Below are 144,179 nucleotides of genomic sequence, written 5' to 3' on the forward strand. Positions count from 1 at the left end.
GGAAAGCCACACTCTCTGGCCGCAACAATACCTTGGACTCTTAATCCTGCGTTTATTGGCGGCTCTCACAGTCTGTGCCCTGTAACGGCAAAGTGCAGACCTCACCCTCCTCCAGGTGCGCTCACAACGTTGGACAAACGCTTGAGCGGAGGGAACGCTGGACTCGGCAAGCTGGGATGAGAACAGAGGAGGCTGGTAACCCAGACTACTCTGAAACGGAGATAACCCGGTAGCAGACGAAGGAAGCGAATTGTGAGCGTATTCTGCCCAGGGGAGCTGTTCTGCCCAAGACGCAGGGTTTCTGAAAGAAAGGCTGCGTAGTATGCGACCAATCGTCTGATTGGCCCTCTGCTTGACCGTTAGACTGGGGATGAAACCCGGAAGAGAGACTGACGGACGCACCAATCAAACGACAGAACTCCCTCCAAAACTGTGACGTGAATTGCGGGCCTCTGTCTGAAACGGCGTCTAACGGGAGGCCATGAATTCTGAATACATTCTCGATAATGATTTGTGCCGTCTCCTTAGCGGAAGGAAGTTTAGCGAGGGGAATGAAATGTGCCGCCTTAGAGAACCTATCGACAACCGTAAGAATCACAGTCTTCCCCGCAGACAAAGGCAGACCGGTAATGAAGTCTAGGGCGATGTGAGACCATGGTCGAGAAGGAATGGGGAGCGGTCTGAGACGACCGGCAGGAGGAGAGTTACCCGACTTAGTCTGCGCGCAGTCCGAACAAGCAGCCACGAAACGGCGCGTGTCACGCTCCTGAGTCGGCCACCAAAAGCGCTGGCGAATAGACGCAAGAGTGCCTCGAACACCGGGATGACCAGCTAACTTGGCAGAGTGAGCCCACTGAAGAACAGCCAGACGAGTGGAAACAGGAACGAAAAGGAGGTTACTAGGACAAGCGCGCGGCGACGCAGTGTGCGTGAGTGCTTGCTTAACCTGTCTTTCAATTCCCCAGACTGTTAACCCGACAACACGCCCATAAGGAAGAATCCCCTCGGGATCAGTAGAAGCCACAGAAGAACTAAACAGACGGGATAAGGCATCAGGCTTGGTGTTCTTGCTACCCGGACGGTAAGAAATCACAAACTCGAAACGAGCGAAAAACAACGCCCAACGAGCTTGACGGGCATTAAGTCGTTTGGCAGAACGGATGTACTCAAGGTTCTTATGGTCTGTCCAAACGACAAAAGGAACGGTCGCCCCCTCCAACCACTGTCGCCATTCGCCTAGGGCTAAGCGGATGGCGAGCAGTTCACGGTTACCCACATCATAGTTGCGCTCAGATGGCGACAGGCGATGAGAAAAATAAGCGCAAGGATGAACCTTATCGTCAGACTGGAAGCGCTGGGATAGAATGGCTCCCACGCCTACCTCTGAAGCGTCAACCTCGACAATGAATTGTCTAGTGACGTCAGGAGTAACGAGGATAGGAGCGGACGTAAAACGTTCTTTTAGAAGATCAAAAGCTCCCTGGGCGGAACCGGACCACTTAAAACACGTCTTGACAGAAGTAAGAGCTGTGAGAGGGGCAGCAACTTGACCGAAATTACGAATGAAACGCCGATAGAAATTAGCGAAACCTAAAAAGCGCTGCAACTCGACACGTGACCTTGGAACGGGCCAATCACTGACAGCTTGGACCTTAGCGGAATCCATCTGAATGCCTTCAGCGGAAATAACGGAACCGAGAAAAGTAACGGAGGAGACATGAAAAGAGCACTTCTCAGACTTTACGTAGAGACAATTCTCTAAAAGGCGCTGTAGAACACGTCGAACGTGCTGAACATGAATCTCGAGTGACGGAGAAAAAATCAGGATATCGTCAAGATAGACAAAAACAAAGATGTTCAGCATGTCTCTCAGAACATCATTAACTAATGCCTGAAAAACAGCTGGCGCATTGGCGAGACCAAACGGCAGAACCCGGTACTCAAAATGCCCTAACGGAGTGTTAAACGCCGTTTTCCACTCGTCCCCCTCTCTGATGCGCACGAGATGGTAAGCGTTACGAAGGTCCAACTTAGTAAAGCACCTGGCTCCCTGCAGAATCTCGAAGGCTGATGACATAAGGGGAAGCGGATAACGATTCTTAACCGTTATGTCATTCAGCCCTCGATAATCCACGCAGGGCGCAGAGTACCGTCCTTCTTCTTAACAAAAAGAACCCCGCCCGGCCGGAGAGGAAGAAGGCACTATGGTACCGGCGTCAAGAGACACAGACAAATAATCCTCGAGAGCCTTACGTTCGGGAGCCGACAGAGAGTATAGTCTACCCCGAGGAGGAGTGGTCCCCGGAAGGAGATCAATACTACAATCATACGACCGGTGAGGAGGAAGGGAGTTGGCTCGGGACCGACTGAAGACCGTGCGCAGATCATGATATTCCTCCGGCACTCCTGTCAAATCGCCAGGTTCCTCCTGAGAAGTAGGGACAGAAGAAACGGGAGGGATGGCAGACATTAAACACTTCACATGACAAGAAACGTTCCAGGATAGGATAGAATTACTAGACCAATTAATAGAAGGATTGTGACATACTAGCCAGGGATGACCCAAAACAACAGGTGTAAACGGTGAACGAAAAATCAAAAAAGAAATAGTCTCACTGTGGTTACCAGATACTGTGAGGGTTAAAGGTAGTGTCTCAAATCTGATACTGGGAAGATGACTACCATCTAAGGCGAACATGGGCGTAGGCTTCTCTAACTCTCTGAAAGGAATGTCATGTTTCCGAACCCATGCTTCGTCCATGAAACAACCCTCAGCCCCAGAGTCTATCAAGGCACTACATGTAGCACCCGAACCGGTCCAGCGTAGATGGACCGACAAAGTAGTACAGGATTTTGATGGAGAGACTTGAGTAGTTGCGCTCACCTGTAGCCCTCCGCTTACAGATGAGCTCTGGCTTTACTGGACATGAATTAACAAAATGTCCAGCAACTCCGCAATAGAGGCACAGGCGGTTGGTGATCCTCCGTTCCCTCTCCTTAGTCGAGATGCGAATCCCTCCCAGCTGCATGGGCTCAGACTCTGAGCCAGAGGAGGAGATGGTTGCGATGCGGAGCAGGGAAACACCGTTGATGCGAGCTCTCTTCCACGAGCCCGGTGACGAAGATCTACCCGTCGTTCTATGCGGATGGCGAGAGCAATCAAAGAGTCCACATCTGAAGGAACCTCCCGGGAGAGAATCTCATCCTTAACCACTGCGTGGAGTCCCTCCAGAAAACGAGCGAGCAGCGCCGGCTCGTTCCACTCACTAGAGGCAGCAAGAGTGCGAAACTCAATAGAATAATCCGTTATGGACCGTTCACCTTGGCATAAGGAAGCCAGGGCCCTAGAAGCCTCCCTACCAAAAACTGAACGGTCAAAAACCCGAATCATCTCCTCTTTAAAGTTCTGGAACTTGTTAGAGCAATCAGCCCTTGCCTCCCAGATAGCTGTGCCCCATTCTCGAGCCCGGCCAGTAAGGAGTGAAATGACGTAAGCAACCCGAGCTCTCTCTCTAGAGTATGTGTTGGGTTGGAGAGAGAACACAATCTCACACTGCGTGAGAAAGGAGCGGCACTCAGTGGGCTGCCCGGAGTAGCAAGGTGGGTTATTAACCCTAGGTTCTGGAGGCTCGGCAGGCCAGGAAGTAACAGGTGGCACGAGACGTAGACTCTGGAACTGTCCAGAGAGGTCGGAAACCTGAGCGGCCAGGTTCTCCACGGCATGGCGAGCAGCAGACAATTCCTGCTCGTGTCTGCCGAGCATGGCTCCTTGGATCTCGACGGCAGTGTAACGAGCGTCTGAAGTCGCTGGGTCCATTCCTTGGTCGGTTCCTTCTGTCATGCAGGTGAAAGAGGACCCAAAAGCGACTTGGCGAAAACAGAGTCTTTAATCCAGTAAAGTAAATACAAACAAAAAACACAACTTTCACTCGAAATGACGAGGACAAACTGGAGACTCGATCTTGAACAGCAGGTGAACAGCAGGTTGCCTCGGGAAGGCACTTGAACCAGACAGACTCAGACACCTGCTCACCACGCAGCATCTGAGGAAAACACGACACGACAGGGCGATACACAAACACAGCACGGTGAATTCTAGACAAGGAACCGACAGGACAGGAACGGAACACAAAGGAAGAAATAGGGACTCTAATCAGGGGAAAGGATCGGGAACAGGTGTGGGAAGACTAAATGATTGATTAGGGGAATAGGAACAGCTGGGAGCAGGAACGGAACGATAGAGAGAAGAGAGAGCGAGAGAGTGAGAGAGGGAGGGGGAGAGAGAGGGATAGAAAGAGGGAAAGAACCTAATAAGACCAGCAGAGGGAAACGAATAGAATGGGAAGCACAGGGACAAGACAAGATAATAAATGACAAAACATGACACATACACTTAGATTGGAGTCATTAAAACTCGTTTTCAACCACTCCACAAATTTCTTGTTAACAAACTATAGTTTTGACAAGTTGGTTAGGACATCTACTTCATCTGCATCATCTGCATGACACAAGTCATTTTTCCAATTGTTTACAGACAGATTATTTCACTTACAACTAACTGTATCACAATTCAAGTGGGTCAGAAGTTACAGTAACATACACAAAGTTGACTGTGAAATGTCCTCTGGTCTGATGAAACAAAAATAGAACTGTTTGGCCATAATGACCATCGTTATGTTTGGAGGAAAAAGTTGGAGGCTTGCAAGCCAAAGAACACCATCCCAACCATGAAGCACCGGGGTGGCAGAATCATGTTGTGGGGGTGCTTTGCTGCAGGAGGGACTGGTGCGCTTCACAAAATAGATGGCATCATGAGGCAGGAAAATTATGTGGATATATTGAAGCAACATTTCAAGGACATCAGTCAGGAAGTTGAAGCTTGGTCGCAAATGGGTCTTCCAAATGGACATTGACCCCAAGCATACTTCCAAAGTTGTGGCAAAATGGCTTGACAACAAAGTCAAGGTATTGGAGTGGCCATCACAAAGCCCTGACCTCAATATTATAGAAAATATGTGGGAAGAACTGAAAAAGCATGTGAGCAAGGAGGCCTACAAACCTGACTCAGTTACACCAACTCTGTCAGGAGGAATGGGCAAAAATTCACCCAACTTATTGTGGGAAGCTTGTCGAAGGCGATCCGAAACGTTTTACCCAAGTTAAACAATTTAAAGGCAATGCTACCAAATACTAATTGAGTGTAAGTAAACTTCTGACCCACTGGGAATGTGATGAAAGAAATCAAATTATGAAATAAATAATTCTCTCTACTATTATTCTGACTTTTCACATTTTTTAAATAAAGCGGTGAACCTAACTGACTTAAGACAGGGAATTTTTACTAGGATTAAATGTCAGTAATTGTGAAAAACTGAGTTTAAATGTAGTTGGCTAAGGTGTATGTAAACTTCCGACTTCAACTGTATATTTAACCAGGCAATCAGATAAGAACAAATTCTTATTCTACAATGACGGCCTACCCAATTCAAACCCTCCCCTAACCCAGACGACGCTGGGCCAATTGTGTGCCGCCCTATGGGACTACCGATCACGGCCGGTTGTGATACAGCCCGGGATCGACCCAGGGTCTGTAGTGACACCTCTAGTGCTGAGATGTAGTGCCTTAGACCGCTGAGCCACTTGGAAGCCCCAATGTTTATCTTGTTAATCTATCTGCATGGCATGTCTGTCTATTCTTCCTCTTGGCTAGTGGGGCATAGGCATAGCTCCTCAGAAAGAGAAGGGGATGTGGGGACATAAAGAGAGCACTGTGGAAGCAGACACACAGAATATCCTGTGTGGTAGTCTGGAGGCTAGGGACAGAGCATCGATAGGGCTTTGTGTGTGTGTTGGCCCTGGCTGTGAAGACAGGGAGCTGAAAGGAGGGTGTGAGAGCGAGGAGAGCGCAGTGGATAGGGATCTTATGATATCTGCCCTGCTTTCCACAGGATACCACTTCACTGGGCTTGGTATTTTCATCGCTTTGGAATTTTAGGAGGATTGCAAATGTTTTTCCAAATGTAGACATTACTTAACAACATCAAGAATGTTTATCTTTACACAGCTTCATGTTTCCAAAACAAGAGACATCCTAAACCCTGTCATATGTGATGTGTGTAGAGAGAGAGCTGTGGTCCCACTAGAACCAGACAAGCCCTAACATTTAGGGGGCGCTTTGGGGATTCAGGGATTAGGGATTTATACTGAGGTACTCCAGCACAAACACCTGCAGGATCTTGTTGAGGTTCTCGATGGTGGAGCGGTCCAGGTTCTCCTCGTTGTCATCAAATGTATTCCACACAGAGGGGAAGGGGGTGGGGATGAGATAAAGGTGCACACCTGAGATGAAACCACAATACAATGTTCATTTATTGTCTGAGCTTTCCCTCTGCTGGTCTTATTTGGTTCTTTCCCTCCTTCTATCCCTCTGACTCTCTCGCTCTCTTCTCTCTATCGTTCGTTCCTGCTCCCAGCTGTTCCTATTCCCCTAATCATCATTTAGTCTTCCCAACCACAATACAATGTTCTCCAGTTATTTATACCCAAATTTATAAAAAGAACACATCCAAGTCGGTGTCAGACCCAGTGTGTTCTGTGTTAGTTTACCTCTTAGGAGGAATGGCATTTGGTCATCCTGCACCGGACCCACAGGCATACCAGGCCAGCAGTAGTCATTTGGAAGGTCCTTCAGCTGGCCAATGTGGTGCAAACGATGCTCTGAAAAGAGAGGGAACATTCAACACAGACAGACAGACAGACAGACAGACAGACAGACAGACAGACAGACAGACAGACAGACAGACAGACAGACAGACAGACAGACAGACAGACAGACAGACAGACAGACAGACAGACAGACAGACAGGCAGGCAGGCAGGCAGGCAGGCAGGCAGACAGACAGACAGACAGACAGACAGACAGACAGACAGACAGACAGACAGACAGACAGACAGACAGACAGACAGACAGACAGACAGACAGACAGACAGACAGACAGACAGACAGACAGACAGACAGACAGACAGACAGAGGCTGATAGAATGACAGAGATCATAGTCTGTGAGCTCTCACCAATGTTCTGCATTCTGGTGAGCCACCAGGCAGTGTTGGGGAACTGGTTGCCAAAGCGAGGGCTAGGGCCTCCAATCAGGTCTAAGAGCACAAACAGGTCATGGAGGAGAGGGAGAAAGAAGGGAAGAAGAAGAGGAGAGGAAGAAATAGGATCCCCTTAGGTCAGTGTGTGAGAGGGTCCACCAGCCAGGCCTCATGGGAACGTAACTCTCCACAGCCTGGAGATAATTCCCTAAAAGTCCACTGCCTGGAAGCTTTGAGGTTAAGGATGACATCATGTGTTCTTCCGTGTGTTACATTAGCACCATGCCCAATGCATGGCTCCTTTCTAAAACACACACATACCTCACTGCAGGACTATGAGCCTCTCAGAGATAGTCTCCTTTATCTCTCTTCCCTGACAGAAAAGGTGAAAGGAGGTGACAGGAACGGTGCTCTATTTGTTTAAACAACAGTAGTACTATATCTCCATAGCTTGGATACAGATCGGATACAGAATAACACATCTTACATTTATTTGAGATATTGTTATTGTAGATGACATGACGAAGGTCCAAATATATCCCACTACTCACACCTCCTTAATGGTTGCTTGTCAAGGCTGTAAGATATGTTTATAAATCAAACATATGAGTCTTAAGATAGATTTTAAGATAGCCCATCCCTTCTGCACTGCAACCAGGTGAATCTTAGGTCCTGATAAGTGCTGAATTGGCTGAATTTGTGCTTGGGTGTTTAAATATGTGCCTGTAATGCCTGACATACAATGCATTTGGTTGGTGAGTGTGGCTCCAGGTGGGTGTGCTGTGTTCTCCATCTCCTGAGCTGACTGGAGCCGTGCAGGGAGTCTGTAGCGGTCCACTGGAACAGAGCTTACTCACCATCAAAGAACAATAGCTGGAGAGACAGGTTGGGATTGGATTCCTGAGAGAGAGTGAGAGAGAGAGAGAGAGTGAGAGAGAGAGTGAGACGGAGACAAAAGAAGGGGAGTGAAAAATATGTACTACACACACTACTTTGGGAACTACTGGTGTGAACGTTTAACTTTGCTGCCACCTATCGGTTTAAACAAAACACTGCTATATGAAGAAATCAGTATTCATGGTGGCATTTGGCACTATCTGCACAGTCAGATAAACATGTCCCCTGGCCAGGCCATATGGCAGTCTCTGTCACTCAGGACCCATCCCCTCAGACTGAGGTCAGCTGACCCATGGAGAAGGGCAGCAGAGACAGCAATGTGAGGGGTCTCTGTGACTGTGACTGCCAAGTGAATTCCATCTCTTTACTTTTCTCAACATCCTGCAATTATTTGTTGATCTTGGCTACAGCTGTGTAAAAACTTTGAGTGGGTTTTACAAACTGATTTTCTGATTTAATATTGCTCAGAAAACTATTCTACATTATATAAATTATTCTACAGACTAAAGTGGACATATGAGAAAATTCTCATCCTTTCACCACCTTTAGAATCTTTAGCTCGCGGTCCAGAGCCTGTACAAGCTCCAGCATCATGGCACAGGGCACAGATGAGTCCGTGGCACCCAGGAACTCACACCCATGACACTGGAGAGGGTAGTACTTGGAGTCATAGTGGCACGCCAGCACCAGACGACGCTTGGCGGAGGGGTTGAGGGTAGCGATGATGTTGTTGAAGGTCATGGGTCCGTAAGGGGTGTGTGACTCAAACGTGTCCTCCTTAACATCCCAGCCTGCCCTCAGAGAACCCAGAGTGCTCTTGATGTGCTATTGGGAGACAAACATTGCACAGTTAAATAGACAAAAACATTGGGAAACACTTATCAGACGTCATCCTGGTAACTGACTGAGAAGAACTGACTAAAACCCCTCTCCTACATTGATTGACTCGTCTAATCGTCTCTATGATGTTATAAGTAGACCACACACAGCCGATTGTTCATGCCAACGGGACACAGACCTGATGCACTGCCAGGCTACCTACCATGACACTAGCAGAGGCCTGAGGTCCCTCTGCCACATCTGGTTCAAGTCTGTGTGTGAAAAGACTCCGGTGATGTCACTGGAGCTGAGGGAGCTGGGCTTGTGGCCAATCTAGGCAGAAGAGACGAGAAGGACAAGATAAGACAAGAGAATCAGAATTATGGCTGCTTCTCTGATATCAATGAGGATCAGCCTGTGGGTTTCCTCACCAGCTGTTGATAGAGCATGGCGCTTGCACAGCCAGGGTTATGAGTGTGATTCCCACGGGGGACCAGTATGAAAGAGAAGGTATACACTCACTACTGTAAATGACTTCAATGTAAATATAGGAGATAATAAGGGAGAAAACAAACCGGTCCTGAATCTGTCTATAACAAACTCAGCTATAATATCATTTTGGAAAGACACACATGGACATTAAATAGGGTATTGATCGTATTCCACTGACCCAGGTCGTTTTCGTTTGGTCTCAAAGTTCACCTGCCTCTTGTGCAGTGATCATCTGTTGTCCTGGTAACCGGGACTGAGTGCCAGCACAGTGATAAAAAATATGTTTTATGAGAGAATAACAGCACCCTTCCCCTGTAGCTTACACTGTGCTCTGAAGATCAGCAGCTCTCTGTTGTTTCAGGGTAGAGTTGGCATGTGGTGATCTGGCTGAGGAGATGACTATGATTCTCGTGTGTATTCTCTGGGACTTGACCTGAAAGGTCAACATCAATATGATCAGAGCATGGTCTTTCTTCTCTCTCCATTCAGCAGCCTCCATTACATTTACATTTACATTTAGCAGACACTATTATCCAGAACAACTTACAGGAGCAATTAGGGTTAAGTGCCTTGCTCAAGGGCACATCAACATATTTTTCACCAAGTCAGCTCAGGGATTCGAACAAGCAACTTTTCGGTTACTGCCCCAACCTCTTAACCGCTAGGCTACCTGCTGTCCTTTACAGAAGGTAATAACACAGTGGGCTAATAACACAGTAACACATGGGCTATTAACCAATGCAATAGAGTAGTAAACTGGTTATGATCACAGAGACTTAAAACCAATAGTGTGGGGATCTTGTATTAGAATATCTCTTTCCTAGATGTATGCTGCAGTGAATGGGCTCACACCATGGGTCACACATGAGGTTGGTGACACCTTAATTGGGGAAGACGGGCTCATGGTAATGGCTGCAGGGGAATGGATTCTATGTGTCCAATGCTATTCCATTCGCTCCATTCCAAACATTATTATGAGCCATCCTTCCCTCAGCAGCCTCCTGTGGTAAAAGGGGTTCGACTTAAGATTTATAAATATCAAGATCTGCAATTGGTGGATCAATGATGATGACTGTGCTGCCATAGCAACGAGATGAAGAGAAGAGAGGATGAACAACATGCGACCTGCATGGCCAAGCGCCTTGCATCACAAAGGAATTACACAACATCTACACTCTTAGAAAATAAGGTGCTATCTAGAACCTAAAATGGTTATTCGGCTGTCTCCATAGGAGAACCCTTTGAATGACCTTTTTGGTTCCAGGTAGAACCCTTTTGGGTTCCATGACGAAACCTGCCACAGAGGGTTCTACATGGAACCCAAAAGGCCTCTACCTGGAACCAAAAAGGGTTATCCTATGGGGACAGCCAAAAAAACATGTAGGGACCCTTTTTTGTGTTGCAAGTAAACAGCTAATAAAATACCATTTGAGATCAGAGTTGTAAAAAGTTGTAAAAACAGACTGGCTTTATTGTTACTATGCATGGATTATACTATTTTACGTAGCTAGGCTACAAACCCACTTTGAAATAAATGGTTTTCAATATTATTAATTATAAATATGAAATGTCAATATGTGGAAAATATTCTATACTGCCTGTGTGTTTATCTCATTGCCCATCTATTCATTGCATTTTTCCCTTTGGGAATTTTGCCCAGACAGCCCAGCTATCTTGTTACAATAGAAAAATAACATTTTGTATTAATTTAGGCTATAACAATCACACATGCAATAGAAAACGGTAATCTAGAAAATGAAAACAGGTAACTTAAAAAAAATAAAAGCAACAAGAACATGCTCACATAATCATTGAACAATATAATGTCGTGTTTTTATAGCCTACCTTCTCTTGTGTACATGGGAAGTGTGCCTTCTCTCCATTGATATTATCGACAAATGTTGCACAAATTCCTACTACATAAAACAAATGCATAAACCCTGCGGTTTCTCTCATGAACATTCCGAGGCTCTCAGCTGTGTAATCTACAGTGCGTCACTGTTTTTATTTATTTATTTATCCCAAGGCGCCAGAGAGAGCAGATTGTCTATTTATGAATGATTGGTTTGTAAAATTTTCCCTTTGGTTTAATGTTAGATTTTTTTATGAAGGCTTCAATTCAATTTATGATTTTACTGATTATAAAATTTGAACAAAGCTTGCATCTCTAAATCTGTCTGCATTTTAGGTCAAATAATGTCAGTACAAATTTAAGTATAGCCTTTCAAAGTGATTTCAAAACGTACATTTCCCATTTTTAAATGACTTGGCTCATAGATATACTAGTAAAGTAATCAAACTGTGGGAACGAAACTGCGCAGTGACAGCAGCGCGTGTAGTGCCTCGATCAACCCGCTAGATTCAACCTGGCGCTGGAACGCACCTCCAACTGGCACGTGGTCTCATTACACTTGAGCCTCTTCTGTAGACCAGGAAGTACCGAGTGCTACAAATCACCACAAACATCACTGAAACTGTAACAGTCAGCAACGTTGTGACAGTTTCCTGTCGCACGTGTTTTCTATCGTATTGTAACAATGGCGGAAGAGGTTTCCTGCTTGAAGGCACGGCTTATAGAGAAAGAAAAAGAGATAGTTGCGTTGAAGAATAAACTGGCATTAGAAAAGGTAGGCCTATGACACTCTTTAGCTTTTACATTGAATATCAGGAGGTAGCTGTAGCCTCGTGCTTGCAGTGGCTGTTTAGCAGCAGCGCACGTTATAATGTTGCTATATGAATCAGAGTTTGAGCAACGATGCTTTGGTTTGAGCAGTGAGGAAGACCTTAGTTTGAGTCAACAAGAGGAAATTTGGATGGATAGATTCGTGAGGCTAACTAGCCTACAAACCTGACTTTATGTCCCTTGACGTGTTATATTTGGTTATTGTCTAAAATAATAACAACAACTTTAACGTATTCTGAACCACCACCCTTTCTCCACTGAAATCAGAACAGTTTGATAGATCTACAGCTGCAGGAGAAAGTGACAACACTTCCACCTCTGAAACTCAAGGCAGCCCTGTCCAATGAAGACATCATGCGCTACAGCAGACAGCTTATACTGCCAGAGTTTGGTGTACAAGGTAGTAATGGCAGCTTTCACCCAATCTCTGATTGACGTAAACACACTTGAAAAACACTATTGAAACCATCATTTGATCTCTGCAGGCCAGCTAAACCTCTCCCAGACATCAGTGCTGGTTGTGGGGTGTGGAGGACTAGGGTGTCCCCTGGCACAGTATCTAGCTGCAGCAGGAATCGGTAGGTAAAAATGTGGGGAAAGAGAATTTCAGTAAGTTCTACCCTCAGTAACGGTCAATGATTCATATGCTGTACATCAAAGTAGATGAACAAGTACCTTGAATCTGTACACATCAATAAAGCATTTAAGGATGGCATAACTTCACAAAGTATTAGGTAGGCCTACTACATGTAATATACCTGTGAACCTTTAGGGATATGCAATACTTATGTGTGTGTACACTGTTATAACATGTCCATCCCTCTATAACCCCAGGGCGTGTGGGTCTTCTGGACTATGACGAGGTGGAACTGAGTAACCTGCACAGACAGGTGCTCCATGGAGAAGACAGCCAGGGACAGGCCAAGGCCCAGTCTGCTGCCCATGCTGTCAGAAGGTACAGGAGGCTACTGGGGCCTGCACAGGCTGATACATGGACTGTAATCATGTCAGTCACTAGCATGTAGGCCTACCATAAGTTGGTGCATTCACTGCCATCTCACTACATTGTCACAGGTTGTATTACACTGTTGTTTTGACTGCCCACGAATACTCAACTATCTTTCTCTGTTGATTTATTTTCGAAAGCACTTATTGTGGTCTTTCACTCAATGATGCTGCAGTACTGTGATGAACTTCCACAGCATAGCTATAGCCACTTGGTGGTGCCATTTACTCAAACAGCAATAGCTTGCTTTCAGATAACTGTATAGGTATAGTCACCACTCTTATTTGTTAGTGTACATTAATGGCATTGCAATTGAATGTTGAAGTCCTACTCCCGTCTCCTTTTCACTTCATTTAACACCTGATCTACTTAAAAGGCACATCTCAATAGGTAATCCAGATGTCTCATGACATGGCAGAAGTGGGGGTATTCATACGTGGGAAATCTTTTTTTTCAACAGGAAAAGCAAAACAAATCACTGGAGGGTGTTTTTAAGGTTTTGGCATTCAGAGGAAAAGAGAATTAGCGAGCCTATATTTTGTGGAGTATTTGCTCTCCAAAATGAGTATGAGGGGTTGAATGTGAATGGCCTTGTCTGTCCTTTTTCTGTGTGTACAGGTTGAACTCCACAGTAGAATGCATTCCCTACCACCTCCAGCTGTCTCCAGAAAATGCTTTACAGCTCATCCAACAGTATCCTCCCTCTCAGCCTTGTGCCTTCTATTATCTTCCGGGGGGTAAAGAAGAGGTTTTACTGTTTGTCATACAAGATTTCCATGTCATCAAATCCAGAGTCAAACATTTACCATAACACTGACTTTTTGAGGGAAGAAAATCACTGCACTTTTACTCCTTGACATTATCCACCTCATGTACGACATTGTGGCTGACTGTTCGGACAACGTTCCCACCCGGTATCTGGTGAATGATGCCTGTGTCCTCAGTGGCAAGCCCCTAGTATCTGCCAGTGCCCTGAGAATGGAGGGCCAGGTAAGGATCTAGTTACATTTTAGTCTCTATAATTAAGTCCCCACATGCTAACTGGATTTACATCAATGTCTGACAAATGACTGACTAGTAAATGGAATATGTTTATTGGTTTTCCTTTGTGCATAGTAACCCCTCTTGTCTGTGTCTATAGTTGACAGTGTATAACTACCGTGGAGGCCCCTGCTACAGGTGCCTGTACCCAAAGCCTCCACCCTCAGAGATGGTGACCAACTGCTCTGACGGAGGGATCTTAGGAGTAGGTGAGTCCTCTTCTAATTTGTGTCTTCACTGTTAGGTAGAGAGAGGAATTGATTGTTGTTTCACTCTTTTTTTTCTCAGTGCCAGGGATCATGGGATGCTTCCAAGCATTGGAGGTCCTGAAGATAGCCTCAGGACAGGGCTGTATCCTTCCCAGTGAAAGCTCCCTGAGTCACTCCACTGCCCCACTGCTTAGCTACTGCACAATGAAACAACACTTTCTGCTTAGTCATAGTGCTGACTAGATGAATGAAGGTCTGAATGAGTCAGTGTAGCACGGGAAGGAAGGGGTGTTTTTCTTCATGACCATGCCCATCTGACAACACTTGTCTAAAAGAGAGGAAAGTCTGTGAAATTTCAGGACCTTTGAGGTCTGTTTCTGAATATACAAAGAACATTGTGGTGTTTGTCAAGCCAGACAGGAGCCTTTTCCTTGACCGAGTGTGACAGCTTCCTGTGGCCAACAGCTGTTGATGTTTGACGCCCAAGATGCCAAGTTCCGGTCCATCAGGCTGCGGTCCAAGCAGGCCAGCTGTGCTGTGTGTGGAGAGAACCCCACTGTCACACACCTTGTAGATTATGAGAAGTTCTGTGGGTCTGCTGCCACAGATAAGGTCAGGGGTCACTGAGAAGAGGGCCAAGTGGGCAAACATCTTGCATATTGAGTTGCAATTTAATACAGTTCAAAGGGTTAAGTTACCATTTTAAAGTAAGAGGGGGTGGTATGTCCCAATCTAAAATGACCAGAGTGAGTGTCATCACTACACCTTTGATGGCTTAGAACTACACGTAGCACATGGAATGTTGTGCCAGGAAAATGTGTTAATTATCCATCATTTAGATAAATAGCAGAGATATGCACTGTATGTCAAAAGGAGTTTTCTGTACTTAGCTCAACTAAAAAAATGTTTTCCATCAATTATGGGACAATTTTAGTTTCAATGTTTGCTTTGAATATTTACCTAATATTTTCTGGGTTTTCTTTCAGTGTCGAAGACTAAACCTTCTCTCCAAAGACCAGAGGGTAACAGTGCAGGTAGAGTATAGTTGATTACTTTCTGTTTTATAATTATGATTACACTTGATTGTCTGTGATTCGTGTGCATTCATAAACCCAGATTAAATCTAAAAGCTGACCCAACCCTAAATGGGAAATTACTAAAACTCGAATGTACGTTTCCTACGGAAAATAATCATGTATTTGTAATGAAATGGTGGTGGTTTAGGAGTTGTTTGGGTTTCTGCTAAATTACAGTTTTCAGAAGAATTGAGCCATTAAGATGAAGATCATGATTGATTAGGCCTAAAATAGATGATTTAATGCATGGAGTCAGAAACAGTTTTATTTCCTATAATTGAAATAATGTGACAAAGTTAAACTTACTCCACCCTGCCAGTTGTGCCATGCATATGGTGATAGGCCAAAGCAACTCAACCAGTCTTTGTGCCATCTTTGTGTCATCTCACAAAATAACAGCAACTTTAATACAGATGTGACAGACCTTTTAAACACTATACTGTCTAACAAAGTGAGTGTTGTAGGTGACCACTGACAACCATTGTAATTTCTCCTTTCTATTGCCAGGAGTATAAATCTATAGTGGACAACACAGCTGCTCATCTCCTGCTGGATGTTCGCCCTCTAGTGGAGGTAGATATATGTCACCTACCCACCTCCCTCAGTATCCTTTTGCTGGCTGAATGCCCTCCTGTCATTGTACTCCACTAGCTATATAGTTACCATTTGCAAGATATGGAGTTAGTGAGGAGGATATAAATACTGCTATTAATGACGTCAGTCATCCCTGTGCTTTCATAAGTGTTCTGAGCTGCGTTAAGTAATTGTACTCAATTCAATGGTACAATGTTTAATTTCCTTAAGTCATTGCTAGACATTCCTCTATCCAGTTTAGAGAACAGAAAAAGTGAACATATCCGAGTGCTGAAGGAGAGAATTGGCAGAGTGAAAGAGGAGATGTTGAATGAATCCCAGGTCCCAGGTAATATGACTGACAATAGGTCTTCATCTAGCTACACAGGTCACAACACACACTGGCGGTTCAGTAGCTAGCTTGGTGTATGGAGCAGCTCATATTCACTGAACAAAAGAGGGGTAATTTGAGTGCTAATTAAGTCTGTGTAGCCTTGTCCTGTGAGAGTATTTTGGACAGCCAATGATGGGAGGTGGAGTTGCTAGGTAATTATTTTTCTAAGACAAAAATATACTGTCATCGTGAACAGCTGGCCTCTTTTTATTGAATAGTCATCATGGTCTTTTTTTCTGCAGTGTATTTCCAGCAAGCCTGTGTATATTTAGTTATTAATGAGCTATTTTAATTGGTAATTCTGGGAACGACAGTATAAACAGTAAACGCAGACCTTTAGTTGAACATCTGACACCCTTGAAAGTTTCAAATCGATTCAGGTTTCAAGAGTGAAAGAAGGGACCTGAGTTTACAAGTCATATCATGTCCATAACACATCCAATAGTGAATTAGAATATCATCCCATAACTCTGCTTCTAGCTGAGCATTAAACAAGGAATTTTTCTTGCCCATTTTATATATTCAACTCACCTAGTCAGGAAATTGCCAGGAAATTGAAGCTACTCATCAATTTGATCTGTTTGTGTTTCCATACTGCAGTATATGTGATCTGTAAGCTGGGTAATGACTCCCAGAAGGCAGTTCAGGTCTTGGAGAAGATGTCAGGCTCTGAAGTGGACTTTGTCACTGTTAAAGACATCTGTGGAGGGCTGATGGCCTGGGCACAGAAGATAGACCCCTCTTTCCCACAGTATTGACTCAATGTCACAGGTTCTGCACTGTGGATTCATGACTTTGTTAATAAACATGTTCATAATTGTCATCATAGCGACCATTTTTCTACCTTGTTTTATGTATGCTGGTTGCATTGGACATGGCAAATATGACTGACAGATTAAATTGCAGTTACATCTTAAAGGTGAAAAGTGAAAGAAATAGAAATATATATAACCTTGTTCCAGATTGTAGACTTTTTATAACCCCAATTCATGGTGAAGGGGAAGCAGGGTAATATGTGTGTGTGTGTGTGTTAATTCATTATGAATTTTTAGCTATTCGGGAACATAGATAAAAGTTAACGAATGTGTTATTTTTGAGTTATTACACATCTATACATTCATAATGTGTTGCAGTTTTGATATGACACAATGAGTAGCTGATGCATGTCACCATCCTCTCCAAAACAATATTAGAAGCAACACTGCGACAGTGTAAAGAATAAAGAATGATGACATGTTTCTCCCTTGTCGGCAACTTATTTTCAGAACTGAACCATTCGAGGTAACTCGTTTTTCCCCTGCATCAGCCCGAATAACGGAAAGGATGTAGATGAAAGAGGCATGCGCAATGTAAAGTGAACCTTTTAGAGACGCCATTGCGTTTGTGAGATTGTAGTTTGAATATTTATCTTCACCGATGGAAACCCAATAAAGCAAATAGGTGATCGAACTCCAAGCCCCAGGAACCTTTCTCCTGTTTTTTTTCTGTCAGAATAGGGGGAGAAGTCACAGCTGGGACGATAATAAAATGCACATGAATTTACTATCTAGCATCAACGAATAGAGACTACAAGAGGAAGTTTCAAAAAGCGGATAACTCAGTAATGTGAGTCTTAGCGAGCGTTTAAACATTTGTACAAATGCATGTGGTTACATCGTTTTTTGTCGATAAGGCAACTTGAATCTTCGTTTTCTTCGATTGTTGGGAGTTTTTGGAGAAGTTTTTGCTGTCCACGGATCCAATGTTGCCCTTTTCAGAAGGTGAAGGTAATGTAGGTATGTTGTTTTAGACATGTATATACGATTGGAATAGTTCATTCATAGTGAATAATATTTGAGGAAGCTTTCACTGCAAAACCAGGTGTTGTATAACTTGTTTGGTTGGTATTCGTGGACATGTAGTTTTCTGCCAGCAGTTCAATCGAAAGCGGGAGGATGTTAAGAAGCCTTGATTCCAGATGTTGGTTCTGCATGAGAATAGATAAACAGATAACATGCCCTAATGTATGGTTCTAAAACGTGATGCATTGTTTATACTTGAACACCTACATTGTAAGTGTTGTTAACAATATAATCGAAGTTTAAAATTAGGTATACAATTATTTAATTTGTTTGTTGTATGCAAACCTTAGCCCTTACCATGTTTATTTCCCGTAAATTGCTGCTCGTGTTGTTATTGCATAGCCTTCTCAGCTTTGACGTCATGATTTGTTTTGCTGAATTTGTTCAGTTAGGATGAATAATGTAAAATGACGACTTTTATGGCCTCCTTCCATTTCCACAAACCCAAACATATTATATTCTACCATCATTACATTTACTGCATCTGTTTTGTGACAGGTTTTCTGTGGTCAGGGCGGATTTCTGACTCCAGTACTGTGAGGGGACACCATTCAAGAACATGACGTTTGGAATGGTGACTGCCTCTTGCAGTGAGCGTTGGGGAATCGATCTACCAAGTCCAGAGCATCCACAATGCATACTGCACACATCTCTTGCCTTGAAGAGTGAGTGGAGGCCATTAAGTGCAATCAATAGGCTTTGTCCATGAATTGACTGCCAGGTATCTGTCTGAGAAGTCAATGGGGAGGAAAGTTTGACTATTGCTGTTGACTAACACTGCTCATGATACTTTGAAGACCTTGCATTTCATGTCTCCTAGAATGAGTATTGAGTGTTTCTTCAACCTAGTGTCCGTGCTTAGTGTTTCAGTGGTGCCTCATTTAACAAGGCATCACTGACAGTTCCATTACTTTACATTTTGCATCATCATCTCTGCCATTGGAAGAAACCCAATGTCTGCCTGCAGCAGCTCAACTCCTCCGTCCTTTCCTAAAGCCTACCTCCACTCACAACTCCCAGTCCTGCCTCCGACCCCCTCACCATCGCCAAGCCCCCCAGCACCCCTCTACAGCCACCTTTCCAACGGGAGTCACAGAAGTCACACTCACAGCGCTCCCAGCCCCACCAACTCCCGCAGCTCTTTCCATGGAGTGTCCTTCCTCCTCCAGATTGGCCTGACCAGGGAGATGGTGAACCTGGAGAACCATGACCTGTCGCTGTCTGCTGTCAAAGACCTGGTCTGCTCTATTGTTGACCAAAAGGTAATTACACAACTCTTCCTTGTTTTAACACTTGACCTACTGCAGCTAATGCATAATGACAGAGTGAAAAATGGTTGACTTTTACGGATATTTATAGAATGAAATGCAATCGATAGGCCTGAGCAAGAGAAAGCAAATTCAGGGTAAATCCTAAAAGCTTCGTTGTCTTTTTGTGTGTCAAATTCAAGTTTCAAGAAAGTTTGGAAAGTCTTCCATCAAGCATACTGCTAAGTAAATCAGGGGCATATTTCCTTAACACTGCTCTTTGGAATGTTGTTCTGTATTCTTTGCTGTGGTTTCAAGTTGAAAGAACACAGTTTAAATGAACAGGGAGACAGTTATATTGCAGACAGTGTTGCCCTGAAATGCATAGCATCTGTGGTTTGCCATTTCTGTGCCATACTCCTCTGTTTAGGCTTTGTTTTTGTAAAGCAGACATCTGTGTCTCGTGCACAGAGTGAGTTTTATGCACCACAGCAGCACGCTCGGCAGCAGTGAGGCCTCTCCGGTTGCCGCGCACGATCTAGTAGCATCAGCTATTTACATTGTGGTGTACTCTCACTGGAGACACAAACACTGAACCACTCAGTGGTTTATTCCTCTCAAAGTCATCCATGATGTAATGTTCAAGCCAGGTTATTTTCCATGACAATGGTGGCTCATAGTAATGACTTTGGGTTATGGCCCCTGCATAAGACGAGTCTTTGAACATATAGGCTGTATCAACAAACAGTAGTTGCCCATGTACCACTGACGAGAAAGAGGCAGAAGCAAATTTGGAAAATCAAGAGTAAACCAGTGGAACCAAAGGTAGTTTGCTGATTCCATTTGTTTGGAGTTGCCTTGGCTCAGAATACAGATTTCAGATTCACATTCAGATGTTCCTATCCAACTGATACCATACATTAGACTGCTTATTAGATCATGAACGTTTATATATGTATGTATATACACTGCTCAAAAAAATAAAGGGAACACTAAAATAACACATCCTAGATCTGAATGAATGAAATATTCTTATTAAATACTTTTTTCTTTACATAGTTAAATGTGCTGATAACAAATTCACACAAAAATTATCAATGGAAATCAAATTTATCAACCCATGGAGGTCTGGATTTGGAGTCACACTCAAAATTAAAGTGGAAAACCACACTACAGGCTGATCCAACTTTGATGTAATGTCCTTAAAACAAGTCAAAATGAAGCTCAGTAGTGTGTGTATGACCTCCCTACAACGCCTGGGCATGCTCCTGATGAGGTGGCGGATGGTCTCCTGAGGGATATCCTCCCAGACCTGGACTAAAGCATCTGCCAACTCCTGGACAGTCTGTGGTGCAACGTGGCGTTGGTGGATGGAGCGAGACATGATGTGCTCAATTGGATTCAGGTCTGGGGAACGGGCGGGCCAGTCCATAGCATCAATACCTTCCTCTTGCAAGAACTGCTGACACACTCCAGCCACATGAGGTCTAGCATTGTCTTGCATTAGGAGGAACCCAGGGCCAACCGCACCAGCATATGGTCTCACAAGGGGTCTGAGGATCTCATCTCGGTACCTAATGGCAGTCAGGCTACCTCTGGCGAGCACATGGAGGGCTGTGTGGCCCCCCAAAGAAATGCCACCCCACACCATGACTGCCCCACCGCCAAACCGGTCATGCTGGAGGATGTTGCAGGCAGCAGAACGTTCTCCACGGCATCTCCAGACTCTGTCACGTCTGTCACATGTACTCAGTGTGAACCTGCTTTCATCTGTGAAGAGCACAGGGCACCAGTGGCGAATTTGCCAATCTTGGTGTTCTCTGGCAAATGCCAAACGTCCTGCACAGTGTTGGGCTGTAAGCACAACCCCCACCTGTGGACGTTGGGCCCTCATACCACCCTCATGGAGTCTGTTTCTGACCGTTTGAGCAGACACATGCACATTTGTGGCCTGCTGGAGGTCATTTTGCAGGGCTCTGGCAGTGCTCCTGCTCCTCCTTGCACAAAGGCGGAGGTAGCGGTCCTGCTGCTGGGTTGTTGCCCTCCTACGGCCTCCTCCACGTCTCCTGATGACTGGCCTGTCTCCTGGTAGCGCCTCCATGCTCTGGACACTACGCTGACAGACACAGCAAACTTTCTTGCCACAGCTCGCATTGATGTACCATCCTGGATGAGCTGCACTACCTTATCCACTTGTGTGGGTTGTAGACTCCATCTCATGCTACCACTAGAGTGAAAGCACCACCAGCATTCAAAAGTGACCAAAACATCAGCCAGGAAGCATAGGAACTGAGAAGTGGTCTGTGGTCACCACCTGCAGAACCACTCCTTTATTAGGGGTGTCTTGCTAATTGCCTATAATTTCCACCTGTTGTCTATTCCATTTGCACAACAGCATGTGAAATTTATTGTCAATCAGTGTTGCCTCCTAAGTGGACAGTTTGATTTCACAGAAGTGTGATTGTCTTGGAGTTACATTGTGTTGTTTAAGTGTTCCCTTTTTTTGAGGAGTGTGTGTATATATATATATATATATATATATATATATATATATATATATATATATATATATATATATATATATATATATATATATATATATATTACAGTATCAGTCAAAAGTTTGGACACCTACTCATTCCAGGGTTTTTCTTTGCTTTGACTATTTTCTACATTGTAGAATAATAGTGAAGACATCAAAACTATGAAATAACAAATATGGAATCATGTAGTAACCAAAAAAAGTGTTAAACAAATTAAAATATATTTGAGATTTGAGATTCTTCCTTGATGACAGCTTTGCACTCTCTTGACATTCTTTCAACCAGCTTCATCAGGTAGTCACCTGGAATGCATTTCACTTTAACAGGGGTGCCTTATTAAAAGTTAATTTGTGGAATTTCTTTCCTTCTAAATGTGTTTGAGCCAGTTAGTTGTGTTGTGACAAGGTAGGGGTGTATACAGAAGATAGCCCTATTTGGTAAAAGACCAAATCCATATTATGGCAAGAACAGCTCAAATAAGCAAAGAGAAATGACAGTCCATCATTACTTTAAGACATGAAGGTCAGTCATTACGGAAAATTTCAAGAACTTTTAAAGTTTCTTCAAGTGCAGTTGCAAAACCATTAAGCACTATGATGAAACTGGCGCTCATGAGGACCGCCATAGGAAAGGAAGACTCAGAGTTACCTCTGCTGCAGAGGATAAGTTCATTAGATTTACCAGCCTCAGCCCCCCAAAAATGCTTCACCGAGTTCAAGTAACATACACATCTCAACATGAACTGTTCAGAGGAGACTGCATGAATCAGGCCTTCATGGTTGAATTTCTGCAAAGAAACCACTACTAAAGGACACCAATAAGAAGAAGAGACTTGCTTGGGCCAGGAAACACGAGCATGTGACATTTGACCAGTGGAAATCTGTCCTTTGGTCTGATGAGTCCAAATTTGAAATGTCTGGTTCCAATCACCGTGTCTTTGTGAGACATAGAGTAGGTGAACAGATGATCTCCGCATGTGTGGTTCCCACTGTGAAGCATGGAGAGGAAGGTGTGGGGGTTCTTTGCTGGTGACACTGTCAGTGATTTATTTAAAATTCAAGGCACACTTAACCAGCATGGACACCACAGCATTCTGCCACGATACGCCATCCCATCTGGTTTGCACTTAGTGGGACTATTATTTGTTTTTCAACAGGACAATGACACAGCAGACCTCCAGGCTGTGTAAGGGCTATTTGACCAAGAAGGAGAGTGATGGAGTGCTGCATCAGATGACCTGCCTCTACAATCACCCGAGCTCAACCCAATTGAGATGGTTTGGGATGAGTTGGATGACAGTGAATAAAAAGCAGCCAACAAGTGCCTAGTATATGTTGGAAAAGCATTCCAGGTGAAGCTAGTTGAGAAAATGTCAGGAGTGCGCAAAGCTGTCAAGGCAAAGGGTGGCTACTTTGAAGAATCTCAAATATAAAATATATTTTGATTTGTTTAAAACTTTTTTGGTTACTACATGATTTCATATGTGTTAGTTCATAGTTTTGATGTCTTCACCATTATTCTACAATGTAGAAAATAGTCAAAATAAAGAAAAACCCTTGAATAAGTAGGTGTCTCCAAACTTTTGACTGGTACTATATATATTTTTTTAATTGAATTTTTTTAACCCTTATTTTACCGGGTATATTGAATGAGGACACATTCTCATTTACAGCAACGACCTGGGGAATAGTTAGAGTGGGTAGTTTGTCAACTTATAAAACATACACTTTGTTCCAAGGTCATTTATGGTATAAGTCTTACTCACTCTTTTGATGTTTGTTACTCAATGACATTTTGTGCTTTTCTCTCTCCATTTTGAGTGTTTGGATTCCTATTTGATATATCTGGTGTAGGTCCTACTGTTCTTATATGTGGATGTTCTTATCACAGACACCTGTGTTAATGAAATGGCATTCACACATTCATCTATTGTATTATCGTCTTACACCCATAATGAAGATGACTCTATTTGTGTCTGTAGTTAATCGGCGACTAAGTGAGTGAGAGATTAGATTATAGAACTCATTCCATCAGGTCTAATGGGTAAAGAGAAGGGAGGGTTGGAGTCACAGGGATCAGCTATTTTGGAGAAATGGGGGCATGAGGGTTGTAGTTAGAAAGAGGAGGTAAAACGTGATATTTTTCTCTGTGCTTCCTGGCTGCCCACACAGTCACATTTATAGATACTTTGTTCACTTCACACCTCCCCTTACTCGTCACCTCTAGAATGCAAATACTCTGTAACCTTTTCCTCCCCAGAGATTCATTGTTCTCAGAAAATGGAGCAGCTTTGAGCTACAGATGTAGGATCATCATTTGATCACTCTGTTGCAGGAGAATTTTCCTGCAAAGTGGGAAATGTAAAACTTGTAGTGTATTTGAGGTTTAAAACGGCTTCCCGAAGCTTGTAATTTCCACATTGAAATTTCAGACTTGATTTTCCTTTATGAAAAATGTATCAACTGCTGTAAAAATGTCAGCTTAATTGTAATTCACATAATAATTCACATTTCCTTTTCCCGCTGTAGCAAACTGGCTCAAATTAAGGTCCTACATCTGCATTGAGCTGACACGTCCCATTCAGTACACCTGAACTAGCTGGTCATAGCTATCTTATTCTTATCCATATTTTTAAAAACTGCATTGTTGATTAGGCGCTCGTAAGTAAGCATTTCACTGTAAAGCTGTTGTATTCGGCGCATGTGACTAATACAATTTGATTTGATAAAAGGAACGTACTGAGAACCATTCAAAATTGCTAAAGCCCATATAACCACCAGTGCTAATTGTACAACAAAGTGAAAATGTAATTAATCTTTGAGTGTCTCGCTTATGTTCTGGAATGGAATGTAGTTTACATTCACATTCCCCCAGGCAAGTGTAATGTTGTTGTTCTTTATGGGTTATGATGATACTCACTCACTAGTTCTGGGGATTTCTGATCTGCAGAGCAGAACATCTGATTACTGCTGATATTTGCATAGATCTGGTAAAGTATTGGCAAGTTTGCAAAGGTTTGTTACAAGAGCTAAAGAAAAAGGTCATAAATACAATATGAAGAAAATAAAAAATAAAAACTGTCTGTTTGCATTACCCTTAAAGGTGATATTACTTTTAAATACGCTGCTTACATTAAAATCTGCTAAATAGGCACTGTACTTTGTGTTACCCTTCAACAAGATGGCGCCGACAGACATGGCAGCTCTGTTTCTGGCTCCTAAGAAACTTCACAGTATACAGTATCAGTCAAAAGTTTGGACACACCTAATCATTCCAGGGTTTTTCCTTAGTTTTACTATTTTCTAATCTACATTGTAGAATAATAGTGAAGATATCAAAACTATTAAATTACACATTTGGAAAAAAGTGTTCAACAAATCAAAATGTATTTTATATTTGAGATTCTTCAAATTAGCCACCCTTTGCCTTGATGACAGCTTTGCACACTCTTGGCATTCCCTCAACCAGCTTCATGAGGTATTCACCTGGAATTCATGCCAATTAACAGGTGTGCCTTATTAAAAGTCCATTTGTGGAATTTCTTTCCTTCTTAATGCGTTTAAGCCAATCAGTTGTGTTGTGACAAGGTAGGGTTGGTATACAGAAGATAGCCCCATTTGGTGAAAGACCAAGTCCACATTATGGCAAGAACAGCTCAAATATGCAAAGTGAAATGACAGTCCATTACTTTTAAGACATGAAGATTAGTCAATCTGGAACATTTCAAGAACTTTGAAAGTTTCTTCAAGTGCAGTCACAAAAACCATCAAGCGCTATGATGAAACTGGCTCTCATGAGGACCACCACAGGAAAGGAAGTCCAAGAGTTACCTCTGCTGCAGATGCTAAGTTCATTAGAGTTACCAGCCTCAGAAATTGCAGCCAAAAAAAAATGCTTCACAGAGTTCAAGTAACATACACATCTCAACATGAACTGTTCAGAGGAGACTGCATGAATCAGGCCTTCATGGTTGAATTTCTGCAAAGAAACCACTTCTAAAGGACACCAATAAGAAGAAGAGACTTGCTTGGGCCAAGAAACACGAGCAATGGACATTAGACCGATAGAAATCTGTCCTTTGGTCTGATTAGTCCAAATTTGAGATGTTTGGTTCCAACCGCAGTATCTTTGTGAGATGCAGAGTAAGTGAACGGTTCCCACTGTGAAGCAGGGAGGGGAGGTGTGGGGGTGCTTTGCTGGTGACACTGTCAGTGATTTATTTAAAATTCAAGGCACACTTAACCAGCATGGCAACCACAGCATTCTGCAGTGATACACCATCCCATCTGGTTTGCACTTAGTGGGACTATTACATTTACATTTAAGTCATTTAGCAGACGCTCTTATCCAGAGCGACTTATATCATTTGTTTTTCAACAGGACAATGACCCAAAACACACCTCTAGGCTGTGTAAGGGCTATTTGACCAAGAAGGAGAGTGATGGAGTGCTGCATCCCATGACCTGGCCTCCACAATCACCCAACTTAATTTGAGATGGTATGGGAAGAGTTGGACCACAAAATGAAGGGAAAGCAGCCAACAAGTGCTCAGCATACAGTGGGGAGAACAAGTATTTGATACACGGCCGATTTAGCCGATTTTCCTACTTACAAAGCATGTATAGATGTCTGTCATTTTTATTTTTATTTATTTATTTATTTCACCTTTATTTAACCAGGTAGGCAAGTTGAGAACAAGTTCTCATTTACAATTGCGACCTGGCCAAGATAAAGCAAAGCAGTGTGACACATACAACAACAGTTACACATAGAGTAAAACAAACATAGTCAATAATACAGTAGAAACAAGTCTATATACAATGTGAGCAAATTAGGTGAGAAGGGAGGTAAAGGCAAAAAGGCCATGGTGGCAAAGTAAATACAATATAGCAAGTAAAACATTGGAATGGTAGTTTTGCAATGGAATAATGTGCAAAGTAGAAATAAAAATAATGGGGTGCAAGGGAGCAAAATAAATAAATACATTAAATACAGTTGGGAAAGAGGTAGTTGTTTGGGCTAAATTATAGGTGGGCTATGTACAGGTGCAGTAATCTGTAAGATGCTCTGACAGTTGGTGCTTAAAGCTAGTGAGGGAGATAAGTGTTTCCAGTTTCAGAGATTTTTGTAGTTCGTTCCAGTCATTGGCAGCAGAGAACTGGAAGGAGAGGCGGCCAAAGAAAGAATTGGTTTTGGGGGTGACTAGAGAGATATACCTGCTGGAGCGTGTGCTACAGGTGGGAGATGCTATGGTGACCAGCGAGCTGAGATAAGGGGGGACTTTACCTAGCAGGGTCTTGTAGATGACATGGAGCCAGTGGGTTTGGCGACGAGTATGAAGCGAGGGCCAGCCAACGAGAGCGTACAGGTCGCAATGGTGGGTAGTATATGGGGCTTTGGTGACAACGGATTGCACTGTGATAGACTGCATCCAATTTGTTGAGTAGGGTATTGGAGGCTATTTTGTAAATGACATCGCCAAAGTCGAGGATTGGTAGGATGGTCAGTTTTACAAGGGTATGTTTGGCAGCATGAGTGAAGGATGCTTTGTTGCGAAATAGGAAGCCAATTCTAGATTTAACTTTGGATTGGAGATGTTTGATATGGGTCTGGAAGGAGAGTTTACAGTCTAACCAGACACCTAAGTATTTGTAGTTGTCCACGTATTCTAAGTCAGAGCCGTCCAGAGTAGTGATGTTGGACAGGCGGGTAAGTGCAGGTAGCGATCGGTTGAAGAGCATGCATTTAGTTTTTTGTATTTAAGAGCAATTGGAGGCCACGGAAGGAGAGTTGTATGGCATTGAAGCTTGCCTGGAGGGTTGTTAACACAGTGTCCAAAGAAGGGCCGGAAGTATACAGAATGGTGTCGTCTGCGTAGAGGTGGATCAGGTACTCACCAGCAGCAAGAGCGACCTCATTGATGTATACAGAGAAGAGAGTCGGTCCAAGAATTGAACCCTGTGGCACCCCCATAGAGACTGCCAGAGGTCCGGACAACAGACCGTCCGATTTGACAAACTGAACTCTATCAGAGAAGTAGTTGGTGATCCAAGCGAGGCAATCATTTGAGAAACCAAGGCTGTCGAGTCTGCCGATGAGGATGTGGTGGTTGACAGAGTCGAAAGCCTTGGCCAGATCAATGAATACGGCTGCACAGTAATGTTTCTTATCGATGGCGGTTAAGATATCGTTTAGGACCTTGAGCGTGGCTGAGGTGCACCCATGACCAGCTCTGAAACCAGATTGCATAGCAGAGAAGGTATGGTGAGATTCGAAATGGTCGGTAATCTGTTTGTTGACTTGGCTTTCGAAGACCTTAGAAAGGCATGGTAGGATAGATATAGGTCTGTAGCAGTTTGAGTCAAAAGTGTCCCCCCCTTTGAAGAGGGGGATGACCACAGCTGCTTTCCAATCTTTGGGAATCTCAGACGACACGAAAGAGAGGTTGAACAGGCTAGTAAATAGGGGTGGCAACAATTTCAGCAGATAATTTTAGAAAGAATTGGTCCAGATTGTCTAGCCCGGCTGATTTGTAGGGGTCCAGATTTTTCAGCTCTTTCAGAACATCAGCTGAATGGATTTGGGAGAAGGAGAAATGGGGAAGGCTTGGGCGAGTTGCTGTTGGGGGTGCAGTGCTGTTGACCGGGGTAGGAGTAGCCAGGTGGAAAGCATGGCCAGCCGTAGAAAAATGCTTATTGAAATTCTCAATTATGGTGGATTTATCAGTGGTGACAGTGTTTCCTATCTTCAGTGCAGTGGGCAGCTGGGAGGAGGTGTTCTTATTCTCCATGGACTTTACAGTGTCCCAGAACTTTTTTGAGTTAGTGTTGCAGGAAGCAAATTTCTGCTTGAAAAAGCTAGCCTTGGCTTTTCTAACTGCCTGTGTATAACGGTTTCTAGCTTTCCTGAACAGCTGCATATCACGGGGGCTGTTCGATGCTAATGCAGAACGCCATAAGATGTTTTTGTGTTGGTTAAGGGCAGTCAGGTCTGGGGAGAACCAAGGGCTATATCTGTTCCTGGTTCTAAATTTCTTGAATGGGGCATGTTTATTTAATGGTTAGGAAGCCATTAAAAAAATATCCAGGCATCCTCTACTGACGGGATGAGATCAATATCCTTCCAGGATACCCCGGCCAGGTCGATTAGAAAGGCCTGCTCGCTGAAGTGTTTCAGGGAGTGTTTTACAGTGATGAGTGGAGGTCGTTTGACCGCTGACCCATTACGGATGCAGGCAATGAGGCAGTGATCGCTGAGATCTTGGTTGAAGACAGCAGAGGTGTATTTAGAGGGGAAGTTGGTTAGGATGATATCTATGAGGGTGCCCGTGTTTAAGGCTTTGGGGGGGGTACCTGGTAGGTTCATTGATAATTTGAGTGAGATTGAGGGCATCAAGTTTAGATTGTAGGATGGCTGGGGTGTTAAGCATGTTCCAGTTTAGGTCGCCTAACAGCACGAGCTCTGAAGATAGATGGGGAGCAATCAGTTCACATATGGTGTCCAGAGCACAGCTGGGGGCAGAGGGTGGTCTATAGCAGGCGGCAACGGTGAGAGACTTGTTTTTAGAGAGGTGGATTTTTAAAAGTAGAAGTTGTTTGGGTACAGACCTGGATAGTAGGACAGAACTCTGCAGGCTATCTTTGCAGTAGATTGCAACACCGCCCCCTTTGGCAGTTCTATCTTGTCTGAAAATGTTGTAATTTGGAATTAAAATTTCAGAATTTTTGGTGGTCTTCCTAAGCCAGGATTTATCATAGGTACACTTCAACTGTGAGAGACGGAATCAAAAACAAAAATCCAGAAAATCACATTGTATGATTTTTAAGTAATTAATTAGCATTTTATTGCATGACGTAAGTATTGATCACCTACCAACCAGTAAGAATTCCGGCTCTCACAGACCTGTTAGTTTTTCTTTAAGAATCCCTCCTGTTCTCCACTCATTACCTGTATTAACTGCACCTGTTTGAACTCGTTACCTGTATAAAAGACACCTGTCCACACACTCAATCGAACAGACTCCAACCTCTCCACAATGGCCAAGACCAGAGAGCTGCGTAAGGACATCAGGATAAAATTGTAGACCTGCACAAGGCTGGGATGGGCTACAGGACAATAGGCAACAGCTTGGTGAGAAGGCAACAACTGTTGGCGCAATTATTAGAAAATGGAAGTTCAAGATGACGGTCAATCATCCTCGTTCTGTGGCTCCATGCAAGATCTCACCTCGTGGGGCATCAATGATCATGAGGAAGGTGAGGGATCAGCCCAGAACTACACGACAGGACCTGGTCAATGACCTGAAGAGAGGTGGGACCACAGTCTCAAAAAAAAAAAATTTGTAACACACTACGACGTCATGGATTAAAATCCTGCAGCACACGCAAAGTCCCCCTGCTCAAGCCAGCGCATGTCCAGGCCCGTCTGAAGTTTGCCATTGACCATCTGGATGATCCAGAGGAGGAATGGGAGAAGGTCATGTGGTCTGATGAGACGAAAATAGAGCTTTTGGTCTAAAATCCACTCACCGTGTTTGGAGGAATAAGAAGGATGAGTACAACCCCAAGAACACCATCCCAACCGTGAAGCATGGAGGAGGAAACATTATTCTTTGGGGATGCTTTTCTGCACCGGGGACAGGATGACTGCACCGTATTGAGGGGAGGATGGATGGGGCCATGTATCGGAGATCTTGGCCAACAACCTCCTTCCCTCAGTAAGAGCATTGAAGATGGGTCGTGGCTGGGTCTTCCAGCATGACAACGACCCGAAACACACAGCCAGGGCAACTAAGGAGTGGCTCCGTAAGAAGCATCTCAAGGTCCTGTAGTGGCCTAGCCAGTCTCCAGACCTGAACCCAATAGAACATCTTTGGAGGGAGCTGAACATCCGTATTGCCAAGCGACAGCCCTGAAACGTGAAGGATCTGGAGAAGGTCTGTATGGAGGAGTGAGTCAAAATCCCTGCTGCAGTGTGTGCAAACCTGGTCAAGAACTACAGGAAACGTATGCTCTCTGTAATTGCAAACAAAGGTTTCTGTACCAAATATTAAGTTCTGCTCTTCTGATGTGTCAAATACGTATGTCATGCAATAAAATGCAAATTAATTACTTAAAAATCATACAATGTGATTTTCTGGATTTTTGTTTTAAATTCCTTCTCTCACAGTTGAAGTGTACCTATGAAAATAATTACAGACCTCTACATGCTTTGTAAGTAGGGAAACCTGCAAAATCGGCAGTGTATCAAATGCTTGGTCTCCCCACTGTATGTGGGACTCCTTCAAGACTGATGGAAAAGCATTCCAGGTGATTACCTCATAAAGCTGGTTGAGAGAATGCAAAGCTGTCATCAAGGCAAGGGGTGGCTTCTTTGAAGAATCTATAATATATTTTGATTTGTTGAACACTTTCTTGGTTACTACATGATTCCATATGTGTTATTTCATAGTTCAGAATGCAGCATTCTGCAATTCCGAGACATAAACATGTCTTATATGGGCAGAAAGCTTCAATTCTTGTTAATCTAACTGCATTGTCCAATCTGGCATTCATACCATGTTTGCATTATCTTTTACCAGATCTATACAGTGCCTTGCGAAAGTATTCGGCCCCCTTGAACTTTGCGACCTTTTGCCACATTTCAGGCTTCAAACATAAAGATATAAAACTGTATATTTTTGTGAAGAATCAACAACAAGTGGGACACAATCATGAAGTGGAACGACATTTATTGGATATTTCTAACTTTTTTAACAAATCAAAAACTGAAAAATTGGGCGTGCAAAATTATTCAGCCCCTTTACTTTCAGTGCAGCAAACTCTCTCCAGAAGTTCAGTGAGGATCTCTGAATGATCCAATGTTGACCTAAATGACTAATGATGATAAATACAATCCACCTGTGTGTAATCAAGTCTCCGTATAAATGCACCTGCACTGTGATAGTCTCAGAGGTCCGTTAAAAGCGCAGAGAGCATCATGAAGAACAAGGAACACACCAGGCAGGTCCGAGGTACTGTTGTGAAGAAGTTTAAAGCCGGATTTGGATACAAAAAGATTTCCCAAGCTTTAAACATCCCAAGGAGCACTGTGCAAACGATAACATTGAAATGGAAGGAGTATCAGACCACTGCAAATCTACCAAGAACTGGCCGTCCTTCTAAACTTTCAGCTCATACAAGGAGAAGACTGATCAGAGATGCAGCCAAGAGGCCCATGATCACTCTGGATGAACTGCAGAGATCTACAGCTGAGGTGGGAGACTCTGTCCATAGGACAACAATCAGTCGTATATTGCACAAATCTGGCCTTTATGGAAGAGTGGCAAGAAGAAAGCCATTTCTTAAAGATATCCATAAAAAGTGTTGTTTAAAGTTTGCCACAAGCCACCTGGGAGACACACCAAACATGTGGAAGAAGGTGCTCTGGTCAGATGAAACCAAAATTGAACTTTTTGGCAACAAAAACGTTATGTTTGGCGTAAAAGCAACACAGCTCATCACCCTGAACACACCATCCCCACTGTCAAACATGGTGGTGGCAGCATCATGGTTTGGGCCTGCTTTTCTTCAGCAGGGACAGGGAAGATGGTTAAAATTGATGGGAAGATGGATGGAGCCAAATACAGGACCATTCTGGAAGAAAACCTGATGGAGTCTGCAAAAGACCTGAGACTGGGACGGAGATTTGTCTTCCAACAAGACAATGATCCAAAACATAAAGCAAAATCTACAATGGAATGGTTCAAAAATAAACATATCCAGGTGTTAGAATGGCCAAGTCAAAGTCCAGACCTGAATCCAATCGAGAATCTGTGGAAAGAACTGAAAACTGCTATTCACAAATGCTCTCCATCCAACCTCACTGAGCTCGAGCTGTTTTGCAAGGAGGAATGGGAAAAAATTTCAGTCTCTCGATGTGCAAAACTGATAGAGACATACCCCAAGCGACTTACAGCTGTAATCGCAGAAAAAGGGGGTGCTACAAAGTATTAACTTAAGCGGGCTGAATAATTTTGCACGCCCAATTTTTCAGTTTTTGATTTGTTAAAAAAGTTTGAAATATCCAATAAATGTAGTTCCACTTCATGATTGTGTCCCACTTGTTGTTGATTCTTCACAAAAAAATACATTTTTATATCTTTATGTTTGAAGCCTGAAATGTGTCAAAAGGTCGCAAAGTTCAAGGGGGCCGAATACTTTCGCAAGGCACTGTATATTATATATTATTACCAGAATTGATATTCTCCTACATTAATTTCACATTTCCACAAACTTAAAAGTGTTCCCTTTCAAATGATATCAAGAATATGCATATCATTGCTTCAGGTACTGAGCTACAGGCAGTTAGATTAGTGACAATCTGAAAGGTATGAAGTTGAACCCAGGATTTCAGTGTCACCGGGGAGCGGACAGGGAAAGTGTTTTATGTTCTACTATCTCGGTAGATAGTCTGGACAGAACTGTGCCCCACTGAAGGACAGTTTAATGGGTAGGTGATCCACCAGTACGTCACTGAGCCAGGCAACAAACATGGAGCAACATCAGTCAGGAGTATACGCTGTTTGGAGCAGTTGATTCCCTTCAATTTAAAAAAAACAGATTAGTATTAGTTTTTAATTTGCTTTGTCCTTGTCCTAGTCCGAGATTGACATTGTCGTTGCTCTCCCTTGTTTGCACTGAATACACACATTGACCTGCGTTATCTTTACAGATGCTTCCCTGTGGTATTTCAATGTGTATAATCAGCATTGACCATTTATCTCTTGGCTGAACCCTCATTTTGAATCAGACTAGTTAGAGAATGCAATCAGTTATAATAGCCGTGTATTCTATGGACTCCATGTAGCTCATTCATCATCCAACTGACTGCCAAACCACAGGGCCCCCATGGGATGTGTAATGAAGTTGCCCTTATTCACTGATCCAAGGTCTGTTTTGGCTCTCTATGGTTAAGATAGGTAACCTTCCCGTTAAGGGAACTTTCACAAAACCTCGTAATGATTAAGATTGACCATGGGATAACCTGATCCTAGAGTTTATCGTAGATTATAACTTCTTCCTGAAGCACTCTGCATAGCTATTGCCCTCTCTGCTCCACGTCAGTCAATGAGATGATGGGGGTGCTGACCCTTTTTGAGAGTATCATCAGTTGGCGTGAGAGCACCACCTCACCCACGCAGACCATGCTCCTCTGGGACTGTGAGGAGACACAGCAGAGGGAGTGAGTGACATGACCCACCCTGAGGGGCACCAGGCGGCCCAGGCTTAGTTCTCTTCTGTGACTGCCTGCCACCAGACTCTGGGTCTGTCTCCCTAGCCCTGGCTGTTTGGTTGGGGTGTCTGGGGGGGATGAATGGGGGGATAAACAGCGATAGTGTCTGCTTGTGGAGCCGCTTCCTGTTTGGTGTCGCTCAAGTCCTCTCGTGCAGCCAGAGAGGGAGCAACCACGGAACAAAGGTTCACGACTCCCTGAGAATGACTTTTCTCCAGCAGCCTGCCAGGCCAGCCAACAAGCATTCCTCCGCTTCCCATTCAGGCATACTTGGAGGATGATGTGATGTTGTTGGGATGGGATGCCATGAAATTAAATATTTTCAGCTATAGCACTGGGTTTTTGTATCACTTCTGCCAAATTGTAGAGGAGTGTGTCATGGTTATGGCATGCTCGACATAGGATATTAAGCTATGTTTATGGCGTGCTTGACATGCCTTAATAGCCTATAAATGCAGGATTAAATAACAGGTGGGGGTGTTTGGAGGCGAAGGTTGGGAAACGTTGCCTCGTCAGTTGAAACGTTGAAAGTGTTGGATGTTAAAATGGAGGGTTTACAGTGTACCTTGGCCTTCAAGTTATCGGTCCTCTCTAACTGTCAGAGGGGATGATAAAGCTTGCAAAGAGGAAGGACATTTTAAGTCCTTTTGGCAAAGGCAATGGAAAAAAATACAACTTTTCCTCAAAAGGCAGTTTTATGAACATCTCTACCTTACCCCTAGGATATTCCTGCTCTGTTCTGAACATATTCACTACAGCTGGAAATACTGTGCTGTGAAATGTTGCTGTCTCGCACAGTACACACTTGCTTTCCTACTGGTTTGTTAGTGCAGTAGGGTAACTCCCAGTTTCTTGTTGAGAGTAGCACTGCTGCTTGTGTAATTAGCTGAACAAAGGCTTTTGAGAAGCAAACACTCCATGAGTCAAGTTTTATTTATTAACCTTTATTTAACTAGGCAAGTCAGTTAAGAACAAATTCTTATTTACAATGATGGACTACCCCGGCCAAACCTGGATGACGCTGGGCCAATTGTGCGCTGCCCTATGGGACTCCCAATCACAGCCGGATTTGATTCAGCCTTGGGCTGCCTGATTTGATTCAAACCAGGGACTGCCTCTTGCACTGAGATTCAGTGCCTTACACCGCTGCGCCACTCAGGAGCCCCTAAGTTGAACGACATGAAACAGCATAGTGAAAACAGTAGGATTTGGGTAATATTGAACCTTTGAGTAATAGCAAGCTGCTCTCTATATAGTTTGCTGTAAAAAAAAACAACAACAACCAGACAACAACACAATAACCGATTATAATCAAGGGATTTGCACAGCCTTGATGTATGGAACAGTACACAACCTAGTGTTGTAGTTTGATTTGCCACGAACAACATTTGTTTGGGATGATTTACACTGAACAAAAATATAAACGCTACATGCAACAATTTCAAAGATTTTACTGAGTTACAGTTCATATAAGGGCTCCCGAGTGGCGCAGCGGTCTAAGGCACTGCATCTCAGGGCTAGAGGCGTCACTACAGACTCTGGTTCAATTCCAGGCTGTCTCATAACCGGCCGTGATTGGGAGTCCCATAGGGTGGCGGACAATTGTTCCAGCATCGTCCGGGTTTAGCCGGGGTAGGCCGTCATTGTAAATGAGAATTTGCTCTTAACTGACTTGCCTAGAAAAATAAAGGTTCAATAAAAATAATAATGAATAAGGAAACCAGTCAATTGAAGTAAATTAATTAGGCCCTAATCTATGGATTTAACATGACTGGGAATACAGATATGCATCTGTTGGTCACAGATACCTTTAAAAAAAAGGTAGGGGCGTGGATCAGAAAACCAGTCAGTATCTGGTGTGACCACCATTTGCCTCATGCAGCGTGACACATCTCCTTCGCATAGAGTTGATCAGGCGGTTGATTGTGGCCTGTGGAGTGTTGTCCCACTCCTCTTCAATGGCTGTGCGAAGTTGCTGGATGTTGGCGGGAACTAGAACATGCTTTCGTATAGATCGATCCAGAGCATCCAAACATGTTCAATGGTTGACATGTCTGGTGAGTATGCAGGTCATGGAAGAACTGGGACATTTTCAGCTTCTAGGAATTGTGTACAGATCCTTACGACATGGGACCCTGCATTATCATGCTAAAACATGAGGTGATGGTGGCGGATGAATGGCACGACCATGTGCCTCAGGATCTCGTCACAGTATCTCTGTTCATTCATATTGCCATCGATAAAATGCAATTGTGTTCATTGTCCGTAGCTTATGCCTGCCCATGCCATAACCCCACCGCCACCAAGGGGCACTCTGTTCACAACGTTGATATCAGCAAACCGCTAGTCCACACGACACCATACACACTGTCTGCCATCTGCCCGGTACAATTGAGACTGGGATTAATCCGTGAAGAGCACACTTCTCCAGTGTGCTGGTGGTCATCGAAGGTGAGCATTTGCCCACTGAAGTCAGTTACGACTTCAGGTGAAGATGCCGGATGTGGAGGTCCTGGGCTGGCATGGTTACCAGAGGTCGACTGATTATGATTTTTCAACGCCGATACTGATTATTGAAGGACCAAAAAAAAGCCGATACCGACTAATCGGACAAGATATATTTGTAATAATGACACTTACAACAATACTGAATGAACACTTATTTTAACTTAATATAATACATCAATAAAATCCATTTAGACTCAAATAAATAATGAAACATGTTCAATTTGGTTTAAATAATGCAAAAACAAAGTGTTGGAGAAGAAAGTAAAAGTTCAATATGTGCCATGTAAGAAAGCTAAAGTTTAAACTCCTTGCTCAGAACATGAGAACATATGAAAGCTGGTGGTTCCTTTTAACATGAGTCTTCAAAATTCCCAGGTAAGGAGTTTTAGGTTGTAGTTATTATAGGAATTATAGGACTTTTCTCTCTATACCATTTGTATTTCATATACCTTTGACTATTGGATGTTCTTATAGGCAGTTTAGTATTGCCAGTGTAAAAGTATAGCTTCTGTCCCTCTCCTCGCCCCTACCTGGGCCCGAACCAGGAACACAACGACAACAGCCACCCTCGAAGCAGCGTTACCCATCGCTCCACAAAAGCCACGGGAACAACCACTTCAAGTCTCAGAGCGAGTGACGTTTGAAACACTATTAGCGCACACCCCGCTAACTAGCTAGCCATTTCACATCGGTTACACCAGCCTAATTTCGGGAGTTGATATGCTTGAAGTCATAAACAGCTGCTGGCAAACACACGAAAGTGCTGTTTGAATGAATGCTTACGAGCCTGCTGCTGCCTACCATCGCTCAGTCAGAGTGCTCTATCAAATCATAGACTTAATTATAACATAATAACACACAGAAATACGAGCCTTTGGTCATTAATATGGTGGAATCCGGAAACGATCATCTCGAAAACAAGACGTTTATTCTTTCAGTGAAATACGGAACCGTTCCGTATTTTATCTAACGAGTGGCATCCATAAGTCTAAATATTCCTGTTACATTGCACAACCTTCAATGTTATGTCATAATTACGTAAAATTCTGGCAAATTAGTTAGCAACGTGCCAGGCGTCCCAAACTGTTGCATATACCCTGACTCTGCGTGGAATGAACGCAAGAGAAGTGACACAATTTCACCCGGTTAATATTGCCTGCTAACCTGGATTTGTTTTAGCTAAATATGCAGGTTTAAAAATATATACTTCTGTGTATTGATTTAAGAAAGGCATTGAGGTTTATGGTACACATTGGAGCAACGATATACACCGCATCGATTATATGCAATGCAGGACACGCTAGATAAACTAGTAATATCATCAACCATGTTGATTGATTGATTGTTTAATGCTAGCTAGCAACTTACCCTGGCTTACTGCATTCGCGTAACAGGCAGTCTCCTCGTGGAGTGCAATGAGAGGCAGGTGGATAGAGCGTTGGACTCGTTAACTGTAAGTTTGCAAGATTGGATCCCCCGAGCTGACAAGGTGAAAATCTGTCTCTCTGCCCTTGAACGATGCAGTTAAGCCACCATTCCTAGGCCATCATTGAAAGTAGGAATGTGTTCTTAACTGACTTGCCTAGTTAAATAAAGATTAAATAAAGGTGTAAAAAAATAATAAAATTTTTTGACAAATCACTGATTTGTGATTGTTATGAAAACTTGAAATCAGCCCTAATTAATCAGCCATTCCAATTAATCGGTCGACCAGGTCGACTAGGTTACATGTGGTCTGCGGTTGTGAGGCCAGTTGGACATACTTCCAAATTCTCTCAAATGACGTTGGAGGCCGCTAATGATAGAGAAATTAACATTAAATTATCTGGCAACAGCTCTGGTAGACATGCCAGCAGTCAGCATGCCAATTGCACACTCCCTCAAAACATGAGACATCTGTGGCATTGTCTTGTGTGACAAAACTCCATCTTTTAGAGTGGCCTTTTATTGTCCCCAGCAAAGGAGAAATGCTCAACATTTTTGAGAAATTAGCTTTTTATGCGAATGGAACATTTCTGGGATATTTTATTTCAGCTCGCGAAACATGGAACCAACACTTTACATGTTGCGTTTATATCTTTAGTATCTCATTAGCTTATGACACTTAAGTCGCACATCGCACACTCATATTGTTATGTACTGTACTGTGTACTGTACTGTATGGCTGTTGTGGTTAAAGACAGTGTGGTGCTTAACGTAAGTATGGTGGTCAGAATGAGTGGCACGGCATTAAATGTCAGAGGGATGTACAATGTGAAACCGTGCTGACATGTTCTTCTGTAGCTAAGCTAACACCTAATATTAACCACATATTCCATTAAGGATTAAAGGATTTGTCCGAGCGACAGGAGCAGAACTGCTTTTTGCTTAGTAACACAATTTCTCTGCTTTATCATTCTTCTGTTAGGGTCATATGGAGGAAAGATGTCAACATGGTCAATTGTTGCCAAGGTAATAGAGGCCTGTGTAAATCCCATAGAGAGAGAGGGAGAGGGAGAGGGAGAGACGGAGAGGTGAACTCATAACATGGGTAAAATAAAAGGGGTAAAACAGAAAGAGAGAGAGTGCAGATGGAAACTGGAGAGTGCTCCTCTCCCAATGGCCAAAACTAACTGGAACTCGCAGGAAATAAATCACGTCGACCCCCCCTTCCCATCCCCTCCTCCATAGTCCTGAACTGCTCAGCCCAGCTCTGCTTAGCACACATCTGCATGTTCCTATGGAACAACCATGTTTCATCATGAGGATGGTTGGGCTCAGCTACAGTGCTCTCTGCGCTTTTAACGGACCTCTGAGCCTATCACAGTGTAGGTGCATTTATATGGAGACTTGATTACACACAGGTGGATTGTATTTATCATCATTAGTCATTTAGGTCAACATTGGATCATTCAGAGATCCTTACTGAACTTCTGGAGAGAGTTTGCTGCACTGAAAGTAAAGGGGCTGAATAATTTTGCACGCCCAATTTTTCAGTTTTTGATTTGTTAAAAAAGTTAGAAATATCCAATAAATGTCGTTCCACTTCATGATTGTGTCCCACTTGTTGTTAATTCTTCACAAAAAAATTCAGTTTTATATTTTTGTTTAAAGCCTGAAATGTGGCAAAAGGTCGCAAAGTTCAAGGGGGCCGAATACTTTCGCAAGGCACTGTATGTGTTATATACATGTGGCAAGCCACTCCCTGGTAGTCACATTCTGCAGCTTCTCATAAGAAAAAAAAATCACATTTGAGTCAACCTTCACATTTGAGTCAACCTGTCGGTGTTGTAAGTTAGGGGCTTCTGGATGGAGACTGATTTTTAGGGTTCATTTTATCAGCTTAAATGTTTATATTTCAATTGAAAATCTTTTTAGGCTAGTGCAGACTAAATTATGGTTATATATGAATGCTGCAACTGAGGGATACCTGTATCACCAAAAGACTTCACTTATGTCTGGGGAAAACCATGTTGTGCAAGCAATCTATCAATTTGTCCAGTCCTGAGTCATTTGTGAAAGAAGAGAGGAAGGGAGAAAAAACCCTCTATAGTAAAGTGAACTGAGTCATTTCTCTAGTCTCCATCTCCCCAAATGCAGAGTGGCATGGTAGAGCAGAACACTCACCCACAACAGTCACAGAATGACAGACTGGGGCAGCGTGACTGGTGAAGAGAGGTCCTCCCTTGGGAGAGATGGGAGGACGGCTAGGCGGCAGGCCTGCATGGGTGCCTGGTTTGTGGCCTATTATTTGCCCACTGGTGCCCTGCTGTGTGGTAGGAGCCAGACCCAGCCATGGAATTCACAGATGTCCTTCACCATCCTCTGACTGTACTCTGTCTGTACAATGGTTGCTAGAGATAATCTAGTATTCCTCTAATCCCCATAGTCGGGGTTCAAACGGTGATTATAATACATACGCATGTGTATAGATTTTCAAGCACTTACTGTACAGCACGGTTATTATAGTTTTGTTTTTCTATTATTTTTTAATTCTATTCGTTTTTACATTTTCAATTTAAATCCAGTTTAGTTTCAGTTAGTTCTCCAGACCTAATTTGCTAGTTTTTTTGAGTTGTATCCATTTAAAAAATATTTTTATTTTATTTTATTAAAAACGCCATTTGATTTTTACCCAATGTTTAGAAAAAAGAATAGAACTGAACTTAATTCATAATAGTTTTTTAAATGTAGTTTTGGAGTCAAAGATAGTTTTAGTTTTTCAAACGGTTTTGTTAATTCTTTTATTTCCGTGTACCCCCCAAAAAATCATGTTTAGTTTTAATTTTAATTTCAGTTTTAGATTACTGTAATAAGCTTTCTGTAAAGTACTCATCCTCAAACTACCTTGTATTTATAATTGTGCTGATCTATTCCTTTAGTACAGCCAATGTGAAATGATTGGGGACAGATATAGAAGTAGAAATGAAAGTAATGTCCCCTCATAAATCTTATACCGGTGTTCAGTATATTCCTGTTTATAGAAGGATGTCACATTTCCCTCATTGATTTGTCTGACGGCTGCTCACTTAGTCTTGGAGTTAAAGGATACTTCCCCCTCTGCACGGACAGGCGTTCCACCTTGTCTGCACTCTCTAGCCTGGCCACCTCAGCAGCACACGTAATGGATTAAAGCCATCATCAATGCTGAGGGCACTTGCAGGTTGGCCCATTGCCCAAGTTCACTCCTTTTCATGTCCACAGAGAGAGAGAGGAGTTGGGGGTCGGGCCTGACCTGGCCTGGCCATAGGTTGGTTAATTTGTCGTTGTCTCTTTACAGTTAAACCATCATTTACTGGTCTCGGCAGAAGAATGGAGGTCAGTGTCCACAGATGTCATGGAGACACTGTAACAATGCGGGAACTGTTAGTGCTCAGAAACAATATAATCGATCCCCGAGGGGGTGGGGGGTAGGTTGGAAATGCTGCACTCTGAGGTGTTTTCTCAGCAATGTTTTCCTTTCCTGTTTGTCAGATCAGTGAGTGATCAACCAGGCTGATAACAAGGTGGCAGAGGTAGTGCAACAGGGCCTCGATACCAGGCAGCACTAAACCCTTAACCCATTGAGAACATAAAGGACATGTATGACACTTTAATGGTGACATTGAGCAACAGTAGACATGATCTGATCTCACAGAGGTTTAAAAAGCAAATGAAACCAAAAAGAATAATATCTTTCAACATCTCTGATCCCGTGTGTGTTTAACCTATGTTGTGTTTACTTCTGTCTCGACCACAAGTGATCTAGCCAGTCAGTCAGTTGGCTTGATCTGTCACTGTCTCTACGGCCTGTATGCTCTTAGCTCAAGTCCCTCTCCAGAGCCTCTCCCTGTTTCCACAGCAGGCTCTGTTTTCTCCTGCTCCTCAATCAGCTGCCTGCGGTTAGTGGAAGAGTACAGTGTGTTCAGTGGCTTATTTAGTCGTCTGTGTGGCTCTGGCTCTGTCCAAATGGATTTTCTGTCCACTGCAGTTTCTTTTATTCATGTCTGTCTCTGTGAATGAAAGGGATCATGAACAAAATAGATTTTTACAAAATGTTGACCTCATTTTACTCACGTCTGCATGTATTCTGTGTTTTGTTTAGACTCCTGTTTTTTAAGCATTTAAACTGATAAACAGTGAAGATGGTCAGGAATAACCCTTTGATATGGAGTTATGGTCTCCTCGTCTCCTGTCAAATCCTATGTTTCTTTGTGCTAACAGAGCACAGAGATAAGCTATGGATCACCATCAATATAATTTTGCCTAAAGCAAAATCTCCATACGATTATTTACACTGTGTTCAGAATCAGACCCACCTGGCCGGCACTAGTCCCCTGTCATTCCCAGACAGAGAGGAGAGAGTGTTCATAGTATATCTTTACTGGGCTGCAGAAGCATCACCATGGGCCCATAACTCGGAGCTCAGGGCCTAGCAGAGCTGCTTAGAACACACTGCTCTCTTCCTCTCTTCCTGAGAGGGCTCAGATCCTGTGACTCAGCCTTCCTCCTCTCCTCCTCCCAGACCCTGGACACACTCACTCGCTCATACACTCACGAGACGACCAGGGGAAGGGAGCCAGTCTCTCTCTGTCATCTGTAAAGAATGGACCGTAGCTCTCAGAAAGCTCTCGTTAAAGACTCGTTAAGGAGCTGGCCACCAAGTAGTGACCATATCCTCTGCACTGAGGACTGGAGCACTTGTTGCTCTTGAGGCAACATCAAATTGTATTAGTCACATCCACATGTTTAGCAGATGTTAATGCGAATGTAGCGAAATGCTTGCGCTTCTAGTTTCGAATATATCTAACAAGTAATCTTAACAATTCCTCAACAGCTACCTAATACACACAAATTTAAGTATAGGGATGGAATAAGAATATATACATAGAAATATATGGAGGAGCGATGACCAGGCATCATAGGCAAGATGCAATAGATGGTATAAAAATACAGTATTTACATGTGGGATGAATAATGCAAGATATGTAAACATTAAAGTGGCATTATTAAAGTGACTAGTGATCTATTTATTGGCCAATGATTTCAAGTCTGTATGTAGGCAGCAGCCTCTCTGTGCTAGTGACGGCTGTTTAACAGTCTGATGGCAGTCTGATGAGACATAAGCTATTTTTTAGTCTCTCCTTAGAATATTCCCCAAAATGTGCAACCCTAGGTGTAGGTGATATGATCCTTGACAAGTCTCTCAAAGCACTTCATGATGACAGAAGTGAGTGCCACAGGGCGATAGTCATTTAGGTCAGTTACCTTCGCCTTCTTGGGTACAGGAACAATGGTGGCCATCTTGAAGCATGTGGGGACAGCAGACTGGAATAGGGAGAGATTGAATATGTCCGTAACCCTACCACCCAGCTGGTCTGCGCATGCTTTGAGGACGCGGCTAGGGATGCCGTCTGGGCCGGCAGCCTTGCGAGGGTTAACATGTTTAAATGTCTTACTTACGTCGGCCCACAGAGAAGGAGAAGGAGAGCCCCGCAGTCCTTTGTAGTGGGCCACAATCGGTGGCACTGTATTATCCTAAAGCTGGCAAAGAAGGTGTTTAGTTTGTCTGGAAGCGTGACATCAGTGTCCATGACGTGGCAGGTTTTACTTTTGTAATCCGTGATTGCCTGTAGACCATGCCACGTACGTCTCGTGTCTGAGCCGTTGAGTTGCGACTCCACTTTGTCCCCATACCGACATTTTGCTTGTTTGATTGCCTTGTGGAGGGAATAACTACACTGTTTGTATTTGGCCATATTCCCCGTCATATTTCCATGGTTAAATGCGGTGGTTCGTGCTTTCAGTTTTGCGCGAATGCCGCCATCCATCCACGGTATCTGATTAGGGTAGGTTTTAATAGACACAGTGGGTACAACATCTCCAATGCACTTCCTTAGTGTTGAGTCATTTTGAGTCTAAATCCACACTGCTGAAAGGGCAGTAATAGAGCACAATGTTGGCTAAAGGTCCATGGGTTTTATTTGGAAGAGTCTCAAATTAAGGCAGTAAGACTGCCGTGAACAGGAAGAGAGGAGTATCATTATCCCAAATGTAAATTAAGTAATGGGAGTAGCTCCTACGGTTTGTCATGATAGTGGAAGCAGGTCCATGCTGACAGGTGTATGGCCTCTCTTCACGACAGCACTGCTCTGGGGTTCTTGAGAGAGGCCTAGACCTAAGCTCCCTGGTTTGCACTGCACTTGGTATGTACAGGGCTCTCGAGGTAAGGGCACCACACCAGCACTGAATTAGTTACATATGAAGGTTTGGCATGTTTTCAATCTCTGTTTTTCTCATCTCACAGAGTGGGCTGAACCTATAAGGTTGTGGTGTTCACCCTTTTCTTGAAATATTGTGAACATTTGTAGAAGAAGGAGCTAGTGCAGTATAGCGCTCTGAAAAGTTGCTCAGACAATAAGTTACTCTGTCATTATGGTGACCTTTGCCCACAGACTGAGTGGAATGTGTCAGTTCTGCCTTTTTATTCTAAATCTAACAGATACACGGGAAATGTTAGAAAAGTGTGGCTTTTAGTTTCATGGTCTTCTCACTAATACAAACTACCTTATTGTGCACTGATTCATTCAAAACTATTAATATTCACTTTTTCCATAGGACTACACTGTCATTCATTTTCAGATGTATCTGAATTGTCATACCACGTGGAACTGCCGTTATGGTCATAACCTCGAGCAAGAAGAACGTCTAAAAAAAACAACACTCCCCCGCCACATGAATTTCCTTTCCACCGCATCTCTTTGCACTGGGCTCAGTTTGTTACCAAGATGGATTTTCTTCTTGTTTATTTTTCCTGCTGTGGAAAGTAGCTGCTATGGCCTGCAGAAAAGTAAATATGAGAATGTGTGAGAGTAATGGATAAACAAAGGGAAAGAGAGAGAGAGAAGAGGAGGGAGATGCTGATAGTTACAGGACCAACCAACTCTCTAAAACAGCAGTATGTGTGAAACGTGGACCATATGAAGACTATAGTGCTATTGCAGATGGACTGTGCAGTTGGCTGCTCGCTGTCTCTCTGCCTCTCTGCCCCTTTGTTCCAGCTGTAGTGTGTTTTCTTTGGCTCCAGCCTGCAAAATGGGGAGCGAATAGTTTTATGTCATGCACTGTAGAAAGAAAGCATGACCCCCCCACCCCCCTCGCTCTCTCTCCATCCACTGGCTACTGGGCTTGGTATAAGGGAAGGCACATACTCGTCAGACGATTAGGGGAGCAGTGCATTATATATCGGTCTGACTCGGCATGTACAGTATATAATATGTACTGTATAAACGAAGATGGACAGATGCATTTTCTATAGATTATCAACATACTCAAGCTCCAGGGAAGCAGCATCATTCTACTCTAGGCTACTGTGCTTTACGTGTCCCCAGATTCCCCTTGGCTTTGTGTGGCCTACTCATTAGCTTTACAAATGGACATAAATCTCCTAAAGCATCAAATGATTGTGGACGCTTGACCTTTTGACACTTTTGACTCTGTCCCCAGGGCTTGTAGCATCCAGCTAGCAGTCGAATGTGTTGTATGGATCAGTCATGAATACCACTATACTTTCTGAACAATGGCTGCTGCCCCATTGTGGGTGGGGGGCTCACTGATCAACAACATTGTCAAGAGAGAGGGATGAATTTTGCGCTTGGTTTCATGAAAGCTCAATGAGATGGCGTTTGTGTTGTGTTATTTTTTAACACGATCAAGAGGACTGTTCTAGCGAAATTAGACAAGCAAATTACATGGTAAATGACCAGTCATGGGTAGCACTGAAAAGCACATTATGGTCAACAAAACACTCCAAACACATTGACATTTCAAGTGGTTTGTAATGAACATCAAAGATCTGAACTAAGATGCCTAAAACCAGTAGTCTGCCAACAGAAATGTTATATTTTCACTTGTGTACTAGTCTTGTAATTTTGGTGCTCGTGGATAGACCATGTTTATGCTCCAAAATGAGCAGCTTGTTCGTATTCCTTCCAGCCTCTATGCCTGCTCAAATTCCTCCTGAAATTCTTTGTATAATGTGTCCAGTAGGCTTGGGCAGTATCCAGATTTTCATACCGTCATTTCGTTTTTCTTCCATCCCGGGATTTACGGTATTACCAGCATAGCACACAAGGGGGGCACTAAAAACACAAAAAAAGCCCATAGGGGATCAATTACCAGTATGCTAACAAAATGAGCACAAATAATAGCGAATTCTCATGGATGCCTTTATCTAAATGCTAACGAGCGCAAACAAACTAATTGCAGACAGGCAAATCCAGGGAACCACATGGAAAAAAATGGGAGCTGGATAGAACATATCCAGAGCTCTTTGCCTTCTCAAACACGGCAGAAAGCTAACATCCTGTCTCCTTATTAATTCAGCCATTTAATTATCAGACTAACAAGTCACCAAATGCGCAGCTGGAAAGTATAGCACATCTATTCTTAGACAGTTCTAAGATATCTGATCGTAAACATTTAGTAGTACATTTCATACCCGTGTAACTTCATCATGTGCGCTGCGCCGCACAATAGAGAGATACTCACCGATAGATATAGAACGAAATGGACTAACCGGTTCCCCCTGTCTCCTGTTGTGCTCTTTACAACGTACACGTACGTGACTGGCTGTTGTTCTGGGGAACTACGGTAAGCTTCATAATGAAAACTTATGTGACAGGCGAAATTAAGAAAGCGATCTGCTTTATCTCCTAACGCAGTGGTTCCCAACCTTTTTATAGTCCCGTACCCCTTCAAACATTCAACCTCCAGCTGCGTACCCCCTCTAGCACCAGGGTCAGCTGTATCCCCTCTAGCACCAGGGTCAGCGCCCGCTCAAATGTTTTTTTTTGTTGCCATCATTGTAAGCACTATACGATACATTTATTAAACATAAGAATGAGTGTGAGTTTTAGTCAAAAACCCAGCTCGTGGGAAGTGACAAAGAGCTCTTATAGGACCAGGGCACAAATAATAATCAATAATTTTGCTCTTTATTGGGGCATTTTTACATATAAGACCTTATTTGTTCATAAAAAATGGTGAATAATGAGAAGGATGTGCTTTAAAGAATGCCCATAACTCTGCAATGTTGGGTTGTATTGGAGCGAGTCTTAAATAATTTTATAGACACAGTCTGTGCCTGTATTTAGTTTTCAGGCTAGTGAGGGCCGAGAATCCATTCTCACATAGGTACGTGGTTGCAAAGGGCATCAGTGTCTTAACAGCGCGATTTGCCAAGGCAGGATAGTGCAGCCCAATCCAGAAATCACATTTGACATTTTCTGTAAGCTTGAGTTCGTTTGCACGCAAAAAAATCATACAATGATGGAATACCTGTGTATTGTCCTTGTTAATGCAGACAGAGAAGAGCTCCATCTTCTTAATCATAGCCTCAATTTTTTCCCGCACATTGAATATAGTTGCGGAGAGTCCCTGTCATCCTAGATTCAGATCATTCACACAGATAAGCCAGTCGTGTGAGAATCTCGTCATCATACAAGCGGTCAGACAAGTAAACATTTTGGTCAGTAAAGAAAACTTTAAGCTCGTCTTTCAGTTTAAAAAAAGTGTCAATACATTGCTCCTTGATAACCAGCGCACTTCTGTATGTTGTAAAAGCGTTACGTGGTCGCTGCCCATATCATTGTATAATGCAGAAAATACCCTAGAGTTCAGGTGCCTTGCTTTAATAAAGTTAACCATTTTCACTGTAGTGTCCAAAATGTCTTTCAAACTGTTATGCATTCCTTTGGCAGCAAGAGCCTCTCGGTGGATGCTGCAGTGTACCCAAGTGGAGTCGGGAGCAACTGCTTACACGTGTGTTACCACTCCACTATGTCTCCCTGCCATGGCTTTTGCACCATCAGTACAGATACCAACACATTTTGACCACCAAAGTCCTTTTGATGTCACAAAGCTGTCCAGTACTTTAAAAATATCCTCTCCTGTTGTCCTGGTTTGCAGAAGATAATGTCTTCCTTAATTGACCCCCCCCATAAACGTAACGGACATATACCAGGAGCTGTGCCAGGCCCGCCACATCTGTTGACTCATCCAGCTGTAATGCATAGAATTCACTGGCTTGTATGCGAAGCAGTAATTGTTTCAAAACATCTCCTACCATGTCACTGATGCGTCGTGAAACAGTATTGTTTCATGTAGACATTGTCTGTATAGTTGTTTTGGCCTTGTCCCCCAGCATTGTCCCAGCCATATCCGCGGCAGCAGGAAGAATGAAGTCCTCATAATAGTATGGGTCTTGCCTGTCCAGCCACTCGGTAGCTCACCAAATAAGATGCTTCTAGCCCATTCTTATTAATGGTATCTGTTGCTTTTATACATGTCTAACTACTGAAAATTCATCTTAATTCTCGCTCAAAAATCGCTGTGCCTTATTTTTCATATTAGAATGTTTTGTTTCTAAATGTCTGTGCAAGAGTGAAGGTTTCATTGAGTTGTGAGATAGTACTTATGCACATATAACACACTGTGGCTGAGGAAAGGCACTACTCCCAATATGAGTAATCCCCAAGTTGAATTCCTGTGAGAAAGTAACGGTTAATGTGATTGGATGTTAAATATTTGACTAGGCTACCTGTATTTGACATTGTGTTGTTATTTCGCTAGATTGTTTAATTTTATTTTTGGCAGTGAAACGAGGCTACTCAACCAAATGTAAAGCCCCGTTGGAAAATCTAAATAGACTGTTTGGGGGTACGCGTACCCCACTTTGAGAATACCTGTCCTAACGTATTGCAGAAGTTGACTGCAGGTATTTACTTAAAAATAGCTATAAATATTCAAATGTCTTCAAAAAAGTTGAAGATATACACTGCCGTTCAACATTTTGGGGTCACTTGGAAATGATTGATGAAAGCATACATGAAATGAGTTTCAAAATGAATAGGAAATATAGTCAAGATGTTGACAAGGTTATAAATAATGATTTTTAATTGAAATAATAATTATGTCCTTTAGAGGTCGACCGATTAATCGGAATGTCCGATTAATTAGGGCCGATTTCAAGTTTTCATAACAATCAGAAATCTGTATTTTTGGACACCGATTTGGCCGATTTTATATATTTTTTAAATTACACCTATATTTCATCTTTATTTAACGAGGCAAGTCAGTTAAGAACACATTCTTATTTTCAATGACGGCCTATGAACGGTGGGTTAACTGCCTCGTTCAGGGGCAGAACAACAGATTTTCACCTTGTCAGCTCGGGGGATTCAATCTTGCAACCTTACAGTTAACTAGTCCAACGCTCTAACCACCTGCCTCTCATTGCACTCCACGAGGAGACTGCCTGTTACACAAATGCAGTAACCAAGGTAAGTTGCTAGCTAGCATTAAACTTATCTTATAAAAAAAAATCTATCAATCAATCATAATCACTAGTTAACTACACATGGTTGATGATATTACTAGTTTATCTAGCGTGGCCTGCGTTGCATATAATCGATGCGGTGCGTATCGTTGCTCCAATGTGTACCTAACCATGAACATCAATGCCTTTCTTAAAATCAATACACAGAAGTATATATTTTTGAACCTGCATATTTAGCTAAAAGCAATCCAGGTTAGCAGGCGATATTAACCAGGTGAAATTGTGTCACTTCTCTTGCGTTCATTGCACGCTGAGTCAGTGTATATGCAACAGTTTGGACTGCTAATTTGGCAGAATTTTACCTAATTATGACATATTATTGAAGGTTGTGCAATGCAACAGGAATATTTAGACTGATGGATGCCACCCCTTAGATAAATTCGGAATGGTTCGGCATTTCACTGAAAGAATAAACGTCTTGTTTTCGAGATGATACTTTCCGGAATCCACCATATTAATGACCTAAGGCTCGTATTTCTGTGTGTTATTATGTTATAACTAAGTCTTTGATTTGATGGGGCAGTCTGACTGAGCGGTGGTAGGCAGCAGCAGGCTCGTAAGCATTCATTCAAACAGCACTTTCGTGCGTTTTGCCAGCAGCTCTTCGTTGTGCGTCAAGCATTGCACTGTTTATGACTTCAAGCCTTTCAACTCCCGAGATTAGGCTCGTGTAACTGATGTGAAATGGCTAGCTAGTTAGCGGGGTGCGCGCTAATAGCGTTTCAAACGTCACTCGCTCTGAGACTTGGAGTGGTTGTTCCCCTTGCTCTGCATGGGTAACGCTGCTTCGAGGGTGGCTGTTGTCGTTGTGTTCCTGGTTCGAGCCCAGGGAGGAGCGAGGAGAGGGACGGAAGCTATACTGTTACACTCGCAGTACTAAAGAGCCTATAAGAACATCCAATAGTCAAAGGTTAATGAAATACAAATGGTACAGAGAGAAATAGTCCTATAATTCCTATAATAACTACAACCTAAAACTTATTACCTGGGAATATTGAAGACTCATGTTAAAAGGAACCACCAGCTTTCATATGTTCTCATGTTCTGAGCAATGAACTTAAACGTTAGCTTTTTTACATGGCACATATTGTACTTTTACTTTCTTCTCCAACACTTTGTTTTTGCATGATTTAAACCAAATTGAACATGTTTCATTATTTATTTGAAGCTAAATTGATTTTATTGATGTATTTTATTAAGTTAAAATAAGTGTTCATTCAGTATTGTTGTAATTGTCATTATTACAAATACATTTTTAAAAATCGATCGATTAATCGGTATCGGCCTTTTTTGGTCCTCCAATAATTGGTATCGGCGTTGAAAAATCATAATTGGTCGACCTCTAGTGTCCTTTAAACTTTGCTTTCGTCAAAGAATCCTCCATTTGCAGCAATTACATCCTTGCAGACCTTTGGCATTCTAGTTGTCAATTTGTTGAGGTAATCTGAAGAGATTTCACCCCATGCTTCCTGAAGCACCTCCCACAAGTTGGATTGGCTTGATGGGCACTTATTTACGTACCATACGGTCAAGGTGCTCCCACAACAGCTCAATAGGGTTGAGATCCGGTGACTGTACTGGCCACTCCATTATAGACAGAATACCAGCTGACTGCTTCTTCCCTAAATAGTTATTGTATAGTTTGGAGCTTTGCTTTGGGTCATTGTCCTGTTGTAGGAGGTAATTGGCTCCAATTAAGCGCCTTCCACAGGGTATGGCATGGCGTTGCAAAATGGAGTGGTAGCCTTCCTTCTTCAAGATCCCTTTTACCCTGTACAAATCTTCCACTTTACCACCACCAAAGCACCCCCAGACCATCACATTGCCTCCACCATGCTTGACAGATGGCATCAAGCATTCCTCCAGCATCTTTTCATTTATTCTGTGTCTCACAAATGTTCTTATTTGTGATCCGAATACATCAAACTTAGTACTTTTTTACAATCTTTTTTTTTTACAGTACTTTTTTACAATCTTCCTCTGTCCAGTGTCTATGTTCTTTTGCCCATCTTAATCTTTTATTGTTATTGTCCAGTCTGAGAAATGGCCTTTTCTTTGTAACTCTGCCTAGTAGGCCAGCATCCCGGAGTCCCGTCTTCACTGTTGACGTTGAGACTGGTGTTTTGCGGGTACTATTTAGTGAAGCTGCCAGTTGATGACTTGTGAGGCATCTGTTTCTCAAACTGGACACTCTAATGTACTTGTCCTCTTGCTCAGTTGTGTACCGGGGCCTCCTACTCCTCTTTCTATTCTGGTTAGGGCCAGTTTGCGCTGTTCTGTGAAGGGAGTAGTACACAGCGTTTTACGAGATCTTCAGTTTCTTGGCAATTTCTCTCATGGAATAGCCTTCATTTCTCAGAACAAGAATAGACCGATGAGTATCAGAAAAAAGTAACTTGTTTCTGGCCATTTTGAGCCTGTAATCGAACCCACAAATGCTTTGCTCCAGATACTCAGCTAGTCTAAAGAAGGTCAGTTTTATTGCTTCTTTAATCAGAACAACAGGTTTCAGCTCTGCTAACATAATTGCAAAAGGGTTTTCTAATGATCAAAGTAGCCTTCTAAAATGATGAACTTGTATTAGCTAACACAATGTGCCATTGGAACACAGGAGTGATGGTTGCTGATAATGGGCCTCTGTATGCCTATGTAGATATTCCATAAAAAATCAGCTGTTTACAGCTACAATAGTCGTTTACAACATTAACAATATCTACACTGTATTTCTGATCAATTTGATGTTATTTTAATGGACAAAAAATTAGCTTTTCTTTCAAAAACAAGGACATTTCTAAGTGACCCCAAACTTTTGAACGGGAGTGTAGTTTGACTGTATATGAAAATTATCCCATGGGTATTTCCCAATACCCCGGTGTACGGTACATACGGTATAATGTCCAATAACCAATAATATTAAGTAGAACCAAGTGTCAAATGTTTCATTGCCAGGAGGTGGGTTTCAATATGAATACTGTTGTTTCCACATGTGGTTTATGTTAGTGCTCTCTTGGCTATGTGTGCTATAATATGACCAATTATATGAATCATCTAATATAAGACCAATGCAATCATTTCACAGGAGACAGAGGGACACTTCATTTAATAATTAACACAGTTTGCCATTTCCACTAAATGTGCTTGATGTGAATCTTACACTCCAATTACATTCCCCAATGCCACATAGAGCACAATTAGCTTTTCCTTTGTGCAGATTTTGGACTCTGTGTATTCAGCACATTTTCCACTGATGTGGTCCGTGACATGTGCCACAAAGTTAAACAACAGTTTTGCATTTGACATCAAAACAATTTTCCTCTTTGTCGTAGACTTTCCGTCTCACTTGGATTCATAGTTTTGTTCCTTTGCACTTAAACCACACAGTACATGCAGCTCTGCTCCTCTCCACATGTTGCATTCAAGCCACTGAGACACATTTGGAATTGAACCTTTAACCTGTAGCGGATCCTTCTCTGACCAATCGCTCCATCTATAATGCCTTACCACCACGACACGACAACAGTGACACATCCACAATCAACATTCTAAGGTCTGCTTCCTCTATGGCTTCATGAAGACACCTCAGTTCACCAGGCCACGAAAACAACTGAATAACATCTTGTGCTTCCCGGCAGGTCGGTCGGTTTGGGGTTGAAGGGCCAGGCTGTTCTTTGTGCTGATAAACAATGTCATACACAGCTATGAATGGCTGCATTATGGCAGATAAAACACCTCGTTTCACACTCCAGTCTTGTGATGGGCTTTATCGTGGCCAGGGCTTACTTGAAAAAGAGATGTAAATCTCAATGTGACTTCTCTGGTTAAATAAAGGATACATTTAAAAAAGGGTCTCACCTCTGGCACTCAGTACCTTGGTGAACATACAACACTGCACTCAATGTGATTTGAGTGTTTGCTAAAAGTCATAGAGGACATTTTTGGCCTATTCATGAATTAGCATTACAAATTCTGCAGAGACCTTTCCATTAAATATGTAGGGCTCAATATCACCCGTACCTTGTCCTCTCTGCTGGATGATAACTTTACTTTATTCCCCTGATTAACAAACTTAAACTAGAATTTCAGAGATGGAATATTCTCTATCGTACTTTATTTGGTAAAGGGAATTCCATTAAGATGAATGTATTGCCCAGATTTCTGTATTTGTTTCAATGTCTCCTTTTTCTACCCAAGTCTTTTTTCATTTCAGTAGCTAAACATATGTGTTAGTTTTTATGGGGCGATGGCAGTTCAAGAATACGTAAAGCATTCCACCAGAGAGAGAGAACACAGAGGATTAGCCTTTCCTAACTTTATGTATTGGGCCTCCCGGGTGGTGCAGTGGTTAAGGGCGCTGTACTGCAGCGCCAGCTGTGGCGGGCCGGGCGCACTAACCAAGGTTTCCAGGTGCACGGTGTTTCCTCCGACACATTGGTGCGGCTGGCTTCCGGGTTGGATGCGCGCTGTGTTAAGAAGCAGTGCGGCTTGGTTGGGTTGTGTATCGGAGGACGCATGACTTTCGACCTTTGTCTCTCCCGAGCCGTACGGGAGTTGTAGCGATGAGACAAGATAGTAGCTACTAAAACAATTGGATACCATGAAATTGGGGAGAAAAAGGGAGTAACATTTTTAGAAATTAAAAACTTTATGTATTATTACTGGGCAGCAAATATACAAACTGTTGTTTACTGGCTTTACTCTCCAGAAACGGACTGGTGTCAAACAGAAACCAACTCCTGTTTCTCTTCCTCTTTGTCAGCATTAATCACCTCCATTCTTCCTCTCTTAGCTTCGCGCTACTCATCCTATACAATTCTTATCAGTGCTCTTCAAATGTGGACTCAATTTCTTCAACACATTAAACTCGGATTTCTCTATTCAAGGTCCTATATGTAATAATCACCTATTCCTTCCAGCTAAACTAGATTCTGCTTTTAGGCTTTTGGCCTCCTTTTGCCCTTAGAACAGCCTCAATTCCTCTGGGCATGGACTCTACAAGGTGTTGAAAGCTATCCACAGGGATGCTGGCCCTTGTTGACTCCAATGCTTCCCACAGTTGTGTTAAGTTTGCTGGATGCCCTTTGGGTGGCTTTTAAACAGGCTTTTAAAATTCAACATTGGTGCACAATTTCTAGTTAAAATATCAAATGGACATAAATGTGCTCTTTTCCTGAAGCAACCCAATAATATTCTACTAAAGGTTAACTGTAAGTCTTCTGTGTTTCTGAAATGATTTTGGCACTAACTTATTGGTAGCCTAGTGGTTAGAGCATTGGGCCAGTAACTGAAAGGTTGCTAGATCGAATCCCTGAGCTGACAAGGTAAAAATCTGTCATTCTGCCCCTGTACAAGGCAGTTCACCCACTGTTCCTAGGCTGTCATTGTAAATAAAAATGTGTTCTTAACTGACTTGCCTAGTTAAATAAAGGTAAAAATATATATAGAATAATATTGACCATGTAATGCTTAGTTCTGGTGTAGAGGCTATACCCTCACAAGAATCTCATGATCTCACTTCTCTGTATGTTGCTGCAGAGTTACTAGTGGAAGGAAATTCATTTGCACGACTGAATGCATTCAACCAAAATGTGTCTTCTGCATTTAACTCTGAATCAGAGAGGTGTGGGGGGCTGCCTTAATTGACGTCGATGTCGTCACCACCTGGGGAGCAAGTGTTGTTGGGGGTTTTCCTGCCTTGCGCAAAGGCAGAAAGGTTGATTTTACCACCTTGCTGGCTCAGGGATTTAACCTTTGTGTTACTGACCCAACACTCTTAGCCACTAGGCTACCTGCCACCACTGGAGAGAGAGAGGAGTGCCAATAAAGTAACAGGTTTTCATCTGAAATCAGCCATGAATCAGCCATATTTAGCTAATTTGATTTATTTGGTTTCATGTTCTCCTTGAGTATCATCCTTCATATTACACAGCCAAATAGCAGTACCAGTTGCTTGTTGAAACATGGGTTTGGTTAACCAAACCCTGTGCTGTAGCTGTCCATCACTGTAGACTGGCCCGGGGCCAGCCTCATAAAGGTGTAAGGCAGCCTGGGTCAGACAGCACACCTTCCTCAGTGTAATCATGTGTCTCATCTGTCAGACCCTGCCAGCCCCCCTCTCTCCTCTCTGACAGGGTTTCCCTGTTACCACCCTCCTCTCGCCCTGATCACTGATACCCTTTGGACCCCCACACGCTAACACACACACATATAGACGCACACACATACACACACACACCAACATAGAGCATGCACTACACATCCCATTTCCTTCCCTGAGTTAGAAAATGTTTGAGCTTTTAACACATTGAAGGAATGTTTTACAGTGGTGCCACTGATCACTATACATGTTAAGATACACCAATCATGATGGGTGATTTATGACAACATCAATTCTCAAATTCAGTAGCATCTTAAATTCAGTGTTCTTTTGAAATTTGTTGCAGTTAAGCAATAAGTAAATCTGGTTTCTCAGAGACTAACTACAGCCTGACGGGTTTGTTCATTCAAACCAGAACAGTTGTGTCAGACTCGATTTTCCATGTCTGTTCTGAGGCTATTTGTTTTTGTAACTCATTGAAATGTATCATATTTCTCGTCTGCCCCGTCCATCCCTCCCTTCCCTCTCTTTCTGCCTCTAACGGGATTTAGCATATCAATGGCAGATTAGTTAGTTTAACAAAGGCTTAACGTGGTGAAGCTCTTTTCCACTCTGCTTTCTAGTGTGCCGCACGGACCTCACACATTGATTCGTCATGTTGGTGTCTTTGGTGTGTGTGTGTGTGTGGTCGCCTGCATGTCTTTGTGCAGGGTAGGGCTGAATGGTTGTGTGCTGTGAGCCCCACAGTGTGTGTTGATTACAAAGGCCATGCTTAGTCACTACGGGACCTGACCCAAGATGTGTGTGCCATTTCTCTAACCAGCCTGGATGCCACTCTGTTATGTTAGTCATCTTTATTGCCTAACAACAACACAGCTACAATAGAGCTTGCCAATGCAAGTGCCTCAGTGCAATCAATCAATATGATCAATATACTGTATGTATATATATATATAATCAATATATTTACAGTACTAGTTAAAAGTTTGGACACCAACTCATTCCAGATTGTTTTGCTTTATTTGGACTATTTTCTAGATTGTAGAATCATCATTAAAGTCATTAAAACTATGAAATAACACATGGAATCATGTAGTAACCAAATAAGTGTTAAACAAATCAAAATATATTATATTTGAGATTCTTCAATGTTGCCACCCTTTGCCTTGATGACAGAGTAGGTGAACGGATGATCTCCGCATGTGTGGTTCCCACTGTGAAGCATGGAGGAGGTGTGGGGGTTCTTTGCTGGTGACACTGTCTGTGATTTATTTAGAATTCAAGGCACACTTAACCAGCATGGCGACCACAGCATTCCGCAGCAATATGCCATCTCATCTGGTTTGCACTTAGTGGGACTATTATTTGTTTTTCAACAGGACAATGACACAGCAGACCTCCAGGCTGTGTGAGGGCTATTTGCGCAGCATTTGTGGGAACTCCTTCAAGACGGTTGGAAAATCATTCCAGGTGAAGCTGGTTGAGAGAATGCCAATAGTGTGCAAAGCTGTCATCAAGGCAAAGAGTGGCTACTTTGAAGAATCTAAAATCTATCTTTTGATTTGTTTAATACTTTTATGGTTACTACATGATTCCATATGTGTTATTTCATCATTTTGATGTCTTCACTATTATTCTACAATGTAGAAAATAGTAAAAATAATGAGTAGGTGTGTCCAAACTTTTGACTGGTACTGTATACACAATCAATATATGATATATGCCATTCAGCAGAAGCGTTCATCTAAAGTTCCTTATAGTCATGCATACAGTCATGCATACATTTAACAATCACCAGGCTATACCCCATTTTGGATCTATTAAGTACAGTAATACTACCCAGCCCTCTATAGGGTCAATGGAGATAGTCCGGGTAGCTATTTGGTTGACTATTCAGCAGTCTTATGGCTTGGGGGTAAAAGCTGTACAGGATCCTGTTGGTTCCAGACTTGGTGCATCGGTACTGCTTACCATGTGGTAGCTGAGAGAACAGTTTAAGACTTGATAGGCTGGAGTCTTTGACCATTTGTAGGGCCTTTCTCTGACACTGCCTGGTATAGAGGTCCTGGATGTCCGGAAGCTGGTGTACCGGGCCGTGTACTGGTGTACTGGGCCGTACACACTACCCTCTGTAGCGGCTTGCGGTTAGATGCCAAGCAGTTGCCATACCAGGTGGTGACGCAGCCAGTCAAGATGCTCCCAATGGTGCAGCTGTAGAACATTTTGAGGACCTGAAGGCCCATGACAAATCTTTTCAGCCTCCTGGGGGGAGAGGTGTTGTCATGCCTTTTTCATGACTGTGTTAGTGTTAATTCCTTAGTGATGTGGACACCGACCTGATCCACTACTCTCCAGAGCCCTCTACCCAGCCTCCAACCCAGCTCTCTCCAGAGCCCCCTACCCAGCCCTCTCCAGAGCCCTCTTCAGAGCCCCCTCCAGAGCCCTCTACCCAGCCCTCTCCAGAGCCCTCACCCAGCCCTCTACCCAGCCCTCTCCAGAGCCCTTGCCCTCTCCAGAGCCCGCTACCCAGCCCTCTCCAGAGCCCTTGCCCTCTACCTTGCCCTCTCCACAACCCTCTACCTTGCCCTCTCCACAGCCCTCTACCTTTCCCTCTCCAGAGCCCTCTCTACAGCCCTCAACCCAGCTGTCTCTACAGCCCTCTACCCAGCTCTCTCTACAGCCCTCTAACCAGCTCTCTACCCAGCTCTCTCTACAGCCCTCTACCCAGCTCTCTCTACAGCCCTCTACCCAGCTCTCTCTACAGCCCTCTAGCCCAGCTCCACAGCCCTCTCCACAGCCCTCTACCCAGCTCTCTCTACAGCCCTCTACCCAGCTCTCTCTACAGCCCTTTACCCAGCTCTCTCTAAAGCCCTCTACCCAGCTCTCTCTAAAGCCCTCTACCCAGCTCTCTCTACAGCCCTCTACCCAGCTCTCTCTACAGCCCTCTACCCAGCTCTCTCCACAGCCCTCTACCCAGCTCTCTCCACAGCCCTCTACCCAGCTCTCTCCACAGCCCTCTACCCAGCTCTCTCCACAGCCCTCTACCCAGCTCTCTCCACAGCCCTCTACCCAGCTCTCTCCACAGCCCTCTACCCAGCCCTTTCCCCAATACAGAACTCTACCAATCTGTAGACCTGAGCTGCATTCAGCTGGAATGGGAACTACGTGCAGTAGAAAGTGTTGCAGTAAATGCCAACAGGAGGTGAATCCAGCTGGCCAGGTCTCAGAGCAGGGCAGAAGGGGGAGTGGAGGGGGATGGTCCCGGGGCCCCGGGTCTGGAGATTAGGAATGTAAGACGTATTGAGGAAAACCTCACCCTGACAATGCTAGAGCCATGCAATGAAGCACTTTAAAGTATGACAGGGTTTAGGATGTCTCTTGTTTTGGAAACATGAAGCTGTGTAAAGGTACACGTTCTTGATGTTGTTTAGTAATGTCTACATTTGGATAAACACCAAGCCTAGTGAAGTGGTATCCTGTGGAAAGCAGGACAGCTATCATAAGATCCCTATCCACTGCGCTCTCCTCGCTCTCACACCCACCTTTCAGCTCCCTGTCTTCACAGCCAGGGCCAACACGGCAACACACACACACACACACACACACACACACACACACACACACACACACACACACACACACACACACACACACACACACACACACACACACACACACACACACACACACACACACACACACACACACACACACACACACACACACACACACACACACACACACACACACACACACACACACACACACACACACACACACACGACACACACAGAGGCTTTGCGGTCACTTCTCCCCACCGGGGAATCTTATCTCTTTGTTCCCTGCTCTCCGCAGGACCCCAGCTTATCTCAGCTACATTAAAGCCAGAGGCAGTAGCCCTAACACTGGGGTCATTGTTATGGTGTGTGTGAGCACCCTCCCTCTCCCTTTTCCCAGCCTTCTCAGCCCTCCTTCCCACTAGACGCATCTAGAAGCCTAGTACTGGCCGTGGGTGGATTAGGCTAGACAGACCAAAAGCATAGCGATGCTTCAGTCTATGGACCTTCATCAAACTGAATCAGCCTTACAGGAGGAGATGCAGACTGGTCTACTGTGTATAAAGGCAGACTAGATGCAAGGGCTACCCCCTCAGATTAGAGCCAGAGCCTAGGCCAGCCGGGAGCGCTGGATGATCATGCAATTATGTAAGGCAGCTGCTAACAGACAGAGCCTTTCATGTTCCATATGCATTAGGCATAAAGGAGGCCTTTTAAACACAGGAGTTTATCAGTGTTGACATGACTGGGCCATTTAATGGCCTTCAGCAAGGCTCTGCTCTGCTGCTCTGGGAACTAGGCACATTGAATGTGCTGTTTAGGGGGGGTGTATAATAATGTGTATGTAAGGGTTAATTCAGTACAGTAATTCTGGTTGATGCTCATTTAAAAGCAGTTTGTATAGTTTGTCAGTGTAGCCCCTAACCCTGTTCTCTTTCCCGGTGTCCTCTTTCCCGGTGTCCTCTTTCCCGGTGTCTTCTTTCCCGGTGTCCTCTTTCCCGGTGTCCTCTTTCCCGGTGTCCTCTTTCCCGGTGTCTTCTTTCCCGGTGTCCTCTTTCCCGGTGTCCTCTTTCCCGGTGTCTTCTTTCCCGGTGTCTTCTTTCCCGGTGTCCTCTTTCCCGGTGTCCTCTTTCCCGGTGTCCTCTTTCCCGGTGTCTTCTTTCCCGGTGTCTTCTTTCCCGGTGTCTTCTTTCCCGGTGTCTTCTTTCCCGGTGTCCTCTTTCCCGGTGTTCTCTTTCCCGGTGTCCTCTTTCCCGGTGTCCTCTTTCCTGGTGTCAGCCTGCAGCCATGGCTCCACCACCCTGGAGAGAAGCATTTTAGGAGCTCCAGCTGTTCCCCTCTCTGCTGTATCGTGTGCCAACCCTGGTGCCCGTGGGCCTCATTGGCCGTTGTGTTCCTGCTCACATTGTTCCGTGTGCATTGTGTGTGACCCTGACAGGGAAGCAGCTGTGTTAGGTGAGCCTGCCAGAGCAGCCATGTTGGCAGGGAGAAGCAGCTCTGTAGGGGGCCTCCGCCAGGGGCCCGCTTTGATGAGCGCCACACAGGATGGCCCCCTACATCCATCCATCCCTTCTTTGGCTCTCTTCCGCCCTGACAACCCCTATCGACCCTTACATCTGAATATGACACACTGCTGATGAAGGTAGGCTTCTCTTGACTGGCTGGCTGGCTGACTGGCAGAAGGATTGGGGAAACACACTTTATCATTTTATGAAGGGAGAGATGAGAGGAGTGAAAAAGGGCATTGCTGCCCTTCACAGAAAGTGGGCATTGTTTTCCTGCCAGACAGAGGACATGACCTCCCCTGCGAGGGAAGACGGTGAGTGAGAGATCCATGGTTACAGTGTAGTCAGGCATAGCAAGAGACAGGCTACTTTTCTTATACAGAACTCCATGTCCAGTGGAAATGTTGGACTGAGAAACCTCAGGAAGGTTGTGAAATGTCCACTTTGCTACATGACACCACAATGGATGTGTGTATGAAAAGAAGATATGCTGTAGCCAGGTGAGCGGGTGTGCGGACGCCAGTGATTTAGTGAATGTGTGCATGTATGTGTGTATAACCTGTGTGTGTTTAACCTTTGTGTCTTGACACGAGCAGTGGAAGTTGTGTGGAAACTGTGGGTCTGGGACCAGGAAGTGACTCAGTATTGACTTGGCTTACTTCCTGGCTGTGTTGCAGGACGCTGCTGCTCCTCTGTCACTCCTCTCAGGATGTTAACCCCTCCTCCCCTATCCTCTCCTCTCCTGTTTCCCTCACTGCTTGCTGTCTGATGGCCTGGGCCATTATCTGAGAGTCCAGAGCATTACCTGGCCCAGCCCTGACGGACTGCCAAGCTGGAGGTTACATCACAGCTACTGGAGAGCATTGTTGAAGTGAGCTCACCTCAGACTGTCTGCTGAGAACCAAGGCTAGCAAGACGAGCAAGACAGTTCTGTCTGTTCTAGCAGATGCTTAGTTGTCATTTTGCTCCTAATGCTGCTGGATAGAATTGCTGCAATAGTTAAATGATTACTGACAGTCAGTAACTATTCCACATCGTCGACTAGAAAAGTTATTACAATGTTATTACAATGGCTATGTCAGTGCGGTTTTGATATAAATGTTTCATTATCAATAGCCTCCACCGAATGGCACTCTGCCTACTTGTATTGCTGTATGGAGAAGAGTGACATGCTATATTGATTAGCCATTTGATAGTTTTTTCCTTCTGCTATAATCAGTGCATTCCACTGTTTCAGGGGATAAAGGTGTTTGAATGTGAGCTCTCTTCCTGAGCCAGTGTGTTTTTGAATTCTCCTCCATCCTCCACGTTGACTGCTGACGTGAGCCACAGGAAGTAGTTAATGGGAGCAGGAGTGTGTGTGTGTGTGTGACTCATTGTAGCTTGGGTGGATGAAACAGCTGTGTTTCCCTCTCTCTCTCTCTCTCTCTCTCTCTGTGGTGATATTCAGCCGAGTGTTCATTCCACACACACACCCCCGTTCCATTCCTACACCACAGGCTTGCTGGCTCTGATGACTGTATAAAGGCAGCCATTACTCCGTGAGTCAGAGAAGGAACTCTATACAGTACTGTATACAATATAAACTTATATTTATCAGATGGGGGCCAACCATAAATTAGTAGCACTTGTCCAGTAAATATGGCAAACCGCGTTGAACATAATCATAAATGTCCCCAAACCACATGAGAAGGGAAAAATAAAGAGTAAACAACTGTTGAATGAATATTAAGACAGGGTCTTGATCAGCTGATGCCAATTTCAAAAAGTGTATATGAGTTATTGTGTGTATATTGTTGGTCGAGCCAGTAGATTATACCTGTTCCAGCCATTGCGTTCTAGATAGAGTGGATACTCACAAGCGTTTTTCTGTTTCTTCCTCACCAGTTCCCGGAGTGTGGCTTCTTTGGCATGTATGACAAGATCCTGCTCTTCCGCCACGACCTGACCTCTGAGAACATCCTCCAGAGGCTGATGTCAGCAGAAGATATCCATGAGGGAGATCTGATAGAGGTGGTGCTCTCTGGTGAGTAGTTCTGAACTGGGTTCAACCCTTACGGCTTTTATTAACATTTTGACTTTAGGCTATATGTACTAATTTAGTAAACAACATTTTCTGTAATTCAAACCTGTGTGTTGTACAGTGCTGTTTCACGCCTATCTAAAGCTCACCTCCAGAGAGACAGGTGGCTAGTTTCCCCTCTCTTTTCCGGTCACAGATGATTTCAGTTTCCTGCTGACTATTGAGTCTAACAAACACTGGCTCGTAAAGGAATTCTTTTCGGTTCCATCTGTCTTCATTGGGAAGCACCTCACAGTCCCACCACCTGGACTGTACATCCCCCTCCTCCCTCTCTCTCTCTCCGGGGTAGAACTAGGAGCATTGTCTGCATGGATCCAGACATGAAATAACTCTGCGGCCGGATGGATCTGATCTGCTGGTGTTTAGCAGTGAGCCCCAAATGAGTGTATCCAGGAGACCTCTGTCTCCTTCCCTCTGGGTTCAGACGGTTGACAGGTTTCAGCCTCAGTGTTGCACCTGGATGGCTGTGTGAGGTCAGAGTATTGTCACATCCACAAGCTCTACATCCACCCTGCTTCCTCGTCTTAGCCTTGTAGTTGGTCTGCATATGCTGAGGAGATCTACATGTGTTAAACTGGTGCAATGCAAGGTCCGATATGCTTTGCTGTTCTAGTCTGGCACACTGAAAATAGGAATTCTTTAAATCATACTTTTTATCCTTCCCTTAGTTGCTTCTAATTTACATGAATTAAATACTTTAAAGACACCATTGATTCCTATAAATTCTTTTGAGACCTGTTGTTCAGTTCTGTGACTGTGAGAGACAAACAGCTCAGGGTTCTCTTGGCGCTGGACTCAAAGGGCCCGACTTGTTTTCTCTGCAGTAAGTGATTGTAGTGGACCCACTGATTATAAACATGCTGGGCTGTGCAGGGCGGCACTGGAAATAGTGGACAGGCCATCCCTAACCAGGGGGTTGGACACGGAGAGAGGGCTGTTTGGTCCAAGAATCCCACTCGCTGTTTGTTTCTCACTCAGCATCCCTCTTATTTGACAGGATATGGCATACAAAATGGATGTATATATTTGTTTTATAGCACTTTTAGTCACCAATGAATGTTATAGACTATAACTTCTGAATTATGTCTGATGGACACTTGTGATGCCTGATTAGTCAAAAATGAAAACAGACAGACATCACATTAATGTCAGGCCTGCTGCTTGTGAAAAACTCTTTATTGGCTCAATCTTCTATGGTGTTTGATGCAAAACATCTCAACAACCATTTCATAAAGTTGAGGCCGTTAATAGGCTGTGCGTTTTTTTTCCTCGATGTGTTTGAAAAGCCCATGAATGTCTTCTTTCATGTGTTTTTTTTGCCAGGGAGCTATGACCAGTGTGGTGGCATGTGACTTTCTTGTTCTTTTTACACTTTGAAGTTCGACTCACGGCCGAGTTCATTAGCAACTAAATGAATCTATATAGCTAGTTAATGAAATATATATTATTCATATGGAGGTGCTGTGTGTCCATATGCATAATTTTAACGTGGAAATCAACAGTGCTTTTTTAAGCTTGGACCTTTAGATTTGACAGTCCAAGGACCTGCAGTAGAAGGTCATAAGGTGATCTGTGGAGGCCCCACTATTGCTCATCTGTGTTCCTTCCCTCAGCCATCTGTTTTGCTCTCCCTTTCTTCCTGGTGTCTCTTTCTCTCTCTTATCTTCCAAAGAATGTTCTCTCTTCCAGGTATTTGGGGATTGTCAGTAAAGTTAATTTTATTCCCTAAGTGGATAGATGTCACATTTGTTGTTCAGAGCTGCATCTCGTCACGGCAACAGCTACTGAGAATGTCCCTGGTGCATCCTTCATTGAATACTGGTATGTCAACTTGGTCTTATTGTAAACCTGGATCAGAAAAAACACACACAAATAATTTGTGACATTACACAGGGTTTTCCACCTAAATTCTGGCGTAAAAGATTATGATTCCCTTGTTGGTCAATGGGAAAACCACAACAGCATAAATGATTGCAAAAGAACTGTGAGAAAGAGATCGATCTCTCTGCATCCCCCCAGTGCTGGGGGGATGCAGTCACACAGGTTTGGTAGCGAATAGCGATCTCTTATTCACATTTTGGATGCGTCACTCCTGTGAACTAACTGTCCCTTCCAAGAATGACCTCACTCATATACCTCCAACACAAACCACAGCAGCAGATGGAGAAAAGTTCCCTGAGTAATGGCTGGGCCTACCTTGTGTTTCAGTCCAGATAGGAAACAAACCAAACCATACTATGAACTAGCTTATTAAAGAGCATCATTAACATGGGATGTGGTCTTTTCTGGTCCTGTTCTGTTGAATGAGACAGTCTGTCTCAGTGGTCTTTAGTGTGCTCTGTAATGCCATACCACTCTGAAACAGGTGATGTTGAAAACAACCTTGTAGCCTGTTGTTAGTTTCTGCTGTACCGCCTCCTACTGTAAGTAGCTGTTATAGCACTGAGCTGTTAATGGGATGTTAAAGCACTGAGCTGTTAATGGGATGTTATAGCACTGAGCTGTCAATGGGATGTTATAGCACTGAGATGTTAATGGAATGTTATAGCACTGAGCTGTCAATGGGATGTTATAGCACTGAGATGTTAATGGGATGTTATAGCACCGAGCTGTTAATGGGATGTTAAAGCACTGAGCTGTTAATGGGATGTTATAGCACTGAGCTGTTAATGGGATGTTAAAGCACTGAGCTGTTAATGGGATGTTAAAGCACTGAGCTGTTAATGGGATGTTATAGCACTGAGCTGTTAATGGGATGTTATAGCACTGAGTTGTTAATGGGATGTTATAGCACTGAGATGTTAATGGGATGTTATAGCACTGAGCTGTTAATGGGATGTTATAGCACTGAGCTGTTAATGGGATGTTATAGCACTGAGCTGTTAATGGGATGTTATAGCACTGAGCTGTTAATGGGATGTTGTTATAGCACTGAGATGTTAATGAGATGTTATAGCACTGAGATGTTAATGGGATGTTATAGCACTGAGCTGTTAATGGGATGTTGTTATAGCACTGAGATGTTAATGGGATGTTATTATAGCACTGAGATGTTAATGGGATGTTGTTATAGCACTGAGATGTTAATGGGATGTTATAGCACTGAGCTGTTAATGGGATGTTATTATAGCACTGAGCTGTTAATGGGATGTTATTATAGCACTGAGCTGTTAATGGGATGTTATTATAGCACTGAGCTGTTAATGGGATGTTATAGCACTGAGTTGTTAATGGGATGTTATAGCACTGAGCTGTTAATGGGATGTTATAGCACTGAGCTGTTAATGGGATGTTATAGCACTGAGTTGTTAATGGGATGTTATAGCACTGAGCTGTTAATGGGATGTTATAGCACTGAGCTGTTAATGGGATGTTATAGCACTGAGATGTTAATGGGATGTTATAGCACTGAGCTGTTAATGGGATGTTATAGCACTGAGATGTTAATGGGATGTTACAGCACTGTGCTGTTAATGGGATGTTATAGCACTGAGTTGTTAATGGGATGTTATAGCGCTGAGATGTTAATGGGATGTTATAGCGCTGAGATGTTAATGGGATGCTATAGCACTGAGCTGTTAATGGGATGTTATAGCACTGAGCTGTTAATGGGATGTTATTATAGCACTGAGCTGTTAATGGGATGCTATAGCACTGAGCTGTTAATGGGATGTTATAGCACTGAGCTGTTAATGGGATGTTATAGCACTGAGCTGTTAATGGGATGTTATAGCACTGAGCTGTTAATGGGATGTTGTTATAGCACTGAGATGTTAATGGGATGTTATTATAGCACTGAGATGTTAATGGAATGTTGTTATAGCACTGAGATGTTAATGGGATGTTATAGCACTGAGCTGTTAATGGGATGTTATTATAGCACTGAGCTGTTAATGGGATGTTATAGCACTGAGTTGTTAATGGGATGTTATAGCACTGAGCTGTTAATGGGATGTTATAGCACTGAGCTGTTAATGGGATGTTATAGCACTGAGCTGTTAATGGGATGTTATAGCACTGAGTTGTTAATGGGATGTTATAGCACTGAGCTGTTAATGGGATGTTATAGCACTGAGCTGTTAATGGGATGTTATAGCACTGAGATGTTAATGGGATGTTATAGCACTGAGCTGTTAATGGGATGTTATAGCACTGAGATGTTAATGGGATGTTATAGCACTGAGCTGTTAATGGGATGTTATAGCACTGAGTTGTTAATGGGATGTTATAGCGCTGAGATGTTAATGGGATGTTATAGCACTGAGCTGTTAATGGGATGCTATAGCACTGAGCTGTTAATGGGATGTTATAGCACTGAGCTGTTAATGGGATGTTATTATAGCACTGAGCTGTTAATGGGATGCTATAGCACTGAGCTGTTAATGGGATGTTATAGCACTGAGCTGTTAATGGGATGTTATAGCACTGAGCTGTTAATGGGATGTTATAACACTGAGCTGTTAATGGGATGTTATAGCACTGAGCTGTTAATTGGATGTTATAGCACTGAGCTGTTAATGGGCTGTTAATGGGATGTTATAGCACTGAGCTGTTAATGGGATGTTATAGCACTGAGCTGTTAATGGGATGTTATAGCACTGAGCTGTTAATGGGATGTTATAGCACTGAGCTGTTAATGGGATGTTATTATAGCACTGAGCTGTTCATGGGATGTTATAGCACTGAGTTGTTAATGGGATGTTATAGCACTGAGATGTTAATGGGATGTTATAGCACTGAGCTGTTAATGGGATGTTATAGCACTGAGCTGTTAATGGGATGTTATAGCACTGAGCTGTTAATGGGATGTTATAGCACTGAGCTGTTAATGGGATGTTATAGCACTGAGCTGTTAATGGGATGTTATAGCACTGAGCTGTTAATGGGATGTTATAGCACTGAGCTGTTAATGGGATGTTATAGCACTGAGCTGTTAATGGGATGTTGTTATAGCACTGAGATGTTAATGGGATGTTATTATAGCACTGAGATGTTAATGGGATGTTGTTATAGCACTGAGCTGTTAATGGGATGTTATAGCACTGAGATGTTAATGGGATGTTATAGCACTGAGCTGTTAATGGGATGTTATAGCACTGAGCTGTTAATGGGATGTTATAGCACTGAGCTGTTAATGGGATGTTATAGCACTGAGCTGTTAATGGGATGTTATAGCACTGAGCTGTTAATGGGATGTTATAGCACTGAGCTGTTAATGGGATGTTATAGCACTGAGCTGTTAATGGGATGTTATAGCACTGAGCTGTTAATGGGATGTTGTTATAGCACTGAGATGTTAATGGGATGTTATTATAGCACTGAGATGTTAATGGGATGTTGTTATAGCACTGAGCTGTTAATGGGATGTTATAGCACTGAGCTGTTAATGGGATGTTGTTATAGCACTGAGATGTTAATGGGATGTTATAGCACTGAGCTGTTAATGGGATGTTATAGCACTGAGCTGTTAATGGGATGTTATTATAGCACTGAGCTGTTAATGGGATGTTATAGCACTGAGCTGTTAATGGGATGTTATAGCACTGAGCTGTTAATGGGATGTTATAGCACTGAGCTGTTAATGGGATGTTGTTATAGCACTGAGATGTTAATGGGATGTTATTATAGCACTGAGCTGTTAATGGGATGTTGTTATAGCACTGAGCTGTTAATGGGATGTTATAGCACTGAGCTGTTAATGGGATGTTGTTATAGCACTGAGATGTTAATGGGATGTTATAGCACTGAGCTGTTAATGGGATGTTATTATAGCACTGAGCTGTTAATGGGATGTTATTATAGCACTGAGCTGTTAATGGGATGTTATAGCACTGAGTTGTTAATGGGATGTTATAGCACTGAGCTGTTAATGGGATGTTATAGCACTGAGCTGTTAATGGGATGTTATAGCACTGAGTTGTTAATGGGATGTTATAGCACTGAGTTGTTAATGGGATGTTATAGCACTGAGCTGTTAATGGGATGTTATAGCACTGAGCTGTTAATGGGATGTTATAGCACTGAGATGTTAATGGGATGTTATAGCACTGAGCTGTTAATGGGATGTTATAGCACTGAGATGTTAATGGGATGTTATAGCACTGAGCTGTTAATGGGATGTTATAGCACTGAGTTGTTAATGGGATGTTATAGCGCTGAGATGTTAATGGGATGTTATAGCACTGAGCTGTTAATGGGATGCTATAGCACTGAGCTGTTAATGGGATGTTATAGCACTGAGCTGTTAATGGGATGTTATTATAGCACTGAGCTGTTAATGGGATGCTATAGCACTGAGCTGTTAATGGGATGTTATAGCACTGAGCTGTTAATGGGATGTTATAGCACTGAGCTGTTAATGGGATGTTATAGCACTGAGCTGTTAATGGGATGTTGTTATAGCACTGAGATGTTAATGGGATGTTATTATAGCACTGAGATGTTAATGGGATGTTGTTATAGCACTGAGATGTTAATGGGATGTTATAGCACTGAGCTGTTAATGGGATGTTATTATAGCACTGAGCTGTTAATGGGATGTTATTATAGCACTGAGCTGTTAATGGGATGTTATTATAGCACTGAGATGTTAATGGGATGTTATAGCACTGAGCTGTTAATGGGATGTTATTATAGCACTGAGCTGTTAATGGGATGTTATAGCACTGAGTTGTTAATTGGATGTTATAGCACTGAGCTGTTAATGGGCTGTTAATGGGATGTTATAGCACTGAGCTGTTAATTGGATGTTATAGCACTGAGCTGTTAATGGGCTGTTAATGGGATGTTATAGCACTGAGCTGTTAATGGGATGTTATAGCACTGAGCTGTTAATGGGATGTTATAGCACTGAGCTGTTAATGGGATGTTATAGCACTGAGCTGTTAATGGGATGTTATTATAGCACTGAGCTGTTAATGGGATGTTATAGCACTGAGTTGTTAATGGGATGTTATAGCACTGAGATGTTAATGGGATGTTATAGCACTGAGCTGTTAATGGGATGTTATAGCACTGAGCTGTTAATGGGATGTTATAGCACTGAGCTGTTAATGGGATGTTATAGCACTGAGCTGTTAATGGGATGTTATAGCACTGAGCTGTTAATGGGATGTTATAGCACTGAGCTGTTAATGGGATGCTATAGCACTGAGCTGTTAATGGGATGTTATAGCACTGAGCTGTTAATGGGATGTTATAGCACTGAGCTGTTAATGGGATGCTATAGCACTGAGCTGTTAATGGGATGTTATAGCACTGAGCTGTTCATGGGATGTTATAGCACTGAGCTGTTAATGGGCTGTTAAGGGGATGTTATAGCACTGAGCTGTTCATGGGATGTTATAGCACTGAGCCCTAGTGACAGAAACCACAACCTCGGAACAGAACAGCTTTCCCCTCCAGCATCTCTTACTGTATATAACTGCCTGTTCTAAGTTACTTCCCAGGTCAGACTCTCTGATATGGATGCATTATATGTGAACAGTTTGTTCCCTAGATCTGAGTTATAGTTTGTTTTATGCACACAGACATACCAATAACACAAGTGCTGACGGTGCAGTAAATCATCTGACCATTATCGGCTGACAAAACAGCATAAAATTCCTTTACATTACAGTGAACACTCAGGGCTCTTTTTTAACAAACTAACACAGTGGTACATTTTTGCGATAGCGCTTATAGGTCCAGGGCTGTCAGAAATATTTTTGCTGTTTTGACTTAAGGAATTATGGGCCCAGTAGCTAGCGGTGGCGTGAAAAGGCTGGGTTTTGATGAATAAACAGTGCCTCCTCACTGGCCAATCCGAACGTGCTCCTTGGCTAAATATGTGGTTGCTTCAAGGTTCGTATTTATGGTATTTTATGTACTGCGTTGTCATCAATTCCAGTGTAGTCCATAATAGCCTAGTTTGGTAAATAAAATAACTAAAAGCATACAGAAACAAAATAACAAAATGTAGGCCTATCCCATCTCTGCTAAATATGTTGAACATGTTTTCAGTCAACATTGTTCGAAGTAATTGCTTGGTTTCAATATGGAAATATATTGTTAAACATAGCATTTACACTGATATAGGGGCTCGCCTACTATAAATTGTATTATGGTTGAGCCATGGATATGCCAAACATTGTCAATAAGCAAGATTAAATTCACTATTGATAAAGCCTAAAATGAGAGTGAATAATTCTAATCGAAACGACTAGTTTAAAGTAGGCTGTCTAAATACAGTTACAGGCGCCATCATTTCTCCCTGTAGGCATATAATATTACGGCAACGCAGACAATGGAGGGTTTTACGCACATCCACACTTTTCACAGAATCTGAAAAAGAGAATATTAAGATAATGTCCCAAATACAGTATAATGTTTAAAAAAACGTAATGGAACCATCTTACAGATGGCATTCACACTTCTCCAGAAATAGCAGACGGCTTCTAAATTCCATTGCATGCGAGCTGGTTTTTAATCAAATTAAATGAAAAATAAGCAATCCATTTTTTTAAACAACAATAATATTTGTAAATAGCTTGGTCAGAAGCTATGGAACAAGAGAGGATATGTGTTTTTTGTACCTGTAACCCTCGTAGTTATAAACATAAAAAACAAAAGGTTTTTCTCATTTGGGTCTCATTTAATTAAAAATCAACCAAGTAGAGACCTATAGCCTCCCCTGCCTCAATGAAGGCTGTTTTTTTGTTTGCCAAGTGAAGGTTTTGGCTCGTGAGACTGCTTTGAAATAAATCTTAATCAACAAAGCTTTATTAAAAGATCAAGTTTGGGAGCAGTCACTCCTCTCTTGTTTATTTTTTTTTTACTAGCTCAAGGGCACTGTGCGTCACGGCTGGATAGGTTGTGCTCCCGCTCACAAAATCCATGCTATTACCAACCGTGTTACCGCTAAGACCTGCATTTCATTGTTCTTAAAGGACACACCTCAAATGTTGCCACTCCGCCCACATCAGTGCAAGCGAACTGATATTAGACAGGTACATTTCTGAACCTGGTGAATGGGGTGGAAAACACAAGAGCGGCAGTTTTTACATGCTGAAGATGAAAACAAGTGAGCGTTTAGCACTTGTGCAGTTGTCGCGACAGCCGAAAATGGAGCCCGAAACCTCTTAACTATACGGACAATAAAAGGCCATTCCAAAATGTGCAGTTTTGTTACACAACACATTGCCACAGACATCTCAAGTTTTGAGGGAGCATGCAATTGGTATGCTGAATGCAGGGATGTCCACCAAAGCTGTTGCCAGATCATTTAATGTTAATTTCTCTACCATAAGCCACCTCCAATGTCATTTTAGAGAATTTGGCAGTATGTCCAACCGGCCTCACAGCCGCAGACCAAGTGTGACCATGCCAGCCCAGGACCTCCACATCCAGCTTCTTCACTGCGGCATTGTCTGGGATCCTCTGTAATAAAGCCCTTTGGTGGATAAAACCCATTCTGATTGGCTGGGCCTGGCTCCCCATCCATGGCTGCACCCCTGCCCAGTCATGTTAAATCCATATATTTGGGCCTAATGAATGTATTTCAATTGACTGATTTCCTTATATGAACTGTAACTCAGCAAAATCTTTGAAGTTGTTTCACGTTGCATTTATATTTTTGTTAAGTTTAATTGTTATTTTATTTTTTTGTAATTCTCATTATTTGGTTTCAGGGTTTTTGTGTTTGAAGTTTATTTGTTTTGCTTTAGTTTTGTTTGCCATGTTCTTGTTTTTAAGTTATGTCTGATTTGCAGCTTTAGCCACAGTAGAGGACTTCCAGATCCGGCCCCATGCCCTCTATGTCCACTCATACAAAGCCCCCACCTTCTGTGACTACTGTGGGGAGATGCTATGGGGCCTCGTCCGGCAGGGGCTCAAATGTGAAGGTAAGCACACACGCATACACACACACACAGACACACACATCAAGCTCTCTCTCACATCTGGGGTGCACTGTGAACCGAAAGCCAAGGTGTCAAATGTTTACCCGACTCGTACACTCATACACACACAAATCAAGCATGCCCTTCTCTTGGTCCAATCTGAGAGGTACATTAAGACTGGTCGTAGCACTGTGCAGCAGTAAGCCTCAGTGGGTGTGTGACTTCCTCTCATTGCTAAAGAAGGTCCTTGAAGAGATGGCCGGCCTGGCCTGTTTGAATTGAGCCCAGTGTGCTGATGCCAAGCGTTGGACTCAGCCTTCAAAGGCCCTTTAGAAAGCATGTGCTGCTGCTCTACTCTAACCCTCTCTGATGGATCCAGCGTGTCCCTCAGTACAACACAACCTGCCCCAGGGCCAGCCGGGACAGGAATGCAACAGGCGCTCCAATAGGATGAAAGATTTGGACTGGTATACCTAGTCAAATTGCAATTAAATGTGGGATTGTGGAATGTAGAATTGCATGTGATTTGTGACTATTGGATCAGATCTATTTTATTCCATGCTATGTCTTTGAAAAGCATTTTAAGCTTTCTTTGAGGAAGGATGAGATCAAATGACTGTATGTAGAGCCCTCATGTGGACGTTTAAGAGAATGAAGCTGGTGGGTAGAATCAAAGTAGTGCTTTCCTACCCTATTCATTTACTTAGTTTCCTTCCTAAGACGTGTTAATATATCTCAAGATGTCATCACAAATATGTCTTAATACATGTCTCAAGATGGCTGGGTATGAAATGTTGCTGAGTATCAAGCCGACATCCAAAGTCTGTTTGTTACATACAGTCGTTGCCAAATGTTTTGAGAATGACACAAATATTAATTTCCACAAAGTTTGCTGCTTCAGTGTCTATATATATATTTGTCAGATGTTACTATGGAATACTGAATTATAATTACAAGCATTTCATAAGTGTCAAAGGCTTTTATTGACAATTACATGAAGTTGATGCAGAGTCAATATTTGCAGTGTTGACCCTTCTTTTTCAAGACCACTGCAATCCGCCCTGGTATGCTGTCAATTAACTTCTGGGCCACATCCTGACTGATGGCAGCCCATTATTGCATAATCAATGCTTGGGAGTTTGTCAGAATTTGTGGGTTTTTGTTTGTCCACTCGCCTCTTGAGGATTGACCACAAGTTCTCAATGGGATTAAGGTCTGGGGAGTTTCCTGGCCATGGACCTAAAATACCGATGTTTTGTTCCCCGAGCCAATTAGTTATCACTTTTGCCTTATGGCAAGGTGCTCCATCATGCCGGAAAAGCCATTATTCGTTACCAAACTGATCCTGGATGGTTGGGAGACGTTGCTCTCGGAGGATGTGTTGGTACCATTCTTTATTCATGGCTGTGTTCTTAGGCACAATTGTGAGTGAGCCCACTCGCTTGGCTGAGAAGCAACCCCACACATGAATGGTCTCAGGATGCTTTACTGTTGGCATGATACAGGACTCTGATGGTAGAGCTCACCTGATCTTCTCTGGACAATATTTTTTCCGGATGCCTCAAACAATCGGAAAGGGGATTCATCAGAGAAAATGATTTTACCCCAGTCCTCAGCAGTCCAATCCCAGTACCTTTTGCAGAATATCAGTTTGTCCCTGATGTTTTTCTTGGAGAGAAGTGGCTTCTTTGCTGCCCTTCTTGACACTAGGCCATCCTCCAAAAGTCTTCGCCTCACTGTGCGTGCAGATGACACCTGCCTGCTGCCATTCGTGAGCAAGCTCTGTACTGGTGGTGTCCTGATCCCGCAGCTGAATCAACTTTAGGATACCGTCCTGGCGCTTGCTGGACTTTCTTGGGCGCCCTGAAGCCTTCTTCACAACAATTGAACCGCTCTCCTTGAAGTTCTTCATGATCCGATAAATTATTGATTTCGGTGCAATCTTACTGGCAGCAATATCCTTGCCTGTGAATCCCTTTTTGTGCAAAGCAATGATGACGGCACGTGTTTCCTTGCAGGTAACCATGGTTGACAGAGGAAGAACAATGATTCCAAACACCACCCTCATTTTGAAGCTTCCAGCCTGTTATTTAAACTCGATCAGCATGACAGAGTGATCTCCAGCCTTGTCCTCGTCAATACTCACACCTATGTTAACGAGAGAATCACTGACATGATGTCAGCTGGTCCTTTTGTGGCAGGGCTGAAATGCAGTGGAAATGTTCTTTTGAGATTCAGTTCATTTGCATGGCAAAGAGGGACTTTGCAATTCATCTGATCACTCTTCATAACATTCTGGATTATATGCAAATTGCCATCATACAAACTGAGGCAGCAGACTTTGTGAAAATTAATATTTGTGTCATTCTCAAAACCTTTGGCCACCACTGTATAGCCTGTACTGTACAATATGTGTTTTGTTCTTCATGTGTAATTAGTGACCACTGTGTACTTCCAGGTTGTGGGTTGAACTACCACAAGCGCTGCGCCTTTAAGATACCCAACAACTGCAGTGGGGTGAGGAAGAGACGTCTGTCCAACGTGTCCCTGCCGGGCTCTTCGCTCTCAGTCCCTCGGCCCCTCCCCGGTCCCACTGAACATGCGGTGGTATTCCCGGAGGAGGTAAGACCTGTGCTTCCATTGGTGTAGAGAGATGTTCTGTGGTAAAGATACATTCTGCACAATACAAAGAGCTTTAAGACCCTGTGAAAGTGGCTATGTAAACACAATCCCTTATAAAGTTACACCCAAGCACAGGTCATTGCTTGCAAGGCGGCAACGTTGTCCGTCTACGCCCCTTGTGAAAGTACCATAGGATTTTAACCTTCAGTACAGTTACTAACCAGTTCTATGTGATTGGCTTAAAATGTTGTTCACTTTTGACGTGATCTAACTGTCATTCCGATTGAGACATATTTGTCAGTTGGCAATAAATGAACTACAAGGTCACGCCTTGTTGTTTCTTAACAATTGTCTATGTTTGTCAGCCAAATCTATTGGAGTATCTTACTATCTTGATGTGAAACACCACAAAGACACAGCAAATTGAATTTGATTAACTGGATGGTATGATGGCCTCCCCTAAGCGTATGAAACGTGTTTGTTTGAGGCTAGCTAGATAGAATATTCTCCTTGGTGACCAACGCTTATGAATGGTCCATGAACATTAAATTAGGCCAATTAAATTAAACCCTTGTAAACCCTTCCCATCTCTCCCTGCAACAGCGCTGCCACCAGGAGGCAGGGAAGAGGATCCTGTCGTGGAGTGGCCGGCCCATCTGGATGGAGAAGATGGTGCTGGGGCGAGTCAAGGTGCCTCACACCTTCGCCATCCACACCTACACACGGCCAACCATCTGCCAGTACTGCAAACGCCTGCTCAAGGGCCTCTTCCGCCAGGGCATGCAGTGCAGAGGTGAGGTGCCACCTCCCTTCGTCTCGGTTTGTCTGTATGTCTCTATGTCCATATCGGCCTAGACCTCTTTACCTTTCTCCCTCTAGAGTACCATGTTGTGTTATTAAATCCATGTTTTCTGTACTTTCTTTTCAGATTGTAAATTCAATTGCCATAAGCGGTGTGCATCAAAGGTACCAAGAGACTGCTTGGGTGAGGTTTCCTTCAATGGAGGTAATTTCTGCTGTCCTATTTTCACATTCCATGTCCATTTATCATGGTAAGATGTAACTGAGGGACATACTCATATTTGTGTGATCATGTGTGTCCACAGAGCCTGCCAGCCCAGGGCCTGACTCTGACAGTACCATGGAGGTGGACAGTAGTGATGTGGAGAGCACTAGAGGACTACTGGATGACTCTGACGAACCTTCAACCCCAGACGACAAGATGTTCTATATGGACTCTCCTTTTCTGGACCGCGAGAAGGACGAGGAGCCCATCAAGACCATCAGGTATTATATAGCAAGACACCTTACATTACTGGGACATATTTGAGCTAACTTGGAGTTTAGCTTATGCAATAGTTGTGTAAACATAGACCATGTAGTTATCAAACAGGTCTGCGTCAATGGACCTTCTTCTTTCCCATTGTTGCTTCTGCTTGCTCTTCTCACGCTCAGGCCCAGGTTTCTGCTAAGCACTTTGTGACAAATGTTTTGATAAAAAGTGCTGTGTGTGTGTCCCCAGCCCATCCACCAGCAGCAACATCCCTCTGATGCGGGTGGTCCAGTCCATCAAACAGACCAAGAGGAGGAGCTCCACCATGGTGAGGGAGGGCTGGATGGTCCACTACACCAGCAGAGACAACCTGAGGAAGAGACACTACTGGAGACTGGACACCAAGAGCCTCAGCCTGTTTCAGAACGACACTGGAGCAAAGTTCTACAAGGTGAGAGAGCAACACCACATATCATCTATTACCTGACAGAGGCAGAGGCATGGCAGAATGAAATGGGCACCAGAGTCTGCATTTACATTAATGTCACAGAACAACGTAAACAGATCAGTAATTCTCAATCTTTACACTGTCTAAAACCAAATGGTTTCAACCAAACGCTGACAATAAAACACATTTATTTATATATATATATATGTGTGTTTTATTGTCTTGGGTGTATAGTGAGTTAAAAGGGCCTGCCCAATGTAATGGTGTGACTAAGACTGGGGGCTGCTGTGTCGCAACTGTAAACTACAGTGGGCCATTAATACACAGAGAAAATCCCCCAGCCTGCCTCCTGTGGTTTCACAGGCAGTACACTGACATTTCTCCACAGTTGCAGAGTGAACGTTTTTTTCTAGGGCCACGTTGTCATCAGCAGTATTTGTATCTGAAAATGTTATGGGTTTTTGCTGGGGAAATCTGCCTGAAAGGGACGTCCAACACATACAGTGGGGCAAAAAAGTATTTAGTCAGCCACCAATTGTGCAAGTTCTCCCACTTAAAAAGATGAGAGAGGCCTGTAATTTTCATCATAGGTACACTTCAACTATGACAGACAAAATTAGAAAAAAAATCCAGAAAATCACATTGTAGGATTTTAAATAAATTGATTTGCAAATTATGGTGGAAAATAAGTATTTGGTCACCTACAAACAAGCAAGATTTCTGCCTCTCACAGACCTGTAACTTCTTCTTTAAGAGGCTCCTCTGTCCTCCACTCATTACCTGTATTAATGGCACCTGTTTGAACTTGTTATCAGTATAAAAGACACCTATCCCCAACCTCAAACAGTCACACTACAAACTCCACTATGGCCAAGACCAAAGAGCTGTCAAAGGCTACCAGAAACAAAATTGTAGACCTACACCAGGATGGGAAGACTGAATCTGCAATAGGTAAGCAGCTTGGTTTGAAGAAATCAACTGTGGGAGCAATTATTAGGAAATGGAAGACATACAAGACCACTGATAATCTCCCTCGATCTGGGGCTCCACGCAAGATCTCACCCGTGGGGTCAAAATGATCACAAGAACGGTGAGCAAAAATCACAGAACCACACGGGGGGACCTAGTGAATGACCTGCAGAGAGCTGGGACCAAAGTAACAAAGCCTACCATCAGTAACACACTACGCCGCCAGGGACTCAAATCCTGCACTGCCAGACGTGTCCCCCTGCTTAAGCCAGTACATGTCAAGGCCCGTCTGAAGTTTGCTAGAGAGCATTTGGATGATCCAGAAGAAGATTGGGAGAATGTCATATGGTCAGATGAAATCAAAATATAACTCTTTGGTAAAAACTCAACTCGTCATGTTTGGAGGTCAAAGAATGCTGAGTTGCATCCAAAGAACACCATACCTACTGTGAAGCATGGGGGTGGAAACATCATGCTTTGGGGCTGTTTCTCTGCAAAGGGACCAGGATGACTGATCCGTGTAAAGGAAAGAATGAATGGGGCCATGTATCGTGAGATTTTGAGTGAAAACCTCCTTTCATCAGCAAGGGCATTGAAGATGAAACGTGGCTGGGTCTTTCAGCATGACAATGATCCCAAACACATCGCCCGGGCAACGAAGGAGTGGCTTCGTAAGAAGCATTTCAAGGTGCTGGAGTGGCCTAGCCAGTCTCCAGATCTCAACCCCATAGAAAATCTTTGGAGGGAGTTGAAAGTCTGTGTTGCCCAGCAACAGCCCCAAAACATCACTGCTCTAGAAGAGATCTGCATGGAGGAATGGGCCAAAATACCAGCAACAGTGTATCGAAACCTTGTGAAAACTTACAGAAAACGTTTAACTTCTGTCATTGCCAACAAAGGGTATATAACAAAGTATTGAGATAAACTTTTGTTATTGACCAAATACTTATTTTCCACCATAATTTGCAAATAAATTCATATAAAATCCTACAATGTGATTTTCTGGATTTTTTTTCTTCTCATTTTGTCTGTCATAGTTGAAGTGTACCTATGATGAGAATTACAGGCCTCGTCTTTTTAAGTGGGAGAACTTGCACAATTAGTGGCTGACAAAATACATTTTTGCCCCACTGTATATACAATACATTATAACAAGTTGCATCACTCATAACAGATATGCTCTTTCAAATGTCTTACCAAACCTTCACCATAAACTTTTGTTGTCAAGTTTGAATACATTTGATTAATGCATTTTGACATTGATTTCCAAATGCTATAACTCCAGCTTCAGAGACTGTGTGACAGTTCCATGGTGACACCAGTGGCGTAGCTGTGTAATTAGACACTTGGCAGCAAGGCAGTCCTTGTTCCCTCTGTGTAAAGGCTTCCACATGTTCCGTACAGTCTTGCTTCTGTGAGCCTGTCCCAGCCTCGTTCGGTGTGGGTGTGTTACTCTGAAGCCTCCCCTGATTGTGGTGAGAGATGTGACGCAGTGGGAGGGTGTTTATGGTGCTATGGTTTCTAACGACTTTTGTTTTGTGAGATGTTGCACATTCAGTGTGTGTGTGTGTGTGTGTGTGTGTGTGTGTGTGTGTGTGTGTGTGTGTGTGTGTGTGTGTGTGTGTGTGTGTGTGTGTGTGTGTGTGTGTGTGTGTGTGTGTGTGTGTGTGTGTGTGTGTGTGTGTGTGTGTGTGTGAGAGAGAGAAAGTGTGTGTAAGTGTAGGTAGACACCTAATTGCCAGGCTGTCGTCTAATATTATTCTGTTTTAAAGCTCCACTCTCCGAGTGTTACGGCTGTGACTGACACACCCTCCATCTTCCCAGCAGTGAAACAGTGGAGAGGAAACCCCAGTCTTTTATACAGCTGGGTTTGAGACATTCAGGGTGTGTTTAGAGGCAGCTTTATATGGTCGTTTATTATCAACTTGCCACTTAGCATAGCACTCAGGAGACTAATTGAAGACTAGCTTTTCGCCAATGGGTTCTTTCTCATTCTCTCAAATCTCAGCATATGGGTCGTTCTGTTTTATTTGTTGCTAGTGTGTGCTCCATAGATTGAGCCAGTGGTCACATTAGGTTATATACCGTAGCCTCTGAGTCTCGGGTGTTTTCCCCCACTGTCTCTCTCTCCTTCTCTCTTGTTCTCCTGTCGTGTGGCTGTCCTCTCCTCTCTCTACCTCCATTCATCTGATTAGCGGTGGTGGTTGTGTGTCGATGCATCAGATGACTGCCATTTTCAACATTTGGAAGTCATATAGGCTTCTCTTTTGAAGATGAGACCCCTGTACTTGTGGTTTCCAAAACCCTTTTATGGGGGTAAGGGGGCTTCACTCAGTCTCTAGCTCCCCCGCCCCATCCCTCTCCCCAACCCCCCCGCACCGGGTTTTTGTTGTCTGATAGTCTGTGGAACAGTAGTCACTGTGTCTTGCGTCTCAATGGCTGGCAGCACGGCTCGTGCTCAGATGGGGCTCTCGTGTCCTGCCTTGTAATCATGGGGCCTCTTCTCTTCAATGGGCCCAGGTCTGGTTCACGTGGGCCGGCCCTACTAACCACTTCATCTGATACTCTGTGGTGAGCCGCCCTCAGGGGACCCAGAGGAGACGGGGGGTGGGACAATGGGGGCGAGGCACTGCAGGGGCTCCTATTGGCTAGGGACTTCCTTCTTCTTTGATTTGCATTTGACAGTGAGGCTGGAGGGAAAGAGGACTTTTAAAGTGTGCTCAAACTGCCCCTCGTGCCACTTCTGTAAGGGTCTGTCAGACAGAGGCTGTGCACTAGGCAGGGGCTGTGGATACACTACACTGTTGGAAGGGACTTGGTCTAACTTTGGGTTACTCTTTCTGGTACGCGTGCTAAGCATTAGAACATTTTTCAGCGGTTACCTCTGAACTCTGCAAAGGATTTGGTGTGTGCTTTACATCTGATCTGACTTTCTGTCTTGCTAGTGATTGATTCAGTGACTTGTCTTTCTCAGTTTGACTGTTCACTAGGCTGTGGTATTTTCTATGTCAATAATGGTTGTATTTGTCTTCTGTGTCTCTCTCTCCCCAATCACTAGCGGTGATGGCATGGCTCTCTTTGTTTGTGTCTGTTATGACCCTGGTGTCTCTCTCCCTCCTTCCCTCATGGCCCACAGGAGATCCCTCTCTCAGAGATCCTGCAGGTGGAACAATCAAGTGACTTGAGCAGCCTAGCCCAGAGCAGCAACCCACACTGCTTTGAAATCATCACCTCCACCATGGTCTACTATGTAGGGGAGAACCACGGGGTCCACTACAACAGCCCCGCTTTGGCAGCTTCAGGCGTGGGCATGGAGGTGGCCCAGGGCTGGGAGAAGGCCATCCGGCAGGCCCTGATGCCTGCCACGCCCCAGCCCAGTGTGGCCACCGCAACCGGGCAGAGCAAGGACCACAGTGAGTACAGTACCATTCTCTACTGTTAACATGGAGACATCGCTTTAGGCTACTGATCATGTGTGTATACATTAGTTATTTCTATTGGAAGTAGCATTGGCATATATTTGACATATTGTAGATAATGGCACGAGCACTGGAAATGTGGTATGAAATTTGGTTATGTGAGCGATGGAAATAGTACTATTTATGCACATAAAATGGCTAATCCTATATTGTGGTCGTTTGGTGGTTTGATTTTTATATGTGTGCAGTGGGTCAAAAGAGTCCCCATTAAATGCTTTAATCCTGAGTTAACGGTCAAGTAAGGTGAGGTGACGTTCTGAAGTGAGTAAGCAGTCAGTCTTGTTTTGAGAACTACAATGGCATTTGACATTTTAGTCATTTAGCAGACACTCTTATCCAGAGAGATTTACAGTAGTGATCATTTTTTTTTGTAGCTGGTCCCCTGTGGGATTTGAACCCACAACCCTGGCATTACAAGCGCCATTCTCCACCAACTGAGCCACAAGGGAACATCACCAGAAATGACTACTTACAGACGCAACAGAGCCTTGAATTGAGAAGCCAATCACCTCTTCCCTCCTATAATGATGGATGTTAATGAATTTGATTAGAATAATTATGATTTTACATTTAAGTCATTTAGCAGACGCTCTTATCCAGAGCGACTTACAAATTGGTGCATTCACCTTATGACATCCAGTAGAACAGTCACTTTACAATAGTGCATCTACATATGATGATCTTAGGGGCTATAGAGTCAAGGTGGCACATTCAACCTGTTGCTCACCTGTGGGCACATGGCGCAACACCTGAAACCTGACATAGATTCAGGGGATTATATGTGTGTGTTAAAATGCACCTTCCTCTTCCATCACATCCAATACAGTAATGCACCTTAATCTAATAATGAAGATGGCCCGAATCAGATTAGTGGTATTTTTTTAACCTTTAGGTTATTAAATAAACACACTTGTGGTTCAGTGCCCACAATCACCAGGGCAGGTTTTAACGTTTTAAAGTGGAGATGAGGTCTAAATAACCCCTGGAGGTCATTTAGCTGGCCATGAATTGTGGTGTAAATCAGATAGGAGGATGATAATGCCAAACAGATGAGGCCCACCATTTTATTACCCATCGCTATCCAACCACCCTGAAATAACAAGCTGCAGAGACTCAGCCTCGTGCTCAATAGTGCTATACTATGCTTCTTACTCAATGACAAGTACAGGAGGACACACGTTGTTGATCATAAGATTATTTTTCATTCATTTTATTTAACCTTTATGTAACTAGGCAAGTCCGTTAAGAACAAATTCTTATTTGCAATGACGCTGTGCATCGCCCTATGGTACTCCCAATCACAGCCGGTTGTGATACAGCCTTGATTCAAACCAGGGTGTCTGTAGTGACGCCTCAAGCACTGAGATGCAGTGCCTTAGACCGCTGCTCCACTGTGTGGTAAAACATGACTTTGAAACCCCATGACTGAATATTGGCCTCAGGGAGGCTCCCATAACACTTACTATGAAATGCAACACATAGTTATGCCGTTCAATAACACATATCTTTCCTAATCAACTTGAAAGGGTCATTATTGTATCTGCTGTGTGTATTCCAAGCAGCTGTGATAGGCTTTAAGGACGTGAAAACGTGAGAAATGTATCTCTGTTTTTGATAAGTTAGGGATACATTGAGTACTTTCTGCATTTGTACTGTTTATAGTGAAAACTTTTGTTTCCTCCACCAGAACAGGAGTTGTCTGTCAGCATATCTGTGTCGAACTGCCAGATAAAGGAGAATGTGGTGAGTATGGTAACTTTTACGGACAATCTTGCACAATTTCTCTGTATGTGCGTGTGTGCAGTCATACATTTTCCTCTTTTACTTCTGCATTCTTCATTGATCATTAAACATTGCATGTAAACTGTATGAAAAAAATATATATATTTAAAAAGACATTAAGGAAGTCACAGATACCCTTGTTATGGGAAATGGTGATATTCGTGTGGGCTAATCTTCTGCATTGAGTGAAAGTGACCCATTTGGCATCTGATATAGCAGTGTAAACATATAGCTATGTATTAGCACTACCATTACCCTTTACTAATAGATGTAATAAACTTTAGTAATACTAAAGCGCTTTCCACTCTGTAGGATATCAGCTCTGTGTACCAGATCTTCTCTGACGAGGTTCTAGGATCTGGTCAGTTTGGGATTGTGTATGGAGGTATGTGCCTGGATATCCATGTTTTGATTAATTGTATTCTCTCAACCCAAACATATTTATCTTTATGATACTATATATACACTACATGACCAAAGGTATATGGACACCTGCTCGTCGAACATCTCATTCCAAAATCATGGCCATTAATATGGAGTTAGTCCCCTTTTGCTGCTATAACAGCCTCCACTGTTCTGGGAAGGCTATCCATTAAATGTTGGAACATTGCATTTGGGACATGCATTTCAGCCACAAGAGCATTGAGGTCAGGCACTGATGTTGGGCGATTAGGCCTGGTTGATAGTCTGCGTTCCAATTCATCGCAAAGGTGTTCGATGGGGTTGAGGTCAGGGCTCTGTGCGGGCCAGTCAAGTTCTTCCACACCGATCTCAACCAACTATTTCTGTATGGACCTCGATTTGTTCACGGAGGCATTGTCATGCTGAAACAAGAAAGGAACTTCCAAAAACATTTGCCACAAAGTTGGAAGCATAGAAAAGTCTACAATGTCATTGTATGCTGTAGCGTTAAGATTTCCCTTCACTGGAACTAAGTAGGCTAACCCGAATCATGAAAAACAGCCCTAGACCATTATCTACCATTTCTATCAAACTTTACAGTTTGCACTATGCATTCGGGCAGGTAGCGTTCTCCTGGCATCCGCCAAACCCAGATTCGTCCGTTGGACTGCCAGATGGTGAACTGTGATTCATCACTCCAGAGAGCGTGTTTCCACTGCTCCAGAGTCCAATGGCGGTGAGCTTTACACCACTCCAGCTGACACTTAGCATTGCACATGGTAATCTTAGGCTTGCGCTCAGCCATGGAAACCCATTTCATGAAGCTCCTGACAAACAGTTATTGTGCTGACGTTGCTTCCAGAGGCAGTTTGGAACTCAGTAATGAGTGTTGCAACTGAAGACAGACGATTTTTACGTGCATCACCACTCGGCGGTCCCGTTCTGTGAGCTTGTGTAGCCTACCACTTTGTTGATGAGCCGTTGTTGCTCCTAGATCTTTCCACTTCATAATAACAGCACTTACAGTTGACAGAGGCAGCTCTCGCAGGGCAGAAATTTGACGAACTGACTTGTTGAACAGGTGGCATCCTATGATGGTGCCACGTTTAAAGTCACTGAGCTGTTCAGTAATGCCATTTTATTGCCCGTGTTTGTCTAAGGAGATTTTTACATGGCTGTGTGCTTGATTATTTTTACACCTGTCAACAACGGGTGTCCAAATACTTAAAAAAAAATATATATATATAGTGTATGTACACTGTTACATACTTATTTATTTCTGTTGGCAGGGAAACACAGAAAGACTGGAAGAGATGTTGCCATCAAGGTGATTGACAAAATGAGGTTCCCTACCAAGCAGGAGAGCCAACTGAGGAATGAAGTGGCCATTCTCCAGGTAACACATACAACATGTTGTAACAGTCAGATGTATTATAGCCCGAATGTAGTAGGGATTGATTGAAGCTACCGAGAACCACATACCGGATTTTTAACACAGTCGTTAGCAAAATAAAAATGTCTTGCCCAAGCCTAGCTCAATATCTAGGCGTCTGATTACAGCGTCCATAAAGAGAACATTAGACTTGACACCTTTCGGACTGAATGCGTTTGTATGGCAAAAGTTTTAATTACATTTATAATTTATCGCTCACACACGCCAATATTGAACCAAAGATGTGCTACCTTTCTGTAGTATTTCTGACACTGCTAATATATTTTCAGAATCTCAGATTTCTAAAACCGGGACCAGCAATTCGGTTGCTGCGCAACAGCAGCAGCTAGCTAGCGAACACCAGTCAGATGAGAAGCAAGCTACAAGCAAAGGAAGCTAGCTAGCTAGGTATATTTAAACTAAACCAGACCACAAATAAGTAAGCTAGCAAACGTCCCCGCTGCTATAGCCTGTTAGCTAGCCAGTAGCTACAGGTACACGCCAACGAGACTGTAACATAGCTTTATAGATCGTAGACCATAACGCAATGTTGATAATATATCATAGCTAGCTACATTCTTCCATAAAGCAAAGCTGGCTGGCTGGCTGGGTAAAGTTTGTCAACATCAAACTTTTTGAACTTTGGGAAACGCTGCTAACTGGGAAACTGCCACGCTACTCAGGCATGTTACTGTCAAACGGCTAGCTAGCATTATGTGCAGCCAGATGTCAGTTTCAGCACAAACAACTGCTAGCTAAGCTACATTTCCCCAACCAAGCCTCGCACAACACAAATTGTCTTTCTAGCTGCTGAATCTAAACCCGGCCAATGCACATGCAAGTAGCGCATCGGCTGTGCATTGTAGTAAGTGAACACAATTAGCTAGATCAACACACGAGACCGAGACGTCGCTGTTTGAGCATCCAGAACAAACTCAAGCTCTTACCTTATGATGCATTAATTCAGTACACTGCCTCCTTTGTCATCAATCAAATTTTCTTCATGCCATAATCAAAATTTGCGCTGACTGATCAACAGTGTCAAGTTACTTTTCAGTATGTTACCAAAAATTTTAACAAAGTAAGCAAATTTACGTTTAAAATATGTATTTTCCAGACATTGAAGTTATGGTAATTTTAGGTTCTAAATGAACGGTGAATATATGTATTTTTAGGAACTTTAAAAGATGTACAGTACCATTCAAAAGTTGACACACCTACTCATTCAGGTGTTTTTATTTGTACTATTTTCTACATTGTAGAATAATAGTGAAGACATCAAAACTATGAAATAACACACATGGAATCATTCTTCACAAAATAACACGTGGATTCTTCAAAGTAGCCATCCTTTGCCTTGATGACAGCTTTGCACACTCTTGGCATTCTCTCAACCAGCTTCATGAGGAATGCTCTTCCAACAGTCTTGAAGGAGTTCTCACATATGTTATTGGCAGTCACAGAGAGACAACTTGAATCTATGTTTAGCGGAGATCTTCTGTTTATAAAGTGAAGAGGACCAGCAACAAAGCATGTAAAGACCCGGTTAGCTGTTCTATAAGTGGTCTGAGGCAGTCGGTAAATAACGAGTGTTTTCAAGTGCAACTGTAGTAATGGTGGTTTCGGGAAACAGCTCGGTGATTTAACGATGTGTCTACGAAGGTTCTAACGATGAAGTTAGCCTTAAGATGCTTTTGGGAAACTGAGCCCTATTAAAATGATATATACAGTTGAAGTTGGAAGTTTACATACACCTTAGCCAAATACATTTAAACTCAGTTTTTCACAATTCCTGACATTTAATCCAAGTAAAAATTCCCCGTCCAATGTCAGTTAGGATCACCACTTTTATTTTAAGAATGTGAAATGTCAGAATAATACTAGAGAGAATGATTTCTTTCAGCTTTTATTTCTTTCATCACATTCCCAGTGTGTCAGAAGTTCACATACACTCTATTAGTATTTGGTAGCATTGACTTTAAATTATTTAACCTAGGTCAAAGTTTTCAGGTAGCCTTCCACAACCTTCCCACAATAAGTTGTGGGAAGCTCAGTTCTGCTCACAAATGTTCAATAGGATTGAGGTCAGGGCTTTTTGATGGCTACTCCAATACCTTGACTTTGTTGTCCTTAAGCCATTTTGCCACAACTTTGGAAGTATGGTTGGGTCATTGTCCATTTGGAAGACGCATTTACGACCAAGTTTTAACTTCCTGACTGATGTCTTGAGATGTTGCTTCAATATATCCACATAATTTTGATGCCATCTATTTTGTGAAGTGCACCAGTTCCTCCTGTAGCAAAGCACCCCACAACATGATGCTGCCACCCCAGTGCTTCACAGTTGGGACAGTGTTCTAAGGCTTGCAAGCCTCCCTCTTTTTCCTCCAAACATAACGATGGTCATTATGGCCAAACAGTTCTATTTTTGTTTCATCAGACCAGAGGACATTTCTCTAAAAAGTAAGATCTTTGTCCCCATGTGCTCAAGTTTTGAGGGAGCATACAATTGGCATGCTGACTGCAGGAATGCCCACCAGAGCTGTTACCAGATAATTTCATAATTTCTCTCTCATAAGTTGATTCCAATGTCGTTTTAGAGAGTATGGCAGCACTTCCAACCGGCCTCACAGCTGCAGACCACGTGTAACCACACCAGCCCAGGACCTCCACATCCTGCTTCTTTACCTGTGGGATTGTCTGAGGTGGTGCTGAGGAGTATTTCTGTCTGTAATCAAGCCATTTTGTGGGGAAAACTTCAATCTGATTGGCCCACCCATGGCTGCGTCCTTGCCCAGTCATTTGAAATCCATAGATAAGGTTCTAATTCATTTATTTCAATTGACTGATTTCCTTATATACAGTGCCTTCGGAAAGTATTCAGACCACTTTACTTTTTCCAAATTTTGTTACGTTACAGCCTTATTCTAAAAGGGATTAAATAAAACAGTTTCCTCACAAATCTACACACAATACCCCATAATGACAAATCAAAAACAGGTTTTAATTGTTTTTAGCAAATTTATAAAAAATATAAAAAACACATACCTTATTTACATAAATATACATACATTTTGCTATGAGGCTCGAAATTCAGCTTAGGTGCATCCTGTTTTCATTGATCATCCTTGAGATGTTTATACAACTTTTTTGGAGACCACCTGTGGTAAATTCAATTGAGTAGACATGATTTGGAAAGGCTCACACCTGTCTATAAAGGTCCCACAGTTGACAGTGCATGTCAGTGCAAAAACTAAGCTGTGAGGTCAAAGGAATTGTCCGTAGAGCTCCGATACAGGATTGTGTTGACACAGATCTGGGGAAGGGTACCAACACATTTTTGCAGCATTGGTGGTCCCCAAGAACACAGTAGCTTCCATCATTCTTAAATATAAGAAGTTTGGAACCACAAAGACTTCCTAGAGCTGGTCGCCTGACCAAACTGAGTAATCGGGGAAGAAGGGCCTTGGTCAGGGAGGTGAGCTCTAGAGTTCCTCTGTGGAGATGGGAGAACCTTCCAGAAGGACAACCATATCTGCAGCACTCCACCAATTAGGCCTTTATGGTAGAGTGGCCAGACGGAAGCACACAACAGTCCACTTGGAGTTTTCCAAAAGGCACCTAAAGACTCAGACCATAAGAAACAAGATTCTCTGGTCTGATGAAACAAAGATTGAACTCTTGGGCCAGAAGTAGCCACGCTTTTCCTTGATTTGTAGCTTTGCAAATTCTTGGCATTCTCTCAACCAGCTTCACCTGGAATGCTTTTCCAACAGTCTCGAAGGAGTTCTCACAAATGCTGAGCACTTGTTGGATGCTTTTCCTTCACTCTGCGGTCCAACTCATCCCAAACCGTCTCAATTGGGTTGAGGTCGGGTGATTGTGGAAGCCAGGTCATCTGATGCAGCACTCCATCATTCTCCTTGGTCAAATAGCCCTTACACAATCTGGAGGTGTGTTTTAGGTCATTGTCCTGTTGAAAAAGAAATGATAGTCCCACTGAGCGCAAACCAGATGGGATAGCGTATCGCTGCAGAATGCTGTGGTAGTCATGCTGGTTAAGTGTGCCTAGAGTTCTAAATAAATCACAGACAGTGTCACCAGCATCCCCTCACCTCCATGCTTCACGGTGGGAACCACACATGTGGAGATCATCCGTTCACCTACTCTGCTTCTCACGAAGACACTGCGGTTGGAACCAAAAATCTCAAAAGGACAGATTTCCACCAGTCTAATGTCCATTGCTTGTCTTTCTTTGCCCAAGCAAGTGTCTTCTTCTTATTGGTGTCCTTTAGAAGTGGTTTCTTTGCAGCAATTTGACCACGAAGGCCTGATTCACGCAGTCTCCTTTGAACAGTTGATGTTGAGATGTCAGTTACTTGAACTCCGTGAAGCATTTATTTGGGCTGCAATCTGAGGTGCAGTTAACTCTAACTTATCCTCTGCAGCAGAGGTAACTCTGGGTCTTCCTTTCCTGTGGTGGTCCTCATGAGAGCCAGTTTCATCATGGCGCTTGGCGTTTTTTGCGATTGAACTTGAAGAAACTTGAAATGTTCGATATTGACTGACCTTCATGTCTTAAAGTAATGGACTGTTGTTTCTCTTTGCTTATTTGAGCTGTTCTTGCCATAATGTGGACTTTGGTCTTTGGTCTGTATACCACCCTACCTTGTCACCACACAACTGATTGGCTCAAACGCATTAAGGAAAGAAATTCCACAAATGGACTTTTAACAAGGCAGTTAATTGAAATGCATTCCGGATGACTATCATGAAATTGGTTGAGAGAATGCCAAGAGTGTGCAAAGCTGTCATCAAGTGAAAGGGTGGCTACTTTGAAGAACATCAAATATAAAATATACTTTGATTTGTTTAACACTTTTTTGGTTTCTACATGATTCCATAATTTTGATGTCTACACTATTATTCTACAATGTGGAAAATAGTAAAAATTAAGAAAAACACTGTAATGAGTTGGTGTGTCTAACTTTTGACTGGTACTGTATGTGGACACCCCTTCAAATGAGTGGATTCTGCTATTTCAGCCACACCTGTTGCTGACAGTTGTATAAAATCAAGCACACAGACATGCAATCTCCATAGACAAACATTGGCTTTGGAATGGCCTTACTGTGGAGCTCAGTGATAGCATGCTACCTTTCCAATAAGTCAGTTAATCTAATTTCTTCCCTGCTAAAGCTGCCCCGGTCAACTATAAGTACTGTTATTGTGACATGGAAATGTCTAGGAGCAAGAACGGGACAAGCTCACAGAACGAGACAGTACGGAGTAAATGGTCTGAATACTTATGTAAATGTTTCTGTATTTCATTTTTTTTATAATACATTTGCAGTTTCTGCTTTGTTATTATTGGGTATAGTGTATAGATTGATGAAGGAATATTATTTTATCAACTTTAGAATAAGGCTGTAATGTAACAAAATGTAGAAAAAGTCAAGGGGTCTGAATACTTTCCGAATGCACTGTATCTCATTGGGCTGTATGTATATTTAGAAATTGGCCTATTGTAAATGTGTATTATTGTAGCATCACCATCTTTATTGCAAAAAATAAATACAAATACATACAACTTTAAGGTACATAGTCATTTGACAGAGGTAATAACCTGCTCATTGATCAGCACGGCAATTGATAAAACTGAACCATGTTTGCAGAACAAGTGTTTCTGAGCTTATGTAAATATTACACCGGTAAGCTAATGGTTCCAGAAATCAGGAATGCAGACAGGCTCTATAGACCTCCTATATATAAGTGACTGTGCTCAAACACAACAACTGTTGTGATAAAATAAAGGTTTAAGGAAATACAGGCAGGCATCACATTACTACAAGCATAACAACTTGCCCAAAGTATGCTTTCATACCATTTCAAAACGATTGAAAAGGTAGCGGACTGGGATTAGTATGGTGTGTGAAGAATCCAATACTTTAAATTGTATGTGGTACAAATCACATTATTGTGGGAGCACCTCCTCTAAGAGTATGAATTAGGCTGTTTGAGAAGGTTTGAATCCTAAGCGACCTTCATACACATAGTTTGAAGTACAATAGACCAACGTAACTACTGTAGTAGGTCAAAGCTGTGTGCTGGAAAACCTTGGTAGAGCATGGGTGAAGAAGGTATTGTGGTGCTCATGTGTATTTGCTTGCTTTTTTGGCTTCAGACGAATCCCTACTTCTCACTTAACACTGTTTTTTGTTTTTAATACAGTAGTCACTCTTGTTTCGAACGGTGACACTGAAATATGGCACAGGATAGAATGTTGACTCTGAGGTTTACTCCCTCGTTTAGAACCTTCACCATCCTGGCATCGTCAACCTGGAGTGTATGTTCGAGACACCAGAGAGGGTGTTTGTTGTCATGGAGAAGCTCCATGGAGACATGTTGGAGATGATCCTGTCCAGTGAGAAGAGCAAGCTCCCAGAACGCATCACCAAGTTCCTGGTCACTCAGGTCTGTCTCTTTCTCCCATTCTTGCTTGCTCTACTTTTCTCTTATCTCATCTCTAACTCCCCCTCTATCTCTCTGTCCTTTCTCACTTTCTTTCTCCCTCTTTTCCTCCCTCTCCCTTTCTCTATATAATCTGTAGTAGACTCAACCCGGGCCTATTTATTCTTGCGGTGTGTGGAAATAGGGGGGATTGTTTATGGGGAGCGCTGGTCTGGATGGCATCATCGCCGTGTCCCTCCCGGTGGATTACAGCCTGCGGTGGCATAGTGGTGCGCTGCTCTGCTCTGGTCTGTGGGCTAATTAGAAGAGAGGGGCCCCGGGGCCAAACACGAGCTGGTCCATTAGGCATGGCTCTGATGTGGTTTATCAGGACTTTGTCAAAGTCAGGAGTCGGGCAGCAGTGTGGAGTGTTTAGAGGACCTCAGCTAAACATGCTTGCAGCGTTAGCAACTACAGTTTATACTTACACTACAGCAGAGATGAGATCATGTCTCCATATGGAACCTAAGAAAGTGACCAACCTAGAAATAGCTTAGTTAACTACTAAAATACTAATGCAAATCCCATTATTTACACATTCTATTTTATGAGTGAGTCCATAAGGTTGTATGAATGGGTCATTGTGTGGTATGATGTGGTTTGATATAGCTAACCCCATGGGCTTTGGGCTATGTTCTGTAACAGATCCTGGTGGCTTTGAGACATCTGCATTTCAAGAATATCGTCCACTGTGACCTGAAGCCTGAGAATGTGCTGCTGGCCTCAGCAGAACCCTTCCCTCAGGTAACAACCAGTAATCTTTCTAGTAAAATATTTATTGTATGTGTATAAAATGTGTGGATGAGACAATGTAGCATTTCTCATGTGTGTGTTTGTTTTTGTCCTGGCAGGTTAAACTGTGTGACTTTGGCTTTGCCCGTATCATTGGTGAGAAGTCGTTCAGGCGTTCGGTGGTGGGTACCCCAGCCTACCTGGCCCCAGAGGTGCTGCGTAGTAAGGGCTACAACCGCTCCTTGGACATGTGGTCAGTGGGGGTCATCATTTACGTCAGCCTCAGTGGCACCTTCCCCTTCAACGAGGACGAGGACATTAACGATCAGATCCAGAACGCTGCCTTCATGTACCCACCCCAGCCATGGAAGGAGATCTCTGCAGAAGGTAGGAAGGAAGGCAGGCTGTTTAATCATATTTAAATAATATAATATAATAATATATGCCATTTAGCAGACGCTTTTATCCAAAGCGACTTACAGTCATGTGTGCATACATTCTACGTATGGGTGGTCCCGGGGATTGAACCCACTACCCTGGCGTTACAAGCGCCATGCTCTACCAACTGAGCTACAGAAGGACCTAAGTGACAACACACATCTCTGTAAAGTGTGTAATGTAACTACAGATGTAATTTGATCGCCCTGATGCAGGAGAACTTTCCTGCAATGCATGAAATGTAAAACTAGTAGTGTATTTGAGGTTTAAAAAGGCTTCTAGAGTTTGTATTTTCCACTTTGACATTTCTGACTTGATTTTCCCTTACAATTTTTTTAATCAACCACTATAAAAATGTCCATTAATTATAATCCACATAATAATTCACATTTCCTGCTGTAGGACAAGGGTTTTGCAAACTCTGTTCTGCCCCCCCACCACCAAGTTGAACTATGATTTCTAATATACAGTAGTGTAGGCCTATGTGGGGGATATTTAGATTGGGCTGCAGGGAGATTTGTCAGTGAATCATGTAAACCACACAGGTCAAAGAGCCACAGGGTCTGAAACCCACGCTGGTAGATCCAGACGTGTGGGTAGAGAGACAGCACTGATGTTGCATGTCTACCTCAATTGGAGACTAACATTACATCTCTATTCCTCTCACAGCTACTGATCTCATTAATAACCTCCTACAAGTGAAGATGAGAAAGCGGTACAGCGTGGACAAGTCTCTCAGCCATCCTTGGCTACAGGTAATAAATATTAGCCTAATTATACTGTAAGCAGTGCATAGGCACATCTAACAAAACATTTCCACACGTTTCATAATGTGACTTAGAAAAGGGCAGACATTGTATTGGATCCCTGCTAGAACTCCTGTTCCTCTCTCTCTCTCAGGACTACCAGACATGGCTGGACCTCCGGGAGTTTGAAACACGGCGTGGCGAGCGTTACATCACTCACGAGAGTGATGATGGGCGTTGGGAGGAGCATGCAGACGAGCACAGCCTGGTCCACCCTAAACACTTCATCATGGCACCCAACCTGGACGATATGGAGGAGGACCCCTAGTGGCCTGTAGGACATGTTACAGGATACAGGTGTCGTCAAGAGGAAAACCATAGGAACCTCTACAGGTTATGGACCTTTGGAAGCATTCCCTTTAAAAATGGTTGGGAAAGGATCAGACACCCATGTGCAGGGGCTGTGTGACAGGGAGACATTCTGACCTAAGACTCTATGGTTAGACACTGCCACAGGGAACAGACAGGTGGCACTGTGGAGGCGTCTGACTCTATGACACGGCAGTGTAACCAAAAACGTTGGGTGAAGGACTTTTTAACATGACATTTTTTTATTTTTTATGTTGTAGAAACATTCTATGATGAAGCTTAATTTCATTGCTCCTTTAAGGAAATGCATCATTATTGCAAGGCAAATGACAATTAAGAAATACAATTTCCTCAACATAGGGAGTGAAAGTAAAGGTATGCTATTCTACCTGTGAAGGGCTTACAGAGTGAGCTTAAAGGGCACTTTTTACAAGGGATTTGTATCCACAGAAAGATTGGAATGTTTAGGTATTTGCAAACATAACTTTGTGCTTATACCAATATTGTTTTTAAAGTCCTTTGACGGTATGAAACTGGAACTCTCATGTATGTTATATTTGACTAATGGGGGTACATTTTTTGCACTATACTACCATCCACCCTAACAATTTGAAGTTGAAAGGTTAGCGCTGCTACATCAGGTTCCCTGGAGAAAACTACCAAAGGACAGAAATGGTTGACTGCGTCTCAACTTGACGTTTGTGGTAAGAGCTTGATACAGTAATTCCTACAGTAGGTGAGTAGTATGAAGTTTGTGAAAAGGGCTGCAATACAAAGCTGTTAGTAGAGCACCTATCAAATAAGCAAGTCAATTTAAAATCTGAGGGACAAAAGACTCCAACTCGTTGGTATTATTGATGGTCCATTTTCCTGTTTTTTCACAGCCCATGACCAAATAACTCATCGTTTTTTATAATGACAGTCTTATCATTGTGGCTCACTCTACTTCATTGACGAAATGGATTTACTACGTACATTCCATGCAGGGTTGAAAGCAAGACTGGTGATGGGACTACCACACCTTCAAGGTATTACAGTAGCTGTCTACTGTATGTGAAAGAGACTTGGTTGAACCAAGGCCACTCCAGGTCCTTGTATCAGGCTATGCCAGCTGAATAGGAGGGACTGAGAAATGGGCTTACTACGGGGTTTATCATGAGGGGCCAAGCCTTCATTACAAGGGCTCCATCATGCCAATACCATGCATGGGTGCAAGGTATACAACATTGTTCTATCCGTTCATTTGAATTTGTGAAGCAAACGGAGAGACGAGAAACACATTTTACTCATTGGTGAGTGTTTGGAAAGAATAGCCTATTGTGAGCATCTATTGTGTTTCTCAACATCCTCTACTTTCATAGAGTTGATCTTGAATATCACAGTGAATACAGCCCTAATTGTGGAATGTCAGTGCAGTGCACTGTTGCTTTTTCAATGAACATTCCTGTACTGCTTTTGACTGCTTTATGTCTCCCCCAAGGTTACCAAAGTATGTTTCACCCGTAATTACATTTTGATTTGACGACCATTAACTACATTTCAACGCCTGTGTCCAGGAGGATAGATCCTGGTTCAGGCTCTACTGGTCGTTATTCTGGGAGAATGAAGGTGGATCTATTTGTATTTTCCTGTTCTTGTCTGTGTTGCCGCTGGATTGGCAGGTGTCAGTGTTTTGTATATTTTAGTACATACACATTTAATAAAACTCTACTCCTTTACATACCTATTGATTATCAGTTTGTGTGTGTCATAAAACTAGATTTCTCCAACCTTCAAATCTAATCTAATTTCTCAGTTTAATCAAATGTTTTTTTTTTATATTAAAGGTGTATTTATTTTTTACAAACAGAAGAAGAAAAACAACATTGTGCATGAAATCCAGACAACTTGTTTCTATGAGTAATCCTATCAAGCATTTGTTCATAAGATGCTACAGTTGAAGTCGGAAGTTTACATACACTTATGTTGGAGTCATTAAAACTTGTTTGTCAACCACTACAAATTTCTTGGTAACATATTTATAGTTTTGGCAAGTTGGTTAGGACATCTACTTTGTGCATGACACAAGTAATTCTTCCAACAATTGTTTACAGATTAATTCACTGTATCACAATTCCAGTGGGTCAGAAGTTAACATACAAGTTGACTGCCTTTAAACAGCTTGGAAAATTCCAGAAAATGATGTCATGGCTTTAGAATCATCTGATAGGCTAATTGACATCATTTGAGTCAGTTGGAGGTGTACCTGTGGATGTATTTCAAGGCCTACCTTCAAACTCAGTGCCTCTTTGCTTTGCATCATGGGAAAAGACCTCAGCCAAGACCTCAGGAAAAAAATTGTGGACCTCCACAAGTCTTGTTCATCCTTGGGAGCAATTTACAAACGCCTGAAGGTACCACGTTCATCTGTACAAGCAATAGTACGCAAGTATAAACACCATGGGACCACGCAGCTGTCATACTGCTCAGGAAGGAGACTCGTTGTCTCCTAGAGATGAACGTACCTTGGTGGGAAAAGTGCAAATCAATCCCAGAACAACAGCAAAGGAACTTGTGAAGATGCTGGAGAAAACCGGTACAAAAGTATCTAATATCCACAGTAAAACGAGTTCTATATCGACATAACCTGAAAGGCCGCTCAGCAAGGAAGAAGACACTGCTCCAAAACCTACATAAAAAAGCCAGACTATGGTTTGCAACTGCACATGGGGACAAAGATTGTACTTTTTGGAGAAATGTCATCTGGTCTGATGAAATAGAACTGTTTGGCCATAATGACCATTGTTATGTTTGGAGGAAAAAGCGGGAGGCTTGCAAGCCGAAGAACACCATCCCAACTGTGAAGCATAGGGGTAGCAGCATCATGTTGTGGGGGTACTTTTCTGCAGGAGGGACTGGTGCGCTTCACAAAATAGATGACATCATGAGGGAGGAAAATTACGTGGATATATTGAAGCAGCATCTCAAGGCATCAGTCAGGAAGTTAAAGCTTGGTCAAAAATGCATCTTTTAAATGGACAATGACCCCAAGCATACTTCCAAAGTTGTAGCAAAATGGCTTAAGGACAACAAAGTCAAAGTATTGGAGTGGCCATTACAAAGCCCTGACATCAATCGTATAGAAGAATTGTGGGCAGAACTGAAAAAGCGTGTGTGAGCAAGGAGGCCAACAAACCTGACTCAGTTACCCCAGCTTTGTCAGGAGGAATGGGCCAAAATTCACCCAACTTATTCAGGGAAGCTTGTGGAAGGCTACCCACAACGTTTGACCCAAGTTAAACAATTTAAAGGAAATGCTACCAAATACTAATTGAGTGTATGTAAACTTCTGACCCACTGGGAATGTGATGAAAGAAAGAAAAGCTGAAAGAAAGCATTCTCTCTACTATTATTCTGACATTTCACATTCTTAAAATAAAATGGTGATCCTAACTGACCTAAGACTGGGATTTTTTACTAGGATTAAATGTCAGGAATTGTGAAAAACGGAGTTTAAATGTATTTGGCAAAGGTGTATGTAAACTTCCGACTTCAACTGTACCTCAAACATTGACTATATTCACTGTTTCAGAGTAGGAGTGGAATGACCCTTCTAAATTCTAAGGATTACTCTAGCTGCTGTAACCATACCAACAGTCATCAGTGCAAATTCCTACTTTGTTACATTAGAACAGAGTTACCTATCGCCCAAGAGATATTCTCGGTGAAACTGGAATTGTTAAGCCCAACCATTCCTCCAGACATTTCAAAACATCCTTCCAGAAAGGTAGCAGTAATGTACATTACCATATTGCGTGTACAAATGTCCCAGTGTCATTTCCAACAGAGAGAACTGTGTCAGGACCCGGTTATGAACCCGGGTCTCCGGAGTGAGAAACAGTCACTTAACCAACTGAGCCACGAATAGTCGGCAGAACCCAGAAGATGAGGCAGACACAGCAGTACTTGAGACAGTGTATTAATGAAGTAAAAAAGTGAAGTCCTTCAGGAAAACATATAACTCCACAACCTCATGAGGAATTCCACAAGAACAAAGGTAATCCTCCAAGACAAAAAAGGTAAATCCACAAGGTGGTAGGTATAGCATAAAAAGCCTCAAAATATACTCAAAAATAAATAAACAAGAACAAAAAACAGAATTCCACAAGCGAGTCCACCGGGATCAACAAGAGAACACAGAATACTAGGGCTGGGTGCTAACATACAAACACAGAGCAAAAAACTGAGGAAAACTAAGGGTTTAAATACAATCAGGGGAAACGAGGCACAGGTGCAAATAATAATGGGGATCAAGGGAAAACAAAAGGTCAAAAGGCACAATGGGGGCATCTAGTGACCAAAAACCGGAACAACCCTGGCCAAATCCTGACAGAATCCCCCCCCCCCTAGGAACGGCTCCTGACGTTCCTACCAGCTCTCTCAGGGTGGAGGGCCCTGAACTGACGAATGAGGTCAGGGTCCAGTATGTCTTTGGCAGGAACCCAGGAGCGCTCCTCGGGACCGTAGCCTTCCCAGTCCACCAGATACTGCCAGGACCGCTGCACCCGGCGGGAATCCAGTATCCGATGGACGGTATAAGCCGGCTGGCCTCCAATGACACGAGGCGGAGGGGGAGGTCTGTCTGCCGGGACAAGGGGAGAAAAAACAACAGGTTTTAATAAGGAAATGTGAAACGTGGGATTAATCTTAAGGGATCTGGGTAAGTGTAGGCGATAAGAAACTGGGTTAACTCTCCTGGCAACCTTAAAGGGACCGATGTATTTTTGGGACAGCTTGTGAGACTCCACCCGTAGTGGTAAGTCTCTTGTGGAGAGCCAGACTCTCTGGCCGGGGGCGCAGGGTAGGCCCGGGACGGCGACGTCTGTTGGCTTGTTGTTGGTACCTCTGTGAGGAACGCATAAGATTAAGACGGGTCTTCCTCCACATAAGCCGACAGCGTCTGACGAACTTCAAGGCTGAAGGCACTCTGACTTCTGCCTCCTGGTCCGGGAACAATGGAGGGGCATAGCCAAACTGACACTTGTGCGGGCACATACCAGTGGAGGAGGAGCGCAAGGTGTTGTGCGCGTATTCGGCCCAAACAATGAAGGACGACCATGTGGACGGGTTGTTACGAGTCATACATCAGAGGGTGGTTTCCAGCTGTTGATTCATCCTCTCTGTTTGGCCGTTGGACTCCGGATGGTACCCTGAAGATAGACTGGCAGAAGCCCCCATGAGTTGGCAGAAGGCCTTCCAAAACCTAGAGGCGAACTGGGGACCTCTGTCAGAAACCATATCTTGAGGAATGCCGAAGACTCGGAACACATGATTAATTACCAACTCAGCCGTTTCCTTGGCAGAAGGTAACTTAGTCAGAGGGACGAACCTGGCCGCCTTTGAAAACCTGTCGATTATGACTAGGATAGTAGTATTGCCATGGGATGGAGGAAGGCCAGTAATAAAGTCCAACGAGATATGGGACCAGGGTCTGTGGGGAACAGGTAAAGGGTGAAGGAGTCCTTGCGGGCGTAGGTGAGAAGATTTGCCCTGGCAGCACACGGGGCAGGCATTGACGAAAGTGGCAACGTCTTCTCTTATGGTAAGCCACCAGAACTTACGCTGGATGAACTCCAAGGTGCGACCTACGCCCGGGTGACAGGTGAGGCGAGAAGAGTGCCCCCACAGAAGGACCTGAGTCCTCACTGCCTTGGGGACAAACAACCGATTGGCAGGACCTCCTTTCGGGTCCGGTTCAATAGCTTGAGCTCGTCTCACGGTATCCTCAACTTGCCACGAGATCGGAGCCACGATCTTAGCAGCAGGAAGGACAGGCATGTCTGTGTCATCTCGAATGGCAGGAGCGTAGACTCGGGACAGGGCATCCGGTTTGAGATTCTTCGACCCGGGCCGATAGGTGAGGATAAACTGGAATCGATTGAAGAAAAGAGACCATCTAGCTTGTCTAGAGTTCAACCGCTTCGCCTGCTGGATATACTCCATATTTTTGTGGTCCGTAAGCACTTGAAATGGGTGAGAAGCCCCCTCGAGCCAGTGTCTCCATTCCTTCAATGCCATCTTAACCGCTAGGAGTTCACGATCCCTCACATCGTAGTTCCTCTCAGCCGGGGTAAGCCGGTGTGAGAAGAAAGCGCACGGATGAAGCTTCTTGTCTTCACCCCTCTGAGACAGGACAGTTCCAACACCAACCTCTGAGGCGTCTACCTCCACCACAAATGGTTCATCCGTAGTCGGTAGTATCAGGATGGGAGCAGAGAGGAAGCGCTGCTTGAGTCCTTGGAAGGCCGTCTCAGCTTCTCTTCCCCACAAAAACCTTACATTGCCACCCTTGGTTAAAGCTGAGAGAGGGGCTGCCACCAAGCTGAAGTTCTTGATGAACTTGCGGTAAAAGTTTGTGAAGCCCAGGAAACGCTGAACTTCCTTAACGGATTTGGGGGTGGGCCAATCCACTACCGCCCCTACCTTCCTGGGGTCCATTTGGACTCGACCGGGTTCCACTACAAATCCCAGGAATTGTACTCGGGATGAATGGAATTCACATTTTTCCGGCTTAACGTACAGATGGCTGTCTAGGAGGCGTTTGAGTACTTGTCTGACATGCTTTGTGTGTTCTTGAAGAGAGCTCAAAAAGATGAGGATGTCATCCAAGTAAACGAACACATATGTTAAGCATATCCCTAAGCACATCGTTTATGAGCGCTTGGAACACCGCTGGGGCGTTGGTCAGGCCGAAGGGCATCACCAAGTATTCATAGTGACCAGTAGGCGTGTTGAAAGCGGTCTTCCACTCGTCACCAGGTCTGATCCGCACAAGATGGTATGCGTTCCGCAGGTCAAGCTTAGTGAAAACAACTGCTTCCTGGAGCAGCTCGAAGGCTGTGGCCATAAGGGGTAGCGGGTAACGGTTACTGATGGTTATGGCATTGAGTCCCCGGTAGTCGATGCAAGGACGTAATCCACCGTCTTTCTTGGCCACAAAGAAAAACCCTGCTCCCGCCGGGGAGGTGGATGGACGCATGAGGCCTGCTTCCAGAGCGTCCTTGATGTAGGTATCCATAGCAGCTCGTTCGGGTGGAGATAGGGAAAAGATCCGACCCGTGGGGGGGCAAGTGCCCGGAAACAGTTCGATGGGGCAATCATAAGGTCTATGGGGTGGTAGCATGGTGGCCCTCTGTTTGCTAAATACCAGTTTGAGGTCATGGTAACACTCGGGAACTCGGGTCAGTTCGATGGATTCTAAAGACTCGGGTGTAGAACTCGGGGAATTCGGGAAAATACAAGTAGCTTGGCACGTAGGACCCCACTGCTTTATAGTGCCCACAGACCAGTCGATGTGAGGGTTATGGCTGTGAAGCCAGGGGTATCCAAGGACGAGAGGGAACTCGGAACAGGAGATCAAATGAAAGTTCATCTATTCCTGGTGTTGTGAAACTGAAAGTTGCAAGGAGGTAGTGACATGAGTGACAAGTCCAGATCCCAAAGGGCTTCCATCCAATGTAGTAACCCTCATGGGGTCACTTAGAGGTTCAGAGGGAACGCCATTCTCCTTCGCCCAGACACCATCTATGAAGTTACCTGCGGCTCCAGAGTCTACCAAGGCTTGAAGGTGAAGCTTGTGGTTGTCCCAGGAAAGGGTGACTGGAATGAGCAGACGGGAGTTGGACGGATGGGAGGAGGTTATGTTTCCCGTTACAGTTCCCCCCGGTCTGTACGGGACAGAGCGTTTCCCTGGAGCCCGGGACAAGTTGGAACGGAAATGGCCCGGTTTGCCGCAATATAGACGGCGTTGCTCCCTCATCCGGCGGTCTCTCTCAGCCTGGGAGATGCATCCAATCTGCATGGGTTCTGGTGGAGCCAGCGAGGATAAAGGTGGGGACTCGGAGCTGGGACTGATTGGGGCTAGAGGTCTACGGTTGAGTTCTCTCCCTCTCAGACGCTGGTCAATGCGTGAGGCCAACTTGATCAGGGACTCGAGATTGTCTGGTGGTTCCCGAGTGGCCAGTTCATCTTGGATAGTGTCGGAAAGGCCTTTCAGAAAGCACACCGTGAGCGCCTTGTTGTTCCAGCCACTCGCTGCTGCCACGGTGTGGAACTGGATGGCATAGTCCGTCACGCTGCACCGACCTTGGTGGAGAGTCAGGAGCTGTTTGGCTGAGTCAGGACCACTGCTTGGGCCTTGAAACACTCGTTTGAATTCCTCAGCAAAGGCAGAGTAGCTGGCACAGCAGGAACTATGGGCATCCCACACAGCAGTAGCCCAGGCCAGGGCTTTTTCCGACAGCAGGGTGATGATATATGCGATCTTAGACCGGTCGGTGGGGAACGACAACGGTTGCAGCTCGAAGGAGAGAGAACAGTGGGTGAGAAACCCTTTACAAGCACTTGGATCACCTGAGAACCGTTGGGGAGGTGGAAGACGAGGTTCAGCCAGGGGGTTAACTGCCATGGGTACGTGAATCTGAGGTACTGGGACGGGAACTCGATCAGATATCTGCTTTATGGAAGTCAGCATCTCCGACAGAAGATGAGAATATCTAGCCATTAAGGCCTCTTGCTGAACCAGGGAGGCTTCGTGGCATTGGACAGTCTCCTGGTGGTGGGACAGCATGGCAACAAGGTCCTGGGAACTGGCTGCCTCTGGGTTCATTTTTGGCTCTGTGTTTCTGTCAGGACCCGGTTACGAACCCGGGTCTACGGAGTGAGAAACAGTCACTTAACCAACTGAGCCACAAATAGTCGGCAGAACCCAGAAGATGAGGCAGACACAGCAGTACTTGAGACAGTGTATTAATGAAGTAAAAAAGTGAAGTCCTTCAGGAAAACATATAACTCCACAACCTCATGAGGAATTCCACAAGAACAAAGGTAATCCTCCAAGACAAAAAGGTAAATCCACAAGGTGGTAGGTATAGCATAAAAAGCCTCAAAAGATACTCAAAAATAAATAAACAAGAACAAAAAACAGAATTCCACAAGCGAGTCCACTGGGATCAACAAGAGAACACAGAATACTAGGGCTGGGTGCTGTTAGAGGAAATCGTAGTTAAGATGATTAATTATGTATACATTATTGATTAGAACCATTTATTCTAATACTATTATGTTAAGATATGAAAAGTAAAAGTTATTGGTTAAGCTGTTACTGAAAATGTAAGCAGAACTAATTTGATTGTCTGTGCCTCTTGGGAAGGTCAAGGGGGAGAAAAAGCTTTTCAGACAAGATAAGAATGTTTGGGTTTTGTTCCATTGGTAAGAGAAAAGTATATCTTCTAGACAGGTTGTAATGTCTGGTTTATGAGGGGAGTAGAAAGCATATCCGGACCTAAACAAAAAAACAATGGGGCTATCGTGGGAAACTGATGATGTCATTTTGAGTTTATAACCTGTAGAAATCTGTGTATGTAGTTAGTACTCTCTGGAATTAAATGCTCTTTACCTGGCTTTTAAGACTGGTCTCGATCTACTTCATGCATAATTAATGAACTTACAACTCATTAATGAATTAGAAATGAGTGCGAATTGGTTTTGGCAATTAAAGCATAAAGTAATTTAGAATTCCTCTATCAGGTGCTAACATACAAACACAGAGCAAAAAACTGAGGAAAACTAAGGGTTTAAATACAATCAGGGGAAATGAGGCACAGGTGCAAATAATAATGGGGATCAAGGGAAAACAAAAGGTCAAAAGGCACAATGGTGGCATCTAGTGACCAAAAACCGGAACAACCCTGGCCAGATCCTGACAAACTGTTGGTCAGCCACATCTGATGAAGCCTTGTTGGGGTCCAATAAAAGCTATGTAGTATTTTATATGAAGTAAGTTTCCTCCTGGCTTCACTTATGTTCCTCCCTGAGCTGGACAAGATCTTCAACCAGGTATCATCCTCAATTTGCCATATTGTTCTGAGGTTTTTACAGTCTTTACTCTGCAGATGACTAAATATTGAGTAAAAAATTATTGCTTATTGTTTGGGGTTTTCCAAATACTCAGCTATTGGGTTCTTTGCTGGATTTTGTTGACAGCTGGTTAATAAATATTTCCAGAAATGTCCCTTGGCTCCCACATATTTTTGTAGCATATGAGTATGACATTAAAACTTCATTGTACAGCTATAGTATGAATTCCTTTCAATAGCCATTGTTTCCAGTACACATACTTCTTTCCTATCTGTAGCCTAGGATTGTGTCACGATGAGTGTCCTTGTTTTAGATGTGAAAATTAAAATTACTTGTGTCCTGATCTCCACACTTCTTTTGAGTATAACAAAATTGGGTTGGGAGTTTCAACAGACCTCTCCCCTGTAGGTCCTGTGTAGCTCAGTTGGTAGAGCATGGCGCTTGTAACGCCAGGGTAGTGGGTTCAATCCCCGGGACCACCCATACGTAGAATGTATGCACACATGACTGTAAGTCGCTTTGGATAAAAGCGTCTGCTAAATGGCATATATTATTATTATTATTATTAGACCTCTCCCCTGTAGGACTCTATGACAGAGTATCAACAGACCTCTCCCCTGTAAGACTAACAGAGTATCAACAGACCTCTCCCCTGTAGGACTGTAACAGGGTATCAACAGACCTCTCCCCTGTAAGACTGTAACACAGTATCAACAGACCTCTCCCCTGTAAGACTGTAACAGAGTATCAACAGACCTCTCCCCTGTAAGACTGTGACAGAGTATCAACAGACCTCTCCCCTGTAAGACTGTAACAGAGTATCAACAGACCTCTCCCCTGTAGGACTGTAACAGAGTATCAACAGACCTCTCCCCTGTAAGACTGTAACAGAGTATCAACAGACCTCTCCCCTGTAGAACTGTAACAGAGTATCAACAGACCTCTCCCCTGTAAGACTATGTGACAGAGTATCAACAGACCTCTGCCCTGTATGACTACGTGACAGAGTATCAACAGACCTCTCCCCTGTAAGACTGTAACAGAGTATCAACAGACCTCTCCCCTGTAGGACTGTAACAGAGTATCAACAGACCTCTCCCCTGTAAGACTGTAACAGAGTATCAACAGACCGCTCCCCTGTAAGACTGTAACAGAGTATCAACAGACCTCTCCCCTGTAAGACTGTAACAGAGTATCAACAGACCTCTCCCCTGTAGGACTATGTAACAGAGTATCAACAGACCTCTCCCCTGTAAGACTGTAACAGGGTATCAACAGACCTCTCCCCTGTAGGACTGTAACAGAGTATCAACAGACCTCTCCCCTGTAAGACTGTAACACAGTATCAACAGACCTCTCCCCTGTATGACTATGTGACAGAGTATCAACAGACCTCTCCCCTGTAGGACTATGTGACAGAGTATCAACAGACCTCTCCCATGTAGGACTGTAACAGAGTATCAACAGACCTCTCCCCTGTAAGACTATGTGACAGAGTATCAACAGACCTCTCCCCTGTAGGACTATGTGACAGAGTATCAACAGACCTCTCCCCTGTAGGACTGTAACAGAATATCGACAGACCTCTCCCATGTAGGACTGTAACAGAGTATCAACAGACCTCTCCCCTGTAAGACTATGTGACAGAGTATCAACAGACCTCTCCCATGTAGGACTATGTGACAGAGTATCAACAGACCTCTCCCATGTAGGACTGTAACAGAGTATCAACAGACCTCTCCCCTGTAAGACTATGTGACAGAGTATCAACAGACCTCTCCCATGTAGGACTGTAACAGAGTATCAACAGACCTCTCCCCTGTAAGACTATGTGACAGAGTATCAACAGACCTCTCCCCTGTAAGACTATGTAACAGAGTATCAACAGACCTCTCCCCTGTAAGACTGTAACAGAGTATCAACAGACCTCTCCCCTGTAGAACTGTAACAGAGTATCAACAGACCTCTGCCCTGTATGACTACGTGACAGAGTATCAACAGACCTCTCCCCTGTAAGACTGTAACAGAGTATCAACAGACCTCTCCCCTGTAGGACTGTAACAGAGTATCAACAGACCTCTCCCCTGTAAGACTGTAACAGAGTATCAACAGACCTCTCCCCTGTAGGACTGTAACAGAGTATCAACAGACCTCTCCCCTGTAAGACTGTAACAGAGTATCAACAGACCTCTGCCCTGTATGACTACGTGACAGAGTATCAACAGACCTCTCCCCTGTAAGACTGTAACAGAGTATCAACAGACCTCTCCCATGTAGGACTGTAACAGAGTATCAACAGACCTCTCCCCTGTAAGACTATGTGACAGAGTATCAACAGACCTCTCCCATGTAGGACTATGTGACAGAGTATCAACAGACCTCTCCCATGTAGGACTGTAACAGAGTATCAACAGACCTCTCCCCTGTAAGACTATGTGACAGAGTATCAACAGACCTCTCCCATGTAGGACTGTAACAGAGTATCAACAGACCTCTCCCCTGTAAGACTATGTGACAGAGTATCAACAGACCTCTCCCCTGTAAGACTATGTAACAGAGTATCAACAGACCTCTCCCCTGTAAGACTGTAACAGAGTATCAACAGACCTCTCCCCTGTAGAACTGTAACAGAGTATCAACAGACCTCTCCCCTGTAAGACTATGTGACAGAGTATCAACAGACCTCTCCCCTGTAAGACTGTAACAGAGTATCAACAGACCTCTCCCCTGTATGACTATGTGACAGAGTATCAACAGACCTCTGCCCTGTATGACTACGTGACAGAGTATCAACAGACCTCTCCCCTGTAGGACTATGTGACAGAGTATCAACAGAACTCTCCCATGTAGGACTGTAACAGAGTATCAACAGACCTCTCCCCTGTAAGACTATGTGACAGAGTATCAACAGACCTCTCCCCTGTAGGACTATGTGACAGAGTATCAACAGACCTCTCCCCTGTAGGACTGTAACAGAATATCGACAGACCTCTCCCATGTAGGACTGTAACAGAGTATCAACAGACCTCTCCCCTGTAAGACTATGTGACAGAGTATCAACAGACCTCTCCCATGTAGGACTATGTGACAGAGTATCAACAGACCTCTCCCATGTAGGACTGTAACAGAGTATCAACAGACCTCTCCCCTGTAAGACTATGTGACAGAGTATCAACAGACCTCTCCCATGTAGGACTGTAACAGAGTATCAACAGACCTCTCCCCTGTAAGACTATGTGACAGAGTATCAACAGACCTCTCCCCTGTAAGACTATGTAACAGAGTACCAACAGACCTCTCCCCTGTAAGACTGTAACAGAGTATCAACAGACCTCTCCCCTGTAGAACTGTAACAGAGTATCAACAGACCTCTGCCCTGTATGACTACGTGACAGAGTATCAACAGACCTCTCCCCTGTAAGACTGTAACAGAGTATCAACAGACCTCTCCCCTGTAGGACTGTAACAGAGTATCAACAGACCTCTCCCCTGTAAGACTGTAACAGAGTATCAACAGACCTCTCCCCTGTAGGACTGTAACAGAGTATCAACAGACCTCTCCCCTGTAAGACTGTAACAGAGTATCAACAGACCTCTGCCCTGTATGACTACGTGACAGAGTATCAACAGACCTCTCCCCTGTAAGACTGTAACAGAGTATCAACAGACCTCTCCCATGTAGGACTGTAACAGAGTATCAACAGACCTCTCCCCTGTAAGACTATGTGACAGAGTATCAACAGACCTCTCCCCTGTAGGACTATGTGACAGAGTATCAACAGACCTCTCCCCTGTAGGACTGTAACAGAGTATCGACAGACCTCTCCCATGTAGGATTGTAACAGAGTATCAACAGACCTCTCCCCTGTAAGACTATGTGACAGAGTATCAACAGACCTCTCCCATGTAGGACTATGTGACAGAGTATCAACAGACCTCTCCCATGTAGGACTGTAACAGAGTATCAACAGACCTCTCCCCTGTAAGACTATGTGACAGAGTATCAACAGACCTCTCCCATGTAGGACTGTAACAGAGTATCAACAGACCTCTCCCCTGTAAGACTATGTGACAGAGTATCAACAGACCTCTCCCCTGTAAGACTATGTAACAGAGTATCAACAGACCTCTCCCCTGTAAGACTGTAACAGAGTATCAACAGACCTCTCCCCTGTAGAACTGTAACAGAGTATCAACAGACCTCTCCCCTGTAAGACTATGTGACAGAGTATCAACAGACCTCTCCCCTGTAAGACTGTAACAGAGTATCAACAGACCTCTCCCCTGTATGACTATGTGACAGAGTATCAACAGACCTCTGCCCTGTATGACTACGTGACAGAGTATCAACAGACCTCTCCCCTGTAAGACTGTAACAGAGTATCAACAGACCTCTCCCCTGTAGGACTGTAACAGAGTATCAACAGACCTCTCCCCTGTAGGACTGTAACAGAGTATCAACAGACCTCTCCCCTGTAAGACTGTAACAGAGTATCAACAGACCTCTCCCCTGTAGGACTATGTAACAGAGTATCAACAGACCTCTCCCCTGTAAGACTGTAACAGGGTATCAACAGACCTCTCCCCTGTAGGACTGTAACAGAGTATCAACAGACCTCTCCCCTGTAAGACTGTAACAGAGTATCAACAGACCTCTCCCCTGTAAGACTGTGACAGAGTATCAACAGACCTCTCCCCTGTAAGACTGTAACAGAGTATCAACAGACCTCTCCCCTGTAAGACTGTGACAGAGTATCAACAGACCTCTCCCCTGTAAGACTGTAACAGAGTATCAACAGACCTCTCCCCTGTAAGACTGTGACAGAGTATCAACAGACCTCTCCCCTGTAAGACTGTAACAGAGTATCAACAGACCTCTCCCCTGTAGGACTATGTAACAGAGTATCAACAGACCTCTCCCCTGTAGGACTGTAACAGAGTATCAACAGACCTCTCCCATGTAGGACTGTAACAGAGTATCAACAGACCTCTCCCCTGTATGACTATGTGACAGAGTATCAACAGACCTCTCCCCTGTAGGACTATGTAACAGAGTATCAACAGACCTCTCCCCTGTAAGACTGTAACAGAGTATCAACAGACCTCTCCCTGTATGACTATGTGACAGAGTATCAACAGACCTCTCCCCTGTAGGACTATGTAACAGAGTATCAACAGACCTCTCCCCTGTAAGACTGTAACAGAGTATCAACAGACCTCTCCCCTGTATGACTATGTGACAGAGTATCAACAGACCTCTCCCCTGTAGGACTGTAACAGGGTATCAACAGACCTCTCCCCTGTAGGACTATGTGACAGAGTATCTCCCCTGTAAGACTGTAACAGAGTATCAACAGACCTCTCCCCTGTAAGACTGTAACAGAGTATCAACAGACCTCTCCCCTGTAGGACTGTAACAGGGTATCAACAGACCTCTCCCCTGTAAGACTATGTGACAGAGTATCAACAGACCTCTCCCCTGTAAGACTATGTGACAGAGTATCAACAGACCTCTCCCCTGTAAGACTATGTGACAGAGTATCAACAGACCTCTCCCCTGTAAGACTGTAACAGAGTATCAACAGACCTCTCCCCTGTAGGACTGTAACAGGGTATCAACAGACCTCTCCCCTGTAAGACTATGTGACAGAGTATCAACAGGGGTGGAAGGATAACTTAGTTCCCGTTCTATTGTTATCCAATCCAAGCCAGCACCCATTTTGCCCCAATGCTTCACCAATTTAGCCATTTCTATTGGTAAATTGGACAATAACATCTGGTAAAGCCAAGCCTCCTACAGCCCTTGGTGAGCACATCTTCTACATATTAATCTTGTTTTTTTTCCTATCCCACAAAAAGTACTTAGCAGTTTAATCACTTTGACCTTAATTGCCATATTGTAAGCTATAGCATGTGCCAGCAGGGTTCAGATATGCAGCCTTGGTACAGTCTTGGAGATAAAGCATTTTTCACCTTTCATATAGTAAGGATTCATTCCTTTGGGGAGACTATCAGGGGAGCCCTGATATCCATACATCCGCATTGGTGGAGGTGGTGGTGCAAGCTTGTTTTTAAATTCTTAGTACCATTCTCACAGTTGAAATACAACAGTCATTCACTGCTTTAAATTGAATTGAATTTAAGTGTATACCTCAGACACGGGCTCAGTTTTGGATCCCAGTCAATCTAAGGAAGAAGACAATAGCAATGTAAATCAAGCCGCATATAAAAATATTAATCCACTCAATTGTTTATATAAATAGTATAAATAACAGCTTCCAGACAGATTTGCCTCCATCCTCAGGTAGATGAACCTCATTAACCTTTCCAATCCCAAAGACCCAGCTGAGCCAGCAGGCATCTCAGGCTGAGACACCGAGCAACTGCAAGTCTGGCTCTGAGGGTTGGCCTCTGGTGCCACCATGGGGATGATGGGAGGTGGTTGTGGAGGATTGTTTCCATTCTTCACAGGGACGCTGCCTGTGGGGAGAGTCCCCTCCCTCTGTGCAGGGACGCTGGCCGTTGGGAGGATCCCCTCACTCTGTGCAGGGACGCTGGCCGTTGGGAGGATCCCCTCACTTTGTGCAGGGACGCTGGCCATTGGGAGGATCCCCTCACTTTGTGCAGGGACGCTGGCCGTTGGGAGGATCCCCTCACTTTGTGTAGGGACGCTGGCCATTGGGAGGATCCCCTCACTTTGTGCAGGGACGCTGGCCGTTGGGAGGATCCCCTCACTTTGTGTAGGGACGCTGGCCGTTGGGAGGATCCCCTCCCTCTGTGCAGGGACGCTGGCCGTTGGGAGGATCCCCTCACTTTGTGCAGGGACGCTGGCCGTTGGGAGGATCCCCTCACTTTGTGCAGGGACGCTGGCCGTTGGGAGGATTTTATTTAACCAGGCTAGTCAATTAACAAATTCTTATTTACAATGATGGCCTGTGATGAGGCAAATAGCCTCCTGTGGGGATTGGGGCTGGGATTTTAAAAACTCAAACTAAAAACTATGTAAGACAAAACGGACAACACAGACAACAGCACAAATACAACAGCAGAAAAAAAGTGGATGTTTTATTTGATTTAACTATGCAAGTCAGTCAATAATAAATTCTTATTTTGCAATGATGGCCTACCGTGTGTGTGAAATAAAACATGCATCCTTACATAAGGCAAAGCAAACTAGTGACAACTAAAAACTACATGTCTCAACAACCTGTTCATCTATTTGTCCTTTGAACTCCTCCAGGGACACCAGGTCCTGGAATTTTAGGTTGGCTTTGAGGGAATTCCAAGACCAGGGGGCTGAGTTATGAAAGGACCTTTTCAATGCCCGGTTCTAATTTTCGGTACTCCTAGGATTTATGGTTGTTCAGCATTGAAACATTCAGCACACCATGACTATTGAACAGTAAAACAGTCATCTCCAATTGACTCAAATAATGTCAATTAGCCTATAAGAAGCTTCTAAAGCCATGACATAATTTTCTGGAATTTTCCTAGCTGTTTAAAGGCACAGTTAACTTAGTGTATGTAAACTTCTGACCCACTGGAATTGTGATACAACGAATTGTAAGTTAAATAATCTGTCTAAACATTTTTTTGAAAAAGTACTTGTGTCATGCACAAAGTAGATGTCCTAACCGACTTGCCAGAACTATAGTTTGTTAAATAACAAGACATTTGTGGAGTGATTGAAACATGAGTCAATGACTTCAACGTAAGTGTACTGTATGTAAACATCCAATTTCAGCTCTATTTAACCTTCTGAACAGGATACATCATCTCACTGGGCTCTGACGTCAGTTCGTCTAGTTTTGATTTACATTTGGTTGACTTGTCAACTAACGTAAATTCAATGTGAAATCAACAAAACATTTCACCATGACATTGGATTTAGGTGCAAAAAATAAGAAATGTTGATACTTTTTGCAAATCCAGTCAGTTGATTCAATGTTGATTGAATGTCATCACAGATTTTGGGGGTAGAAATGACATGAAAACAACTTTGATTCAACCAGTTTTTGCCAAGTGAGATGAGTCAACTTAACACTTAAGCACCAGCTCCACAAAGAGATCATGTGTAATTTGGCTCAGTTAGGAGCATGATGCTGTGATTCAATTTCTTGGCTTCTCCCATCAGCCACCACTCATACCCTCTAAAGAAGTTCTTATCGTTCTTAATAAATCCTCTTTAGGATCGGATCCTTTTTTTCCAATTTTCCCCTAAAATGCATACCCAAATCTAACTACCTTTAATTCAGGAGCTGAAGCAAGAATATGCATATTCTTGATACCATTTGAAAGGAAACACTTTGAAGTGTGTGGGAATGTGAAATTAATGTAGGAGAATTTAACACATTAGATCTGGTAAAAGATAATACAAACAAAAAAATCATGCTTTTTCAATTGTTGTTTTTTCCCCCCATCTTTGAAATGCAAGAGAAAGGTCAAAAAATAATATTGCAGTTTAGGCGCAATTTTGATTTTGGCCACCAGATGGAAGAAATGTGTGTGCAAAGTTTTAGATTGATCAAGTGAAGCGTTGCAATACAGGACAATATTTTGTATCAAGTCTGCCAAAATGTGCCGAATTGGTCAATTGACACATTTATGTACATAACTATAGAGAATATACAAAAATTATACGGTAATACAAAATGTGAGTTAACACACTCCCAGGAATGCCTTACATGATGGATCATTAGCTTATACACTAACTTTCACACATCTAGATGACCAGGCGGGGTGGTGTGGAACCAGAGACAGCAGGGGTTCAAAGAACCCAGTTCCTACATTTGAATTACATTTACATTTACATTTAAGTCATTTAGCAGACGCTCTTATCCAGAGCGACTTACAAATTGGTGCATTCACCTTATGACATCCAGTGGAACAGCCACTTTACAATAGTGCATCTAAATATTTTAAGGGGGGGGTGAGAAGGATTACTTTATCCTATCCTAGGTATTCCTTAAAGAGGTGGGTTTTCAGGTGTCTCCGGAAGGTGGTGATTGACTCCGCTGTCCTGGCGTCGTGAGGGAGTTTGTTCCACCATTGGGGAGCCAGAGCAGCGAACAGTTTTGACTGGGCTGAGCGGGAACTGTACTTCCTCAGTGGTAGGGAGGCGAGCAGGCCAGAGGTGGATGAACGCAGTGCCCTTATTTGGGTGTAGGGCCTGATCAGAGCCTGGAGGTACTGAGGTGCCGTTCCCCTCACAGCTCCGTAGGCAAGCACCATGGTCTTGTAGCGGATGCGAGCTTCAACTGGAAGCCAGTGGAGAGAGCGGAGGAGTGGGGTGACGTGAGAGAACTTGGGAAGGTTGAACACTAGACGGGCTGCGGCGTTCTGGATGAGTTGTAGGGGTTTAATGGCACAGGCAGGGAGCCCAGCCAACAGCGAGTTGCAGTAATCCAGACGGGAGATGACAAGTGCCTGGATTAGGACCTGCGCCGCTTCCTGTGTGAGGCAGGGTCGTACTCTGCGGATGTTGTAGAGCATGAACCTACAGGAACGGGCCACCGCCTTGATGTTAGTTGAGAACGACAGGGTGTTGTCCAGGATCACGCCAAGGTTCTTAGCACTCTGGGAGGAGGACACAATGGAGTTGTCAACCGTGATGGCGAGATCATGGAACGGGCAGTCCTTCCCCGGGAGGAAGAGCAGCTCCGTCTTGCCGAAGTTCAGCTTGAGGTGGTGATCCGTCATCCACACTGATATGTCTGCCAGACATGCAGAGATGCGATTCGCCACCTGGTCATCAGAAGGGGGAAAGGAGAAGATTAATTGTGTGTCGTCTGCATAGCAATGATAGGAGAGACCATGTGAGGTTATGACAGAGCCAAGTGACTTGGTGTATAGCGAGAATAGGAGAGGGCCTAGAACAGAGCCCTGGGGGACACCAGTGGTGAGAGCGCGTGGTGAGGAGACAGATTCTCGCCACGCCACCTGGTAGGAGCGACCTGTCAATCTTTGAATCTCTGGGACTCTCAGGATGACAAATCAGAACAAGGTTACTGAATGTAAGTACTTTATTTACCTTCAGAGGTGAATGTATCGAACCAGTTGCCGTGATAAGTTTTTGTTGTTGTTGTGCACTCTCCTCAAACAATAGCATTGTATTTGTTTCACTGTGACAGCTACTGTAAACTGGAGAGTGCAGTTAGATTAACAAGAATTTAAGCTTTCTGCCCATACAAGACATGTCTATGTCCTGGAAAGCTTGCTGTTACTTACAACATAATGCTAATCACATTAGCGCACGTTGGCTCAACCGTTTCATCTGTAACCATTCCACATGTTATGTCATAACTGATAAACACATTTGTCCAAAATGGCACCCCTATTCCCTGTACAGTGCCTTGCGAAAGTATTCGGCCCCCTTGAACTTTGCGACCTTTTGCCACATTTCAGGCTTCAAACATAAAGATATAAAACTGTATTTTTTTGTAAAGAATCAACAACAAGTGGGACACAATCATGAAGTGGAACGACATTTATTGGATATTTCAAACTTTTTTAACAAATCAAAAACTGAAAAATTGGGCGTGCAAAATTATTCAGCCCCCTTAAGTTAATACTTTGTAGCGCTACCTTTTGCTGCGATTACAGCTGTAAGTCGCTTGGGGTATGTCTCTATCAGTTTTGCACATCGAGAGACTGACATTTCTTCCCATTCCTCCTTGCAAAACAGCTCGAGCTCAGTGAGGTTGGATGGAGAGCATTTGTGAACAGCAGTTTTCAGTTCTTTCCACAGATAGCTAATTATCCCAGCTGGTCGTCTGTCTTCCGTAAACAAGCCCTGTAACATTTGAGATTTTTTTATTTTATTTTTATTTCACCTTTATTTAACCAGGTAGGCTGGTTGAGAACAAGTTCTCATTCGCAACTGCGACCTGGCCAAGATAAAGCATAGCAGTGTGAACAGACAACACAGAGTTACACATGGAGTAAACAATTAACAAGTCAATAACACAGTAGAAAAAAATGGGCAGTCTATATACAATGTGTGCAAAAGGCATGAGGAGGTAGGCGAATAATACAATTTTGCAGATTAACACTGGAGTGAAATGATCAGATGGTCATGTACAGGTAGAGATATTGGTGTGCAAAAGAGCAGAAAAGTAAATAAATAAAAAACAGTATAAAAACAGTATGGGAATGAGGTAGGTGAAAATGGGTGGGCTATTTACCAATAGACTATGTACAGCTGCAGCGATCGGTTAGCTGTTCGGATAGCTGATGTTTGAAGTTGGTGAGGGAGATAAAAGTCTCCAACTTCAGCGATTTTTGCAGTTTGTTCCAGTCACAGGCAGCAGAGTACTGGAACGAAAGGCGGCCAAATGAGGTGTTGGCTTTAGGGATGAGATAAGGTCTTGTGGGAACACTAACCCTATTAATTAAGGTGTTTAGTCATTTAAACTTCTTTCGGTTGAAAATTATTTATTGAAGATATGAAAGATGAGTTCTTCATGTTTCCAAAACCATACCACAAGTGAAGCTTGTCAATGTTTAGAGCAAGCGTAGGGGGCCTTAGCAAAAGTCCCCAAGAAGAAGACACCTTCATTAATAGGCACTAATGGTAGTTGGCATCTGTAAATGAGCGTAGGTTCTGCACAATTCACCAACAGGGAAAGATGGCAGAAATGTTTTTTTTTTTGCAAATTGCGAGAGTGAATTTACAAATGCACCCAAGTATAAATGGAGGGATTTATTCTAATGAAATCTAAAATCTCTAATTAAGTGTTTTGTCCAAAGAATGTTCAAAATGAACACATTTTCCCCCTCCAGTCTCCATCACCTGACACCAATGAGGTAGGGTTAGACTCGGTCATATGCCAACTGGGAACTTGGAAAAACAAGCTCAGACTGAGAAAATGGTTTTGAATGTCCGAAACACTGTCATGTTTCTAGAACTGTTTCTCGAACGACTTTCCGACCTCATGAATTGACCTAGTTTCTTCTTGACTTCCCAGTTGTCTTGAAAGCACCCCAAATCAAAAAAAAATTGGAAATCATTCCCTCCCCTGCAATGATTGTGTGCGCTGTCATCGACTGTGCCGTCTGACACCAGATTGCTATAACATAAACTCCTTTTCAGGACCCTGTCTTTCAAAGATAATTCATAAAAATCCAAATAACTTCACAGATCTTCATTGTAAAGGGTTTAAACACTGTTTCCCATGCTCGTTCAATGAACCATAAACAATTAATGAATGTCCTGTCTGGTTCAGCGACCTGTGGAATAGTCGTTAAGCCACTAACAGCAATTAAGGTCACAGTTATGAAAACTTAGGACACTAAAGAGGCCTTTCTACTGACTCTGAAAAACACCAAAAGAAAGAGGCCCAGGGTTCCTGCTCATCTGCGTGAATGTGTCTTAGTTATGCTGCAAGGAGGCATGAGGACTGCAGATGTGGCCAGGGCAATAAATTGCAAAGTCCGTACTGGGAGACGACAAAGATAGACAGGACGGACAGCTGAGGCAGACAACGTCCTCGCAGTGGCAGACAACATGTAACAACACCTGCACAGGATCAGTACATCCGAACATCCGAACATCACACCTGAGGGACAGGTACAGGATGGCAACAACAACTGCCTGAGTGACACCAGGAACGCACAATCCCTCCATCAGTGCTCAGACTGCAATAGGCTGAGAGAGGCTGGACTGAGGGCTTGTAGGCCTGTTATAAGGCAGGTCCTCACCAGACATCACCGGCAACAACATCACCTATGGGCACAAACCCACCGTCGCTGGACCAGACAGGACTGGCAAAAAGTGCTCTTCACTGACGAGTCATGGTTTTGTTTCACCGGGGGTGATGGTTGGATTTACGTTTATCGTTGAAGGAATGAGCTTTACACCGAAAAAGTAAAGACACCTTACTTGAAAATTACTCAAGTAAAAGTCACCTATTAGAATACTACTTGAGTAACAGTCTCAAGTATATTTAATATCAGTTACTTTAAGTATAAAAAGTTAAAGAATGAAACGTAACAGCCATAAAGCAAAACAGCCAGACCTTTTATTTGGTTTGAGCTTTTCTGAAAGGTAACAGTCTTACGGATGCAAGAAGAGCTCAGATTTTTTTAAATTATGAGGATTCTCAAATATGCAACACTTCAAAATATATCTTACAGACAAAATAGAATGATGCCTTAATGAAGGAATATAGCCAGTAAACATAAGCTTACAATCACAGTCACTTTGCTTTAGAAAAAACATGCTATAATAGACCCTATACATAAAATAAAAAAGTACATGTACAGAACTACACACAACCTCACTATAGCAATAAGGACATCACCACTGATGGAACTGTATTAGAAATCAGTGTGTCAGGTCATGCCTTTGTAACAAGGACATCTATAACTGGTGAATTTTTAAATAAATGAACAAAACGCATAAGGCATCCGTGTACTTGCTAGCATTAAGCTGTCATTATTTGAAGTTGAAGGATTTATGGTTCATCTTCAGTAAAAGCTGATTTTCAACGTTTATGGAATCTACCCTTGCTCTCCTGGGGCTGAAAACAAGTCCTGCAATGCTGAACAGCCTTTCAAAGCCAGTTGATGCAGGTAAGGGTGTGTTTAGCCTCAGAGACAGCTTACAGACTGCCGGGAAGGACTTGAGCAACTCCATATGATCAGTTGAACAGGCCAGGTATCCGTCCAGCTGTTTGGAGCTTTCTTGTGCTTGAGACGTCTTCATTTATTTTATTTAACTAGGCAAGTCCGTTAAGAACAAATTCTTATTTACAATGACGGCTACCCCGACCAAACCCTAACCCGGACGATCAATCACTGCCGGTTGTGATACAGCCTGGAATCGAACCAGGGTCTGTAGTGACACTTCTAGCACCGAGATGCAGTGCCTTAGACCGCTGCGCCACTCAGGAGGGAAGAAGAACTGGTGATGAACTGGTGCCATCGCCTAGTTGCAGCAAGGGTTCTTCCAGGTGGTCCTTGATGTCGTCCATTCCTGAAATACAAGGAAGATGACAATAGAAATCATGTAGATATGAGTCTACATGAATCCATCCCTATCCCCCATCTATATAAACCAAGCAACAGGGCTGAACCACAAAGTCAGGATTGTACTTTAAATGGGTGGTTCTCAAATCTATGAAGTGTCAAAATGTACACAACACACAGCTGTTTATGAATAATAAAATACTGTTAATGAACCATGTTGTCTTACCCATTCTGATGGTGGCGTCATCCTTCATCCACGTTGTTTTGAATTTGGGTATAAGGATTGCAGCTGTGATCAGCTGGGTTGAGTCACTGACGTGATCTTCCTGTCTGGGTTGGCGCCCCCCCTTGGGTTGTGCCGTGGCGGAGATCTTTGTGGGCTATACTCAGCCTGGTCTCAGGATGGTAAGTTGGTGGTTGAAGATATCCCTCTAGCCCTGTCCGGGGGAATCATCGGATGGGGCCACAGTGTCTCCTGACCCCTCCTGTCTCAGCCTCCAGTATTTATGCTGCAGTAGTTTATGTGTCGGGGGGCTAGGGTCAGTTTGTTATATCTTGAGTACTTCTTCGGTCTTATCCGGTGTCCTGTGTGAATTTAAGTATGCTCTCTCTAATTCTCTCTCTCGGAGGACCTGAGCCCTAGGACCATGCCTCAGGACTACAATGGCATGATGACTCCTTGCTGTCCCCAGTCCACCTGGCCATGCTGCTGCTCCAGTTTCAACTGTTCTGCCTGCGGCTATGGAATCCTAACCTGTTCACCGGACATGCTACCTGTCCCAGACCTGCTGTTTTCAACTCTCTAGAGACAGCAGGAGTGGTAGAGATACTCTTAATGATCGGCTATGAAAAGCCAACTGACATTTACTCCTGAGGTGCTGACTTGCTGCACCCTCGACAACTACTGTGATTATTATTATTTGACCATGCTGGTCATTTATGAACATTTGAACGTCTTGGCCATGTTCTGTTATAATCTCCACCCGGCACAGCCAGAAGAGGACTGGCCACTCCTCATAGCCTGGTTCCTCTCAAGGTTTCTTCCTAGGTTTTGGCCTTTCTAGGGAGTTTTTCCTAGCCACCATGCTTCTACACCTGCATTGCTTGCTGTTTGGGGTTTTAGGCTGGGTTTCTGTACAGCACTTTGACATTTCAGCTGATGTACAAAGGGCTATATAAATAAATTGGATTTGATTCGATCAGCTCAGTGTCGTGAAATACGTGGCTTAAGCGCTTCTTCAGTCCCAGTTGTAGCACATCCACCAGAGGCTTACAGTACTTCAGAGACAACTTGATTCAGTCAATTTTTGTGATCAGCAGGTTAATAGTAGGAAGTAGCCACCACATCTGGACATTGATTTCAGCCTGCAGGATGTTGATGGCATTTGCAACTGGGCTCATGGTAGAAGCATACTCTGTAAGGAAGGATGAGTGCAGCTGGATTGAACCTGTAAAAAATATATTATAATAATAATAATAATACTACTCTGCTTCCTAACCCTATACAAAGGGGACTACTAACCATTTCACCTGATTTAACTGCAGTAATCAATGGCTGAATGAGTAGTTTACTAAATGGATCAATTTAGTGTGTGGCTACAACATGTGAAATAGTTATTAGTCCCCAAGCAAAAGGTCAGAAAACACTGCAACAGATTTAGACAACATTAAATTATGACAAAATACATCATCCTTACTTACATTGGAACCTCGAAGTCTGTGCAGGGAACTCTGAAGGCCGCCTCTCCTTTGTCGATCATCAGGAGTCTTTCTACAGCCATGAACCAGGAGTTCCGCCTCGTAGCATTTGGGTGCAGCAGCTGGAGGTCTCAAGCATCTTCAACCGTTTTGGCTGCAAGTGTGTATCTTCCGCATTTGTTCCAAAGTGCTTGGCACTTGCCAAATGTTAAATGGGACACTTTTTTGTAAGCCTCACTGGATGTTGCTTTCAGGGCATCGACTGTAGATACTAAGTTGAGTAGGTGGTAAGCACAGCGCTGGTGCTTCTGCAGCTGGTACTCAAAACCATCATCTTCATTCAAGATCGTTGCCACGTCAACAAACTCCACTTCTTCACTCTCCTCTTGTTCCTCTTCCCCATCTTCCTGTCTTGGCTGAGCTGCTTCACTGCTTCCAGTGTCTCATTGTTTTCACCTTCTCCAAAAACTTGGAAAGCTTTCAAGTTAGAGCCGTTGTCTGTTGTTGTTCACACAATCTTAACCTGGATTTCAAACTCAGAATAGATGTCATTTAGGGCGCCTGCCAACACATCAAAGGTGTGCGATCCTCTCAACCGTTTACAGGCAGGGCTGCAGAGCATCTGTTGAGACTGTCGGGGTCTATCCAGTGGGATATAACACCAATGAAGCTCGGTCTTCTTGCAGACCAGCAGTCGGTGGTGGTGGCGATGTGGTCAATTCCTCTCATGGCCTCAGTCACCTTCTTATTAATTTCCTTGGAGACTTCATCAATCCTGGAGCGCAGTGTGGGCCTTGATAAGATCTTTTGAGTTAAGCTGCAGATCCTGGACAAACTCTCTAAACGGTTCTTATGCTACAACAGCGAATGGTTGGAGCCCTTGAACCACATACTTCACCACAGCTTTGTCAATGGATTTTTGAGACATTGTCTTCAGTAATGTGCTCTGCTTGATGGTGGAGGGAGTTTTAGGGGCATGTTCTCTCTTCAGTGTGTTTGCTGTCAGTTCTCCATACTTCTTTAGATGATGTACATGCTTTCTGAAATAATAAAAAATATATAAATAGTTACTTAGCTAGATAACTAACATCACCAAATACTTAAGGTGTAGGATACTATTTTTACAGCTATAAACATTAGGTAAGTGACTGCTTGTGACCATTTAATATTACAATGATAAAAAACTGTTAATTGATCTAGCTAGTAGGTTACGTCAATAAATTAAGTCTACAGTAATTAGCAAGGTAATAACAACTTCATCAACGAACAAGGAATAAAATGGCTAGCTAACTGGGTGTTTGCTAAAATCGAAAGCTAACTTTAGTTAGCTAGCTAGACCAGGTGTTTAGAGGAAATGTGTTCGGCTAGCTAGACTAACGTTAGCTGACTAAAATGTACCCAGATTCATTAAACTACTAGTTAGCTACAGTAGCTAGTTAGCTAATGTCAGTTTAGTTAGATTGCGTCAGCTAACAGCTTCTGAATCTGGGTACATCTTAGCCAGCTAAAGTAGGTATCTACTTTGCTAGTGAACTATTGAGGTGTAGAATTAGCTTGCATCAACTAACACCGCTTGTTACATTAGCAAATGTTGGCTAGCTAATGTTAGCTAGCATGCTAATTATCATGCTAACTTTATTCTAGCTAACTAGCAAGCTAACAGTAGGCTTATCTCAATTTGTTTTTTAAGTTCAACGGCGAGATCTTGAAGGCTAGTATTTCCTGAACTTTTGGTAAACATAAGACATTTCATCCGGTAGGATGAATTTTTCATTCCGAGAAAAGACAACATTTACTATAGATACAGCCAAGGACGTTGATACTCATCAGTAAGTAGTGGTAAAGCGATGTCGGACATGATTGTGTTACTCTGTGTTGTTGTATTTGTCGAATTGCTACGCTTTATCTTGGCCAGGTCGCAGTTGTAAATGAGAACTTGTTCTCAACTAGCCTACCTGGTTAAATAAAGGTTAAATAAATAAATTCTGCGATTTCGGACATACTTAGGCAAAGTGCTGCTGAGTGGATGGCTGTTCTGGGTTGGCAAGTAACGTGAACAGGCTGCCTATGGGTGGGGTTTACACGTTAGGACCCTTGGATTTGCCCAAACTGGTGAGGATTGGATCAACTCTGCATGTCGTCGCATACTGCCATGCAAAACCATTTCCCCCACGAGTGTGCCGACTCGCCGATGTTGCTTTCATCCAACATGATTCGTCTGTTTCTTCCAGCCTCAGATTGATTTATTTTTTTTGCGAGTAACGAATGTGTTAGGGGAAATGTATCGGAGTACATGCATACTTTTTTTCATTTTTTATGTAGTGAAGTAGAAGTCGACAGAAATATGAATAGTAAAGTAAATTACTGATACCCCCAAAAAACGACTTAAGTACAGTAACGAAGTATTTCTACTTTGCACAACTGTAAAATACATATCCACGTGTTGTAAAATCTGCCAGGCGTCAGCAACGCGCCCAAGATCGGTTTGGTTGAAACGCCATCAATCATGTGACTATTTGGTGGGGAAGAAAATTGAATGTTCTCGATATCCCGCTGTACTACAGAGAAAATAGTGTAAGTTATTTCTTACCAAAATGGAGTAGCGATGGCAGGAGTGTTCCATACATTGGCATTGTATTTATACCAGTTGGCCTTAGCCTCTGGTCTCCAGCCAATGTTTACTACCATTCCGTTACTTATGATGTAGGCCGAAGGCTTGACAGTGCATCAAAACGATTCACAATATGTTAGAGAGCCCAGATCAAGCAGGTTGGTACGTATATATTATATACATATAGGTAATCAACTCCAGATGTAGTCCCCAAGTGATCATTTCTACGGCTCTTTTATAAAGTGTAATTGCTCCCTCATCGGGACACGTGCAGAACAACATAATTGAACCCTCTCATTGCCTTGCCACCTGGTGTTGCTTTACATTAGAGGAAAGTCAGGTCAGGGAAATGTAGCTCCAGAGAAGCACAGGTTCAATTGTGAGTTTGTAGATGGTGAAACGATCCTTAAAATGTCTTTCTCTCGCAAAATACTGCATGTAACATATGTCAGTTCAACAATGATTGTCATGTCTCTCAAACTGAGGTGGTGGATCTCCCATATCATGTCTTTAACATGGTTCAATGGCGCCGGAACAGATGGCTGCAGTTTTTCATGTTAAAATAAAATCCCATTTTATTTGTCACATGCGCAGAATTTTTTTAATGTTGTATTTTTTTAATTGAACCTTTATTTAACCAGGCAAGTCAGTTAAGAACAAATTCTTATTTACAATGACGGCCTATCAGGGAACAGTGTGTTAACTGCCTTGTTCAGGGGCAGAACGACATATTTTTACCTTGTCAACTCCGGGATTTAATCCAGCAACCTTTCGGTTATTGTCCAACACTCTAACCACTAGGGTACCTGCCAAATATAACAGGTATTGCAGTGAAATGCTTACTTACAAGCCCTTAACCAACAATGCAGTTTTAAAAAAACAAACAAGTGTTAAGTAAAAAAAAATAGATAAGTAAAAAATAAAATATTCGTACTGGACAAAGATTTTTTCTTTAACGAGTCGGACACAAAGTATTTCCTTCAGACACCGGATAAGGCCAAAATCTCTGTCCTTCACATGATGAAGACACGGAGATATAGGGGACCTAGGTCTGGGTGCCTTATAAGAATCCGACGACGAGTGTGTAACCCGCCTCTATCATCCATCCTTTTAGCCAACGTGCAATCATTGGATAATAAACTGGATGAGCTCCGATCAAGACTATTCTACCAACGGGACATTAAAAACTGTGATATCTTATGTTTCACTGAGTTCTGGCTGAACGACGACATGGATAATATACAGTTGAAGTCGGAAGTTGACATACACTTAGGTTGGAGTCATTAAAACTTGTTTTTCAAACACTCCACAAATTTCTTGATAACAAACTATAGTTTTGGCAAGTCGGTTAGGACATCTACTTTGTGCATGACACAAGTCATTTTTCCAACAATTGTTTACAGACAGATTATTGTACTTATAATTCACTCTCTCACAATTACAGTGGGTCAGAAGTTTGCATACACTAAATTGACTGCCTTTAAACAGCTTGGAAAATTCCCAGAAAATTATGTCATGGCTTTAGAATCTTCTGATAGGCTAATTGACATCATTTGAGTCAATTGGAGGTGTACCTGTGGATGTATTTCAAGGCCTACCTTCAAACTCAGTGCCTCTTGCTTGACATCATGGGAAAATCAAAAGAAATCAGCCAAGACCTCAGAAAAAAAATTGTAGACCTCCACAAGTCTGGTTCATCCTTGGGAGCAATTTCCAAATGCCAGAATGTACCAGATTCATCTATACAAACAATAGTACGCAAGTATAAACACCATGGGACCAGGCAGCCATCATACCGCTCAGGAAGGAGACGTGTTCTGTTGGAAAAATGGCTTAAGGACAACAAAGTCAAGGTATTGGAGTGGCCATCACAAAGCCCTGACCTCAACCCTATAGAACATTTTTGGGCAGAACTGAAAAAGTGTGTGCGAGCAAACCTGACTGAGTTACACCAGCTCTGTCAGGAGGAATGGGCCAAAATTCAGGGAAGCTTGTGGAAGGCTACCCAAAATGTATGACAATTTAAACAATTAAACAATTTAAAGGCAATGCTACAAAATACTAATTGAATGTATGTAAACTTCTGACTCACTGGGAATGTGATGAAAGAAATAAAAGCTGAAAGAAATCATTCTCTCTACTATTATTCTGACATTTCGCATTCTTAAAATAACGTGGTGATCCTAACTGACCTAAGACATGGAATTGTTCCTAGGATTAAATGTCAGGAATTGAGAAAAACTGAGTTTAAATGTATTTGGCTATGGTGTATGTAAACATCTGACTTTAACTGTATCTGTCTATTTACCACCACAAACTGATGCTGGCACTAAGACCGCACTCAACGAGCTGTATAAGGCCATAAGCAAACAAGAAAATTCTCATCCAAAGTGCCCCTAGTGGCAGGGGACTTTAATGCAGGGAAACCTAAATGCTTTTTAACTAATTTCTACCAGCATGTCACATGTGCAAATAACTTGAGACCCCTTTACTCCACACACAGAGACGCGAACAAAGCTCTCCCTTGCCCTCCATTTGATAAATATGACCATAACTCTATCCTCCTGATTCCTGCTTACAAGCAAAAACTAAAGCAGCAAGTACCAGTGACTCGCTCAATACGGAAGTGGTCAGATGACACAGATGCTAAGCTACAGGACTGTTTTGCTAAAACAAATCCATGAGCGCTTCGAGGCAAGCAACACTGAAGCATGCATGAAAGGACCAGCTGTTCCGAACGACTGTGTGACCACACTCTCCGTATCCGAGTGAGTAAGACCTTTAAACAGGTCAACATTCACAAGGCCGCCGGGCCAGACAGATTACAAGGACGTGTACTCCAAGCATGCGCTGACCAACTGGCAAGTGTGTTCACTGACATTTTCAACCTGTCCCTGACCTGTCCCTGACCAACCCTGTGCCCAAGAACACCAAGGTAACCTGCTTAAATGACTACCGACCCGTAGCACTCACATCTGTAGCCATGAAGTGCTTTGAAAGGCTGGTCAAGGCTCACATCAACACCATCATCCCAGAAACCCTAGACCATCCCAATTTGCATACTGCCCCAACAAATCCACAGATGACACTATCTCTATTGCACTCCACACTGCCCTTTCCCACCTGGACAAAAGGAACACCTACATGAGAATGCTATTCATTGACTACAGCTCAGCGTTCAACACCATACTGCCCCCAAAGCTCGTCACTAATCTAAGAACCCTGGGACTAAACTCCCCGCTTTTCAAATGGATCCCGGACTTCCTGATGGGTCACCCCAGTTGGTAAGGGTAGGTAACAACACATCTGTCACACTGGTCCTCAACACTGGGGCCCCTCAGGGTTGCGTACTCAGTCCCCTCCTGTATTTCCTGTTCCCCCATGACTGCATGGCCAAGCACGACTCCAACACCATCATTAAGTTTGCCAACGACACAACAGTGGCGGTAGGCCTGATCACCTACAACAGTCTATAGGGAGGAGGTCAGAGACCTGGCAGTTACAAACTCTCCCTCAACGTGTTCAAGACAAACAAGATGATCGTGGACTACAGGAAAAGGAGAGCCAAGCACGCCCCCATTCTCATCGACGGGGCTATGGTGGAATAGGTTGAGAGCTTCAAGATCATTGGTATCCACATCACCAACAAACAATCATGGTCCAAACACACCAAGACAGTCATGAAGAGGGCACAGCACGCCTATTTCCCCTCAGGAGACTGAAAAGATTTGTCATGGGTCCTCAGCTCCTCAAAAAGTTAAGCAGCTGCACCATCGAGAGCATCCTGACTGGTTGCATCATCGCCTGGTATGGCAACTGCTCGGCCTCTGACCACAAGACACTACAGAGGGTAGTGCATTTAGCCCAGTACATCACAGGGGACAAGCTTCCTGCCATCCAGGACCTCTATACCAGGCGGTATCAGAGGAAGGCCCTAAAAATTTTCAAAGACTCCAGCCACCCTAGTATTTTCTTTTTTACTCCAGTTTATTTTAGTAAATAGTTTCTTAACACTTGTTTTTCTTAACTGCATTGTTGGTTAAGGGCTTGTAAGTAAGCATTTCACTGTAAGATCCTGCAAGTTCAGGGAGTGAGTGTTTTAATCAAATTAAAGGAACATAATACAAAACAAGAAACACTAACAGCACACAGACATGAAACAGAAACAATAACGCCTGGGGAAGGACCCAAAGGAAGTGACATATATAGGGTATGTAATCAAGGAGATGATGGAGTCTAGGTGAGTCTGATGACGCGCAGGCGCGCGTAACGATTGTGACAGGGGTGCGCCATAACGAGCAGCCGGGCGACCTAGAGGCTGGAGAGGGAGCACACGTGACAATACCTTGTATTCGGCATGTGACAAATAACATTTGATTTGATTTTGAACATACCAAAGCTTTGGTCTTTAGCGAAAGGAAAATACATAATCCTCTGAGACAGCTTACATTGCACACAATGTGATGTATGATGTCCTTATGTTTCATGATACTTTAGATGAGAAATGCATATTTTTCCCACACAGTAGATAACACAATTCACCCTCTTTCTGTGTCTACACATTTGCACGCAAATATAGTATGTGGAGGGAAAATCCATTCATTTTTTCATGTAACAAAGGCTCATAGAGACGGGAGTCTGTCTTGGTGGGGTACTCATGTCTGCTTGTATTTGAGAGCAGCTTTGCTCAATAGATTTACTGTACTTCTCGTCACCTCCTGTGGAGGTCTAGTGATGGCTCGTGCCCCTTCCATCTCCATTCCGGGTGTCCATGGGTATAGACCAAATAAGCAAACAAACTACACAAGAGCAAACCCTTTCACAGACAAGATTCGTCTGGGATTGGGGAGAAATCTTGTTTGCACTGTGATGGGCTGGTTCCATTTCAGTGTGATGGCATAGGATCCCTCTCAGGTCAGGCCTGGCCAGGCCTGTTTTATTTTATATCATAGCGCACCAGCATTAAGATTATACAGCATTCCGCTCGTATTAAGAAATCTTCATCTCAAGAGAGATTGTGCTGTAGCACTCACTCATCATCCTTCCATCCTGCCACACATAATTTGATTAGCCGGTCCAAGAATGACATAGTGTGAATATTTTTTATTTTAGCATATAGAGTCTATTATAAACCATCCAAAATATACCAAAGCACTCTTACCAGGTAGACTGGGAAACCAAAATGATGTGACACACTGAATCAAACCGACAAATAAACCAACTTCGCTACAATGTTTACTTCAAAGGTTTAATTCTGTATTCTTTTAACATTCCCTATGTCTTTGTTTCTGCTGTCCTTCCTGGAGGACAAACAGGAGCAGGTAATGTCCATGTCTTCAATCTCTAATGCAATCTCACAGCCGACATTATTTATTTTCCCTATCTTTTTATTCACATTAAGGCCCAGATGAGAATTGAAAGCAACGACTGGGGGCATTTACACCTTTGTGTATGTGTATTAGGGACAAAGGTGTTTTAAAAATATCGAGTGGCTGACAAGATCAACTTTAAATTCCCCTGCCTGTTTACCAATCCGCAACACAGCCTAATGACGAGAGTCATGGGAGTAGCATATGTGCCCATTTTCAATAAAGGCAAATAAAGTAGCATGTATGTTAGAGAATAAATAATTAATTAGGATAATAACAAGGGTTTTGTCACTAAAGTCAGGTTTTTGCTATGCGATGCCAGAAGCAATCTCTGACCACTGGAGTAAGAAGAATGTAAAATGTCCAGGTTTACTTCTTGATATAATACAGTATCATGACTGTGGAGGGTGACACAAGTTTATTGTCCATTATATTTTTGTGATGACTGCAGAGATCTCTTATTCTTGTCCGTATTTTTTGAAACGGCATTGTTGGTTGGGGGCTCGTAAGTAAGCATTTCATCTGTTGTATTCGGCGCATGTGACTAATACAATTTGATTTGATTTGATAATGAATGATTTCCTCAATGCTGGTAAATGAAGATTTTTTGAGCCCAGCTATGACTGAAGGTTTCACATAACTTGACACTGGCAGGGCTGCTGCATGGGGCCATATGTACGCTCCTGCAAGCAGGCACAATACGCACCCCAGAATGGGATGACCATTGAACTCTTAGGCAAGTGGCAATATTTGCTCACCTGAAATACCCACATCTGGCTTGTTGGGGTGTTGAAGGGCCCCTGGTGCAGCTGTAGCCTGGAGAAAGAGCAGAGCAGGAAGTTTTGTTGGGGGCTCCCCTGCTGAGCGGCTGTTTAGCGGTGGTTGCTCCATTGTGTTTTATGTGAGGCAGGGCCATATTTGTCTGAAGCTGCAGGAGGCTGATGAGGTGCAAATCTGTTGAGTGACCGTGTCATTGGACCTCCTTTGCCAATGGTCTGTTAGCTGTCAGGGACGGTAAAATGCCAAATTTACAGGCTCACAGGCTCACGGGTAAACTAACACAGATTGGGGACTTATGTTGTTGGGCAGGGAAGCTTTCCCGCCAAGATCCTGGAGTGACACGTAGGCAGATCTGTTTGAGCCTTCTTCATTACCCAAACTGCCCCCGCTATGTTCCTCAGTAAACACTACAAATGACACATCTACATATGGATGGCTACCGGAAGATAAGGGTGCTGGACGACTGAACAGAGATCAGCTCTCCACGGACACACCAGCTTTTAATTTCACTCTATTGTGTTTAATCACAGATGTTACTTATAAACCGAGGTAGTCCGGTGTGATGGTAGAAATGCATTTCTGCCTCTGAGCCAGTGGGATCTAGTGGAGAGCTTCATAGTAAGTTGAATGAAAGGCTCGGCTTTGCGTCTGTGGCGGCAGGCTCAGGTCATCCGTGGCTGTGTCAGAGGTAATACCAAACTTGAAATTCCCCATCAGCCTAGAATACAGATAAGACAGCTGCAGATATGGGACTGATGGAAAAGGAAATGGCCAAATACCCCCGACAGGCAGATGAATAACTGATACGTTGAATGTTTTCTAAACAAGTCCCTTTTGTTTCTCAGATTCAACTGAATGGATTTCGAGATCTGAACTCGTGGTGATGGTTAGAATAAGCTGTTATGTTTCAGACTATCACAATGTCTGCACTTGTATGTGCTCAATATTATAACACACAGTATGTGTTAAAAAAAACAACATGAAGCTATGAAATTTGCATTTGACGATAACAAGGAATAGCTGGTCAATTATTCCATATATATGCATCAAAACAAGTGTAAATGTAGCTTTTTGAGAAATCCCTTGATAATGTTTACCATTAGATGGACTAGTAACTGATTGATTCATTTCCAATCAGCCCTGATTGCAGCCTGTGATTTTAGAGCAAAGCAGGTGAATGTGAATGACAGTACCTGACAGTTTATCAGGGCTGGTTGAAGTGATATTAGACACAGTTCTTCCAATGGGATCACACCAGGTTAATTAGCATAGCACTACTTGGCCTCACGTTTAATTGCCTTCTGTCTGTGATTAAATGTGTATTGACTCTGCTAATGAATAAATCAAATCAAATTGTATTGGTTGCATACACATGTTTAGCAGAGCATATGTAGGCAATATGACATATTTTGCCCTAATACACATCAGTTCAAATGGTTTAACATAACATGCTGGAGCAATATGCAAGTTTGTTGTGTCAAAGCAATTGTACATACAATATTTCACCAAAACATGGAGGCTCCTGGACAAAGATAAGAATGGTTCAGCAGCTAACATCACAAAGCACGCTCCACACATGACCCTGTACCTCTTGTTGTATTATGTCCTTCAAAGTCCTTTGCTCTTAACATTTTGAGCATCTGACTGTTGCATCTCAAGATGTTGGGTCCCATGATATCACCTCCTGTGGTCCACTGAGTAGACATTAAACAGTCACCTTATTTGATCGATGCAGAGCATCACTCAGCTTAGGCCTCCTTTTTACATGACAAGAGAAAAGTATCACAAATGAAATAACCAGGCCCTAGATACAGCAAACATAAAACATTGGCTATTGCGTGGCATTCCTCTCAATATCAAAAGGTACGTATTTGAGGAAATCCTTAGTCCATTTACGCCCGTGTTTGCCCCAGGACCCAGCGGGATGAGTCAGTGTAATAACTGCTTCCCCCTCCCTCTGAATCACATCACTATGGCTGTCCTGTCTTCATTTAGCCGGGTTGTATGCCTTCCCCGTCTAGTCGCTTTTCAGATTCATTTCCAGGTAAACACACCATGGCAAGCTGCAAACCTGCAGCCAACAGGCGTTGTCACAGCTGTGGCAGATAATGGCAAGTCCAAACCCCGGGCCTGCTCTGGTATGTTTACTGTCACCATGGGCACTTGCCAGCAAATATTTTTTCCATCACTTTCTGAAGAAAGAGGATCTTTATTCATTTTATTTTGATGATTCGCAAGCTTAACCTATTGGCCCCAGTGTTTTGTATGAAGAGGTGCCTCAGAGGAAAGTAATGCAAAAAAAACTCAAAAGGTGGAAACTAAAGTGAAAACTGATGCAGCACAGTTGAAAGAAATCCTACTTTGAATGTGAAACTTAAAGTAACACATTCCAGCCAACAACTCCTAGGTGTTTGAAGGAATGTTAGATGGTCCTGCCTTTCTCACGGAGCAGAAAGCGCCAAGTTTTCATCCCCCAGCCCAGCTCTGTTTCCATACCTCTCTCAGGCACCTGTGGATGACCCTGAGGTGAAGGGGATCCAGAGAACTAAGCTTTGTGATATGGCGTAATAGGACGGCGTAATAGGATGATGTAAAAGGATGATGTTATAGGATGGCATAATAGGACGGCGTAGTAGGATGATGTTATAGGATGATGTAATAGGATGATGTTATAGGGTGAGATAATAGGATGGCATAATAGGATGATGTTATAGGGTGAGATAATAGGATGATGTAACAGGATGATGTTATAGGATGATGTAATAAGATGATGTTATAGGGTGATGTAATAGGATGATGTTATAGGGTGAGATAATAGGATGACCGCAATAGGATGATGTTATAGGGTGATATAATAGGATGGCGTGACAAGATTATGTGATGGAAGGTGTGTTTTGATAGCACAGGTGTCAGACTGTCACTTTGTTTGTGACCCTTGAGATAGTTTCCCCAGGGTTATTTTAAGGTTTTCCCTTTATAGTTCCACAAGGACATCTTTAGTTTGGAAATAACTAGAGGATTCAACTCAGGTCCTTTAGGGCCACAGTGTTTGGAAGTGGCCTTTGAAGCCTGGAGCTGTGCACCTGTGGGCTAGATACATAAATTCAAGTGCTGTAGTATCATAATCATATTCAATGATTCATTCATGGAGGCAGACAAGAAATAATTGTATCCCAAGAGCTGCCTTGTCCCCTTAGTTTCCAGTACCTGGTATGAATGACAAATCGTCCGAGAATAGAATCCAAGATCTCCATAAAATCCAAGCATAATGTGCCTTTATGTTAAGCTGACCATGCCAGCCAGTTTGTAAGGGGATATTGCACTGCGATGCCAGCATTGAAAAGAACTATAGAACAACCCCTTCTGTGAACTGTGAAAAAAGTGTGGGATCCTTTTCTGTCACCTATTGGACAAGTTATTATTGCACTCATCGCCATACAAGCAAACATTACAAAGGACTGATGGATGTGTAAGTCTCAGTTTGTTGAAATGGTCTTAATCCATTGTTATATGACAATTATAATGTTATGTTGTAGTTTTGTTTTTATAATACAAACCAATTTGTGACCTTTACATGAGAGGACATGCTTCGGGGATATGCTTTTTAACAATTAATTACAGAATTAATACTTTTTAATGTCCAAACCATGCAGATTGAGGCTTATGTTATGCTTCTCAATAAAATAAAGTAAATGTTTCCTTAAACATAGCAAGAGGTGCACGATCTAATTACCAAGTTAAGAAGACTGTCTGTTGGCCCCTCGTCAACACATGGCACGGTTTTACTCTCCTTTAATAATGGGTTTTACCGATAGTTATGTTCTTAGTCTATGTACAGTCAAATAGATGTTCAACCAACCAACGGCACGTGGCTGGCACCACTCTGTCCTCGCCTTGATGCAGTAAATATTTTATTAATGTCCCAAATGCTTGGGCCAATGACTCGCTGCATGACAGGGAGTTAGTAAAACAATCCAATTAAATTGTATTTGTCGCATCAACTGGTGTATACTTTACCATGAAATGCTTACTTACGAGCCCTTCTCAGCGATGGAGAGTTTAAAAAATAATAATAGTAACACGAGGAATAAAATGAAATAGAGGTATGAGGTATTTGAAGTAGATATGTACATGAATTCAGGTTAATGTGACTAGGCATCAGGATAGATAATAAATCCGGTGTGGCTCAGTTGGTAGAGTATGGCACTTGCAACGCCAACGTCATTGACCTGTTTCCAAACTTCTCAGGTCTATACATAAATAGGGTCAAATGTGACTGGCCAGACTGTCACAAAGGAATGTTGAAGGAAAGTCATTATGAGATACATTTTATGGATGACAATTTTCTTTATACATGACCAACTGGACAACATAATGTAAGATATTTAGCTAATTCTGTAATTAATTGTAAACCAGCATATCCCCTTCACACATTCGCTCATGTAAATGTCCCAAATTGGTTTGATTCCCGCCAGGGACAAGTACGAAAAAAAAGTAGGTAAAACGTTTGCAGCCACTACTGCAAGTCGCTCTGGATACGAACGTTTGATAATTGACTAAAATGTAAAATAATAATACGCGATATATTTATGTATGTATGTATGTATGTATGTATGTATGTATGTATGTATGTATGTATGTATGTATGTATGTATGTATGTATGTATGTATGTATGTATGTATGTGTGTGTGTGTGTGTGTGTGTGTGTGTGTGTGTGTGTGTGTGTGTGTGTGTGTGTGTGTGTGTGTGTGTGTGTGTGTGTGTGTGTGTGTGTGTGTGTGTGTGTGTGTGTGTGTGTGTGTGTGTGTGTGTGTATGTATGTATGTATGTATGTATGTATGTATGTATGTATGTATGTATGTATGTATGTATGTATGTATGTATGTATGTATGTATGTATGTATGTATGTATGTAAATATGTGTAGTGTCTGAGAATGTGTGTGTGTGTGGGTTTTGTGTTGGAGTGTCTATGTAGTGTGTGTGTGTATATAGTCTAGTGAGTGTATAGTGAGTGTATAGATAGATGTTAAAGGGTGTTGTTTTATAACCAAATGCGCCGAACTGTTATTGTTGGACAAATATACCAAGAGAGGGCGCTATGAAACTTCAATCTTCTTAAACAAACCCATAGAAATAGCCTAATTTAAAAAACGATTAATTTTCGTTTGATTTGAGAAACCTTAAAACATTGTCGTTATTATGTTTTATAAAATATGTAGGGGGGAAATGTGGACAGGGAGAAAATATGGACAATTATAATATTGATTATTATAATTGGCTGGATGATTTTATTCTAGCCTAAATCATTCTCCCTGAGCCTTTCTGCCTTCATTTTTTAAATTTTGTTTTATTTCAAATGTATTTAACTAGGCAAACCAGTTAAGAACACATTCTTATTTTACAATGACGGCCTACGTTGAGGTGATCCGTTAAATCGTCAGTGCTCAAACACATTGAATAAACTTTACTTTGTTTAAATGTATCTAGCTAACAGCAGCGCGTGTGTCCTCAGCAATCAATAGTCCACACCTTGACCCTCACGCGCGCACACGGACTATACTTTATCTGGCATATTGTAGTCCACACATTTAATAGCAATCGAAGCAGCCAAGTGAATAATACCTTATAAAATTAAAATAAATATAAACTGGCAATATGGGGGTTCCCGAGTGGCGGAGTGGTCTAAGGCACTGCATCTTGGTACTCTAGGCGTCACTACAGACACCCTGTTTCGAATCCAGGCTGTATCACAACCGGCGGTGATTGGGGGTCCCATAGGTTAGCGCACAATTGGCCCAGCGTCGTCCGGGTTTGGCCTAGTTAAATAATAATATATATATATTATATATATATTTTTGCTATACATATTAGGCCCATGTGGGATGATGGCTTGCGCAATAGGGGTTTAAAATATCAATATTATTCTTCAGGGGCCAATAATTAGTTCTTACTGTAAAACTGGTTGAATACCCTGAATTTTTTGTTTAGGCTACAAATTATATCGACTAAGTGATAAACTTAAACGACATAATTGTTCTATCGCCTCACCAAAACTATTTTTAATTCGGTTAATTTGTTATAACACTTCAATAAGAAGGAGTAGACTAGTGAACAAGTACATTTCCTCTTCAAATACTAATAAAGACCTCAGGCCTTGATGGGAAAAACAATTAAGATGCTTTTAAATTACTTTTTCAAGCAACGTCTGAAAAATAACATCACAGGTTAAATAAAGAGCACGATGAAAAAGCAGCGTTAAAGCAGCACGTAACCCCCCCCCCCCCCCCCATTTTCTGACTTTAAATAAGATTAGTTTATAGTGAATCTTTTCATGAGGCTGTTCTTTTTAGTTCGCACAGGTGTACAATGGGGGGGGGCATGTCGAGGAGTCTCACGCCTAGGTGTGAGGAGATTATTCAAATAGGGCCAGCGAAGAAGTAGGCTAGGGATTGGAGGCTCGACTGGCGCACAGACCTATATCATAGCGTTTACAGCCAGCTTTGAACGTCATTTCAACTCCAGTCATCACCAGACGCTTTTCAGCGCCCCTGGGCACGGCTGGCTGAAAGACAGACCACACATGCGCCAGTCCTTGACAGAGCATTGGCTACCATCGACCCGAATACCCCGTGGTCCCAAATCACCGTCTGTTAGAGCGCGTTTGCCATTTCTTCTGCGGAGAAACGGTTTGAAAACTATTCGGAACTTCCATGATGCTTGGAGCAGTTAAAATGGAAGGACACGAACACACAGACTGGAGCACCTACTACGGAGAGCCCGAGGTGGGTACCTTAAATATATTTTTTCGTCTAAAGCCGATCCCATTTTATACAATTCAATATTAGCCCAGAGATAATATTAACTTTGTGATCAAATATTGACTTGAGGCGCCTCCAAATCCTGCTCCATCTCAACTCACGGCACTATCCTAACAAAGATGTTTTTGACATGTTGGGGAAACGTTTTACTCAGATTGTAATTGCATATGTCTACATTTATCTTTACAAAATCATACACAGTTTGTAATTATTATTATTTTTTACCCATGAAGCAAATATTTGTGTTGCAGGTTCTTTAGCCTAATATCGTCCTTATATAGCCTATGCTTATTACACACTAGAACAAGTTGATCGAGTTTCTATTTTTAAGATGTTTAGCTGAGGTAAGACATGGTGACAACTCTTCGTTTTTACTTGCTTGATGTTGGCTAGACATTACAATTGGTCACATCATTGAGTGAATTATAATACTGTCAAGAAATGTCCTTTACCAAATTTGGACTTTAAACAGAGCACGAAACGGCATAGGGATTGCTTGCTTTCACACCAATTTATTATCACACCGTTTAAATAATAGGCCTAATGATGATCGTATTGTTGTTGATTGTTATTATTATTGCTGATATTAGGCTACCGTTATTATTTTAGTAGCATAGCTATATTAAGTATACTACACATCTATAGGCTGTAGTGTAAAATCTCAATACATAACAGGCTAACAATCTTTTTTTTCCGTCTTGCTTTCTAGTGTTACTCCTCGGTTGGCAACATGAACACAGGCCTGGGCATGAACTCAATGAACACCTACATGAGCATGTCGGGCATGAGCACCACGGCCAACATGGCAGCCAACTCCATGAACATGTCATACGTGAACACAGCCATGAGCCCCTCCATGGCTGGCATGTCACCAGGCTCCGGAGCCATGAACAGCATGGGCGCGGGCATGACAGCCATGAGCGCTGCGCTCAGCCCCAACATGAGCCCCATGACCGCGCAGCCTCAGTCCATGAACTCCCTAACCTCTTCCTACGCCAACATGAACGCCATGAGCCCCATGTATGGACAGTCCAGCATCAACAGATCTAGGGATCCCAAGACATACCGGAGGAGCTACACTCACGCCAAGCCCCCATACTCTTACATTTCCCTCATCACTATGGCTATCCAACAGTCCCCCAGCAAGATGCTAACGCTGGCTGAGATCTATCAGTGGATCATGGACCTTTTCCCGTTCTACCGACAGAACCAGCAACGCTGGCAGAACTCAATTCGCCACTCTCTATCCTTCAATGATTGTTTCCTCAAAGTGCCTCGATCCCCAGATAAGCCCGGAAAGGGCTCGTTTTGGACCCTCCACCCGGATTCGGGGAACATGTTCGAGAACGGCTGCTATCTGAGGAGGCAGAAACGGTTTAAGTGTGCCGGCCAAAAGAAGATGTGCAAGGAGTCGGGTCGGAAGACATCAGAAGGCGGCTCCAACAGCAGCTCAGAGAGTTGCAACGGCAACGAGTCCCCCCATTCCAACCTGTCCCCCAACGACCACAAAAGGTCTCTGTCAGACATGAAGTCGACCCAGGCTCTGAGTCCAGAGCACGCTACCTCACCGGTGTCCCATTCCCAGGCACATGGACACCTCATGTCCCAGCACCACTCGGTCCTCGCACACGATGCACACCTGAAACCCGAGCATCACTATTCGTTCAACCACCCCTTTTCCATCAACAACCTTATGTCCTCGGAGCAACAGCATCACAAAATGGATCTAAAGACTTACGAGCAGGTGATGCACTATTCCGGTTACGGTTCCCCCATGGCCGGGGCGCTATCCATGGGTTCAATGGGCAAAACGGGCTTAGATTCCTCGTCAATAACCGCTGATGCATCTTACTATCATGGCGTCTACTCCAGGCCCATTATGAACTCCTCATAAACGTTGACCCCAAACCTCAAACAGACATTTTTCAGCAATTTGTACATTTGTAAAATTATAGTTTGTGCATATTATGTAGGCCTATTCCATATATTTTTGACGTTTCCCACTGATTTAGTTGTCAAGTTGGTTTAGTAATTATTTTGTAAAGGGATGTTAATAATAATGTGTCAAATCTGTTTAATAGTCTGTTTTGAGAATGGACCAAAAGATGATTAGCCTACTGTAAAATGCATCTGAATAGCGGGAATTTTAAATGATTTTAATGCATTGTGGGAGACTGAAGTTCTTCAATCAATTGTGTAATTCTTATTTATGACTTGTAAATGTTGTAGTTGACAACAAGAACAGAATCTATATTAAAGTGTTATTTGGATTTTATTCTGAACACAATGGTGTATTTTTTTATGTATAGCCTACGCAGCAATACAATTATGATAATAATACAATATTACATATTATTAGTAGTAGTGGTTGTAGTAGTTGTATGCATAGGCCTATACCAGTAGCAGCATCAACATAGGCAGCACCAGATAAACCCATGGATATGTCTTATATATTTGACTTAGAATGACAATATTCGTTTTTATTGAAAATATCAACATCAGCATCTCTTAACTATTAAAAAGGGGGTCTATTATGTCGAAGAAAAACACTTGTAGGATGAATTACTTCAAACATTACACCACGAAAAAAAACTGTTTTCTTTTATCTTGTCACCCGTGTTCATAACGTATCGAGATGTCTATATCCAGTTGTGTATTGAAGATGGAGGAAAAAAAGGTTTTGATCCTCTCAATGACTACAGTAAGTGGCAACATATTTTGACAATAACAAAAAAGAAAAGGCCTATAATAGTCAAACAAAAAGATGCAAGAAATACAGAAGATTTATATGCAGAATATTATGGCATTTCAAATGTCTTGATTTCCTTTGACTGCAGTGATTAGTCTATATCGAGATCTGCACCTTCATGTCCCCTGAACATAAATGTCTAAAAAGGGCCTTAGGTCACACAACTATCTTTTTTTGTGCCTGCCATGGGTAACAAGTAGACTATTCTCACCTTGGCCAGATATGTTTGATTGAATTCCATCCACCATTTTATATTGAACATGTGAATGATATTAATAGAATTAATAAATGTATTAATATAATTAATAAATTAATAAATGCTATAATATAATTCATATTTACACAATTCCTATGCGAAAGAAACCAGCAATATTGACCTATTTATCCACATGGCTCCTAGATATTTAGCAAACAAGAACAGGAAAAACATAGGCTAAAGTATAGCTTAATGATTTGTCACAAACTTTAGATTCCAAGTGACAGTTGTGAAATAGGGGTGGAGGGTGGAGCTGCTGACGATATGGCCACAAGCAGTCAAGCTATGATATACCGGTGAGGACATGCACCAACCAATATTCTACAGCTCAGCTCAACACAGTCATGTGTTTTCTGTCATCATTATGGCGTCGATCTTTTTCAAATGCACAGTCGTGTATGATACCATATAGTCAAGGGCAGCTCAATGTCAAAAAGCAGAAACAACAACGACAGATCTACAACTTAGTACAGAATGAAGACACATGTTAAAATTTACTTTATGTCCTAAGGGCTTAATAAATGTATTAGGCCTATATTAATCATTACTATTCATGATTACTAGTAATTACATTGGCACAAGGCTTTCGGTAGTCGTGTCTATAGACGATCTTACAACATAATGCATTATCACATTTATTAAATACAGTATCTCTCTCCCTCTTTAACACACACACACACACACACACACACACACACACACACACACACACACACACACACACACACACACACACACACACACACACACACACACACACACACACACACACACACACACACACACACACACACACACACACACACACACACACACACACACACACACACACACACACATATAATGGTGCCCCCTAATGGAAGACACACTAAAGTTGAGATCTTTCAAGGAAATTTGTTTCATTATTACATAAAAGTATCCCGTAGCGTCAGAGAATAGTTGTGGGAAAGGGTGCTGATTGAGAACAGTGTCTACTGAATGTGATGCTCTGCCTGCTTTGTTCTGTATCACTAAGCCATTGTCTGGGGATTCTTTTAAACTACTTGGAGATCCCTTCTCAATGGGCTTAAAGATAAGATATAGTTGTATTCGAAATGAATCAACATTTTCACATTCCCAACACGGCAAGACGCCCAATCCTTCACCCCACAGACCGGGGGATACCAAGCCCCTGCCGATGTGCTTGGAAATCCAAGGGCAGAGAGGAAGTTTGTCTCCATGCCAGATAGGACACCGGCTCACCTTCTGAACACGTAAAGGGTGCATTTATTCTCCAGTCCCTCTCACAAATCGTACTTTAAACACCAGTGATCTGCGAATAAACAAAGGCAGTAAACAATGGAGTCGAGGCTATGCCCACAATATAGGAAGTGTACATGCACAACCAAATTGCAGGAGTGTAAATTTTCAATAGGACGTCACCGCTCAGTAAATTTACTCAGACATTACATTTCGTTCTGTTGTTTTTAGACATAATGCTAAGCTGTTTTTTTATAGCACACTGATCGATATCTTAGTAAAATAATATTTTTTGTTAAACTAGCGGGGCACTGAAATCTTTGCTTTGTGCTAAAGTCAACAGTGGCAGAGTTTGAGCTCAAATAAATGCCGTGATGTCTGCAGCCCTTTGCAGTTGCTGAAGGCGAGGTTCCACAATGAGCTCCGGTAGCTTGCCAGTAAGCATCGACTGTATGCACAGGTATGGACATTTGATTTGATTGTATATTTCCTACATTTATTTCAATTCAATCGTTTTGTGATATGAGTTATTTGTTTGGGGAAGGCAAGATGAGAATTGAGCGTTGGCTCAAATCCTGGGCTCACGAGAAAGGTCCTCGAGCAAGCGGGATTGGATTCTATAACGAGTTTAAATCTTCAAAAAGGCTGAGGTGATTTGCAAGTTCTGTGATAGAGGTGGCCTCGGTGTCTTTAAATGGCGTGTCAGAGAGCTATTACAGCTGATAGATATCATTGACGTCATCAGAGGAGCACTTGCTCTATTGCGTATGGAACTCAGTTTTACACCATCAAATCCTGCGGCTACAACATTGAAATGTTAGCGTTCGGTTGGTTTATAGCCTATCCATTTTTGAGGGTTCTGCTGTGTGCCTCCGGTTTTCAATAAATCAATTGGGTTTGCAATTTTCCATTGGCTTTCTTTCGGGGATGTTTTAAACATAATTTTACGCACACCGCTTGAGAATAACTCAAACACTTTAATCAATAGGCCTATGTGGAATTCTAAATGTCCATTTTTTTATTCCATTAATTTGCTATCATAAATTCTTCATTCTTTTCACCATCTCATTGGTACCCATTTACAATTGGTTAAGGACTCCTAATGATAATCTATGGCTAATAATAATAATAATAAGAAGAAGAAAACATGGCTTCATTTATTTCTGCTTAATAATCTCACTGTATAAAAAAATATACCATTGTGTTTAGAAAATAGTAGTAATAAAATATGTAATGTTGAGATAAAACCGCATAGTGCGCCATAAAAACACTGGGGACAGTTTTTCAATGGGTCCTTCTGTAGCTCAGTTGGTAGAGCATGGCGCTTGTAACGCCAGGGTAGTGGGTTCGATCCCCGGGACCACCCATATGTAGAATGTATGCACACATGACTGTAAGTCGCTTTGGATAAAAGCGTCTGCTAAATGGCATATATTATATATTATAATAATTAATTGCCCCCCAATCTCGCTCTTACAAGGAGCAAGAGCCCTCGAAAATACCTATTACCCATTATTAAATGAGCGTATGCCGAAACTCTTCCTTTGATTGAGGGGATAACCCCAGTCAAGCCTCCTCCAGAGTGGAGTGAAATGGGAATGGCCTTTTGGAACCCTGGTTCAAAGGTAACCGGCCTCAATCTGCACTGGATAACCTTTTTACCTAAAGTACACGAGCGTTTATGCCACTGACATCAGTCTCCTAGGCCTACATAATACAATGTAGTTACCTGAGATACATGACATGGCGAACCTTCATTATTGTGTAGGACCATTTATAAAGGCCTACCTCTGAAAAGTTGTTTTCGCTCAAATAGGAAAAATGGGCAATAGAGATAATGTGCAGATGCCCTGACCAAGTAGACGCAAGCACGCGTCCACACAAACACACACACCAAAAAGGGTTTCAAATGTCTGCAGAGAGAGATGCCTCTGCTAAGGTCATGGGCGCACCATCAGTCGCAACCTCTTCACGGTTGTTATAGCAACAAGATGAGCGATGGTACAGCTTAAATTGGTAACCCAATTTAATTACAGTTTTACCGGTCTTCTTATTTGCATATTTCTAGATTAGGAACCAATGGCACTTCTCCAGACTGAAACCTAGTCTGGAATTCTTGGAACAAGTTGTGGTCAAACTTGGATGAAATTCCTCCTGCAGTGATCACGACAGGTTTTGTCCATTCATGCTCCCCTCTAGAGTCTGAGGCTGGATTTGCTGAAAGCTTATCTGTCCTTATGTTTGCTTTTCTATTGCACGAGCTTTGGAACAAAACTGGGATAAGGTTTCTCATAACACTGGGATAAATCGATATTAGGCCTACAAGCATCAAAACAAATGTCCAGGTTTGAAACAGGTTTGAAATAGGTTTTTATTTTTAAAACATATATTGTTGTCCCGGGGTATTGTTTTTGATAATCTAAATTGACATAGTTCAAGTTCTTACTGGAATTAGAATTGCATCAGTTGAATAAAGCAATTTCTAGCAGTAAATACACATAGTCCCATATAGGCCTACATTAACACCTGTGTTTTGATGGGTTTCCAACTCTGGCCCTATATTCCCTTTGAAAGCACTAGTAGCCTAAGCTCACATTCAGCCACCAGGGCCTGGAACACCCAAGTAGAACGGTCTCCCGGGTGATGTCGGGACACCGGTCTAACAAGCTGTAATTCTGTTTCTGCCTATTGCAGGGGTGGGACGGTCCACATACCCCGACTTAACTCCTCTTTCACGCGAAATACTCCTAATCCCATATCTTAGCAAGGGAAACTGCTATCCCACAGTATATTAAATGACAACAAAGTCAAAACTCAAAGCCACCCATGGTTTCTCAGCAGTCAGTTCCTCTCATGATTTACGCTCATCGTGTCCACCCATCTCGCTTCAATTATCAATAACATTAGTGGCCATTTTCTCAATTAGGCAAGTTGACACTTTGCATGAATACTTTTCAATGCTATTCAAATAAGTGTATACGCTTAGGATACAATGCATCTAGGCCTATACATGTATATAGGCCTGCAATTAATTTAGCTAAATAGATTTATTAACAAAAGGCAACATAGGTTGTCTGCTACTGGCGGCAAACCTATTTTTCCACTGGGAGTAAATAATCATATTTTTGTTTTTTATTATTTTTATGATGATGATGATGATGATTGTTATTATTATTATTATTATCACCCATGTAGACTGTTGATATGATTACTCCTTTGAAATGGATGATCAAATTAAATTGGTGATCAAATATGAGACAATGTTTATATGACCCCCTCTCAAACAGCCCCTTATTTACCACTTATTGGCAGGTTTTATAAATATCAGTGGGTAACTGGTAAATTGGGAGAGGTGGGGGTGTTGTTAAAGGTCCAATGCAGCCGTTTTATCTCATTATTAAATCATTTCAGGGTAACAAAGTACCTTACTGTGATTGTTTTCAATTAAAATAGTAAAAAAGAAACAAAAATAGGTTGTTAGCAAAGAACAATTTCTAACAAAACAAGAATTTTGCTAAGACTGTCTGGAAGTGATCTGAGTGGGGAGCTAGCTGTTATTAGCAGAGAAGTTTGGAACTCTCTTTCTTATTGGTCTATTAACTAATTTATCACCTGGTGATGTCACCATGCAGGTCAAAACTCCATCCCACCAAAACAGGCAAAGATTTCAGGCGGACTTCTCCAACAGCTCCAACACAAAAGGGGATTATCATTATTTTCACAATATCACAGTATTATTCCAACCTCATTGTGTGGAAATATATATAAAACACTGGCAAATCACGTTTTTGACTGCACTGGGCCTTTAAACCATGGGGGCGGTTTGCAGTTCAAATTAGGGCGGTGTTAAACAATGGAAGTGTAATGAATTTACCTGCTAAAAATCAGAGAACCATTCACACAGACCCTATAACTGTATTTTGGTTACAGGGTTTGTGAAATTGCAGGAATCGTGAGTAGGTCTTTAGGTGGCTTTTATTTTCCATGTTTTTTACTGCCAACCCCTTTCAGATATTTGAAGAGGTTGGTATATAAATGCAGGCATGGTAAATTAGTGGGATTTTGGTCTGTGTATGAAAGGGATATATACACTGAACAAAAGTATAAACACAACATGTAAAGTATTGGTCCCATGTTCCATGAGCTGAAAATTCCATAAATGTTCCATACACACAAAAATCTTATTTCCCCAAAAAATTGTCCACAAATTTGTTTATATCCCTGTTAGTGAGCATTTCTCCTTTGCCAAGATAATCCATCCACCTGACAGGTGTGGCATATCAAGAAGCTGATTAAACAGCATGATCATTCTACAGGTGCACCTTGTGCTGGGAACAATAAAAGGCCACTTTAAAATGTGCAGGTTTGTCACACAACACAATGCCACCAGATGTCTCAAGTTTTGAGGGAGCGTGCAATTGGCATGCTGACTACAGGAATGTCCACCAGAGCAGTTGCCAGATAATTTAATGTTAATTTATCTACCAGAAGCTGCATCAAACGTTGTTTTAAAGAACTTAGCAGTACGTACAACTGGCCTCATAAAAGCAGACGATGTGTAACCATGCCAGCCCAGGACGTCCACATCCGGCTTTATCACCTGTGGGATCGTCTGAGGGAGGCGTGGGGCGCTGAGTAATAAAGCCCTTTCATGGGGAAAAACTCATTATGATTGGCTGGGTCTGGCTTCCCAGTGGGTGGGTCTGGCTGCCAAATGGGTGGGTCTATGGCTGCACCCCTGCCCAGTCATGTGAAATCCATAGATTAGGACCTCGTTTATTTATTTCAATTGACTGATTTCCTAATATAAACTGTAACTCAGTAAGATCTTTGAAATTGTTGGATGTTGTGTTTATATTTTTGTTCAGTGCAACAAATATTGTATAAGACCAAGAGGCACATACGAAAAATAAACATTCA

At 43.0% G+C, this 144,179-nt stretch overlaps 3 protein-coding genes, 2 long non-coding RNA genes and 1 pseudogene across 10 annotated transcripts in view; 4 read left to right on the forward strand and 2 right to left on the reverse strand.

The window, feature by feature from the left end:
- Window positions 1–5,519: 5,519 nt before the first annotated feature.
- On the reverse strand, window positions 5,520–11,282 carry LOC124002229 (annotated as a pseudogene).
- A 450-nt stretch (window positions 11,283–11,732) lies between these two features.
- Window positions 11,733–17,523, forward strand: LOC124001464 (adenylyltransferase and sulfurtransferase MOCS3-like). 2 transcript variants are annotated; one of them, XM_046308223.1, is made up of 13 exons: window positions 11,733–11,930; window positions 12,254–12,386; window positions 12,472–12,564; window positions 12,821–12,941; window positions 13,611–13,685; window positions 13,865–13,982; window positions 14,134–14,242; window positions 14,322–14,384; window positions 14,691–14,854; window positions 15,229–15,276; window positions 15,826–15,922; window positions 16,133–16,240; window positions 16,886–17,523. In XM_046308223.1, the coding sequence occupies exons 1-13, from the start codon at window positions 11,841–11,843 to the stop codon at window positions 17,041–17,043; spliced, it is 1,377 nt and encodes a 458-aa protein (XP_046164179.1). In that variant the 5' UTR covers window positions 11,733–11,840; the 3' UTR covers window positions 17,044–17,523. The 2 variants fall into 2 exon arrangements, with proteins under 2 accessions (XP_046164179.1, XP_046164180.1); XM_046308224.1 differs by having other exon boundaries at window positions 11,800–11,930; window positions 12,259–12,386.
- A 129-nt stretch (window positions 17,524–17,652) lies between these two features.
- LOC124001463 (serine/threonine-protein kinase D3-like) lies at window positions 17,653–95,596 on the forward strand. 4 transcript variants are annotated; one of them, XM_046308219.1, is made up of 18 exons: window positions 17,653–18,060; window positions 18,625–19,388; window positions 62,597–62,735; window positions 72,542–72,673; window positions 75,129–75,292; window positions 75,896–76,085; window positions 76,221–76,298; window positions 76,399–76,579; window positions 76,815–77,016; window positions 81,119–81,395; window positions 83,149–83,204; window positions 83,556–83,628; window positions 84,935–85,041; window positions 91,390–91,551; window positions 92,233–92,331; window positions 92,439–92,706; window positions 93,427–93,512; window positions 93,658–95,596. In XM_046308219.1, exons 2-18 carry the CDS (start codon window positions 19,080–19,082, stop codon window positions 93,829–93,831), a joined length of 2,697 nt encoding a protein of 898 aa, XP_046164175.1. In that variant the 5' UTR covers window positions 17,653–18,060; window positions 18,625–19,079; the 3' UTR covers window positions 93,832–95,596. The 4 variants fall into 4 exon arrangements, with proteins under 4 accessions (XP_046164175.1, XP_046164177.1, XP_046164176.1 ...); XM_046308221.1 differs by having other exon boundaries at window positions 17,653–18,056; XM_046308220.1 differs by having other exon boundaries at window positions 17,653–18,051.
- A 23,230-nt stretch (window positions 95,597–118,826) lies between these two features.
- LOC124001185 lies at window positions 118,827–122,149 on the reverse strand. Of its 2 annotated transcripts, none has more exons than XR_006832748.1 (3): window positions 122,026–122,149; window positions 119,439–120,475; window positions 118,827–119,185 (listed from the first exon to the last, which is right to left on the reverse strand). It is a non-coding gene; the product is annotated as an uncharacterized LOC124001185 (long non-coding RNA). The 2 variants fall into 2 exon arrangements; XR_006832747.1 differs by lacking the exon at window positions 122,026–122,149 and adding an exon at window positions 121,439–121,511.
- A 12,429-nt stretch (window positions 122,150–134,578) lies between these two features.
- On the forward strand, window positions 134,579–137,290 carry LOC124001879 (hepatocyte nuclear factor 3-beta-like). The gene is made up of 2 exons (XM_046309010.1): window positions 134,579–134,979; window positions 135,725–137,290. The coding sequence occupies exons 1-2, from the start codon at window positions 134,908–134,910 to the stop codon at window positions 136,907–136,909; spliced, it is 1,257 nt and encodes a 418-aa protein (XP_046164966.1). The 5' UTR covers window positions 134,579–134,907; the 3' UTR covers window positions 136,910–137,290.
- A 2,206-nt stretch (window positions 137,291–139,496) lies between these two features.
- LOC124002190 overlaps window positions 139,497–144,179 on the forward strand; it is a 19,048-nt gene continuing 14,365 nt past the window's right edge. The window contains exon 1 of the long non-coding RNA XR_006832943.1: window positions 139,497–139,719. This is a non-coding gene — a long non-coding RNA (uncharacterized LOC124002190). The remainder of the gene's footprint in view (window positions 139,720–144,179) is intronic.

This window comes from Oncorhynchus gorbuscha, linkage group LG17 (genome assembly GCF_021184085.1).
Source record: "Oncorhynchus gorbuscha isolate QuinsamMale2020 ecotype Even-year linkage group LG17, OgorEven_v1.0, whole genome shotgun sequence".
NCBI classification, from domain to species: domain Eukaryota; kingdom Metazoa; phylum Chordata; class Actinopteri; order Salmoniformes; family Salmonidae; genus Oncorhynchus; species Oncorhynchus gorbuscha.

What these genes read in the sequence shown, in the direction of transcription:
- LOC124001879 (XM_046309010.1), top strand. Translation starts at nt 134,908, where the DNA reads ATGATGCTTGGAGCAGTTAAAATGGAAGGACACGAACACACAGACTGG. An exon ending in CCTACTACGGAGAGCCCGAG is followed by an intron (nt 134,980 to 135,724) that starts GTGGGTACCTTA and finishes CTTGCTTTCTAG; the next exon opens with TGTTACTCCTCGGTTGGCAA.
- LOC124001464 (XM_046308223.1), top strand. Translation starts at nt 11,841, where the DNA reads ATGGCGGAAGAGGTTTCCTGCTTGAAGGCACGGCTTATAGAGAAAGAA. An exon ending in TCTAGCTGCAGCAGGAATCG is followed by an intron (nt 12,565 to 12,820) that starts GTAGGTAAAAAT and finishes CTATAACCCCAG; the next exon opens with GGCGTGTGGGTCTTCTGGAC. An exon ending in TCACCTACCCACCTCCCTCA is followed by an intron (nt 15,923 to 16,132) that starts GTATCCTTTTGC and finishes AGTCATTGCTAG; the next exon opens with ACATTCCTCTATCCAGTTTA.
- LOC124001463 (XM_046308219.1), top strand. Translation starts at nt 19,080, where the DNA reads ATGTCTGCCTGCAGCAGCTCAACTCCTCCGTCCTTTCCTAAAGCCTAC. An exon ending in GCAGGGGCTCAAATGTGAAG is followed by an intron (nt 72,674 to 75,128) that starts GTAAGCACACAC and finishes GTGTACTTCCAG; the next exon opens with GTTGTGGGTTGAACTACCAC. An exon ending in CGGTGGTATTCCCGGAGGAG is followed by an intron (nt 75,293 to 75,895) that starts GTAAGACCTGTG and finishes TCCCTGCAACAG; the next exon opens with CGCTGCCACCAGGAGGCAGG.